Source organism: Salvelinus fontinalis, chromosome 13 (genome assembly GCF_029448725.1).
Source record: "Salvelinus fontinalis isolate EN_2023a chromosome 13, ASM2944872v1, whole genome shotgun sequence".
Classification (NCBI taxonomy): Eukaryota; Metazoa; Chordata; class Actinopteri; order Salmoniformes; family Salmonidae; genus Salvelinus; species Salvelinus fontinalis.
The window spans coordinates 38,225,592-38,369,770 of record NC_074677.1 but is presented as its reverse complement, the minus strand read 5'-3'; the positions used below and the strand labels follow the sequence as shown (position 1 = coordinate 38,369,770).

The following is a 144,179-nucleotide window of genomic DNA, read 5'->3' as shown; positions in this document are numbered from 1 at the left end:
TTGATTGCAACAGGTACATAATATAAAGTATGTGGACACCCCTTCAAATTAGTCGATTCGGCTATTTCAGGCACACCCATTGCTGACAGGTGTATAAAATCGAACACACAGCCATGCATTCTCAATAGACAAACATTTGCAGTGGAATGGCCTTTACTGAATAACTCAGTGACTTTCAATGTGGCACCGTCATAGGATGCCATCTTTCCAACAAGTCAATATGTCAAATTTCTGCCCTGCTAGAGCTGCCCCAGTCAACTGTAAGGGCTGTTCTTGTGAAGTGGAAACGTCTAGGAGCAGCAACTGCTCAGCTGCGAAGTGTTAGGCCACAGAACGGGACTGCTGACTCGCATCGCATGTAAAAATCAACTGTCCTTGGTTGCAACATTCACTACTGAATTCCAAACTGCCTCTGGAAGCACCGTCAACACAAGAACTGTTCGTTGGGAGCTTCATGAAATGGGTTTCCATGGAAGATCAGCCACACAGACACCTAAGATCACCATGCACACTGTTTTACATGGTTTTGGCTAGCCCCCTTAGTTTCAGTGAAGAGATCTTAATGCTACAGCATACAATGACATTCTAGACGATACTGTGCTTCCAACTTTGTGACAGTTTGGAGAAAGCCCTTTCCTGTTTTAGCATGACAATGCCCCCGTGCATAAAGCGAGGTCCATACAGAAATGGTTTGTCAAGATCAGTGTGAAAGAACTTGACTGACCTGCACAGAGACCTGACCTCAACCCCATCGAACACCTTTGGGATGAATTGGAACGCTGACTGCGAGCCAGGCCTAATCACCCAAAATCAGTGCCCGACCTCACTAATGCTCTTGTGGCTGAATAGAATTAAGTCCCCGCAGCAATGTTCCAACATCTAGTTGAAAACCTTCCTAGAAGAGTGGAGGCTGTTATAGCAGCAAAGGGGGACGAACTCCATATTAATGTCCATGATTTTGGAATGAGATGTTAGACGAGCAGATGTCCACATACTTTTGGTCATGTAGTGTATCTACAATGTAACAGTTTACAGTAGCTTACCTACGATGCAGATTGGTTATTTTGTTAACACTGACTGAGCTGTCTGTTTACAAACCACAGTCACTACACTTAACGTCTGGGGCGTATTCATTACGCTAATTCTGTTGCAAAAGTTTCTTAAACGGAACGAAACAGGAAGGGACTTACCTGAATTTGTCCAATAGAAACTCTCCTTTTAGTTGCAATGGTTTGGACTGATGATTACACCAATGTTGTTTGTACACACGCTATGACATGGTAGTGTGTGTCAAATATTGGGTTGCTGACATTTGCTTTAGTTTATGGGTGGAGCAATGGGCTATACTGATGTGCACTTCTGTATGAGAATGTACTGTATCTACTCAAGCCAGGTCAATGCTCATCCTTTCTATAGTGTCAGTCTGGTCTACTAATTCCCTGCATTTGAAGTGGAATGATCATATTCTACATTATAAAAAATAATGTTTGTTGATCTTTGAGTTCAATACTGCCCTATTTGATTACATATTGATCCTCCTTCACCGTGCAAGTCAGGAGTCATTCATTGTATACATTACACCAAGAGTGAGTAGGGTACCTTGTTTGCTCAATTGCAGTCAATGAATGTCAGCTGTCAGTTTCCCAATAATAGTAGGTTGTCTTGCACATGGTCACGCAGAGGCTCCAATAAGCCAATTCTCAGCTGTTGATCACAGTTATCCACTTGACTGAAACAGCATAGCTAAATTTCACATTTTCTCTCATCTCTAATGCTAAAAATAGCAATGGTGGCCTTCTATTCTGTTGATGCCAACGGTGTTCCAGTGGTTATAGCCTACTGATTGTCATGGTACATGTATTTGTCAATTAGATGGACACTGAGAACACAATTTTTGGGGCACAATAGATATATTCTCTGACTGGGCTAATGATGGATGGAGGTCCACCAATGGCTGCTCTCCTCCTGTTCAACGCCTTTTCGGAAGCCCCCTGCAACTCTAACTTTTTATCCTGAAGTATCCAGATTTAAATCTCAAATGGCCACAGGGCAGAGGACAGGCTATTATCCAGTGATGCCTGCTCCTAATTAGGCCCTTGCAGATGCACAAGTTCTGTCAGAGTGTCTACCAAACTTTTATCATGGATGATGTACAGTATGGGGCAAAACAAAGTCTGTAATCAGTTCACAGCTGTAGTGTCTCATCCACCAGCCGGCTCTTGTTAGCAATTAGCCTGGGTTTGAGGTTAAGACCACTTTACAGCTGTGTCATGATCCCCAAGCACAGCAGCCATAGATGCTGCTGATGCAGTCTAGGATAGCAGTATAGCTCTGACCTTGTTAATAATTTATGAAGGCCACTATGGGGGTAGATCGGTAACACAACACTGTTGGTTTGAGTCACCGACAGGCAGGACACTTGAATGTGATGATAAGCAGCACAATATCCATTGAGTTTTGACTGTTCCATGTTACATTATCATGGCATGCTGATCCAACCTAGGTGAAAGGGCTGTTTTGTTTGCTAGATACTGTAAATCAATAGACATGAAATTGACTCATGATTTTGAAATGTCTTATCATGTCTTTTAAAATGTCTGACTTTTAATGGAAATGATTGTTACATATTTTTGGGACAGGTCTCCTGGTTGGAACTCTGGATACGATGCTGGACTCTACGTCTAAGGTTGCGCCGTTTCGCATTCTACACCAGACACCGGACTCCCAGGTCTACTGGTCAATAGCGTGTGGTGAGAGTCTCTCTACACTTTCTCAACTATACTCTTCAGTCAGAGTAGACACCACACATTAAGTGTTTTACCCACTTCATATGTATGTACTGTATTCTAGTCAAGGCTCATCCTATGTAACTACTGCTGTACACACCATTTTTATTCATATACTGTCCATAATATCTAATCACACCATCATATACATATTTATATTCCAGACTCTGACATTGCTCGTTCTATTATTTCTGTATTTCTTAATTCCTTTCTTTTTCTTTTTGCGATTTGTATGTTTTGTATTGCTAGGTATTAATGCACTGTTGGAGCTAGGAAGATAAGCATTTCGCTACACCCGCGATAACATCTGCAAAATATGTGTACGCGACTAATGAAATGTCATTTGATTTGAACGTAAACATTATATATAGGCTTTAGTCTTGTAATAACAGGCTACAATCATGTAATAACCTTTAGGATTATATTTTAGTCTAGACACATTTCCCATTTTGTAACAAAATAGATGTCTTAGTCATGGATAGTGTCAACAGTTTCCTTTCAATTGTGACTAAGTTTTCCCTGTGGTTAGGTGGCACCAAGGAGGAGATCAGCCAACACTGGGAGTGGCTGGAGAAGAACATCATGAGAACCCTGTCTGTGTTTGACTCCAGCGATGACATCACCAGCTTTGTGCAGGGCAAGATCAGAGTAAATAATCACTAAAGCTTATTAAACATGTGGTTAGACACAGACATCAACAATACTATTGTTGATCTCTGCCACTCTCACGGGAGATGGAGGCCTCCTCCTGACTTAATGATTTATTCATGTAGTGAAGCCTACTGATGATAAGTGGCACGTGCTTACTCTTTGAAAAAAGTTGGTGGTGATTGTTATTTCACTACTGTTATTTCACTACTGCTGTATGATATGGAAACATTTTACTGTTTGTTGAAAGCTAAGCAAAGGATAGTAGGTTTAATAACAATATGAATTAAGAAACAATATTATGCTAATCTATATGCCTTGATACATATTAGAGTGGAGATGGCATGCTGACTTGTTTAGACTGCTCAATTATATTAGCTATCTCAGTGGCCAATAGAGGGATGTTGACCTCTCCTTTCTATAAAGGGGCTGATTGCTGAGGAAGGAAAGGTGTCATGCGTGCAGGAGGATGACCCTGAGAAGTTCCGTGAGGCACTGCTAAGGTTTGAGAAATGGTTTGACCTCCCTCAGAAGGAGAAGCTGGTCACCTACTACTCCTGCAGCTACTGGAGGGGTCGTGTGCCTTGCCAGGGCTGGCTCTACCTCAGCACCAACTTCCTGTCCTTCTACTCCTACCTGCTGGGCTCCGAGGGTGAGACCAGAGACCTGAGCAACCCCTCACTGTTGGCTAACTGTCACTAAATTGTCACTTATCCATTGTATTTGGATACAATATTATTATCATTCCATGTCATGACAGAATGGCAGTGAGTTACTCATTGAAAATAATCTGTTTCCTTTTCAGTGAAGCTGGTAATCTCCTGGAATGAGATCTGGAGGCTGGAGAAAACGTCCAATGTCATCCTGACGGAGAGCATCCATGTGTTGGCCAATGGAGAGGACCACTTCTTCTCCATGTTCCTTCATCTCAATGAGACCTTCCTGATCATGGAGCAGCTGGCTGACTACTCCATCAAACGCCTGTTTGATAAGGAGACTTTCCAGGAAGAGCCCTCCCTCTCAGACCCTCTGCAGATCACCAAGAGGTACTGTACTGACGGACTGTCCCTGCGCTCTTCCACATAACTCCTATTTGACAGTTACATCAGGGCACCGTGGTGAACTGAGATGATAGTCATAATTCTGTTTAGTTCTTCTATGCTCTTCTCAGTCACTTTCCTCTCTTCCAGAGGCTTAGAAACGCACGCTAGGAACGAGCAGTTCCGGGCCTTCTTCAGGCTGCCTAAAGAGGAGAACCTGCTGGAGGTGTATGAGAGCTTTCTGTGGGTGCCCTTCAGCCACTTCAACACGCTGGGGAAGATCTGTCTTTCCGAGAGCTACCTGTGTTTCGCCAGCCAGGATGGCAGCCAGTGCCACGTCATCATCCCCATGAGAGAGGCAAGACGCTTCCACGAAACATAACTAATTTCTGATCAATTATGTTCTGTTGCTCAGTGGTTTGTCCAGTGTTGTTGAAACCAACTCCTATCCTTACAGGTGATTGGTGTGGAGAAGCCGGACCGTAGCAGCAGGGCTTTGATTGTGTGTGTGCGGGGTAAGAGGGCTCTACGGTTCTCTGAAGTCCGAGACTTTGAGCGCCTCGCCAATGCAATCCGCAAGAGGTGTGGGATGACGGCCAGTCCTCAGCACTCTGCATCAACTGATGTAACTTACTGTTTTGACCTTTGCCATCAACCTTCCAACGGTCTCTAATTCACCTCCTTATCTGCCAGGCTATAATTGCTGCTGTTGAAAACAAACAGAACTGTGTGTTCACTGTGCCTTGCAGGTCATCAGAGGGGAGTGCCAGAACCTCATCAATCACTTTGAGGACAACCCAGAGGAGGTGGCTTTGATGGTGGGACAGAAGGACAGCAGCAAGGCGGTCAGCACTGAGGCCCTCATGACCGTGTTCCATCCCCAGGACACTGAAAACCTGGACCCCAAAATGGTGGATATAAGTGGTCTATTTCTCTAAAAGATTACTTTGCTCATAGTATGAAGAAATATAAACATTTCACTAAAATATAAACGCAACATGTAAAGTGTTGCTCCCGTATTTCATGAGCTGAAATAAAAGATGCCCTACATTTTCCATATACACAAAAAGCTTATTTCTCTAAAATGTTACACATTTGTTTACATTCCTGTTAGGTAGCATTTCTCCTTTGACAAAATAATCCATCCACCTGACAGGTGTAGCATATCAAGAAGCTGATTAAACAGTATTATCATTACACAGGTGCACCTTGTGCTGGGAACAATAAAAGGCCACTCTAAATTGTACAGTTGTGTCCCACAACACAATGCCACAGATGTCTCATGTTTTGAGGGAGCGTGCAATTGGCATGCTGATTGCAGGAATGTCCACCAGAGCTGTTGCCAGAGAATTGAATTTTCATTTCTCTACCATAAGCCGCCTCCAACATCATTTTAGAGAATTTGGCACTGTCCAACTGGCCTCACAACCGAAGACCATGTGTATGGCATCGTGTGGGGGAGTGTTTTGCTTATGTTATAATTGTGAATAGATTGCCCCATTCTGGCAGTGGGGTTATGGTATGGGCAGGCATAAACTACGGACAATGAACACAATTACACTTTATCAATGGCAATTTGAATGCACAGAGATACCGTGACGAGATCCGGAGGCCCATTGTCGCGCCATTCATCCGCCACCATCACCTCATGTTTCAGCATGATAATGCACAGCCCCATATCGCAAGGATCTGTACACAATTCCTGGAAGATGAACTTTTTCCAGTTCTTCCGTGACCTGCATACTCACCATACATGTTCCCCATTGAGCTTGTTTGGGATGCTCTGGATCGACATGTACGACAGCGTGTTCTAGTTCCCGCCGATATCCATCAACTTCGCACAGCCATTGAAGAGGAGATGTGTCGTGCTGCATGATGCAAATGGTGGTCACACCAGATAGTGACTGGTTTTCTGATCCACGCCTCTATCTTTTTTTTAAGGCATCTGTCACCAACAGATGCATATCTGTATTCCCCATCATGTCAAATCCATAGATTAGGGCCTATTGAATTTATTTCAATTTACTGATTTTCTTATATAAACTAACTCAGTGAAATCTTTGAAAATGTTGCATCTTGCGTTTTTATATTTTTGTTCAGGATAGTTTCTCTAGAGCAGTTTTTTTTCCAGTGTGAGAATGATAATAGGGTGGAGGTTTTTTTGAAAGGTGCTCTCCCTGTACTGTAGAGGTGTCCCAGCCTTGACAGCTCATTTCTTATTCTCCTGTTTCATCTCTGTGCCTGACAGCTGAAGGAGAAGATGAAGGAGCAGTCATGGAACATCCACTTCTCAGAATATGGCCGTGGCACCAGTATGTTCTGTACCAAGAAGACACGAGACCTGATTGTGCGTGGCGTCCCTGAGGCCTTAAGGGGAGAGCTCTGGATGCTTTTCTCAGGTTCTGTTTGATATGGCTCATTAACTGTTAAATGGCACATATGTTTCCTTTACTGACGTGTCAAAGAGTGGTGTCTTTAATGTTTAATGCCGTAGATGGCTGTAGGAAGCTGGATGTGTTTCGTTAAATATGGAGTGGGGTGTTTTGCCTTTGTACTATAGGTGCAGTCAACGACATGGCCACTAACCCGGGGTACTACAGTGAGCTGGTGGATCAGTCTCTGGGGACCAGCACCCTGGCCACTGACGAGATAGAGAGAGACCTGCACCGCTCCCTACCAGAGCACCCTGCCTTCCAGAGCGACACAGGCATCTCTGCCCTGCGCAGAGTCCTCACCGCATACGCCTACAGGAACCCCAAAATCGGCTATTGCCAGGTACCAACCTAGAAACCTCTATAACACTTCCTGACATTTTTTATTTTAAAAAGCTAATGGGCACCTTTACATCGCTCGTGCTTTTTCTCTTGTGAAGGCCATGAACATCCTGACGTCAGTCCTTCTGCTCTATGCAAAAGAGGAGGAGGCTTTCTGGCTGCTGGTGGCCGTCTGTGAGAGGATGCTGCCTGATTACTTTAACCGCAGGATCATCGGTGAGTGACCGATGTTTAGTTGTAGCATGACATTAGAAATTTGTACTGTATGTGTGTTTGATACTGAATTATACTTTCCCCCTTAACTGCTAAAAATCCTGTTTACAAACTTGTTTCCTCAGGTGCACTGGTGGACCAGGCGGTGTTTGAGGAACTGATCCGAATGCACCTCACCCAGCTGACGGAGCACATGACAGACCTGACCTTCTTCTCCTCCGTGTCCCTGTCCTGGTTCCTCACCCTGTTTATCAGCGTCCTGCCAATAGAGAGCGCGGTCAACGTGGTCGATTGCTTCTTCTACGACGGCATCAAAGCCATCCTGCAGCTGGGCCTGGCTGTGCTCGACTACAACATGGAGGGCCTGATCAGCTCCAGTGACGACGCTGAGGCAGTCACCATCCTCAACAAGTGAGTGTCAACACAGAGAGGGCGGTGTCTGAAGGTCAACTGAATTGGTTATTTCAAAGTACCGTATTAGGTTATGGTTGGATTGTGAAGTAACATAATCTCCAAAACAATGAGTTAATTCTATAGGAATGTCCATTTCATTAATGTTACTTTACTGCTGCTCTGTTTGCCCTGGCAGGTTTTTTGATAATGTTACAAATAAGGACAGTCCTCTTCCACAAACAGTGCAGCAAAACTCTGTAGGGAACAACGGCAAAGCATCATCCATCTCCAAGGTGGACGTCAGTGATCTCATCAAAGAAGCCTATGAGGTACTGTAACAGTCAGAGTTGCTAGGGCCCCTTTCTCAATGTCAGGCTTGTCTTTGATTAGACTTTTTTAATTTGCTGACAGAAATATGGAGACTTGAAATCAGAGGAAGTAGAGAGCATGCGGAAAAGAAACAAACTATATGTTATCCAAACGTTAGAGGATACAACCAAGCAAAATGTGGTGAGTTGCTCATCTCCAAACTTCCATAGCATCTTTTTGGCATTGTTTACTACAATTTGACGTAGGATTATTTGAGATTTACTTTTTTCCCAGCTGCGGGTAGTGTCACAAGAAGTAAAGTTCAGTGCTTCCCAGCTTGACGAACTTTATGTATTGTTCAAGGTGGGTGCAATATCTCAATCACTCTTTTCAAATAATAATAATATACTACTGCATACCTACATGCATTAATATTCCTTCTTATAGACATAGACACAGAGTTGGCATGAAAAATTTTAATATGTTGAAAATAGTCACAAAGTTAACCGCTGGAGATTGAATACTTCAATGTGTTTCCAGAGGCAACATTTCCTCAGCTGCTACTGGATGATGAACAGCCCAGTGCTCCTGCACCACGACCCCAGCCTGGCCTATCTGGAGCAGTACCAGCTGGGCTTCCATCAGTTCAGCCTGCTCTTCTCCCTCCTGGAGCCCTGGTCCCTCTGCAGCGGAAAGGACGCCCTCTTCCTCTGGGCCTTCCGCCTGCTGGATGAGAACCAGGATGGCCTCGTCAACTTCAAAGAGTTCTGCTGTGCCTTGGGTAAGGTTACACCAGCGCTCTGATGCATAGCTACAAGTCTTTGAACGCTGTTCCCACCCTCTGCTTCTAACATTATCTGTGGGAACATCTAATCCAGCATCAACCTCATGAAACCTTTCATGCTAATTTACCCCTTCCCTATTTTGTTCTTACTACAGACATTTTGTACAGCGGCACTTTCACCAACAAGCTGAAATTCCTGTTCAAGCTTCATCAGCCACCAGGTAAGTAAGATCACCAATAACTTCATCAGCACCTTCTCTACTTGTCATTCTGTCCATGATACTTTTGTTCTGTATTCCTTCTCAAGTACCTTCACAAAGTATTCATACCCCTTGACTTATTCCACATTTTGTTGTTACAGCCTGAATTCAAAATGTATTCAGTATATGTTTTTTCTCACCCATTGACACACATAATGACAGTGAAAACATGTTTTTAGATATTTTTGCACATTTATTGAAAATAAATGACAGATATCTCATTTACATAATTATTCACACCCCTGAGTCAATAGAATCACTTTTTGCAGTGATTACAGCTGTTAGTCTATCTGGGTAAGTCTCTAAGCGCTTTCCACACCTGGATTCTGCAACAATTGTCCATTTATTATTTTGAAAATGTCAAGCTCTGTCAAATTGGTTGTTAATCATTGCTAAACAATTTTCAGGTCTTTCCATAGATTTTCAAGTAGATGTAAAAAAAAAAATAATAATAATAATTTACTCAGGAGCATTCAATGTCTTCTTGGTAAGCAACTCCAGTGTAGATTTAGCCTTGTGTGTTAGGTTATTTTCCTGCTGAAAGGTGAATTCATCTCCCAGTGTCTGGTGGAAAACAGACTACCAGCTTTTCCTCTAGGATTTTGCCTGTGCGTAGCTCCATTCCGTTCCTTTTTTATCCTGATAAACTCCCCAGTCCTTAACAATTACAAGCATACCCATAACATGATACAGCCACCACTATGCTTGAAAATATGGTACTCAGTAAAGTATTGTATTTCCCCAAACATAACACTATTCAGAACAAAAAGTTCATTGCTTTTCCACATTTTTTGCAGTTTTACTTGAATCCCTAATTGCAAACAGGATGCATGTTTTGAAATATTTGTATTCTGTACAGGCTTCCTTCTTTTCACTCTGTCAATTAGGGTAGTATTGTGGAGTAACTACAATGTTGTTGATCCATCCTCAGTTTTCTCTTATTACAGCCATTAAACTGTTTTAAAGTCACCATTGGCCTCATGGTGAAATCCCTGAGCGGTTTCCTTCCTCTGGCAACCGAGTTAGGAAGGACGCCTGTATATTTGTAGGTATCCTGGTGGTCTAGTGTTTAAGAGTGTTTCGGCCAGTAATTAAAAAATGGTCACTGGTTCGAATCCCAGAGCCGGCAAGGTGGAAAAATCTGCCGTTCCGCCCTTGTGCAAGGCGTTAACCCCCAACAACAACTGCTCCCGGGTGCCGATGATGTCGAGAGATGCAACCCCTGCATCTCTGTGATTCATTTTTACCCACCTACCAATAGGTGCCCTTCTTTGCAAGGCATTGGAAAACCTCCCTGGTCTTTGTGGTTGAATTTGTGTTTGAAATTCACTGCCCGATTGAGGGACCTTACACAAAAAAAAATTGTGTGGTGTACAGAGATGAGGTAAACATTCAAATCATGTTAAACACTTGTTTCACACAGAGCAAATTTTCCCTCCTGAACTTATTTAGACTTGCAACAACAAAGGGGTTGATTACTTATTTACTCAAGACATTTCAGCTTTTCATATTTTATTAATTTGTAAACATTTCTAAAAACATAATTCCACTTTGACATTATGGTGTATTGTGTGTAGGCCAGTAACCAAAAATCTAAATTTAATCAATTTTAAATTCAGACAAACACACCACATTTTGGAAAAAGTCAAGGGGGTGTGAATGTTTTCTGAAGGCACTGTATAATAAGAAACAAATCCCAATACAATTTTCCTGCAGACTGTGCCTTTCTAATTTCAACTGTACTGTATATTTTGTGCTACTCTTCTACTCACCAACTAATCTCTTTGTTAACTGTTCCGTACATCTGTCCCTACTGTAATGTTGTATACTCTCACAGACAATGTCTTCTTCCAGCTTTCACAGGTAGTCCTTTCCAATCAAAGGCCCAAAGACTGCCTCACTTTATTCCAATGACTGACGACCTATCCCACTTGAGTCGATTGACTGGTCAGCTTGCTTTGCTCTTTTCTTTCTCTGCTATAACCATTTCACTCTAGTGCTCCCTGTGCTTTTCTCTTTGGTAGATGCTCATCTGTCTGTCTTTAACAATGTCTTAAATGTGGGTCTTTTGTTGTGTACAATTTGTTTTACTACCATCTAGGGATGTTAACTAAATTGGTTAGCCGCCGAAAATGCATTTGACCGGTGATGCTTATCGGTCTATAGGTTAATTTGCATAATTTAGTGGAATTACATGACGACTAACACCAATTTATCTTACGGCCAAGATCCTTTTTTAATGCGTAAATTTGGATAGCCATGCTTGCTTCGCACTCATGTTGGTGCTAACAAGCAGGTGAGCTAGTGCTAGGTTTCAATAGCCAATCCAATAGGGTCTGGAAACTATAGTGAACTTTTCCCAACTTTGGTCCTGCCCTGTACACACTCTGTTTGCATTGCCCAACGGTCCCCTGACCACTTTGCTTCCTTCATTGAAAATGAATGGTCTTCTGTTGTTTCATATCCCCCCAATGTGCTATATGGATCTCTTGTTGTTTATCACACGTGCACAGCATACATAGTCTAGTTTGAGGAGCAGTATAGCCTATCACCTGTCATCCAGCGTGAGAGCAGCTCATTAAAAAGAGGGTACTGGAATGAAATGTGTTTAAGGCCAATCATTACGCAACAAATTGCTTAACAGTTCTAAATGCAACCACGTGTTAAACTGTTTTGACGACGCCCGAGTGGCGCAGCGGTCTAACGCACTGCATTGCAGTGCTTGAGGCGTCACTACTAAGTCCCTCACTGTTGCCGCTTGTTATAGACCCCCCTCAGCTCCCAGCTGTGCCCTTGACACCGTATGTGAATTGATTGCCCCCCATCTATCGTCAGAGTTTGTACTGCTAGGTGGCCTAAATTGGAAAATGCTTAAAACCCCGGCCGTCCTACAATCTAAGCTAGATGCCCTCAATCTCACACAAATTATCAAGGAACCTACCAGGTACAACCCCAAATCCGTAAACATGGGCACCCTCAGATATCATCCTGACCAACTTGCCCTCTAAATACACCTCTGCTGTTTTCAACCAGGATCTCAGTGATCACTGTCTCATTGGCTGCATCCGTTATGGGTTCGCGGTTCAACGACCACCCCTCATCACTGTCAAACGCTCCCTAAAACACTTCTGCGAGCAGGTCAATCATACTGACGGGATGATTGACCTCATCCCGTCAGTAGAAGATGCCTGGTTGTTCTTTAAAAGTGCTTTTCTCACCATCTTAAAATAAGCATGCCCCTTTCAAAAAATGTAGAACTAAGAACAGATATAGCCCTTGGTTCACTCCAGACTTGATTGCCCTTGACCAGCACAAAAACACCCTGTGGTGTACTGCACTAGCATCGATATGCAACTTTCAGGGTAGTCAGGAACCAATACACACAGTCAGTTAGGAAAGCAAAGGCTAGATTCTTCAAACAGAAATTTGCATCCTGTGGCACTAATTCCAAAAGTTCATGGAGAATAAGAGTACCTCCTCCCAGCTGCCCACTGCACTGAGACTAGGAAACACTGCCACCATTGATAAATCCACGATAATCGAGAATTTCAATAGGCATTTCTCTACGGCTGGCCATGCTTTCCACCTGGCTACTCCAACCCCCCGGCCAACAGCTTTGCCCCCCCCCCCCCCCCCCCCCCCCCGCCCGCTTCTCCTACACCCAAATCCAGACAGCTGATGTTCTGAAAGAGCTGCAAAATTTGGATCCCTACAAATCAGCTAGGCTAGACAATCTGGACCCTCTCTTCCTAAAATTATCCACCGCAATTGTTACAACCCCTATTACTAGTCTGTTCAACCTCTTTCGTATCGTCTGAGATTCCTAAAGATTGGAAAGCGGCCGCGGTCATCCCCCTCTTCAAAGGGGGAGACACTCTAGACCCAAACTGTTACATACCTACAGTTGAAGTCGGAAGTTTACATACACCTTAGCCAAATACATTTAAACTCTAGCACAATGTATAACCACTGATTTCAGCTCTAAATATGCACATTTTCGAACAAAACATAAGTGTATGTATAACCTGATGTTATAGGACTGTCATCTGATGAAGGTTTATGAAGGTTAGAGAAAATTAATATATTTTGCTGGTTTATTCCCTATCGCTAACGTGCCTATTGCTATCGCTAACGTGCCTTGATGAATAAATGCGGTAGTGTGGTAGGCTATTGTAGTAAGCTAATATAATGCTATATTGTGTTTTCGCTGTAAAACACTTTTAAAAAATCAGAAATATTGTCTGGATTCACAAGATGTTTGTCTTTTAATTTGCTGTACACCGTCGATTTTTCAGAAATGTTTTATGATGAGTATTTAGGTATTTGACGTTGGTGTCTGTAATTACTCTGGCTGCTTCGGTTCTATTTCTGACGGTAGCTGTGATGGTAGCTGCAATGTAAAACTGATTTATACCTCAAATATGCACATTTTTCAAACAAAACATAGATTTATTGTATAAAATGTTATAAGACTGTCATCTGATGAAGTTGTTTCTTGGTTAGTTTGGTTGGTTCTTGGTTAGTTACGTTGGCTTTGTGCATGCTACCTGTGCTGTGAAAAATGTCTGTCCTTTTTTGTATTTGGTGGTGAGCTAACATAAATATATGTGGTGTTTTCGCTGTAAAACATTTTAAAAATCGGACATGTTGACTGGATTCACAAGATGTGTATCTTTCATTTGCTGTATTGGACTTGTTAATGTGTGAAAGTTAAATATTTCTAAAAAATATCTTTTGAATTTCGCGCTCTGCCTTTTCAGTGGAATTTGGGAGGAGTTCCGCTAGCGGAACGCCAGAGCCAGACAGGTTAAACAATTTAAAGGCAATTCTACCAAATACTAATCGAGTGTATGTAAACTTCTGACCCACTGGGAATGTGATGAAAGAAATAAAAGCTGAAATAAATCTCTACTGACATTTCACATTCTTAAAATAAAGTGGTGATTCTAACTGACCTAAGACTGGGAATTTTTACTAGGATAAAATGTCCGGTATTGTGAAAACTAAGTTTAAATGTATTTGGCTAAGGTGTATGTAAACTTCTGACTTCAACTGTATATATGATATAATTGCTCACTGGTTATGGTTTAGAATGGCAAAATGTACTTTACAGTTACTGTATGACTTCCTTTGACTAATGTGAATGTACTCCATTCTTACTATGTAGTGTCTGATCTTCCAGAAGATGGTGTGATCAGAAAAAGCCCTGAAAGAGGTATTTTAATTGGCATGTCTCTTTTTCTATTTTACCAAGCTTCACAATGTTGCTAATTTGAACAGTGTCAGAATACACATTGCACTTTCTGTTTCACTCCCACAGGCAGAGGGAAAGTGGATCTGCAGGCCTACCTGAAACAATGGCAAGATGAGATACTAAAGAAAGAGGAGAGCATAAAGGATTTACCCAGAATTAACCAGGTGAATACACCACTATCTAGGTTAACATGAAGTCAATCTGGTGACTATGAAATAGTTATCTTTTGAACAGATCAACTTTGAACAATTTAATCCACATGTCATTCCTTTATACAAAAGTCTTAATTTAATCCATCTCTTTTATTTTCTGGTTGTCAGGCTCAGTTTATCCAGTTTTCCAAAACGCTCTACAACCTGTTCCATAGTGACCCAGAGGAAGAGTCTCTGTACCGTGCTGTGGCTCGAGTTACCAGTCTTCTGCTGAGAATGGAAGAAGTAGGGCGCAGGCTCCAGGAGCCCACCAGTCCCCAGAAGTCCAGCACTAGCCCCATCCAGGCTGCCCTAGAGGGGGCTCTACCTGACGGGGAGGCTTCCAGCACTCCTGAGAGCAGCTCTGACACCCCTAGCACTCCCATCACTCTGGAGGCAGGCTCCATCCCACAGGAGGTCGAGTGGTCATTCGCTTTTGAGCAGATCCTGGCATCCCTGCTCAACGAGCCTGTCCTTGTGCGCTTCTTTGAGAGGCCTGTAGACATTCAAGCCCGGCTGGACCATGCCAAGTGTGCTCAGTTGAAAGCCAAGACAAACAAGTGAAGGATCCACTGTGGGTTTAACCCTCTTATCAAAGCCATTAAGTCTCGGTTCACTATCCTCTCTATTTTCTACTGTTATTTCTCCGCCTGGTCAGGTAACAGGAAAGGATCCTAAGCCAACCCTGTTCACTTTAACCAAACATAGAAATATACTTGTATAAATTCCAGTTGTATCTTGTAGATTCGTAGTTTGTCCTGTCATCTGCACACCAGCGAACCTGCTCAAGCATCTTGCTTCTATGTGCCAGAGTGGTTTTTCTCATGCAGCCATAAATCTCTCAGCTAATTTTCAGAAACACCAGCCTTTCAAATTGGGGGGAGAGTGATCAGTTGAACATAAAGGGAACACCCTCCAGGGTAGTCACTTGAAGCCAACAATGGAAGTCAATCATTGCTTGATACCGGTGCATGTAGATGGGATTAATAATTGTATATGAGACCCTTACTGTTGCTCATCCATAATTATGCAATGAATGGAACCTAGAATGGAGAGATGAAAGAGGGACCACTGTTATTGTATTTCTAGGTTTACTTTGTAATGAAGGGATGTGGCCAGTTTATTTCTGGTCATTTTATGGAGGGGGGCTTTTGAAAACAATGGGACCACTACTTACTAAAGGCCCAAGAGAGTGCTGAATAGTTGGAATTCTACATTTCAGTTTTTTTTTAATGACATATCTTATGTTTTTGTCTTCAAATATCCATTTGTTTTGCTGAAATATCATGAGTGAGGGAACAAGAGCATGTTGTCATTGCCAAGTCAAATCACTTTCAGGACACAAACTAAAAACTAATTGTATAGTTGTTGTTGAGGCAACCACAAATGAGGACATTGTGCAATATTTAGATTCTAACTAATGTCTGAGTCTAAAGGAAATTAAGTTAATGTATATATAATTAGATATACAGAAGAATATACTTAACTGTCTTATGATTTATATTATCTTGTTTGATATTGTACATTTGAGTTGCAAAGGAATTACTAAATATTTGTCAGAATAAATGTTATATTTATAATGTTTTGTAACAGGAAATTCTTGTTATGTTTGATTATATTATATTTTCACGTGCATAACTGGTAGTGTATATCCTGTTACACATTCCTTAATAAATTGTTAGACTTTTTTGAAATGCTGTTAAGCATGAAAGGATGCATGGGCATGGATAAATTATGACAATAACTAATTATTCCAAATGCAACACAGTTGGCTCTGAATGTGTTACTTTATTTCTAGGTTTGATGTGGTGGACTGTAAAATGCAGGATTTTAGTCAGATGTTGATTGGAAAAAAACCTGCTTCAATGTCCTTTGTAGTATAGATATTTCTATTTTACATGAGCAGTTATAAATATTTATTTTCAAAATGAGTCAGGAAAAGGACAGCTGAGCAACTTTTACATGATTTGTATTTTCTGTATTTGAGCATTTTTCCTCAGTGCCATCTGTGTGTAAAATCAAACCTTGCAGTTATATTATAGTCCTCTAAAATGATATTCCTTGTTATAATAGATGCTAAGGTTAATATAAATGTCACTTTAAAGCATTTACTTGACAGCACAATATCATAAAATATGGTCGATATGTAGCTACTTTGCAGTTTTTTTAATCAATCTAGTAATGAATACTTATTCATGGGAGAGCAAGTGTTACTGTTTAAAATTAGCAGTTTACTCTACATTGCATTAGTAGTGACTCTTGAGTGTGAAGTTAAATTCACCTGTGAACAAGTCAACTAAATGAAAGTCTTAACATATTTGCAGGGAAATTGCCATTTGAAATGACACAGTTCTCATGATAGATTGTTGTAGACTACACTCACATTTAGAAATAAAGAGACATTGTCTATGGGCTTTATCAGTTATGCAGTAGACATCTGTAGTCAGATTTTTATCAACTTGATGCAATACATAGGATAATGGTGTACTTATTACCAGTGAAACTATATTACGTGACCTTTTATTTCACCTTTAAGCTGTTTACGCTTTAAGATGACTCATAGCACAAATGTATTTAGGCCGACTTAACTTGTAAATGTAATGGCATTGTTTCCAATTAATGGTCTTAATTAGAATACTCTCATTTAAACACATTTATATGGTGACTGTCTACAGTCTGTGTACTGCCTGTTTTTGTGGGAGGGGGGGGGTTTCTGGAGGAAAATGAATCCGTTGAAATGTTGTCGTTTTTGATCTGCCTGTGCCTACCACAAGTGACACTATGTGAATGTCAAACGTCTTGAAATGAAATAAAGTTATAATAAAAAAAATCTGAGTTTGTCTGTCTTAGACATCAAATATGTTTATTTGAATGAATGAGTTGTTTTGCAAATAGGCCAAGTGAATGAACAGAACAGCCAGGATGGATTTGAACCACTCCCGGTCAAAAAAGGTCAGAGATAGGAAACACTGTTCCTGGAGTTCTGCACGATTTTGTTCCAACTAGGCACCACACTTGACCAACTGAGCTAATTGATCAGTTCAATAAATTCAACAACTGGTCTTCCAGGTCAGTTAAATAAAAAGCATAAAATGCCTACCCCTGTAGAAGGCTATGCTTACATATAGCAAGAGGTGTCAAACTCATTCCACGGAGGGCCTCCTGTCTGCAGGTTTGAGTTTTTTTATTAAGTGAGGAGCAAAAACCTGCAGACACTAGGCCCTCCGTGGAATGAGTCTGACACCCTTGACCTAACAAGTATCCCTCTCGAGCAGAATTTCCCAAACTCTGTCTTGGTGCCCCCCCCCCCCAAGCTTAACCTATTAGAATTGTATTATCCACAGACTCTTTGTCTGTACTGTGTAGTTTATCCTCTGGTAACTCTAATAGTAGTGATCTACTATTGGAGGCATTAGGTCTATTATGGAGAATTGAGAGACTGGGTTCGGCAGTGCGTTTCTGCTGTAGATATGTATAGAGTACTCAAATAGGATATAACCTGTTTTAGCAGTTGCCATTGAGGGCTTCCCCCATTTTAAAGTAGTCAACTGGGTGGCGATTCCTGTAGGTTGGGAGCAACAACCAATGATCAGAGCAGTGTTGTCTTCTTCAAATTGGGATCTATGGTTTGTAAATGACTTTAATGCCATCTAGTGTCCACAATATATAAATTACAATATTTGGTTTCGGATTCAAACGGGGATATGGTTCCAATCGTTTATCCACCATTCATTTTTCCCATAGGGGATTTTAGAAACACTTAAAATAAGGGCTGTGTTTCGTGTAGGCTTACCCGTGACATTTTGATAACCCTGTAAATCTCTCTTGGACAAGGTGACTTACTAATATTTGGCTCTATTTACTCTCAGATTTGAAAATCGAATTAGCATCGACGTAGACATCATGCAAAACTACAAATCCCTGCAAGCTCCTCCACGTCATCTCCCAGCTGACACTTTTGCTAAACAGGTAGTGTCAATTTAAAACTTTCACAAGACAGTTCACAGAATTGTCCATTTAAAGAAATGTAGCCTATTTATTCATTATTACATTTAGTTAACATTAGATAGTTAGTCCAGAGATTCTTACCTTTGCCTCGATTCGTCAATCTCGTCCAGATAATTTTATTTACAGGTTTTTTATGATAGCCACATTAGCAGCTAATTAGCATTTATTTCACTTTTGGGGGTAAATGCAGGCAAATCTATTGATAAATAACCTTGTCCTAGAGGGATTATGAACAGTTATCAAAACATCCCGCCAGGTTAAGCCTACACGAAACACAAACCTTATTTCAAGTGTCCTTATTTTAAGTGTTTCTAAAATCCCCTACGTTTGACCTCTAGGTTTTATAGTTATTATGACTCTGTAACGGCGTTCCTCCTCTTCATCCGAAAAGGAGTAGTGATTCGACCAAAATGCAGCGTTTGAATTCGACATAATATTTATTTACAAAACGGAAAAACACGACAACACTTTAACAAACTACAAAACAATAAACGATGTAGACAGACCTGGACGACGAACTTACATGAAACACGAAGAACGCATGAACAGGTAAACTGACAAACATAAAAGATCGGGAAAAAAACCGGGACAGTCCCGTGTGGCGCGACAAACACTGACACAGGAGACAACCACCCACCACAAACAGAGTGAAAACACCTACCAATCAGAGGAAATGAAAACCACCTGCCTCTAATTGAGAGCCATATCAGGTCACCCTTAAACCAACATAGAAACACATAACATTGACTACCCACCCAAACTCACGCCCTGACCGTCAAACACATACAAAATAACAGAAAACCGGTCAGGAACGTGACAGACTCATACTGTGGTACTCTATATAAGCCTTACCCTTTTCAAACACAAACAAAGAAAGGACTACTATGAAGATATCATCAATGGTCCTGCCCATGCTATCGCAGATTCCATTATTGCATGGATACAAAGATGAGACCTCTTTCCATCGCTGTTGGATTCCAGCCCATTCAAGTGTGGGAGGGAATTAAATTGTAGACCAAGTAGCCAAAATGTCTTTAAAGGCCCAATGCAGCTGTTTTATAGCAATATCAAGTCATTTCTGAGTAACAATGAAGTACCTTACTGTAATAGTTTTCCATTAAAATGGTCTAAAAGAAACAAAAGCAAGAATTTTGCTAGGACTGTCTGGGAGTGGTCTGAGTAGGGAAACTAGCTTAAATTGGCAGAGAGGTTTGGAACTTTCTTTGTTATTGGTATATTAACTTATTTACCTCCTGGTGATGTCACCAAGCAAGCTGAAACTCCACCCATGTGAAGTGTAGATTGTATTTTCAATCAGGAAATAACACAGATCAAATGTTTTCACACTTTTACAGCGTTCGTTTCATCAGCTGTTGTACAATATGATACAAAATGAACAAGAAAAACAACATTTTGACTGCACTGGGCCTTTAAACGAGGTATAGATCTAATTTATATGTTTTGCTTCATTGGGTAGCCTGCATCTACACAGGCAGCCCAATTCAGATTTTTTTCCCACTAATTTGTCTTTTGACTGATCACGTCAGATCTTTATCAGAGCTAATCAGATCGGTCAAAAGACCAATTAGTGAAAAAAATTGGAAAAAAATCGATTTCGAAGGCACTTGCTTGCAGTTCCTATCGCTTCCACTGGATGTCAACAGTCTTTAGAAATTGGTTGTTGTTTTTCCTTTGAGAAATGAAGAAGTAGGGCAGTTCAGAATGAGGGTAGAGTGAAGTGTACTGTTCTGGTTGTGGCGTGCGACCTGAATGCTCGCTCCCCTTTGTTTTTATGCACTATTGAACACAGTTTATTCCATCTTAAATTGGATTGATTATTTACGTTTAAAAATACCTCAAGTTGGATTAGGAAAGTTGTTGGAAATGTCTGGATCAAGTTTACAGGTCATTTATTCGATACTTTGTAGTCATGTTGCGCGAGTTGGAACCGGTGTATTTTCAGAATCAAACACGCCAAGTAAATGGACATTTTGGGGATATAACGACAGAATTAATTGAACAAAAAGACAATTTGTGATGTTTAATGGACATATTGGAGTGCCAACAGAAGAAGATCTTCAAAGGTAAGGCATGAATTATATGTTATTTCTGACTTTTGTGTTGTGCCTGGCGGGTTGAATTTTGATTTTCATGTGTATGTTTGATGGGGTGCTGTCCTCAGATAATAGCATGGTTTGCTTTTGCCGTAAAGCCTTTTTGAAATCTGACACTGTGGCTGGATTAGCAAGAAGTTTATCTTTAAACCAGTGTATAACACTTGTATGATTTATTAATTATTATTATGAGTATTTCTGTTTTTGAATTTGGCGCATTGCTATTTCACTGGGTGTTGTCAAATCAATCCCGTTAACGGGATTGGGCGTGAAGGGATCACTAAGAAGTTGCGCCTGGGACAGTGGGCCGGTGCCCCGGTTAGGCGGAGTTTGCACATTTTAAACCATTCCATTGGTCCTTAAGTGAAATCTCCACCAACCCGGGGCACAAAACGAACTGGCCCATTGTATACTGAACAAAAATATAAACGCAACATGCAACAATTTCAATGTTTTTAATGACTTACCGTTCAAATAAGGAAATCGGTCAATTGAGAGAAATTCATTAGGCTGTAATTTATGGGTTTTACATGACTGGTCAGGGGCGCAGCCATGGGTGGGCCTGGGAGGGCATAGGCCCACGTCACTGGGGGGCCAGGCCCAGCCAATCAGAGTGAGTTTTCCCCCACACAAGGGCTTTATTACTGACAGAAATACTCCTCAGTTTCATCAGCTGTCCTGGTGGCTGGTCTCAGACGATCCCCCAGGTGAAGAAGCCGGATGTGGAGGTCCTTGGTTGGCGTGGTCTGCGGTTGTGAGGCCGGTTGTACGTACTGCCAAATTTTCAAAAACAACATTGGAGAGGGCTTATTGTAAAGAAACAAACATAAAATTCTCTGGCAACAGCTCTGGTGGACATTCCTGCAGTCAGCATGCCAATTGCACGCTCCCTCAACTTGAGACATCTGTGGCATTGTGTTGTGTGACAAAACTGCACATTTTAGAGTGTCCTTTGATTGTCAATTATCATATTGTGATGATCATGCTGTTTAATCCCCTTCTTGATATGCCACACCTGCCAGGTGGATGGATAATTTCGGCAAAGGAGAAATGCTTACTAACAGGGATGTAAACAAATTTGTGCAAAATATTTCAGAGAAACACGCTTTTTGTGCGTTTGGAAATTTCTGGGATCTTTTACTCCAGCTCATGAAACATGAGAGTTTATAAACATGTTGAGTTTATATTTTTGTTTAGTGTACATTGAACTTGTGGTCCAGTGGAGGCTGCTGAGGGGAGGATGGTTCATAATAATGTCTGGAACGGAGCTAATGGAATGGCATCAAACACATGGAAACAATGTGTTTGATGTATTTGATACCATTCCACTTACTCTGCTCCAGCCATTACCACAAGCTCGTTCTCCCCAATTAAGGTGCCACCAACCTCCTGTGATCTGGTTGGCAAGCATGTAAATGGTTTGTGTCTGGAGTGCATGGTTAATGAAATGGTGAAGCACGTGCTGTTGTATTGTACGTGGAAGAAAGACAAAGATTGATAAGGGTCATTGAGGTTGGACAGGGGGGGTAGGAAGGGATTTGGGTGATGGGGGAGGGTTTGTTAGAAGTTAGTAGGGCTCTTTATTATTTTCTTAATAGTACAGGATTGGGTATTATTTCATTTTAATGTATGTTTTCTTTTTTCTAAAGGCTGTAACCTGTGATTGACCACACACTCCAGTACAGTAGGTGGCGGCATGCACCTATAACGTTTGTTTTCAGGCTGCAATAGTAGAAGAAGTTGTAGCGTGAAACTAACCAATAAGGCACGCACGCTAGACCGCAGTTTGGTTGCGCTTGCATGCAACATTTTAGCTACAGTAACATTTAATATTTTCAGGTAAATTCACCATATATTGTTGAAGTCTATAATTATTTGTTTCATTATTATTAGTATCTTGTAATAAAGTTACGATATTGTAATTAGACAGCTAGTGAATTAGTTTGACGGCTAGATTGCGTAAGGAAACGTTAGGTTCGTAACGTTAGCAGATAGCCTATTTTAAGCTAGCTAACTTTAGCCAGTACCGGTCTCTTTGCAGAGTCATAAACACACGCCTCCCTTGCGAGTAGCAAGCTATGTCTACTGTATTGCTAGTATTGAGATGCATTATGTGTAGCAAATAATGGGCTAACATGTAGCTAGATAGATTTCCAGATAGCCAGCTTGCTAACTAGCATTCTAAATTACAGAAATGGAGACGCCGCCAGGTGAGGCGCGCCAAAAGGCAGCAACATTGATATGGGTGGAACTAGCTAGTAGCGAACTTTAGTTAGCAAATGTACTTAGGTAAGTAGATGCATTCACTGGTGGGACCTCATTGTCTAGAATAGAGGAGCCACAATAAACTACTTATGGCTGTAATTTTATCCAGCGACCACCACATTTGATTGACATGACATCTGAGACTGAACTCAAACTATTGTGTTTTTGTTTTCTGTATGTAGGTGCAGAGTATGGAACCCTCAGAGCATCCAGAAACCTCTGGCTCTTTTCGGATGGCCAATGAGAATGTGCACCTAGACCTTCTATCAACACAGACTGACATGGACCTGTTTTCTGGGCATGCCGATATGGGCCTGCTGCCTGCTCAGACTGATGTAGACCTACTGTCTCCACAGAGTGATATGGACCTACAGACTGATATGGAGGTGACCTGCTCACAGGGAACAGAGGGACAAAGTGGGCAGCAGCAGAACCTTGATGAGCTGACAACCATTCTCACCCAATCTGAAAGAGAAAGGCAGAAAACTCAGGACAGCCTGAGCATCCTGGGGGACCCAGACTCATTGGAACTGTCCAAAGCCCAGGTGGAGGAGTTTTACAGCCGCACAGTCCTTCCCGGGCCCTCAGTCCTTCCCGGGCCCTCAGACCTTCCCGAACATTCAGGCCCATCTACAGGCCTCAGTCAGGATGAGCGGAGCGGGCAGGGCCACACAGAAGCCTTGCCAGAAATGGGCGCTGAGCCAGGGACAGACAGGCTGGAGGTCACAGAGGGAACTCAGACTGTAACTGGTACACCGATGCCGGAGACTGGAGAGGAGCGAATGGACATAGTACTAGAAGATCCCTCTGCAACTTCTCAAGATGACGTTGATCCAAATATGCCTTCTATAGTCAGCGTAGAGGGTTCACACTCTGAGGATGGTCCAGGCAAAGAGGAAGCCTTATCATTCTTTGGATTGGTGCCAAAGGTAGAAGACACAGGCACAGCAGAGAAAAAGAATGAGAGAGAACAACCAGTGAGGGGCGGTATGTCCCCACTATCATCCTGGGCCCAGCCATTGACACCAGGTGAAGGTATGTGTACTAGTAAGTAACTTTTGTTTGTAGGATCTTTCTCCTTCCTAGTACTTTATTAACTCTTGTCTCAATGTCACACACAGAAGTCTCAGTGCCACAGAAATAGTTGGAGAATTATAAAGTGAAATGTAAAACTTAATTTAGGTTACGTTACATGTTTTTTAGAAATAATTTGAAATCACTACTTCAAATAGCCATCACAGTTCACATACAGCTTGCATATCTATGTCATGAACAGCCTTTAGTTACTGTTGATTGTGTTTGTTTCAGCTGAGGAACAACCTGAAACTGAGGTCGCAATTGAGGATCCAAAAGTTTCTCAAAGTGGTCAAAATACTACGGTACAAAAACGACTTCCCATTCATTGCAGACATTTTCTTTAAAAGTAAGTGAATTAACCTTATTTACTCTGATTTATTGTAGGGGAGAAAGAGAGGCCGTCCTCGTCGTGGAGAAGTGAGGAAAAACATTACGTCTGGTGGAGGTTAAACATCACTACTTCACAAGCTGCTTATGTTTAGTCTCAATAACTCATTATGTATGACTATTTGTCTATTTATGATTATCATACTGCCCTAAATGCATTGTATCCTGCTGCAGACCAGCTAACAGACAGCGACTCTGACGATACAGCTGACGATCCGAGGGACACAGACTTTGACCCTGCACGGTCAGGCCTCCGACGCTCCCCCAGGTCCTCCCAAAGGAGCCAAAACACCCTGTCCCCCCGGCTCATTGCTCCCAAGCCGTCTTGCCCTGCCTCTACCCCTGGGTACACCCAGAGGTCTGGAGGACCCCCTCCACCCCGGCTGCCACCCCCTCGCCAGCCTACCAGAGTCCTCTGTGCCAACTGCAGTGGAATGCTGCAGAGCGGACAGACAGCCTACCAGCGCAGGGGTCAGCCTCAGCTCTTCTGCAGCTCCACCTGCCTTAACTCCTTTGGCAAGAAAGCCCCCAAGAAAAAGCCCTGTGCTTTCTGTAAAAGGTAAGCTTCTCAATAGATATTCAATGAATGTATTTTTAGCTTCTCTTTCCAGTAAGTACAGTGGATCCATAACCAATTTCTCATGTTTCACTGTAAAGTGTAAACCTTGTACATTGTTTTGATCTCAACAAAATGTCTCTTTTAGGGACATGGGGAATAGTAAAGACACCATGCTTGCACAGGTTGGCCAGTCACAATCCTTCCAAGAATTCTGCAACAACACTTGTCTTTCCATGTATGAGGCCCGGCTGGAGAAGGGTCCGAAACAGCCCCCCAAACCAAGTACCCCTGGCCAAAGATGCAGTGTGTGCAACCACATGCGTGAGGTACCAAAGCTTTGACCATAACATTTTGAATGATCTGCTCCCAGCCGATTGGCTTCATGTTGAACACATTAGTGGCAGGGAGTCTCAGTAAGAGGGAGCTCCAGTAGACAGTAGAATGATGATTTAACACAGGATGACTACACTTCCACAATGCCTTTGATTTGAAAATGCAGTAGGCTTTTTTTGTGTGTACATTATATTGAACCATACTTTATATTGAAGCTATTTTAAAGACTGCAGCTTCTACTCTTGCAACAATTTATTGAAAAGCTGGCACCAGCCTTACCTATTCTGGTTTGTTTCCCCCCACCATCTGTTAGTCATTTGTAAATTAGTACAATAAAATGTATTCAAAATAAGTAAGCACTTTTTAATGCCAAGCGCTGCAAAACCACACAATGATGTGATTATGGTATACATTCTTTAAAGTTGCCTTTTGTGTTAGAAATACTGGTTAGAGATCTGATCTGCACGCTTCAATCCGAGCTCAGTCTATCTAGGGCGGGCCACCAACCACCTGTGTTGATGTGAAGTATTTGTCAAACCATGGGCTTTTCCCAGAAGTGACAATAAAGAATGCCTAAACACATTTCACTGTCCTCGTGTTGATAATTTCACAATTGAATACCGACTTGTATGTTTCTAACTAGATGTACTGCATGCTGTGATTATAGGGGAGGAGGGAATTCTGTCATTTGTGCTGCTGTGGGTCTTTGTATGCTATGAGCATGCACCAGAATAAATCATAGCCAGCTACAAGATTTTGGGGTACTGATGTAAAGACCAAGGGAAGTGATATTTTAAGTTAGATTTGATTGAAATGATCTCTGAGCCTGTCCTACATTTCTTTCCTCTCCTGCCTCAGATCAACCATGAGGTAACCATGGGCAATGTGATTCACCTCATGTGCAGTGATGCCTGTTTCAACCGTTTCCGGGCCACCAAGGGCCTGAAGACCAGCTGCTGTGACGCCTGTGGCACCTACATCAACACCTTCACCTCCCGGCCTGAGTATCTACTGCATGAGGGCCAACAGAGGAGGTTCTGTAACTCCTCCTGTCTCAGACTCTATAAGATGGTGGGTGGAGGAATGTACTTTAGGCATATTTCTACCTGAAAATGATATGGTGTTGATCGCAATGGCTGCTGTGTTGTCTTTTGATTTCAGAAAAACACTAAGGTGCTCTCGTGCCAGTGGTGTAGGACTCTGTGTAAGATCTTTGACATGCTGTCTAAAGTGGATCAGTATGGGAACACCAAACACTTCTGTTCTTTGTGCTGTATTGCGTCACATAAAGTGAAAACTTCTGGGGACACAGGTACATTCTACTCTCCTTGGCTTGTTTACACAATCAGAATGGTGTGATGTCTGCCTGAATTAGTCTTCATTATTACTAATCTGCTTCTTTTCCAGTTCCCAGTGACTCTTGCAGTTTCTGCAAAAGAAGCCCCTCTGAACCGTACTACTGTAAAGCAAATGAGACCATTTACGTCTTCTGTAGCCCTAGCTGTTGGAGCACATTTCAGGTACCCTGAATAGAGTTGAGACAAAATAACAATCTACATATGCATCATCCAGTGTTTAGTCATGTCTACTCTAAGTATGTTTTTTGCATTAAAACATGTCTGCCAGATGCTTATACAACATTTTGTTATTTTATGTGGATTTGTTTTAAACGTACATTTTTTATGCCTCAGTTGTTCAATAAAAAAATCATTCAAAGGAGATTTTTGGTGAAGGATTCTGAAAGTGATTAAAAAAGGAACAGCTAATATTTACAGTGATGTACAGGCTTGGCCGTAGGTGCCTGTAAACAGAAAAATGCTAGTTAAAATGCATACCAAGCGGCTGCAGTGGGGCGCTCCGCCTCACTTCTGGAGCCCATTAAAATAAAAGCTCATCTTAAAGCGCTTTCATGTGGAGAAGGTCACCTTTTGAAAGCTTTCACCTTTATTCTACCTAAAAACCTATGAATTAGGGTTTGTTTTGTTCTTGCGAAACCTCTGAGCGATTCTTGAGTCTGTCTTTGATACTAGTCCTGTGATGTTGTTTTGTTTGCCTTGGCTAAAATGCTTTGCTGCTCATTTTCTTGTTTAATCCCCAATTTAACAAATATGCTCACTGCTTCTTCACAGCGCAACAGTCCCAATGGAGATCTCTACTTCAACTGTGTCTCCTGTCATAACATGTTCAATGGGAAACCAGTAATCTTAGATTGGCAGGTAATTCCTTGTACATACGTGTTTATTAATTTACTAGTCTCAACATTGTGGCAAAAATGTGTCTTACAGCTGGTTTAGTGAACACTTATTTTATCAAGACTACTCAAATAAAAAGTACATGCACCATTCTATTTCATTTGCTTTCAGGACTCAATATATCAGTTTTGCTGTAAGGAGTGCTGTGAGGACTACAAGCGCCTGAATGGTGTGGTTTCTGTGTGTGAGCACTGCAAGCAAGAGAAACCTCTGCATGAGAAGATGAAGTTCTCTGGGGTGGAGAAGGCGTTCTGCAGTGACGGTTAGGATAATGCATGCGTTTCTGTGTGCATTTTCAGATTTAATGGATTGTTGGTTTACATGGAAACACTTTCCTATGTGTCTAGGCAGAGACTTATAAGTGTTTTGTCTCTTTTTTTGTATCTTTTTTTTAACCAAGGTTGCATACTACTATACAAGCAAGACTTTGCTAAACAACTGGGCCTGTGCTGTATAACTTGTACATACTGTTCTCAGACCTGCTCACGGGCGGTCACAGAGGAACAGGATGGCAACACGTGGGACTTCTGCAGCGAAGATTGTAAAAGCAAATACTTCCTGTGGTCCCTGAAAGTATGTCTAATCAATCACAATGCTATATAACCGGCCCTGATAAGTTTTAGATACCTGCTTGTACACGGGCTGCATTCAGTTCACTCTCACTGTACATAGTACATTTGTATGTGATATTCTAGACTTGATATAGGAATGGTAGCTTCGGAATGCAAACTGGCAGAATATATTCATGCATGGGGAAAAATGAATCAGAAGAATATGCATGATATGCGATCAAATTGTGTGAGCGGTGTCCTCTTTTAACATGCTACGTGCTGTATGTATGGGTGTTCTGAGCCGTGTCTGTTCCTCTAGGAAGCAAAGTGCCATGCCTGCAAGCGTCAGGGGCAGCTCCTGGAGACCATCCACTGGAGGGGAGAGATCAAACACTATTGTGACGAGCCGTGCCTCCTGCTCTTCTACAGCCAACAGAACCAGCCCAACCTAGACACCAAGCAGGGCCCTGAGAGCCTGCTCAACAGTGCTACATGTACACATGCGCACACTATTTTTCATAAACTCAATCCATACATGGGAATGATTTTTATAAGTACACTTTGTAATTGTTTGGTGTTACAGTGAATGCCTTTGTGAAATTGTAAACATGTGTTCGTCTCAGTAATTGGCTATTAAAATTCTATATGTTTACTGGGCTTACAGGTAATTCCTCAGATTCTACGCCTCCCCCTGCTGCTACAAAGACAAGTGAAGTAAGTGTGCTTTTTGACTCGATGCTCCGAAGGGGGGGGGGGGGGTACCACCGAAAGATGACTAAATGCATTTAATCATGGCTTTCACCACCACACATTTTATTGTGCTTGGGGGAAAAAACATTGCTTAATTTCAGTCAAATCTGAGCGACCATTCCAATTCTGATATATATTTTTTTATGTTTCTGTTATTTTAGGCCACAGAAAGAGTACTGACAAGGACTGTAGCCAAGCCTGCTCCTCCCGTCACTCCACCTATCTCCCAAAGGAACAAATCCTCCATGTGTAAACCCATGATGACTACTACCGGTGTCACATGTAAACCTGAGATGAAGTCCCAGAGTTCCCAGACAGGTAATGGTTAATGTAAACCCATGTCTCTCTCTATGGGACTCACTGATTTAATCTTATACTGTATAGTATTATACTATTTATACAATATATCCCTATTCATGTATTAAGAGCATTTTTTGTTAAATCAGGCCTACAACAATTATAATTAGCAATGGCAAAAACATAACTTCATGGTTTTCATAAATTGTTTGTCTGTTTCAGATGATTTCTTGCAGTCTCCACCTGCGATGTTGCCAGTCCCTGTGCCTGTGTTTGTTCCTGTGCCTTTGAATATGTACTGTCAATACACTCCCATAACAATGGCCCTGCCTCTGCCGGTGAGTTGGTTTTGTCTAGGTCCTGTTGAGTATTGTGCAAAATTGACTCTAGGGTTATCGTCATTCATTTAGAGTCTAGACAAGAGTAACTCTTAGTATCCACCCAGATTTGTTCTATATGGATGCCTGCACACTAGTGCTGAGTGATTTTTGAGGTCGGTTCAGTTTCTGTTTGATTATTAACATAATCACGGGTTTCAATTATTATAATTTTAAATACATTAAATGCACTATGCATTGTTTTTGTTGAGTGCTATAACACAATAAATAAAACAATTAAGTCCCATGATGGTAGTGACTGCCCATTACTGAGTATCACCAATTAACAATTTATTCACATTATTTTAATAACATATTTCAGTTGTGTATATTAGTTTTATTTGATGACCTTATTTTTATATCTCATCTCTCTAGAGCTGCTGCCTATGCTGTCTGACAATCACTATTTAAGTAGTTCTTCAAAGTAAATTACTTTTATGACTGCTGAATACCAACTATCAATCACTTAGATAATGTATGTTCACATTGAGATACCTCATGAAGCAACTGCTCTCGGGCGCCCATTCTTCTCTCTTTTACGTAGCAGGCACAAAAGAGAAACAGACCGGCCAAGTAGGCGCGTAATGGATTATGGTCAATGTAGTTAATTACAACATTTTCTGCGCTAAACTATGCAGAATATTGGCCTGTTGGAAACTACAACTCCCTACTGCATTGCACAGTTTGGGCTTGGATCTGATTTATCTCTAGAGGAAGTGTGAACAGAGCTCACGCACAAAAAATAACTAAATGGAATTCTAATAATTTAATTGAGTCGGCCAATTAGTTGTTTAAAAAACAAAAAATAAATGCAATTTCGGTTAATAGCTCAGCAATAGTGGATAGTTCTCTAGAGTGACTGCCCTATTTGTCTGCTTATTGTTTTGCTTCTTATTCTCTTAGCTCCCAGTCCCTATGTTCCTACCTGTCACACTGGATCATATCGATAAGCTTGTGGAATATATAAAAGAGCTGAAACTCCAGATCCCGTCTGATCCACTGGAGGCTGACATTCTGGCCATGGCAGACATGATAGCAGAGGAGAGTAAAGGCAAGGGCTCCTCTGATCTGTCTGGTAATGCTCCTGCACTTACTCTTCTTAGTCAACTCGCTATTGCTGTTCTATATACAATTGTGACTTTATGATTGTGTTTATCTTTAGATCTGGACAGTGAACAGAAAGCAGGCCCGTTGCTGAGGGACTACAGCTTATTTGAGTCTTCATCCCAAGATGACATCCTCTCCATGGCTGTCAATATGGATGATGTGCTGACTGAGCCAGGTCAAGACCCAGTAGATGAGCTCACCAAAGGCAGGTTCAACCTTCATGATATGAAAGGTGTAATTTGCCTTGCAGTCTGCGATGTGTAAACTTTCACTGTAATTTCACACATACTCTCAACAACGGGATGTCTGAGATATATATTTTGTCATTTAATTTGTGCTCTTTAGCTTCCCTGGACCTGAACCCCAATGTTGATTTTCTCTTTGACTGTGGGATGCCGCCACATGCTACTTCACCAGAACAGAGCTCCAACGTCGCTGTTCAGAAGGTATAATTAAACACAGCCTCAAACAGCAGTGCATTCTGTTTGCTTTGACTGCCCCGTAGGCAGGACTTTGATTATCCTCTCCCTAATTGACAAACCTTTAGTTTTGGCAGTCTTTTATAGACCTAACTTTGACTGTAATTTTGTATTGCATTAAATAGTGTCAGAAAATAGTTGACTCTCGACTTATATGAGAGAGACAGAGGAATCACATGGTATGCTGGAAATCTGAAAATAGCTGGCATAAACATGACAAATGACTTGGTGTCAGACTTACCAGAGACCAGAGGTCATGTTCTACATTCTTAGACAGGTGCAACAGGGTCCCAAAGGTGAAATGGTTGTTGAAAAGCAAATCTATCCCTGGCGGCAGGCAGGCAGGCATGATCCCAAACACGCGGCTCATGTAACAGTCACCAAACCTGCAAGATGGACTGCTTACCAATGGACAGTGTCTTCGGAAATTATTTGACATATTTACTGACTTACTGTTTCTTGAGTTTTGGTGGTCTCTTAGGCCAGACAACGTCTTAATGATCTTTGCAAATGTTGAAGAATTTGTTTAGTACAGTTTATTAGGGACACCACCCCGTTCACACATGGTTCGCTCCTACAGATAGTGAGTCACGTGGCCGTGGCTTAATTAAGTAGGCATTGAGGCATTCAGTTAGTGTTCGATTGAAAACGAGTGACCAAAGCGGCTTTTTGCGTGGTATGATCATCGGAGCCAGGCGCGCAGGTTCCAGTGTCTCAGAAAAGGCCGGCCTCCTGAGCTTTTCACGCACGGCAGTGTATAGGGTTTACCGAGAATGGCGCGCCAAACAAAAAACATCCAGTCAGTGGCGGTCCTGTGTGTGAAAACAGCTCGTTGATGAGAGGTTGAAGGAGAATGGCTAGAATGGTGCAAGCTAACAGGTGGGCCACAAACAGGCAAATAACGGCGCAGTACAACAGTGGTGTGCAGAACGGCATCTCTGAACGCACAACTCGTCAATCCTTGTCATGATGGGCTATTGCAACAGATGACAACACAGGGTTCCACTCCTATCAGCTAAAAACAAGAAATGGCGGCTCCAGTGGGCACATGATCACCAACACTGGACAATTGAGTGGAAAAACATAGCCTGGTCAGACCAATCCCGACACCTGAAACCCCACCTCTTTAAGGAATACCTAGGATAGGATAAAGTAATCCTTCTGACCCCCCCCCTTAAAAGATTTAGATGCACTATTGTAAAGTGGCTGTTCCACTGGATGTCATAAGGTGAATGCACCAATTTGTAAGTCGCTCTGGATAAGAGCGTCTGCTAAATGACTTAAATGTAAATGGTGTCATGCTGCTTACGACAAATCTGACTGCCATCAGTATGACACCAGAAAATGGGATTGGTCTGACCAGGCTATGTTTTTCCACTCAACTGTCCAGTGTTGGTGATCATGTGCCCAGGCAGGATGGAGCCCATGGACTCAAGGGTACAGGCTGGTTGTGTAATGGTATGAGGAATGTTTTCTTGGCACACGTTAGGTCTCTTGATGCCAATTGTTCAACGTTTCCACGCCCCGAAGAATTCAGACTGTTATGGAGGAAAAGCGGTGTCTGACCCAATACTAAATGAGTGTACCTAATAAACTGGACTCTGAATGTATGTAATAATGCACTCTGAAGAAAATATAAATAACTACAGTAATTATCCCATAACGGGTCATAGCACTGTTATGTCTAATATAGGCTTTATGTCACAGGGTCCCAAGCGTCAGGCCATGCCAGAGATGACCTTACATGATCCCCTGGACAGTCAGCCTCTTGGTGCTGGCTTGAACAGCTCCCTTGGGGTCAAAGCCTGGAGGTCATGGTCCCAGAGCAAGCGCTCAGACGCTGATGACAGAAAACGTAAGACTTTTCAGCTGTAGTCTGAAAGCTGAGTTAATCGATACCTCTTAACTGGTAGATAGCTATTTGATGGCTCTCCTATGAGTTTGATTGATCTCCTATGAATAAAATGGGCAGTAACGTTTCAATGTAATCCTGACAATGGCACCTTTTTAAATGTTTCTCCTATACAGAGAAACCATTAGACCTTCTGTTGTGTAGTCCTGAGGAACTGAACCATGGCCTGTCACAGTTTGTCCAAGACATTGTTCATCCCAGAGGACCGTGCTACAAGCCTGACAGCATATTTTACCTATGTCTTGGTGTTCAACAGGTCAGTCCCAATGTTTCAGTCAGGTAGTTAATCTATGCAACCTGTCTAAGAATACCCTTATTCAAATCTTAAGTAATTACATTTTTTAGAAAAGGGGATTGTTTAGCAATGTCAATTTTGATATACATTGTGTTCAACCAACACATTTGTTCACAATTGTCTTGCCTATTTTCCAGTATCTCCTCGAAAACAACCGGATGGTGAATATATTCACAGACCAGTTATATGTCACCTTTGCCCAGGAGCTGAATAAGATTGTCAACAAATGGCTGCCATCTAACGGTGGGTTCATAATAACATTTATTTTTCACACATTATGTACGTGCTGTATTTGGGGTGTATGTAATGTATTTGTGTGTGTGTGGGGGATGCAGGTGGTCTCGTGTCTCGTGTCCTGGAGGAGCACCTGTGGGAATGTAAACAGCTGGGTGTGTACTCACCCTTCGTCCTGCTCAACACCCTCATGTTCTTCAACACCAAGTCCTTTGGCCTAACCACCGTGGAGCAGCACCTCCAGCTCTCCTTTGCTACAGTCACACGCCAGGCCAAGAGGAGGTCTACACCACATGGCATGGTCAAGTCATCTAGTGTCTGCTACCACCCCAAATCACATCACAAGAGAACCAGCAAAGGTGAGAGAGTTTACAATTACAGTGTGGTTTCTGTGTATTGTTTTGGTATAAGAAGCCTAGTGAATGAGAAGTGTCAGTATGCTTCGTAGCCCATTGAAAGATAGGCTAGTTGTCATTCCCAGTAACCGTTGAGACATCGAGTTCCTTTGGACCGTGACCCCAATCTGGGAGGAAGCAGGTCACCTATCTTGAGTTGTGCCACCTTTCTGCTGAATTCCAAGGGGCTGACCAGGGCTAGGGTATGGAGGTATTTTACACAAACTGCAACTAGCTCAAATGTCATTTTTGAGTACACATGTATAGTTTAGAGTTATGAAGTCCAGTTGAGTGGTAAGAATGTTGGCTTTTTTCCAAAACATCCTCAATGTACTGTACATATAATTTGGATATATTCCTGACCAATGTGTGGTAGACTCATTTGCTTTTATCTGCTGAGGAATGATATGGGATGACATTTTGTCTTAAAGTAACTCTTAGAGCCTGGGTTGTTCTTATCCTTATCACTAAAGTGTGTTTTTAAAGTGCAATTAGATGATGGGTAATTTCTGTAGGGAGAGACCACCACTCCTTAACATGGTGCTGCTGACCACAGAGCTTCCACTGAAGCTAAATGAGTAAAAACAGTTGAACTGTTAAAACCCTCTGTATTGCATTGGTTTCCACCAATCAAATAACATGCTGCTAATGAGTTGGACTGCCTGGAAGATAACACTGCAATATCTGTGAAATTGGCCTGGTGCCAGTTGTTTATTTAAAACATATAGGCTAGCCTAGACCCACACCTCTATCCTCCTCAGTGTTTTTATGTTTACTGGCATGTTCTGACTGAAACATAGGTTTATTTTGAACTCGGCCAGACCATCATTCTCTGCATATCAGTGTCACTAGCTAGATTCCTCAGTGGCTTTGTAGGTCAGTTTGAAATTGATACGTTTGGCACTACTTTTGCGGTTTTATGCTGATGGACAAAATACTAATTAAAAAAAGCTTTTAGTTACATTCTGTCACCTGTTGACAGTTTGTTCTATGGGTGCTTGTCTTAAATATTACAAATATGTGAGGCAGCTGTTGATGTAGGAGAAGGATGTTGCTCTCTCCCCCCCGGTTGGTTCAGTCATGCTGCTATTTTCAGTGTGTCTGACAGCTATTTATACCACAGAATGGAGTTCTTTTGAAGAGCTGCTCTCAGCATAGGAGGTGTACGATGGTATCTCAGAACACTGTGGTATGTGTCTTAGAACACTGTTTGCCAAGGGAAAACCAGGAATCTTAAAGTAGCTGTGGAGCAACTCAGTCGTGCAACATGATACTAGAGAATCTGACTGAATGTCTCTAACGTGTTTTAGATGTAGCTGCACAATAAATAAAGTCCATAATAAAGTAAAGTCCATACATCAACGTTGAATATATCATGTGTGTTTCTGACAAATTCATGACATCAAAGTACCCTGGTCTTTGTAGGAAAGACCTTGTCCAGTGCAAAATAATATTCCTTTTATTAACAATTTTTATAAGTATGACAATGACATGGTTTTATAAAAAACAAAGTTATTTTCATCAGAAACCTCAACACTGATCCCCGTAACTGTCCGGCCATCCTCTTCATCAGTTTAACATAGCCCTAACTGTAACTGAAGCCAATTGTTAAACTAGAGGCCCAGGGGTCAGACAGGGAAGTGAGCCTGTACTCTGTTCTGTTCACACAGAGGTCGGCTTGGGAAAGAGGAAACGGGATGAGGCTTCTGAGCTGGAGCAACAAGAGAACCGGATGAACCCTCTCAGATGCCCCGTCAAATTCTTTGAGTTTTACCTCTCCAAATGGTAAGCAATGTGGACTGTCCAGGTATGCAAAGCAGGGTTTAAAATGCCAGTTAAAGGCCTTGGACTGTCTCTGGCTGTCAAAGATTTGGAATTTGTTTGATTCATTGACTCCAGTGTTCCCCCTAAGCTGCGGGTGGCCGCGCACCACCTCCAGGACTGCCGTGCAGAAGAAATGAGACTGTGATTGAATCAACATTATATGCAACAAACCCCAAAAATCTAATTTTGCAAGATTGAGTCTGACTTTGTAGGCAGAGCCAGAGCGCAAAGGAGTAAAATTATATTGCGGGTTAGCCCACGAGTGTTTTTTCAATAACCCGGGAGTGAATGCGCTTTTTAGATCAGAGCTGTGTATGTGCGCATTTCTTGATATTATTTGCAAGTTAGCGAGTTATTAGCCCAGTTCTAGATAAGTATAGGTCAGCACAAAACGTGTAGGCTTAGGCTATACTTCAAGCTGTCTTTGAAAAACCAGTCATGTCAAAAAGCTTGTCATAATTAGTGACAGTGTTTTATTTTGAGACAGGCTTGAATATGCAAATAATCCATTTGTCTAATTCTCTGTATGGTAGTAATAATGAATTGTATTTTGTAAAGTGGTTTCTTGCATCATACTATGCAGTTTAGTCACCTATTTGGCCCATGGTGTTACAGACCAAGTCAAAAATCAGTAATGTCAAGCCCTTCATAATATACTCTTTTGTCTCATGAAATGTATGCCTGCATTGAACATCACATATAGGCTACTATATTGTAGAAATCAAAAGCTATTTCCATGTGAAAATATGGGATCTGTGCCATTGGATTTGTTAGTAGGCCTACATTATGATCAAATAGCCACAATAGCCTATTGGCTACTGTAAGTGGTACAGCCTCAGTTTTTATTTGACCTTCTTTTCAATGACGACCTAGGAACAGTGCCGTGTTCAAGGGCAGAACGACAGATTTTTACCTTGTCAGCTCGGGGATTCGATCTTGCAACCTTCCGGTAACTAGTCCAACGCTCTAACCACTAGGCTACCTGCTGCCTCAGTGTTCACTGTAAACGTGCCGGAAGTTGCACAAAATTCTCACAACATTCAAGTTTCCGCTCACAAGACCTAAAATTTGCTCGGTGCCCCAAAACGTTAGAGGTAACATTGATTGGAATGAATAAATAAAACAGTACAGTTTTCTTTTTTAGATTCACATATAGTGTCTGTCTTTGTGTTCTTACAGCTCTGATGGTGTGCGGAGCAGCTGCAGTGCATTCTACCTGCAGCCGGAGGGCACATGTATGGCCGAGAGTTCTCGCTGGTACTCTGACATCCCCATGGACAAGGGCAGGCTGGGAATTATGCTCAACAGGATCCTGGCTGTCAAGGATGTCTATGATGAGCACCCAGCACAGGAAGACATGGACTGACAGCCGCACTGATAGATTGCACAACAAGTTTATATAGTGTACATTGCTGACATGGAAGCCGCTAGCACAAGGGATGACAAGCATAACTACAATGCATTTTTGTTCCATGTTTTTTTTCCTATATCACCCCTACACATAGTTCAGTGAGCATTTCCCCACATAGAATTACCATTATACACTGAGTGCACAAAACATTAGGAACAACTTCCTAATATTGAGTTGCACCCCTCCCCCCACCTTCGTCCCCAGAACCGCCTCAAATTGCCTGGGCATGGACTACAAGGTGTCGAAAGCGTTCCACAGGGATGCTGGCCCATGTTGACTCCAATGCTTCCCACAGTTGTCAAGTTGGCTGGATGTCTTTGGCTTGTGAACCATTCTTGGTACACACGGGAAACTGTTGAGTGTGTAAAAACCCAGCAGCGTTGCAGTTCTTGACACTCTCAAATCGGTTGGCCTGGCACGTGCTACCATAACCTGTTCTAAGGCACTTCAATCTTTTGTCTTGCCCATTCACCACCAGAATGGCACTGTCTCAAGGCTTACAAACCCTTCTTTAACCTGTCTCCTCCCCTTCATCTACACTGATTGAAGTGGATTTTACAGGTGAAATCTATATGGGATCATAGCTCCTGGTCAGTCTATTTTATGGAAAGAACAGGTGTTCCTAATGTTTTGTACAATTAGTGTATGTACAGAAACTTGATAGCACTGTAGTATACCACCATCAGTTCAGGTAATCTATTTTGAATGCTCAAGTACATTGGGCACTGTCAACGACAACTAGTTGAGACTTCATGTCTGTTGTTCGTATTGAAACTCATACATTTGTTTTTTTATGAAGTGTACAGAACAGCTGTATTATAGAAGTACCATAGTTCACAAATCCATTTAATTGACACTGCATTTCACCCCCTACGCCAGCCTCACTGGAGTTTGTTTCATTCAAAAGCTTAATGTTCAGATAGTGATGATATTTACGTGTTCGTTATTTAGCAGGCGCTCTTATCTAGAGTGGCTTTACAGTAGTGAGTGCATACGTTCGTCTTACTTTTTTTGTACTGGTCCCCGGTGGGAATCGAACCCACAACCCTGGTGTTGCAAGCGTCATATTCTACCAACTGAGCCACACAGGACCCTATATAAGCAATCATTTTCAACTTAAACACTTTAAATCTGTGTTTACCATGTGGCCAGTGAGGGGAAAACCATTTATTGCTGCCAGATGTTCACATGTACAGTATCGAGAAGCTCATAGTAATGGCAGACTTTTTACTTCATAGCTAATGTGTATACACTACATGTCCAAAAGTATGTGAATACCCCTTCAAATTTGAGTATTGGGCTATTTCAGCCATACTCGTTGCTGACCGGTGTATAAAATTGAGCACACAGCCATGCAATCTCCATAGACAAACTTTGACTGTAGAATGGCCTTACCGAAGAGCTCCGTGACTTTCAACATGACACTGTCATAGGATGCCAGCTTTCCATCAAGTCAGTTTGTCAAATTTATGCCCTGCTAGAGGTCAGCTGTAAGTGCTGTTATTGTGAAGTGAAAACATCTAGGCGCAGCAACGACTCAGCCGCGAAGTGGTAGGCCACACAAGCTCACAGAACAGGACCACCAAGTGCTGAAGCATGTAAAAAATTGTCTGTCCTAGCCTCCCGGGTGGGCAGTGGTCTAAGGCACTGCATCGAAGTGTGCCAACAGAGACTGGGTTCGAGACCAGGCTCTGTTGCAGCCGGCCGCGACCGGGAGGTCCATGGGGCGACGCACAATTGGCCTAGCGTCATCCGGGTTAGGGAGGGTTTGGCTGGTAGGGATACTTGTCTCATCACAGCACTAGCGACTCCTGTGGCGGGCCGGGCACAGTGCACGCTGACCAGGTCGCTAGGTTACAGTGTTTCCTCCGACACATTGGTGCGGCTGGCTTCCGGGTTGGATGCGCGCTGTGTTAAGAAGCAGTGCGGTTGGGTTGTGTTTCGGAGGACGCATGGCTCTCGACCTTCGTCTCTCCCGAGCCCGTACGGGAGTTGTAGAGATAAGACAAGACAGTAACTACTAACAATTTGATACCACGAAATTGGGGAGAGAAAAAAAATTGTTTGTCCTCTGTTGCAACACTCCCTACCAAGTTCCTAACTGCCTCTAGAAGCAACTTCAGCACAATAACTGTTTGTCAGTAGCTTCATGAAATGGGTTTCCATGGCCAAGCAGCTGCACACAAGCCTAAGATCACCATCCGCAATACTGAGCGTCGGCTGGAGTGATGTAAAGCTCTCTGATGGACAAATCTGGGTCTGGTGGATGCCTCGAACGCTCCCTGAATGCATAGTACTAACTGTAAACTTTAGTGGAGGAGTAATAATGGTCTGAGGCTGTTTTTCGTGGTTCGGAATGGGCCCCTTAGTTCCAGTGAAGGGAAATCTTAATGCTACAACATACAATGACGTTCTAGACGATTCTGTGCTTCCAACTTTGTGGCAGATGCCGACTGCGAGCCAGGCCTAATCGCCCAACGTCAGTGCCCGACCTCACTAATGCTCTTGTGGCTGAATGGAAGCAAGTCCCTGCAGTAATGTTCCAGCATCTAGTGGAAAGCCTTCCCGGAAGAGTGCACATACTTTTGGACATGTAGTGTATATTGCCCCTCATTTAATAATTTATTATTGTAACAATCATAACCATTCATTAAACAAAATAAGCTTAACATCGTGATGGAATGGTTTTTTATTTACTTTATTTTAATCCTGCTTAGATTGTTTTTAATTGACAAAATAGTATGTTTTAATGCATTTTCAGTCCTGAATGTCTTGAGAAAAGTTGAATATGTACTATAATGTTTATTTTCTGTCTTTTTCTAATTAAAGGATGCATATAGAATTGAGAATGTCTTGTACAAATTCTATCATAAAAATACAGTTCATTATTCATGGTTGTAAAATCAATGAAATGCGTTCTGTATCTTAGACACATGTAAACTCTTTCTGGTATGTGGTCTGCCAAAGGATTACGCAGTGATATGAAACAGACAAGCATTTGCTTTGTCATTATTTCCAGTCAGAATAATCTGCATATTAAGGGTTCATAAAACAACTTGCCTTGAACACTTTGAAATATTATACTCTACATGGTAAATGTTTGGGAGATGGTGGGAGAGAAACCTCCAACTGTTGGTATTTTTATACCCTAATTAATTAATGAAGCTTTGGAGTTCGTTTGTCCTCTCTGCATGCAGACTCCCTGGCAAACCTCTCCAGATAGAGATATGGCACTTGTCCAGGGAGTACCCTTTACCTCGTACTTGGGTCTTGTCTGCTGGCCACGGGATTGCTCTGTACAGTAACGTAACTACTAACATTGGCCCACCTCTGCTTGTAGCACTGCACATCGGACACAGCATTGAGTCAATGCCTCAAACATCTGAGGTTTTTCAGTTGGAGAAGTTCTGTTTTCAGGAGTAAAATGTTTAATGTGAATGAACTACTTCGAACAAGTAAACAAAATGATCATAAGCGTCTACAAAAGGTTTTTGTTAACTGGACCCTGACAAATGGGATTTTATCCTGCTTTAAGTCTTTGTTTTCACCCCTCAAATGTTATCTTTAAAATGTTTCTTATTCATGTCAAATCTGGTGTACATTTTTATTTATTTTTTAGATAAGGCAGACATGACTCCATTCTTGTAGAGAATATCACGAGAGGAGAAAAGATGATCTTCCATATTGTTCCTTCCCTAACCTTGCTCTCCTGATACAATGTTTCCTATGAAATGCACATTGTCTACTTTGGTACAGGGTGATGTTTAGGGTGTGGAAATGGGCTAATGCTGTGTTTTGACTGATACCTGTGTGGTGTAAAACCCTGGTTTTATACTTGGGAAATTGTCCAAAAAATTCCAATACATATGCTGATGTGCTATCATGTGTGCAATGATGTCAGAAGGGGGAAAACAGGGTTTGTTTGCAGTAACTTCTTTGTTGTAATATCGCAAACAGCCGTGGCAGTTTCACCATTAAGAATTCCAGCTTTAATGCATCTCCAACAGTCCCGCTCTGGTCTGGCCCCAAGTCAGATTAGGTCCAAGGCCCAATACTTTTTTCCCGCCACCTCAGGTGGAAACACAAAAGTTTAGATCTGTAGGCCAAGCCACTGTATAAAACCCTGTGGTGGAAATGCGCCATAACTGTCCCTCAGATCTTTAGATCGTCTAGTCTAGTCTTATTATTGCTGTGCTTGCTGGATCGACTGGGTCGCCGTTGGTTCTCTGCAGGCGACCCTGGAGCAGAACTGGAGCCTTTCCTTTCTGTGGTGTCACCCCCTTCTGGTTTACTGTTCATCTCTACGGCCAGGTTGTCTCTGTTCTGCTTGTAAGCCACTTTGCTGCCGTAGGGGTGGTAGGCAGTGTCAGGCTCAGTTAAGATGTACTCGTCTGCATGGTAGGGCTCGGGGGCTGGGTGGTGCCCGGGGAAGTAGTTATAGTTCGGGTCAAAGGGCACTACTGCCTCGCTGGGGGCCTTGTACCCTGCCTCAAATGTGGACTGGGCACGTCTATACCGGAGGCCCTGGCGGCACTTGGTGAACCCCAGGTGATACATCTCGACTAGGTTCAGTAGCAGTGAGATGAACGCCACTGCCAGCATGAAGAGGATGAAGATTGTCTTTTCTGTGGGCCTGGAGATGTAGCAGTTCACCACGTTGGGGCAGGGAGAGCGGTTACAGGTGTACAGTGGCTTCAGCTCAAACCCATACAGCAGGTACTGAGCTACGATAAATCCCACCTCAAACAGGGTCTTGAAGATGATGTTGAAGACATAGGTGCGCAGCAGGACCCCTCGCAGGCGGATGCGGCCCTGATCGTCCCGGACTGGGGGCTTCTTGGGCTTAGTGTCGGGCAGCAGCTGCTGCTTGTCATTGTGGATGGCCAGCTGCGCAGCCAAGTCTTTCTCCTTCTGCTTCTGTTTCTCCTCCATGCGCACCAGGTGCAGGATGTGGCCCAGGTAGATCAGAGTGGGCGTGGACACAAAGATGATCTGCAGCACCCAGAAGCGGATGTGAGAGATGGGGAAAGTCTTGTCATAGCAGACATTTTGACAACCAGGCTGCTTGGTGTCGCAGGTGAAGCCAGACTGCTCGTCACCCCACACCTTCTCAGCTGCAGCTCCCAACACCAGGATCCTGAAGATGAAGAGCACGGTCAGCCAGACCTTGCCCACTACAGTGGAGTGCTCCTGGGCACTCTCCAACAGCTTGCCCAACAAGTTCCAGTCCCCCATAGTGGCTCACTCATAGGCTCAGTCCTACAGAGAGATCCAAAACAGGAACCTGCAATCAGAATAAAAACATACAAACTAATGCACTGCATAAGAAACAACATCACAATTGCATTGAAAACCGTTGCATAATGCCTCGCCATTACTATATCATTACACCTAGGGTGGCATAATAAATGTACCTACGTGATGCATTTTCATTTGTAATGTATTTGGTTGTAAACTCATGCATTTGAAGATGAGAGCCAAATATTTTTACTGTTGCCTTTCCAACTCAATAATTTGTTTCTAGTTTTTTGCTGAGGTAGTTTTTTTAATTTGTTTGAGAGGGTTTCTGTAAATGAACCGGATTCACTATCATATATGAGGTTCTGCTTCACGTTTATGTGGTTCTGTTTCTTCTAGGATGAAAACATTTGTCAACATTTCTCCAAAATGTGAGAAGTTCTGAAAAACATGAAAAATAGTGTAATGTTGGTCATGTTCCTAGGTTATTGCCATATGCTTGTGAAATGTCTTGTAGAAAAGCTCCGGATGGTGTGTATGCATATTTTGGGGTTTTCCCTTCATTATCCTGAGATAAATACTTTTCCTCAAAGTTCCTCTGTTTTTATTAGCATGTTTGATTTAATGAACACACCCCAGGCAACAGCAGGATATCCACCCTTAAAGTAACACCTGTTTCCTTGAGGAGAAACCTCCCATCAAGCAGACCACTATCTAAGGTTGCATAATTCTGGTAACTTTCCCCAAATTCCCAGGTTTCCAGAAATCCTGGTTGGAGGATTACAGATTTCCTGTTTTTTGTCACTTTATTACAGGAATCTTTCAACCAGAATTTCTGGGAATTTCGGAAAGTTTGCAGCCTTACAATGTAATTTTATTCATTATAGGTGAGATATGAGCACGATGTATGAATGGATGATGTACAGGTAACTGCCAAAATAAAGGAAACACCAACATAAAGTGTCTAAATAGGGCGTTGGGGCACCACGAGCCGCCAGAACAGCTTCAATGCGCCTTGGTAAAGTTGGCATAGGTTCTACAAGTGTCTGGAACTCTTGGAGGAATGTGACACCATTCTTCCACGAGAAATTCCATAATTTGGTGTTTTGTTAATGGTGGTGGAAAACGCTGTCTCAGGTGTCGCTCCAGAATCTCCCACAATTGGCTTGAGATCTGGTGACTGAGACGGCTATGGCATATGGTTTACATCATTTTCATGCTCATCAAACCATTCAGTGACCACTTGTCACTCCCACCAGGATAAAAATGATTCTCCATAGGTTGAAGGCAATCATTCAGAATATCTGTGTATTTATTGGCCTTTACCTTGCCCTCTAAGGGGTTGAGCAGACCTAAACCATGCCAGGAAAAAGTACCCCACACCATAACAGAGCCACCAGAACCCTCAATTACTCGTGCTTCCTTCATTTTGGCAGTTACCTGTATATTTCATCACACTCCTTGTGTTTAATGGTAGGCTACTTTATATGTTGTATTTAGTGTATACAGTATGTGATAGCATATCAGGAATAGATCATAGAAATAGGTTGTCTCCCATTTAAAAGGTTATAGAGCAGTATATGTATCTCATACTGATCCTGTTAATAGTCCCAAAAGTGAATAGTCCCCTGCCTGTCATTTTAGTAATACAGGTATCATGTATGAATGTCCATTGCATGAAGACTAAGTACTGACTGTACCCACTACCCAGAGAGTATGCCCTGGAGCAGGTGGTGGCCTGGCCACTCTAGCTTACTGCCAAGGCAGTGTAAACTGAAGATCAGATGGAGGAGCTCCAAGACAGACATACTGACACAGACATGGCAGGTTGCAACTCTCCTCTCCCTAGATATAGATTTATGGTACATTCCCAGGGGTTGAGTGGATACTTTAGTAAACACACCTAGTCCTTGATGCAAGTTAAACTTGCCTCTGGAAGTTGCGGTCAGGTTCCCAGATCAGTTTCCCCACAGGGATTTTAAAATGATAAAAAAACGAGGCTGCTGTTACCTAATAGCCTTTCGTGACAGTGTACATGTGGATCACCAATAACTTTTCTCAATCTAAGACTTGTCTGTTTACATTCATCATAGTCCATGATCTAATCATCTCTGACTTCATCTGTTAAATTCTGCTCTTATTACACAATAAATCATATTTTATAACAACACTGGCCTGGTTAGTAGACTGGACTGCAACTACACTGAAATGACTGTCTTCCCTCATTACAGTTTCAAGTTGAACCATTTCAGAAATTCAGACACTAATACTGACCAACCTGCTTTTGGAGTTGTAATACACACTTTATTATGATACAGTGAAATGACACAATTACTGGCCTCTTGCAGTATGACTGCAGGGACCACTAATAAACATGATTTTACAATGTATGTTTCTTCAGCTGAAACTTTTATAGACACAGTGTGTCAAGACCCACCTTCCCATGATGCTTATCTCCAGTGAAATTGCAGATCCAGTGGTGGCGTCTCCACTTTGGTCGCTATCCATCACAGTCTATACTGTGGTAATCCTGTTCCCGGCAAGACCATGTCCTTGGATAGTGATGACACTAGACTTCTAATGTTAAGCTATATTTTCTACAAATGGTTTCGACGAGTTTTTAGCTCTTGTTGAATCTGCTTACTTACGCCCAATAAATGTGTCCTGTAAAAGTAACCACCAATAGGACCTATGTAAGAACCCTTTTTCACTGTCAGTTAGCTAGGATGAGAGCACTCACTCCCTGTAGAGAATTATAAAGCCCACTGCTAAAGTGGTGTTTCTTTACAACTGAGTGGCGTGTAAGTAGTCCAATGGGGGGTGGGTTTAAATCTTGCGTGGTTTGGCTCTAAATATAATTCACTGTGAAGGGAGTGACTTTGCTATCACTAAAGGGGATGTGTGTGTGGGGTGGGGTGGGGGGGGTTGGAGTTAAAAGGTGAAGTGTTCCAAGTCCTGTGGCTGTGTGGGGGTGGGAGAGCATCAGAAAATGGAAAAAGGTGGACCCTCCCTTCTTTGTTATGGTTGGGATTGACTGGCACGTACTGTGTCATTGTTGACAGGCTGACAGGAATCTCACAGTCTGTGGTGGTTGTAAATTCAGCAGAGGACATCCTTCCAAACAGAAGCAGTTATATTTACTTTCCCTAAAAGAGACAAAACCATGTTTGGTTAAACTGACCTCGGTTCATTGTAGGGATGAAATCATACCCCTTTAAGCATCAAATTGTATGGTCAGATAAGTCAACAGAGAACACATAGCACATATAAGATAAGAAAATAAGAATTTGTTCTTAACTGACTTGCCTAGTTAAATAAAGGTAAAATAAATAAAAATATGGTACATTGCAAATCTGCACTTTGAAAGGCACAGTATGAATGCTAACCATCAGAAATGATTGCTTATGGGTACTTTTGTGTGTGTAAAATATTACTGTTCTCCGATTTTTAATGAATAGATTTTACTTTTTTTTTGTTGCATTTACTATAAATCGCTCTGGATAAGAGAATCTGCTAAATGACTAAAATGTCAAATCTAAATGTTTTACAAACAGATCAAATATGACTGTATTGAATTATTAAAATTATAATTATATTGATGTCACAAAATGTAGATATTTGTTACATTTGACTGTGTAAAACCTAGCAGTACTTATTTCTCTGAGAGTGAGGTGGATATATAGTATTTTGCAAAAAAACATGACTATTTATCTTTTTGAAATGAAACCATCAAGTGATAGATTTTAAACAAATCGTCGTTGAACCCCATGCCATGATTAGATAGTGAAAAAACACATTTCTTTCAGAATTTCTTTAGACAATTAAAGCTAATTTGACAACATTTCTGAAAGTGGATATATACCATTTTGGAATGAAGCTCTTCATATGACCAAAATTTGCTGTATTTATCCAGCAAGTGTCTGATAGCAATAACTCCAGATAACATCTACATTTAATGGAGCTATACATAGCGGACAGTGAAAATCATTGTGATTAAATGTCTTCCTTCTGTCAGACCTCACACCTCATAGACTCTATATATGGTCTCTATTGACGTGCTCTAGAAAAAGAGAAATGCCCTCACACTTGCCCCTGCTAGATCCAGCTGTCCCAAGGGTGAATATTTCTTAGGCTCAGAGGCTGACCCCTCACAAGGCTATGCTATTGATAACCTGGGACCATGCACTCTACCCAGCCTGTCTGAGTCTTTAATCACTGAGGCTGCCTCAGACATTTCCTCACAGGCGGTCTGACAGCTCACGAGAACTCCAGCCTACCTCTGTCTTTTAGAAAGCTTCCCGAGACTTCATTATTTGATTGTGTTTAAATAATAAATCTATGAATTAAACTTTTTCCCTTTCAATTCTTACTCAATGGCACTGTCAATGGATGACCATAACAGCAGAGAACCTATAAACCATTAGTACCTAATGTTTTGGCTTAGTTGTATATGTTAATGCTGCTCTCCTGTGGCTTTCTGAAGTATTACATAAAGGTAACATCACCTTGTAATGCAAGACCACATACAAAATAAAGGAAACACTTGAGTAAATGAGGGATACAAATTATATTGAAAGCAGGTGCTTCCACATGTGTGGTTCCTGAGTTTATTTACGCAATTAACATCCCATCATGCTTAGGGTCATGTATAAAAATGCCCAGTTGCCCATTGTTTTGGCTACCAATCCTAGAAGAAGAGATCTCTGTGACTGAAAGAGAGGTCTCAAAGGAGCATTGGGGGTTTAAAGGGGGTTTAAAGGGTGTGTGTGTGTGTGTGTGTGTGTGTGTGTGTGTGTGTGTGTGTGTGTGTGTGTGTGTGTGTGTGTGTGTGTGTGTGTGTGTGTGTGTGTGTGTGTGTGTGTGTGTGTGTGTGTGTGTGTGTGTGTGTGTGTGTGTGTGTCACCAGATCTCAACCCTATTGAACACTTATGGAAGATTCTGGAGCGGCGCCTGAGATTACGTTTTCCACCACCATCAACTAAACACCAAATGATCGAATTTCTTGTGAAAGAATGGTGCCTTATCCCTCCAATAGAGTTCCAGACACTTGTAGAATCTATGGCAACTTTACAAAGGCGCATTGAAGCTGTTCTGGTGGATCCTGGTGGCCCAACGCCCTATTAAGACAATTTATGTTGGTGTTTCCTATATTTTGTCAGTTATCTGTACATAAAGCATTCAGAATACACTCACAAGCACATATGCATATAGTTGTGTTTACTACCAGCTCATTATAATATTTCCATGTGGCTATTGTACATAATTAAAATCAAGTGTTTTATTAGGAATTTCTAATTTTATTAGGTACAGCAATAAAAACCAGTGCAAGACATTCAATATAAGAAGGCATGGTATACAACAAAACAGGGACTAAAATGCTATATATATTATGAAGTAAAAACTTTACAGTACCACAAATTCTAAACATCTATTATCCTTATACAGCAATGCTGTATATACTGGTAAGAAAAACAATGAGATAGACATTTAAACACGTTCTCTGATCATTCGGTTCTTCCATCGTAACTTAAACGTTGAAAGTTAAGCACATTTTCTCATTCATTATCCATTCTATATTACTCTATACACTTGCATAATCAGTCTCATTCATAGCATTCAAACCACCATTCAGCTGTCTTGAAGCACCCACTTGATATTTCACTATGAAAGTGAGGTAGTTATTAGTGGTGCTTTGGAATGGCCTCATTGTTATTAGTAATACTCCACTACAACCACCAGATGTTGGTTAAATTAACCACTTGGACAGTTTTCTTGGGTTAATATTTACAATGGACAATTGAACCCATGCCCAAGCTGTCCTAAGCACGCCGCATTATCAGTGATTAAATTGGCTGTCAGGGATAGAACAACATGTTTAAATCATAATATAGAATAGATGATGAGATGGTTTAGTTGCTTGAATCTTGCAGAGCATACCGAAGACGGTATATTGAATTCAGCTGAATTTGAGGCGTTGCAAGTTAAGGGCACGTTAATAAATCAGTTTACCGTACTTTTCTTCAGTCTCCTCTTCTGTCAAGCTTGTGTCTATATCCAAATTGATATTGTCATTTTAACCACATCCATTTGAAGTGTCATTTCAACAAGTATAGAAAAAGTGTCGACACATCATCATGGTGCAGTAAGCAGATTAATGAGTGTTGTTAAGGCCCTTACCTTGAGCTTTGAGCATGTTATGTAACCAATTAGAGTTATACTGCCATGGTCCGTTTAGTTTGTTCTAGTAAGAGCAGAGCTTTTGGGTGATCCATGCCCCCATGGATGAGTCTCCAGCATTGCTTAAGTGCCTACCGCAAGCCTTCCCTGCCAGGAAGACCACCTCTGCGATGTTGAGCAGGATACAGATCCCTGACACAGCCAGCATGAACACAGTGAAGACAGTCTTCTCTGTGGGCCTGGACACAAAGCAGTCCACCGTGTTGGGGCAGGGGTACGAGTCACACTTGACTAGCCTGATCATCTTGTAGCCGGGGTAGATCATGTAGAAGAGATACATGAAGGTCACTTCGAAGATGATGCGGAAGAACAGGCTGATGATATATGTCCACCAGAGGGCACCTGTGATCTTCATCTTCTGGGTCTTGATCTGCTCCAGGTCCTTGGGGCTGGCCCGGCCAGACAGTTTATAGAGCTTCTTGTCGATGTGTCGGCGATGGGCAACATGCATGGCCACCAGCAGGGCCGGGGTGGACACCAAGATGAGCTGCAGGGCCCACAGACGGATGTGTGAGATGGGGAAGAAGTGGTCATAACAGACGCTGTTGCAGCCGGGCTGCTGGGTATTGCAAGTAAAGCCAGACTTCTCGTCGCCCCACACACTCTCTGCTGCAACCACCAGGACCAGGATACGGAAGATGAAGAGGACAGAGAGCCAGATGCGACCGATGCCCGTGGAGTGTCTGTTTACACCGCTGATGACGGCATAAAAGGACGCCCAGTTCATTTTCGATTCCAGGTCTGAAAAACAAGGATAGCATTAAAATGATTTCATTGTAGAAGCTAATAGGTCAACAATGTTGATCATTTGTTGATAATTTTGCATAAAAAATGTGCCTTACATACGTTAATTATTTCCACAAGATTTCTTTATACAAATACTAATTGCACGGATTGTTACTAAAAACACAGATCTCACATAACCCGATTCACCAGTCAACAACACTGTCCGACCAGCACTGGTCAGCGACTGAGATATTTGGAAATCTCAATAAAGCCATCCCATTCTTTAAAAGCAGAATCCCCCAAGACTAATTCCATATTCTTCAAATCCAACAGCAACTGAGCGCTCTCCAGCTTGCTAAATTTCAGATCTATTTAATTCCATTCCAGTCATTCCTGCCATGCCAGAAGAAGAGACTTGGAGAGATGGAGAGGTTACCAAGCTCAACAGGAGGTGTAAGAGGCATAGGCGGCACCCAGGGTGGAGGACAACGTTGACCCGCCGGTGTAGCATGGGCATTGATGTGCGTCCAGTGGAAAACCAAGCCTCTCTACCAGCCCTGACTTTGGTGTGTGGCTTAAGAGCGCACGTCTTTGGTCTGGCACAACACATCATGTGATCTTTTTTCCCAAAGTCACTGGCAAGGGTGTAACTGCCCCCATGTGACCATTGTGCCATGTTGACACTGGCACCAACCTGCATGGTATATCTGTTGTCTTCCCACAGCCAGACTGACCACAGACTGGGGTCGTAGTGGTGACTTTCATTAAATGTTCTATAATATTTGAAGTGCGATAACAAAAACTATGATATGTCAATGAAAATTGTCCCTACAAATAACAGGGTTCAGGTCTATTTCACTTTAACTCATTCAAATCAATATATAAATGAGAAAACATCAATATTTCAAATAATTCCCTATTGAAATATTGTATATCTTAGAGTATTAATTATAATTTCCAAAATAAAACCTTTACTTAAAGCTATTATTCAAGATATGCATGTTTTATTTTCTTACAGTGTGCACCCCTGATTTTCTTAGATACACTATATATACAAAAGTATGTGGACACCCCTTCAAATTAGTGGATTCGGCTATTTCAGCCACACCCGTTGCTGACAGCTGTATAAAATTGAGCACATAGCCATGCAATCTACATAGATAAACATTGGCAGTAGAATGGCCTCACTGAAGAGCTCAGTGACTTTCAACATGGCTCCGTCACAGGATGTCACCTTTCTAACAAGTCAGTTTGTCAAATTCCTGCCCTGCTAGAGCTGCCCCGGTCAACTGTTGTTATTATATAGTGTAAAAGTCTAGGAGCAACAACGGCTCAGCTGTTAAGTGGTAGGACACACAAGCTCACAGAACGAAACTGCTGAGTGCTGAAGCATGTAACGCGTAAAAATTGTCTGTCCTCGAGTGCAACACTCCTTCCCAAGTTCCAAACTGTCTCTGGAAGCAATGTCAGCACAATAACTGTTCGTCGGGAGCTTCATTAAATGGGTTTCCATGGCCGAGCTGCCGCACACAAGCCTAAGATCACCATGCGCAATGCCAAGCGTCGGCTGGAGTGGTGTAAAGCTCCCCGCCATTGGACTCTGGAGCAGTGGAAACATGTTCTTTGGAGTGATGAATAACGCTTCACCATCTGGCAGTCTGATGGACAAATCTGGGTTTGGTGGATGCCAGGAGAACGCTACTTGCCCAAATGCATAGTGCCAACTGTAAAGTTTGGTGGAGGAGGAATAATGGTCTGGGGCTGTTTTTCATGGTTCGGGCTAGGCCCCTTAGTTCCAGTGAAGGGAAATCTTAATGCTACAGCATACAATGACATTATAGATTATTCTGGCTTCCAACTTTGTGGCAACCGTTGGGATGAATTGGAATGCCGACTGCGAGCCAGGCCACATCGCCCAACATCAGTGCCCGACCTCACTAATGCTCTTGTGGCTAAATGGGAGCATGTTCCCACAGTAATGTTCCAACATCTCGTGGAAAGCCTTCCCAGAAGAGTGGAGGCTGTTATAGCAGCAAAGGGAGGGCCAACTCCATATTAGTGCCCATGATTTTGGAACGAGATGTTCAACGAGCAGGTGTCCACATACTTTTGGTCATGTAGTCTATTTTACAAGCAATCTATTGTGTGGCTGTTACTGGTTATGAAAAATTAAATAGAACCCAAATGGTGCTTTTAAATCATGTTAATACATCAAATGCAGCTTTTTAAGGATAGTTTTAGAATTTTTGAAACCTATTCACCAACATGTAAATCATGACAACAAAAGGAAAATAAAAATGTTTTTTGTACACTTAATTTAGATTTCACAGTTGTAACAAATTATTAAATGCATAACATTACCTTCAGTAGAAGTAATGCACAAACACACCAAGAAATAATTGAGTTGCCATTAGTATAGAAATAGTTTTTTCCATTAGTGACTATGTGAGACAAAACACCATGAGTTTGCATTGCTAATGATTTCTCTCACACTAGCCACTGCCCTGCACAGTCAGTCATATGCTCTTGTGTGAATAATTTACATACAATAGCTGCTTTTATTGGATCCAACAAGCCCCTTTAGAATTCGCCTACCCTCAGCAAAGGAAAGAATCTGTGTGGACACAAAGAAGCCTGTCCTATCTATTGTGAACTGTGCTGCAAGGGAAGTGGAGGCTCCTTTTGACGCAATACGGAGTAAAAAGTACAAAATCCAAACAAAGAAAGTCTAACCACATGCAGAGGGAGTAAATCTTATAGATAACGGTTGAGAAATAAATGCTTGCTGTGTGCGTCACAGTGTGTGTGATATTTCCAAAGACATTCTAACCTTTCCTTGTATACCCACCTGCTGTCAAAAGGTTCAGAGGAATAGTCCTAAATAGTCTTAAAGAAGCCTCAGACAGATCCACATCTAGAGGGAGCTAGGTCCAAGTATGACACACTAGCCTTGTTTATGCCTGCCGCTGAAGAGTTGCAAAGAAAAAGCTTAAGAACGGAAAAAGAACACAGACAATGGACAGAGGAACTCTCCCTAGAAGGCCAATATCCTGGAGCCTCCTCTTCACTGTTGACATTGAGACAGCTGTTTTGTGGGTACTATTTATGAAGCTGCCAGTTGAGGACTTGTGAGGTGTCTGTTTCTCAAACCAGACACTCTAATGTACTTGTCCTCTTACTCAGTTGTGCACCGGGGCCTCCCACTCTTCTTTCTATTCTGGTTAGCGCCAGTTTGCCCTGTTCTGTGAAGGGAGTAGTACATTGCGTTGTACGAGATCTTCAGTTTCTTGGCAATTTCTCGCATGGAATAGCCTTAATTTCTCTGAACAAGAATAGACTGACGAGTTTCAGAAGAAAGGTCTTTGTTTCTCTCCATTTTGAGCCTGTAATCTAACCCACAAATGCTGATGCTCCAGATACTTAACTAGTCTGAAGAAGGCCAGTTAATTGCTTCTTTAATCAGAACAACAGTTTTCAGCTGTGCTAACATAATTGCAAAAGGGTTTTCTAATGATCAATTAGCCTTTTAAAATGATGAACTTGGATTAGCTAACACAGCAGTGATGGTTGCTGATAATGGGCCTCTGTAAGCCTATGTAGACATTCCATAAAAAATCTGCCGTTTCCAGCTACAATTATTATTTACAACATTAACAATGTCTACACTGTATTTCTGATCAATTTGATGTTATTTTAATGGACAATTTTTGGGGGATTTTCTTTCAAAAACAAGGACATTTTTAAGTGACCCCAAACTTTTGAACGGTAGTGCACATATTCATACATACACATACATACATACACATATAAATATATACATATACACATACATACATATAAATACATATACATACATATTTTATTTTTATATTGGTGAAAACTAGTGAACAACAACGCTTAGCCCTGCATTTCCAGCTTATTCATACTATATACATTTTATGGACAATATTTTAATTTTGTTTGTTTTTAACTCTTATCCTTCCTCTACCTTCAACTTCTCCCATATATTTATGATGTCCATCCGGTTCTATTTGCCATACCTTTCAAACATTGCTCTTCAAAAAAGTTCTTAACCTATATTTTATTTATCACAATTTTCTTTAACTAATTATGGTCTTCAATGCAGGGCCTTGCTTTTCCCCCCTTCCACTTTTGCGGTAATGCTGTAGTTAGTTGGTTTTAATTTTGGGTAGAGCATATATTTCCATATGTTTCAGTTAGCTGCATGTATGACATAAATCTATCCACCAGTCGTATTTATGATATCATAAATACGACAATTAAATACGATATCATTATAAACAATTTTTCAATTCGTATATTTGAGTTTAACCACAATATTTGTTATCTTGTTCTGTCTTTTCTGGTGGATTAAATAGATATTGCAACCAACTTTCTATGTCTTGTTTTAAAAATAGCAATATTTGGGAGATGATTTCCTTTTCAAATAACTGAAAGTGAGAGGTTGTAATTTGAATAAAAGGAAAAAGGCCTTTCTTGAACATAGGGTGAGACATACTTACTATTTTGCTAGAGAATCAGTTCGGATTTAAGTATAACTTTTGCATGACTAAAGCCGTTAGTGAGAGGTCTAATGCTTTAATATTTAATCATTTCTGCCCTACGAATTCATATTCATTATATAAATTGGCTCGTTTAATTTTGTCTGGTTTGCCATTCCAAATAAAATTGAATATTTTTTTCTAATATAATTTACAAAACTGTTCACTAGGTGTAGTGAAGATGATAAGCAAATAGGTAAACTGGGATATGACTAAAGAGGTAATCAGGGAGATTTTTCCACAAATAGAAAGGTATTTACATTTCCATGGTAGCAAGATCTTATCTAAATTTATTAGAGTGAGATTGTTTATTTATTTTGGGATATGTATAACGAGTATATACACATCACCATCAGACCATTCTATTGGTAAACTACATGGTAAAGTAAAAGTTGTATTTTTTTGTGATCCGATACATAATATAGTACTTTTCATAATTTGGGGGTAAAAATTATCTAGATCCTTTATGAGGCTGTGGAGGGATCCAAGTTGTGGATTTAAAAGAAAACATGAATCATCAGCGTACAATGACACCTTTGTTTTTAAGCCCTGTATTTTTAATCCCTTGATATTATTGTTGGATCTAGTTTTAACAGCTAACATTTCAATGGCCATAATAAATAGATATGCCGATAGTGGACAACCTTGTTTAACTTCTCTTGACAGTTCAAAACTTTCTGAGAAGTAGACATTATTTACTATTTTACACCTAGGGTTACTATACATTATTTTAACCCATTTTATAAGAGGTTCCCCAAAATGTAAATGTTCCAGGCATTTATATATAAACTCCAGTCGTACTTTATCAAAAACCTATTAAAAGTCAGCTATGAATAGCAGGCCTGGTTTCCCAGATTTTTCATAGTGTTCTATTGTTTCCAGTGCTTGCCTTATATTATCTCCAATGTATCATCCATATAAAAAACCTGTCTGATTAGAATGAATAATATCCAACAATACCTTTTTAATTCTATGCGCTATTCATTTTGCTAGAATTTTTGCATCACACCATTTTGCCTCAAATTTCTAAATGGACTGGATCTTCATATTTCCCACTTGTATCCTGTTTCCCAGTAATAATAAAATCAGACCTTCTTGTTGAGTGTCTGATATTCTACCATTTACATAGGAGTGGTTAAAACTTGCTAATAACGGTCCTCTGAGTATATAAAAAAAGATTTGGTATACCTCAACTGGTATGCCGTCCAGCCCTGGAGTTTTCCTGGACTTAAAGGCTTTAATTGCATCAAGAAGTTCCTCTGTAATTTCATCTTCACATGGGTCTTTCTGTATGGCTGTTAATTTTACATTATTAATAGAAGAAAATCCACACAATTAGCTTCGGTTAGAGGAGACTGAAACACCTTTATAGCATTGCTTTTCCTTAGGGTGCATTTTAGTCTCTCAGTTTTTATTGTTATTCATTTGTTTTTTATCCTCTTATGTTTGTTGTGCAGTAAATATTTCAGTTTTTATTGTCTTTGTTTTTTTCCTGTGAAGTGAATTGCGTTGCAGTAATGTCTGAAATGTGCTATATAAATAAAGCTTGATTTAATTTTATTTCACTTTTTCCTGCTCTTGTCCACATTCTGATTGTGCCCACATTTTGTCAAATATGTCTACACATGGCATTCAAATGTGTCTCTGTCAACTGTTTCCACATTGTGCCCACATTTCCTGGCCCCTCCCTATACGCAAATTATTTGACAGATATTCTTTCAAAATAATATTTATTTATTTTAAGACACATATTGATCCATAAGTCTATGGTGCCACCTTTCAAATATTGATTTAATAAATGGTTTCACTGTCCAGTTCCAATTATCAATCAATCAATCAAATGTATTTATAAAGCCCTTTTTACAGTTGTGCTTATACAAAAACCCAGCCTAAAACCACAGAGACAGTAATACAGATATAGAAGAACAGTGGAAAAACTATCTAGAAATGCAGGAACCTAGGAAGAAACCTAGAGAGGTGCCAGGCTCTGAGGGGTAGCCAGTCCTCTTCTGGCTGTGCCAGGTGGAGATTACAGGAGTACATGGCCGTTAAGGTCAAATTGTTTTTCAAACTTTCATAGATGACCAGCAGGGTCAAATAATAATCACAGAGGGTGCAACAGGTCAGCACCTCAGGAGTAAACATCAGTTGGCTTTTCATAGTCGAGCATTCAGAGGTAGAGACAGGTGGTGCAGGAGAGAGAGTGAGTCTACACTTGTAAGATATCCAGACATAAAGTGTGCCCGTCTACCTCCGAAGGTGGTCAGGAAGATCTGATCACAATCAGACCATTATGCATCTTTTAATAATCTACACCTGTCTGGAAATGTGGGCACAATCAGAATGTGGACTAGATCAGGACAAAGGATGCATGTTAGAACAAGGTATAAATCGGGCTACTGACTGAGGATAAATATCACTGTACATCAAGAGACATGAAGCTAGAACTAGGTGGCCCAGAATTGAGGTGGTGTACTGGTTATGATTTCACTTTAGCACAGCTGTCCAATGGGTAGCAAATAAAGGAAACTTTTAGCGAGCATGTCCAATATATTGATTTAATTGGCTTCGAAACAGAAATACATTTTGAGATCACAATTGATGCTTTCACCAAAAGACACATATCAAGTTACATGGGAGCAATATTAGTCATGTTCAATATATATGATTTTGATTCATGCACATTTTGTGCGTGTGAATATCAGTGTGCCAATAACAATTTGCTTGGTCATAGCAGCTTATCATATTTATTCTGGACTGTATCCATATTTTTTTTATACACTAGCAACTTCTTTAAGAAACAATGAGAAAAGTAGAAAACACTCAAATGATTTGTTGTTACAATGGGAACCATGCAGGTTTTGCACACAGCATTCCTGCTATTCTGTAAAAAATAGACCAACCACTAGTCATTATCAACTCTGACAAAGGAATCGACCAAGTCTGTCAAAATCAGTGCCTGTTCAAACTGTACATCAAATCAAATCAAATTTTATTAGTCACATACACATGGTTAGCAGATGTTAATGCGAGTGTAGCGAAATGCTTGTGCTTCTAGTTCCGACAATGCAGTAATAACAACAAGTAATCTAACCTAACAATTCCGCAACTACTACGTTATACACGCAAGTGTAAAGGGATAAAGAATATGTACATAGAGATATATGAATGAGTGATGGTACAGAACGGCATAGGCAATGGTGCAGTACATGGTATAGAGTACGGTATATACCTATGAGATGAGTACTGTAGGGTATGTAAACATAAAGTGGCATAGTTTAAAGTGGCTAGTGGTCCATGTATTACATAAGATGGCAAGATGCAGTAGATGATATAGAGTACAGTATATACATATACATAAGAGATGTGTAATGTAGGGTATGTAAACATTATATTAGGTGGCATTGTTGAAAGTGGCTGGTGGTACATTTTTACATAATTTCCATCAATTCCCATTTTTAAAGTGGCTGGAGTTGAGTCAGTATGTTGGCAGCGGCCGCTAAATGTTAGTGGTGGCTGTTTAACAGTCTGATGGCCTTGAGATAGAAGCTGTTTTTCAGTCTCTCGGTCCCTGCTTGGATGCACCTGTACTGACCTCGCCTTCTGGATGATAGCGGGGTGAACAGGCAGTGGCTTGGGTGGTTGTTGTCCTTGATGATTATGGTCTTCCTGTGACATCGGGTGGTGTAGGTGTCCTGGAGGGCAGGTAGTTTGCCCCGGGTGATGCGTTCTGCCGACCTCACTACCCTCTGGAGAGCCTTACGGTTGTGGGCGGAGCAGTTGCCGTACCAGGCGGTGATACAGCCCGACAGGATGCTCTCGATTGTGCATCTGTAGAAGTTTGTGAGTGCTTTTGGTGACAAGCCAAATTTCTTCAGCCTCCTGAGGTTGAAGAGGCGCTGCTGCGCCTTCTTCACAACGCTGTCTGTGTGGGTGGACCAATTCAGTTTGTCCGTGATGTGTACACCGAGGAACTTAAAACTTTCCACCTTCTCCACTACTGACCCGTCGATGTGGATAGGGGGGTGCTCCATCTGCTGTTTCCTGAAGTCCACAATCATCTCCTTTGTTTTGTTGACGTTGAGTGTGAGGTTATTTTCCTGACACCACACTCCGAGGGCCCTCACCTCCTCCCTGTAGGCCGTCTCGTCGTTGTTGGTAATCAAGCCTACCACTGTAGTGTCGTCCGCAAACTTGATGATTGAGTTGGAGGCGTGCATGGCCACGCAGTCGTGGGTGAACAGGGAGTACAGGAGAGGGCTCAGAACGCACCCTTGTGGGGCCCCAGTGTTGAGGATCAGCGGGGTGGAGATGTTGTTACCTACCCTCACCACCTGGGGGCGGCCCGTCAGGAAGTTCAGGACCCAGTTGCACAGGGCGGGGTCGAGACCCAGGGTCTCGAGCTTGATGACGAGTTTGGAGGGTACTATGGTGTTAAATGCTGAGCTGTAGTCGATGAACAGCATTCTCACATAGGTATTCCTCTTGTCCAGATGGGTTAGGGCAGTGTGCAGTGTGGTTGCGATTGCGTCGTCTGTGGACCTATTGGGTCGGTAAGCAAATTGGAGTGGGTCTAGGGTGTCCGGTAGGGTGGAGGTGATATGGTCCTTGACTAGTCTCTCAAAGCACTTCATGATGACGGAAGTGAGTGCTACGGGGCGGTACATGTGTAAGAGGTGGGAAAGAAATCAAATGAGTCAGCCATACATTTTGAGAAAATAGCAAATTGGCTGTCACAAGGAAGTTATTTAACAACAAAAAAGTATTCAGCAAAACAAGATGAAAAAGGAGTGGCTCTCTGTAATTAAGTGCATCACATCTGTATTACAAAACCATTATTCAGTGTTACAATGGACATCAATCAGAGGAAAAAATATTGTATATACTCCATATGTATTCTGACAGTGAAGCAAACCATTTTAAACGTGGCTCTATACTCCAGTATTTTAGATTTGAGAATGTTTCATATTAGGCGACAATACAGAATGCCAGCAGCGAGGGTCTGTTGTACAATTTAAAAAATTAAATACATTAATATATTTAGTCCCCCATTTGAAAAAGTCATAACTATTTGGACAAATTCACTTTAGTGTATTAAAGTAGTCAAAAGTTTAGTATTTGGTCCCATATTCCTCACACACAATGGCTACATCAAGCTACTACAAACTTTGATGCATTTGCGGTTTTGCCCAATAGGAACAGAATGGTGAATTCAGGGACCGGGATCGACTTGTGCCATTTTGGAGTCACTTTTATTGTAAGAATAGATCTTTCTGAATACTTTGACATTCATGTGGATACAATGATCATGGATAATCATGAATAATGATGAGTTACAAAGATCGTACCCCCCCCCAAAAAAATGCTAACCTCCCATTACTGGTAATGGTGAGAGGTTAGCATATTTTGTTGTAGCCTCTGATCAGCATCTCACTTATTATTCATGATTTTTCTTAATCATGGCATTATCACGATTAATCTAGAAATGTTCAGAAACATTATCTGTACACCTAGAAAGAAAATTAAACCAGTCCCCATTCAGTTATTATTGGGCAAAACATAAGCCACAGCACAACCAAAACAAACTGCACAATAACACTTTGACAAAAATGTACTTACTTTGAGATACGTGGTTGAATGCACTAGGTCGCTCCGGATAGGTGTGTCTGCTCTATGACTAAAATGTACATGTAAAAATGGGTCCAAATACCCAACTTTTGAATACACTAAGTGAATCTGTCAAAAAACCTTAGGACTTCAAATTATTTTCAGCTATGAAAACACCCTCAAAACAAAAAGTGATATTCTGTACTGTCACCTGATTAGAAAACAATTATTCTCAAAACCAAAATGCTGGAGTATAGAGCCACATTTTAGGAGACTGTATAAGCACACAAGCTACCTTTTCCATCACTAAACACATTAAGCGTGGATGACAATATACAATAGCAGTTTTTTGGAACTGTAGATTGTTACCACCACCTCTGTAGAGTTTTTCACAAAGTCTCTTTAAGTACCGTTGGATACTCTCAGGAAATATGAATCGGCTTGGGAACAGCTGTTAATCAATTGATCATCAAATTCACTTTACTAATCTTCTCAAGCATAGCACTGCACCATCTCGACAGACTACGCCTTGGTGGAAATACTTGGTTGTATATTAGTATGGAACGTGCAGATAATATTAATGGCTGCCAATAAATCATTTTCCTCTGATACGGCCACAATTAAAGCCGTGATTTGCAGCATCAGAATAAAAAGAGACCATAAACAGACACTTAAACCATTTCTGTCTGGGATTGTATAAACCTCCCTTTTCTTCAAGACCATGTTTCTCTACACACCAGCAAAGTTTTTATTTATTACAGAGGGACAGAGAGTAGATGAACACTGCAGACCAGGCATGTCACTGTTGATTTGTTTGATGGTTGTTAGCCCATGTTTTTACGGTTCCCATAGCCTCTCTGATGCGTATCCTTCCAGTTGTCCCAGTCTCTAGCTTTCTGCAAGGCCTCCTCATCGTCGTTTTCAACCCGCTTCTCTTTCTCTTCTTGTTCTCGCTCTTCTGCATCAAAGTCCTCTGAAAGGGAGACAAATTGTATTTGGTGAATGAGACAGGGTGGATATAAAACATGGTTGATGAACATTTATTTGAGTTTTCCTGAAAACAATTGGATGTACAGTTAACTGTAAATAGAACACTATTATGAACATCTCTATTAACCCTACCAGCGCTGCGTGGGATCCCCTGGTCTGGCAAGGCATTTTTCTTCCTGTGCTGTTCATACCAGTCATCCACTGACATAGTAGGTAGGCTGGGATAGCCTGCCCCAAATACTCTGAGATGAAAAATTACACATTAAAAGGGATATTTTGCTTTTTAGCATGTTAGACCTAATTTTCCACTTATTTTTAAAGTTGAAGCATCATCCAGACAGTTGTTTTGGTTAAAGATCCATTCCTGAGATTTCTTTGGCTGGTTTAGTTGCGTGCATGAGCCATATAGTGGCAGTGGTCAGACACACACACACACACACACACACACACACACACACACACACAGCAAAAAAAGAAACATCCCTTTTCAGGACCTTGTCTTTCAAAGATAATTAGTAAAAATCCAAATAACTTCACAGATCTTCAAAGTAACGGGTTTAAACACCGTTTCCCATGCTTGTTTAATAAACCATAAACAATTAATGAACATGCACGTGTGGAACGGTCGTTAAGACACTAACAGCTTACAGACGGTAGGCAATTAAGGTCACAGTTATGAAAATTTAGGACACTAAAGAGGCCTTTCTACTGACTCTGAAAAACACCAAAAGAGAGATGCCCAGGGTCCCTGCTCATCTGCGTGAACGTGCCTTAGGCATGCTGCAAGGAGGCATGCAGATGTGGCCAGGGAAATAAATTGCAATGCCCGTACTGTGAGACGCCTAAGACAGTGCTACAGGGAGACAGGATGGACAGCTGATCGTCCTCGCAGTGGCAGACCACGTGTAACACCTGCACAGGATCGGTATATCTGAACATCACACCTGCGGGACAGGTTTAGGATGGCAACAATAACTGCTCGAGTTACACCAGGAACGCACAATCCCTCCATCAGTGCTCAGACTGTCTGCAATAGGCTGGACTGAGGACTTGTAGGCCTGTTGTAAGGCAGGTCCTCACCAGACATCACCGGCAACAACAACTATGGGTACAATCCCACCGTCGCTGGACCAGACAGGACTGGCAAAAAGTGCGCTTCACTGACGAGTCGCAGTTTTGTCTCACCGGGGTGATTGTTGAATTTGCGTTTATCGTCGAAGGATTGAGCGTTACACCGAGGACTATACTCCGAAGCGAGATCAATTTGGAGGTGGAGGGTCCATCATGGTCTGGGGCGGTGTGTCACAGCATCATCGGACTGAGCTTGTTGTCATTGCAGGCAATCTCAACGCTGTGCGTTACAGGGAAGACATCCTCCTCCCTCATATGGTACCCTTCCCGCAGGCTCATCCTGACATGACCCTCCAGCATGAAAATGCCACCAGCCATACTGCTCGTTCTGAGCGTGATTTCCAGCAAGACAGGAATGTCAGTGTTCTGCCATGGCCAGCGAAAAGCCCGGATCTCAATCCCATTGACATCTTCCCCCCAGAAATGTCTGGGAACTTGCAGGTGCCTTGGTGGAAGAGTGGGGTAACATCTTACAACAAGAACTGGCAAATCTGGTGCAGTAAATGAGGAGGAGATGCACTGCAGTACTTAATGCATCTGGTGGCTACACCAGATACTGACTGTTACTTTTGATTTTGACCCCCCCCTTTGTTCAGGGACATATTATTCCATTTCTGTTAGTCACATGTCTGTGGAACTTGTTCAGTTTATATCTCAGTTGTTGAATCTTTTTATGTTCATACAAATATTTACACATGTTAAGTTTGCTGAAAATAAACGCAGTTGACAGTGAGAGGATGTTTATTTTTTGCTGAGTTTATATGTATGTATGTATGTATGTATGTATGTATGTATGTATGTATGTATGTATGTATGTATGTATACACACACACACACACACATACATACATACATACACACATAACCGTTCAAAAGTTTGGGGTCACTTAGAAATGATTATTTTGGATAGAAAAGCACATTTTTTGTCCATTAAAATAACATCAAATTGAGCCTAAATACAATGTAGACATTGTTAATGTTGTAAATGACTATTGTAGCTGGAAACGGCTGTAGTATGGAATATCTACATAGGCGTACAGAGGCCCATTATCAGAAACCATCACTCCTATGTTCCAATGGCACATTGTGTTAGCTAATCCAAGTTAATCATTTTAAACGGATAATTAATCATTAGAAAACCATTTTGCAATTATGTTAGCACATCTGAAAACTGTCATGCTGTTTAAAGCAGCAATAAAACTGGCGTTCTTTAGACTAGTTGAGTATCTGGAGCATCAGCGTTTGTGGATTCGATTACAGGTTCAAAATGGACAGAAATAAAGCACTTTTTTCTGAAACTCGTCAGTCTATTCTTGTACTGAGAAAGGAAGGCAATTCCATGCGAGAAATTGCCAAGAAACTGAAGATCTCGTACAACGCTGTGTACTACTCCCTTCACAGAACAGCGCAAACTGGCTCTAACCAGAATAGAAAGAGTAGGAGATCCCGGTGCATAACTGAGCAAGAGGACAAGTACATTAAATTGTCTAGTTTGAGAAACAAACGCCTCACAAGTCCTTAACTGGCAGCTTCATTGAATAGCCAGTCTGAGATATGGATTTTTGGTTATTACATGATTCCATATGTGTTATTTCATAGTTTTGATGTCTTCACTTTTATTCTACAATGTAGAAAACAGTACAAATAAAGAAAAACCCTTGAATGAGTAGGTGTCCAAACTTTTGACTGGTATTGTATGCATGTATGTACACACATAAAATTAGGTCTAACGTGTTAAAAAACGAGATATCCCTTTAATTACACATTAATCAACTATTTACTTCATGTGATATTTTAAGCAAGTAGCTATGTACTGTTGACAAGGGAGGTTGGACAGAGTACTTATTTTGTGAGCAGGAAAACGGCAATTGTCAGAAGGAGAAAATAAATGATACATTTGAGCAGTTGCCTACCGGGCCTGAACAGCATCTTTGGTGAGAATGAAGGGTTTCATGGGAGGCCTTTTAGAGTGTAATGGCTCTGCTGAACTCTGCACATGGAAAAGATACAGCGCATAAGAAAAACACACTCTTTCAATGAGACATTGGTGAATGAATGGCATTAGTTACATCTTCAAATCCAGGTACCTGTTTTAGAACATCCATCCTGGTCAAAATCTCAATTTCCTGGTCAATGCTCTCTATCTCCTCCAGGGATACAGCAATCCATTTCCTCACATTGAGGAGGTAAAAGTTTCGGACTATCTCGTCGTCTGCCTGCCCACTGTCCACTGCTGCCTTGATCTCTGATAGCTTGGCCTCTGTGTCCTTCCTCTGTTTGTATCTGCAGAGTATAATAAATAAGTTATAACAATTTGGGTGCAGATTAATTGCCATTATGAAATGAATAAGACAGATCTTTAATTTGATAAATAGGTGAGGGACATAACATATTTTAAGAGGTGCGTGACAGGTACTAGACCTTCAAGCATAGGTAGGTTGGCCTAAATTTGACTTGTGCAGCGCTCAATCAAAACAATGATTGTTCTAATTGTTAAAATTGTAATTGAAATGCAGATGTTTAATATACCTTTCTATCTTTGCCGCTCTAACTGTTGCCATCGCAATTAGGTCTGGAGGTTTGGGGGGCCCATTTGCAGATTCTTCTTCTGGTATGTCAGCAGAGTTTTCAATGATTTTGGGTAGTTCAAACTTTGATAAGTTATACTCCTTACATCTTTTCAAGAAGTCCAAAAAGTAACATCTAGCTATCTGAACGTGATCTAGTCGTTTTGCCAGGTTCACTTGCTTCATAGTTAGAGCCCCCAGGAAGGCAGGCAACATAAGATACTTCAGATCTGTGGTTGCTACCTCCTCCAAATCCTCATTTCGGCTGAAAAACAAACATAAACAAGATTAACCTTGATGATCATAACTATACATTAGAACTAGCTTATGATGTGGAGAAACATTGCAAACTGTTGAGCCTTCAACTGACGTTCCACCTTAAAATTAGATTCCAGAATGAGTACGGACACTTTCCTGATACACACATTTGAACGCACTGGACATGCAGCATCACCTTCATTGCATGGCCTTACCTTAGCTTAGGTTAGCTTGCTACTGGAGCTAGGTTGTTAGCTTGTATACGACAGCCTAGTAAAGTAGCTAGCTAAACGGTCAAACAACATTACGGTGGAATCTGTTTGTTATCTAGCTGTCCTCACAATTTGATACCTGTAAATCTGGCTAGTCGCCATTGCTAGAGAAGCAGTCTGTGTAGTTTGGTAGCTGCTGGGTAGCGTTAACGACGTTATTAACGTCACCTGAACAAGTCGAGTTGGGCCACCATTCGCGTTGCCACTTCAAGTTGCGTTATCCCACGCTTGATTTTGACCTGGATATGGGTGGCTGCGATGGGATCATTTGTGGTGTCCACCTCCTCATATAGTTTCCATCCTCGATCTAATAAATCAGATAGTTTAAGCGGTTCTTCTGACTGCATTAATGACATGTTAGTGCTTTCTACGGCTGCCATTTTCCCCCCAACGTTTTCGATGTAATGACTACTATCGGCTTCCGTATTTATTCTACGCTCACTTTATTTATGAGCGTAGAGAAGTTTACTGTGTTTTCAATGGCTGTTTTGACAAATGTCCTTCTGAGACCCAGCAATGCATGCGTGTCCTCTAATGGACATAATTCGTTTTTGGTCCGTATTTCTAAGGCCACACGTGCAGTGGCGATTTTAGCATGTAGCAAAGCCACTACATAACACAACATTACACAATACATGAATTGCACTATAATGGTGACAAACGGTGCCCACATACTGTTAGAGCCTAAATTAAGCTGTCCCAACAGCAGAGTTTTCTCTTCAGCACAATGGAGTGAATCCTTACCACCGCTACACCTGGCTATAAGCGGAGCCTTAATTGTCTGGCAGCGAAAAAGTTAATTCAGCCTCATTTACTGCCTTTAAAAAAAACATAACTGACTTGCTTGAACAAATGTTGTTCCTACTGACGATTGACATGTACAAACTATGGCATACGGGAATGATGAGCGGATAAGAGGCAATCCATAATTTCAATGAAGACATTAATGAGCGAGCTAAGACAGACGTAGTCAATATAACTATTTCTTCAGCACTTTTTAAAATGTACAGAGACAGAATTCAGAACATGGCCAATTCTTACAGTATTCTCCCTGTACACCAAGTCAGAACTTTAGGATAAATAAAGGTGGCATATAATTAGACAATGAAAGCTCTTACAATATTTGATAATGACATTTCTCTAAAGCAAGCTATAGGCTACGTGTGCACCACCAAGTCAGAACACCAAGGAACTAGAAACTCTCAACCTGCTCCACTACAGCCCCATCGATGTGAATGGGGGTGTGTTCGGCCCTCCATTTCCTGTAGTCCACGATCAGCTCCTTTGTCTTGCTTACGTTGAGGGAGAGGTTGTTGTCCTGGCACCACATTGCCAGGTCTCTGACCTCCCTATAGGCTGTCTCTTCATTACTGCACGGCAAGCGGTACCGGAGCCCCAAGTCTAGGTCCAAAAGGCTCCTTAACAGCTTCTACCCCCAAGCCATAAGACTGCTGAACAATTAATCAAATGGCGACCCAGACAATTTACTTTGACCCCACCCCTCTGTTTTTACACTGCTGCTACTCGCTATTTATTATCTATTGTATGCATAGTCACTTTACCCTACCTATATGTACAAATTACCTCAACTACCCTGCACCCCCGCACATTGACTCGGTACCGGTATCCCCTGTATATAGCCTCGTTATTGTTATTTTATTGTGCTACTTTTTATTTAATTTTTTACATTAGTTTATTTAGTAAATATTTTCTTAAACTCTATTTCTTGAACTGCATTGTTGGTTAAGGGCTTATAAGTAAGCATTTCACGGTAAGGTCTACCTACACCTGTTGTAATCGAGGCATGTGACAAATAACATTTGATTTGATCTACCCCACTTTTCAAACAAACATCAAAACGTTTTTTCCGTTTCTGTCATCTGGGAGGAAATAAGAGGCTCAGCATAAACAAGGCTCTACAAGTGCAATTAATCTACTGGTTCCCATGGCCTATGTTTTGCTCTGGGACAGTGGTCCTCTGGAAGTCCCATGAAGATGAACTGTGATTTTTTTTAACCAGTATATGAAAAACTAGTAAGTCATTTGAAACAGTATAATGGAATAGTGCCTAGTGAAGTTCATTGCAGCAAATGTGCAACATGTCCCTCTCAATGCATCCCCCTCCCCATAGTGTAGGCAGAGCTAATTAGGTAGTAAGTCTACCCTTTCCACCGTACTGCAGTCTATACAATTCTATTCAATTTTAATCAAAGATTGCACACTGTTTAGTTTTTTCTTTCTGTAATTAGCTCCTCAACACGGCAGGCTAAAAGAAAACATGAGTTTATTTTGGAGGCAGCAAGAATTTAAACACCTGTTTATTTTGTAAATAGTCTCCATGGCTGCGTGGGAGGGTTTCAAAACATGTGAAAGACTAACAACAGCCCTATTGTAAATACTTGTCCACACATTTCCACCAAAATAGGACCTATGTGCTGCAACCATCAATCATATATGAAATACTCCAACACAGAAAGATAACCTTTGACCACTGACAAATTCCATATAATTTAGTTTGACAGTATATATGTAATCTTCTTGTTTATAATAGTATCTTTAAAAGAAAATAAATAATGATGAGGCAGCTGAGGCACTTGCCTTAAATCTTTCCCTGAGATTGAAGTACCACTATTGACCTTTTAGCCACTGTGGATGGTATAAAAACAGCTTGAGCCTGATATTCTGTAGAAAGAATGAAAGTGTGGATTTGCTATTGTGTCATGTTACTACAGCCTCTGCTGCATAAATACTACTATTACTATTTGGTTTGCCAAAGGCAAATTAGGCCTACAAGTTTAGCAACACCTGCCATTGGCAGTCTCATACACAGATGGTTAAAACTTAACAAGACACATGTAACATTTTTTGTGTAGTTTTTAATAGAAATAAATATAAAATTGCACTTATGTACATCAACATCCCTAATGTATTAATAAAAACAAAAAATACAGCTAAAATGTATTCTGTATGCCAATGATCAGAATGTACCTAAACTGAGGAGTATATGGCATTAGCCCCTTTTGACTAAACTGGACATTCAAATTAGATCAATCAGCTATTCTGCCTCTCATTGGCAATTTAGTTAATGAGTAAGATGTAAATTATTAAAAGCTTTTCAGTGTCAGTTGAACAACTTAAAGCTGACTGGACGGTTTGCATTTAGGGTACCTCCTATGTCATCAATTCAACCAATCTTCTATTGAGGAACATATTACTAATAAAGCATGAATAGCTAACAGCTCCCAATCAATCACATTTTCTCTTCAAGTAACACAATATTTTTCACAGTAGTGCCCTCCTCCAATCTCTTTAAAACAGGTAACAGAGGAGTCCAGATCCATCTGCTTATCTTTGGTAGTGTATGTGAGTTGATTCTCTTGTTTTTTATTGTACTGTAGCCTGCAGACTACGTACTACTACACGGGGAGTCAGGTCAGGTGACCTGGGCCAGCACAGCTTGACAAGATATGGTGGTTAAAATAGTGCTTCATGTTCACTCAATTGTCTCTATGCAAAGTTTATTTGCATACATATCTCTCCACTGTCCTTTCACACCTCTTGCAGGTGACATAGCAGCACCAGTGGTACTTGCACTGGCATCTCTCCACAATCCTCTCAGTGAAGGCATTGTAGCCGCGACCACAGCACATTATATTGCAACTCCCACTGTCGTTGGATGTCTTATTGCACTGCCTGGAGACAAAAAAATGATGTTCCAATCAATAAACCTCACTATATAACTCAAAAATATGAATGGGAGAGAGGATCACCTTAAGTTCGATCTTCGAAGTGTCAAAGGTACAGTAAAAATGACAATTTCCACTATTACATTGAGAGAAACAAAATCATACCTGTTCTGTGTGCCGAGTGAACCATGTTTCTCATTGTGTGTGCAGTAATCCGGAGAGCTGACCAGGTAGACCAAATCACTCTCTCTCACTGGTCGAAAATCCAACTCTCTGGGGACCAACTGCTTCCTTGTCCCAAGATGACGATGGATCACCTTGGTGGCAGACAGGTACTTGGATTTAAGATCCATGGCAATGTGATTAATATCATGGAGGCCCTTCCAACATGTTTTGACAGAGCAGGACCCAGACACCCCGTGGCATTTGCAATTGGTCTCCTGGGCATCAATAAGTGCCTGAAAGTAGAGCAAAAATAATATAAAATGTGTTGCCACGTTCTGCAAATATTAATTATAGAATAGAATATGTTGTTTATTATGTTGTTGTTTTTTAACCCGTTAGCTAAACGGGAGTTCCATGAAAAACAATGGCACAATAACTTGTGCGTAATTATGCACGTGTATGCAACTGTTCATGTCATCGTGAAAATAAAATTCAACCATTACCTGTCTTCCAACTGCATTATTGTGCAAGTTCATCAGTCTGAACGGCTGAGAGCCAGATCTGCTGTTTCTCATCGGTGCATCAGAAAAGGCAGATCCCATTTGGAGACCATAGCGCAGGTTATCGCCACATCCTCCCCATTTGAAGTCGGGCCCGGCCTGTTCAGCAGGGGCTGGGGCGCACGAGCAGCTGGGGAGCTCTCCAGAAGAGCAGGCTCTGGCGATGGAATGACTCACTACGGCAGAAGCTAGTGAGAACACAAACGCAGACTCCCTGGTGCCTGCAATACAGTTAAATTAATGCAAGTCACAGAAAATCCCAAATCACATAATTTAATTGGCCACAATATATTATAACATTTTCAAGATAGGCCTACATTTCCAAAGTTTCTTTAGCTTACCCTTTGCTAAATCTGGTGTAAAACGAGGGGCTTTTTCAACAGAGGAACAGTTCCACCGCATGTCACCGAAGGTGTTCTGACATGTATTTTTGGTCATCTTGGCGGCGTGGACAATACTGTGCATCAACTCAAGATTTCGCCGACAAAGTTGCAATTGCTCATGGGCCAACGCGTCAAGCAGCTTGCAATGATTAGTTTGATTCCAGCCTAAAGAACTCCCATTTACAGTAAGTCCACTGAAAAGATACAAAACTCATCAGCTATTTGATATGGCATATAGATGTTTCAAATGAACAAATACAAGTCACGATTTTTTTTTCAATAAATCAAATACAATTTTATTGGTAGCGTAGGCTACACATATTTTGCAGATGTAATTGCTGGTGTAGCGAAATGCGTATGTTTCTAGCTCCAACAGTGCAGTAATAACTAAAAATACAACACAATACACACAAATCCCCCCAAAATAAAATAATTAAGAAATATAGAAACATTAGAACGAGCATTGGACATTATGGACATTATGGACAGTATATGAATAGAAATGGTGTGTACTGCAGTAGTTATATAGGATGAGCCTTGACTAAAATACAGTATATACATAAGAAGTGGGTAAAACAGTATGTAGACAAGGTAGCATAGTAGCATAGGCCTCTGCTCTGAATAGATAGCCCGACATTGAACACTGGCCACTTCATATAATGTTTATATACTGTTGTTTACTCACTATATTCTGTATTCTCATCATAATATACCTACTACTGTACATATCATTTTATTTTCCAAATTATATACTGTCTATACACACCACGTATTTATATTTAGGCTATAGTCCTATTATTGATTCTGACACTGCTCACTCTAATATATCTACTTTGGATTGTTAATTGGACTCGTTCTGACATTTCTTGATTTCTTTCGTTTTTTTGTTAGGCCATTTGTGTATTTGTATTGTCTTTTCTAGACATTCTACTGCACATTTATTTGCACCTGCTATAACACCTGCAAATCTGTCTACACGACCAATACACTTTGATTTGATTTGACCTATAGCTACACACGAATGGAATACTCACAGCCAATATATAGCAGCAGAGCAGTTCGCGTTCACAATAAATGTCAATAGAAATAAATCCATGTGGAATTTCATTGTAAACAAATGTGTGAATCCTCTGCCTAAAATGTACAAAAAATAAGCTCCAAACGACTCCTTTAGTAGTCCGATGTGATTATCCAGTGATAGTATCGTTTTATTTAGCCTATGAGTCTGGAGGTATGGCCCTACTATAAGATACAAGCCACTGGTGGCGTGACCTCAGCTCCAGGGAGTCTTCTTATGTCGCCGCGACGATAGCCACGCCCCATTAAATTGGCGATTTGTGAATGAACCATGGAATGAACACAGCTACACGGATCAAATTCTAATTTTGTGAATTCACGGGGATGGAACTGTAACCTATGCCTATTAGCAGTTATCCTTTATATATATCCTATGCATTTCAAAAGATGGCCCCTACATTTATGTTGTTGTTGTTATAATACTGGTTAGCCTATGTGCCATTAATCATGATTGATTAAACGGCAGCCATACAAAGTGTTAGACATGTAGGCTAAAGCGGGATAAAGCCAATCATTAATATGCAACACTTCTATTAACTAGCCCTGGCCTAAAGTCTTTTGAAGAGTTCCTTTGAAAACACATCTGCAACATTCTAATCTAAACTGTGTGACAATCTGACAACATAACCTTTGCCAGTAAAATATTCTCAACAATTTTACAATAATATAACATTTATGTTGGATATCTGTGTTTATATGATATCTGAAAGCCTATTTTGTAAACAGCCAATAAACTATGAGAATAGCCTTGGTAATTAGACTTCCCTAAATCGCTGAAATTGCGCAGATCCGTGATTGATGTCCAGATTACGCGCGTGTCATAATGACATTACAACGTTCTAACTATGATTTTAAATTGGACTACAGGTTTGCTTTTTTACAACTTTTAATATCTCGGTAGTCTAGGGGTATGATTATCGTGTAGGGTGCGTGAGGTCCCTAGTTCAAATCCCCGATGAGCCTTCTTTTTGCATGTCCTATGCTATGCATTGACCTAAATGTTCCTCAATAAATTAAACAGGTAGATTAGATGTAGGTATGTAAAGGTCTCGAAACCAGTTATGTTTGATCTACGTTAGATTAATGGACAAACAAAACGATTGATCCACCCTTGGTTTGTATATATTAACGACTGAACGGCAACGATTGACGGATTGACGCGCTAAACAATTAGCTCAACTAATCCAATTAACATGGGCCATTATCGAGGAACTAAATTATTCTTACAACCAATACAGGACAGAAGAATTGAACCATTCTCACAGTCTGATACTTCGATGCTATCCGTTTTCAAGTGTGTGTTTATGTGTGCTATACACATTAGTCTCCCTGATAGAATCACACTATAGCCTCCCTGAGCTGACAAGCTAAAAATCTGTCGTTCTTCCCCTGAACAAGGCATAACCCACTGTTCCTAGGCCGTCATGGTTAATAAGAATTTGCTCTTAACTGACTTGCCTAGTTAAATAAATGTTAAATAAAAAATAAAAATAGACTTATAATAAAGGCTACCCACTAATCCTTATCAACAAAGAAAACAGGGAATGATAAACAGGGATTTATTTCACTAGCATGGTCAAATAAGAGAGTATAAACGGTTGATTATCTGCATGTGGTATGAGCAGAGGATTAATGGTTGAACGAGGGTTTACAGGGGATGTCAGTGTGCCTTAGTGAGAAGATCATTCAAAATTGTGTTTATCTACCCCCTATTATATTCCCTCCGTGAGATAGGCTGACCTTTCTCTTATATGTAGTCTTATGGTAAGGCTTTGCCAGAATACTGTCAATGGGAACATGTAGAGGTAATGTTTGTTAAGTTTCTTTTAAAGGAACTAGGGGTCCAGTGGTATTGCCCCTCCTAATTTCACTATCATTGCTTCTACATTTGTATTAACTTATTCACAAATAATCAGCAAAGGATGGCGATTCAGTATTGTGCATGTAATATGTTCATATTTGTACTTTGATATACTGTATACCATTTCTTCCTCAGTAGCCTATCCTAGCACTTTTTGGCAGAACCATCATTTCTGTTTTCAGCCAAAACAAGAAATGCTCTGTAACCCTGTGGTGAGATTACTGATTTTCTAACAACAGCAAGGACCCTGAACAGCAGCACATTTCTGCCACTGTGTGCTAAGGGTTGTCTGTCTCATCAAGCTCAGTCTATCAGAAACAAATCACGTCCAACTTTGAGGCTCATATTGTAGCTTCAGCATGTCCTCTGTTTTTGTTTTATCAGTTCAATGCTTTTCTTTATGCTTAAAGTTGTACGATTATTATTTGGCTGATTGCTTGTTCCCATGTAGCATCTCATATTACACTTGGTTGATTAATAACTCCAAGTCTCATTATAGAAACAAAATATTCACTGTCAAAACAAAACTAATTTTCTCTCCAGTGGGGCATGTGAGCTACTTTTGTCCAGCCTGGTCTCATAGAGTAGATGTAACATAGTAAACGTACATCTGGGACACTCAAATTAGTATATGTCACGTTTTGTGCGGTTACATAAGACAGAAGGTTACTTAATGCAAAAATGAAAGTAGGGTGGTTGGTTGGGGTGGATGGGTAGGCGTATTATGTGAACATCTAGGAAGCTCACACCTCTCAACAAAGCCAACACCTCTCATTACCCAGAGAACACCATCCTCACAGTGAAGCATGGTGGTGGCAGCATCATGCTGTGGGGATGTTTTCATCGGCAGGGACTGGGAAACTGGTCAGAATTGAAGGAATGATGGATGGCGCTAAATACAGGGAAATTCTTGAGGGAAACCTGTTTCAGTCTTCCAGAGGTTTGAGACTGGGACGGAGGTTCACCTTCCAGCAGGACAATGGCCCTAAGCATACTGCTAAAGCAACACTCAAGTGGTTTAAGGGGAAACATTTAAATGTCTTGGAATGGCCTAGTCAAAGCCTAGACCTCAATCCAATTGAGAATATGTGTTATGTCTTAAAGATGGCTGTTCATCAGCGGAACCCATCCAACTTGAAGGAGCTGGAGCCGTTTTGCCTTGAAGAATGGGCAAAAATCCCAGTGGCTAGATGTGCCAAGCTTATAGAGACATACCCCAAGAGACTTGCACCTGTAATTGCTGCAAAAGGTTGCTCTACAAAATAATAACTTTTTGGGGGGGGTGAATACTTTCGCGAGCCACTGTACATTTACTATGTTACGTCTACCCCTGAGTGCAGGTTGTCATGTCTTGCTCTCACCTACCATATGTAATTCTGAATTGAAGGGTAGTTTCTATGCCCCTCCTCTGCCCCCGGAACAACCTCTCCCCTCCGCCTCTTTCTGCTGTGAGAACCCGGTGAGAACTATTTTACCCCAAAGCAAATCCTTCCTTTTGTTGGATCTCCAGCTTTGGATTGGGTGTTAGGAGTCTTGAGAGGTGAGAAATCATTCATGTTTATGAAAGGTGAATTTTGAGGTGTGAACTGGCATGCAAAGGCTTGCCCTTCCTGTTCCTCTATTCATTCTTCTTAGAATGCTTATTCCTGGAATCCACCAAAGGAATGAGACTATAGCTTACACACACAAAATTACAGATAGTGTGTATTGCGTGTTGGAGAGGCAGACGTTTGAAGTCTTTGCTAAAAGGGCATATTTACAACTGATAAGAGCAAATAGGCATTGATTTTAATTTCTTTCAAAATGACCTGACAAAAATGTTGATTCGTCCTATATTTTGGTTCTTCCCATATCAAATCAGGGTTCCAAAGTTAATAGTGAGTTTCAATCATTATTGCATTTTTACCAAATATTCCTATTTTAGAGATGGTACTCAAATACATGCTCCTATGCCACAAGCGTGTTTATTTATTACACTTAAATAATGAGTCCTCTCTGTTTCTAAACTTTTCTGAATTTGATTTCTTACCAAAAGGGGGCACTGTACATCAACAAAATGTGGGTCCAGTAATGGCTCCATAGTTGTCATTAGACAGGCTGGCATTACGCTGTACTTCAACGCATTCTTCTTCCTTTGATGCTTAATTTAACGATGTGAACAGTTCCTTCACTGTCCTTGATCTAGGGAGGCCCCAGCCCAGTCTAACTCTGTGGAAAGACAATACAGTTTAGAATTTCTGGTAGTGGTGAAACAGAAGGATGCACTTTCCAGTGCCATAGAATCCACATCTACTGTCTCAATCAGAGAGTGATTGTATCATATTTATGAGATGACAAAAAACACATGTTAAAGATGGACTCCAGCTATTTTTGAGCTTTTCCTGTTGAAAAACAAAATCCCAAGTTTATATACATTCATGTACACACTCTTGAGGGTAAAAAAGTGTTTTAGACACAACTGCCAACTTCAAAGAGGTGGCCATTCAAGGAGTTGGCCGTTCAAGGAGTTGGCCGTTCAAGGAGTTGGCCGTTCAAGGAGTTGGCCGTTCAAGGAGTTGGCCGTTCAAGGAGTTGGCCGTTCAAGGAGTTGCACGCTGATTTCATCGGCTTCCCCCCTTGCTTGCAGGAACAATAGAGCAATAGCGCCAGGTCATGAGGATACCTGGACCACCTATTGAGATGTGCCTTTTGTTAAGTAAATAAAGTCATAAATGAGGTGAAAAGGAGTGTGTTGTTTAACGCTGGTTGATTGAGGTTACGCTTCCACAGTCACACTAAGTATGTCCATGGCCCCCATGGGTGGAAAGGAAACAGCATCTAGCCTGCATCAAACCTGCTCAAAGTAACTTGCTGGAAGCTGCATAGAGTATACTTGCTGTATTTTAAAGAAGCAATATATACCTTAGTATGTCAATATATACCCCAGTTGATCAATACAGAAGGATCTTCTTTTCACTTCTTTCTTTTAACAACTGCCATAAGTGTTGTTACAAAATACTATGTTATATAACAACTGTGAATTAAAATAATAATAATAATAATATAAATCAATACAATTTACAAAAACAGAATTCTATTTTATATACATATTTACAATCACAACAGAGTATACAAATGTACATATTAGTCAACAAAGCAGGGAAACAATTATACCCTATTTACCTACAAACAATCCAAATAATTCATATCAAAATACATACCACAATGTATTGAAACACTTCAACTAAACAGTGTTTGAATTAAAAGGACTATAGCTACCAGAGTTTGGGACAATTCTATCTTGACTCAACTTTACTCAGGCATTGAATTTAATCACAAAGCATGAATTGGAGAATGAACCATTCTAAGCACTGAATTGAACCAAACTAATTCTGATTGCTACACAACTAAAGTAATACTACAAGAACATGGTACACTCACTGCCCTTTTTGGCACGTTTCTAAACTGAAAGTTGTAATGTTTGATACCAACTCTTATTGCAGACATTATGGATGATGTAGAATTTCCATAATAACTGGAAAGAAATACATTTTAACTTCCCTTGGTAATGGTCTTATCTATCTTTCCTTCCATAACGGTTATCAAACTAATTAAAAACAACTGGACATGATTCTGCTTTTGTCACCAGTTTTCCAGAAGGTTGACTGCATGGTGATTGACCAAACCCTGTAGTATTTACAATACATGGACAGTGCAGAGCAGTTGCATAAACATCCAGAAACTGCATGTTGACAGATAATCTGTGCCCTTAAATGCTTCCTTAAAGACTAATGTGTTCACTCACATATAAACATGAACATGCAAAGGAGTTATATGCTGAAAAATGTTTTGACTGTGTGTGATATTCACAAAAGATTCAAGCTGCCTATGTATATGGAAAGACGAAATTCTTCTGAGAAAAACTGAAACACAAATGGCCTTCCAGAAACAGGACATGACTGGTTCAGCTCAAAGGGAATGTCAAGTGAATTGGTTATTTCAAACAAACCAAAGAAGAACTAAAAAAAGCAAAGAAATATAATGGCGACCATGACCGGTCAACATAGTAACATGAAGAATGTCATTTTAGGTCATGTTAGTAATTTGGAAAAATAAATCTACAGTATTAATCTGGTTGATTCCATATTTGACAAACAACTTCATTTGAAACATAAAAGAAACATCCATAAAGACCTTGTTATTTAACAGAGAGAGAAAGAGAGAGAGGTAGAGAGAGGGAGAGGGATATATTTGCCTACAGATCAATAATTTGTTTTAATCAGTGCACATTCTAACAGAGAAATGTGTGTGCTTCAGCTGTGCATGTTCAATTCATCAGAGAACTCTCACACATTGTATTACTATATTGAATTCAAAAGCTTTTACAGTATGTGCCCATGTTACCTAACGACCTATATGACTCAGTGGATTGATACAACACCAACAATCACATTCACTTCTCCAAATAGTTTTAGTTTGGTAGATAAAAACAAGCATTCTACAGTTGTTTAATAATGTATAACAGGTGTTTTATGTACTTTGTCATGACAGACAGTTATTTTAGTGGAGACTTGAATGACTCCTGTCAACCTTGGTTTCTCAAGCATGTTATGATCAGGGAAACCAAGTTATTCCCAATAAATGCACTATTCTAGAAGTAAAGCCTAATGTATTTTCCTTCCTAAAAAAATCAGCAACTCCTCCCTTTCTTAATGCTTGCAAGTTGGGTGCATATTTGTCCATAATCAGCACCGAAGATCAGAGTCATCATCACTCTTTGGAAAGAATCTTCCACTCAGAGATAACAGGCAGTGGGTTAATATCATTACATCATTACACCCTAATATCAGGTAGGGTGGGACCTATCAGCTCAGTAGTAGCCTGAGGACGGGGCCTGGCCCAGCCTGAGGGTGGATACTGTATGTACTGTACATGTCAACTCAGGAGTAGGTGGGCCTTCTCATCTCCTCATTGGTTGATATGTGATAGATGGTGGTGATGGTAGAGTAGAGTCGGTGGAGACTCCCACAAATCATAGATGGATATGGTGGTTGAGGGTTGGGGCTGGTTGAGGGTTGGGTCCTGATTTGACAGTCAGTTTGGTGGGCCTGTGTCTGCTTCTTCAGGAGTGGCTGGCTGGGGGGGCCTCCCCGAGTCGGATGCTCCCCAGGAAGGTGGTGTGGTTGGTCATGCTAATGGAGGTGTCCTCGTACACCATCCTGATGGAGATCTTCTGCCGGGCACGCAGCAGACACACCCCAGCCGTGTAGCAGGTGTTGAACTTGCGCTGTCCAGTCTCGATGCTCCGTGTACAGCGCAGGAATGGCGTCTTGTCCACCATCACCTCATAGCTAGCAATGTCAGTGAAGTTGAGGTAGTAAACCTGGCAGTAAAAGTTATGTGGAGACAAACATGCTATAAATATTGTGTTTAATTCAGAGGGAATAACACAAATATGCACTCTTAGAAAAAAAGGTGCTATCCAGAACCTATAAGGGTTCTTCGGCCTTCCCCATTGGAGAACCCATTGAAGAACCCTTTCTGGTTCAAAGTAGGAGCATGAGCATGCAGATAATGAACTAGACTACTTATATAACTTAATAGGTAATTAACAATGGTTTTATTTACAATCATAAAATATAGCAGGCAAACTGGGCAAATTACCACAGAATATGATCCACTTTGTACAAGGTGGATCACATTGAAGGGCATGCAATACATTCACTTCACTCATCCAGACATTTCCCTCTGCAGCCAAGAGCACTGACAAAATCAACCTGGGTTCTGAGAAATGTAGCCTACAGTATGCCAGATCATTTCAATTGAATACTTGCAAAAGTCATTTCATGGGGAAATCTAATTTGGATTTCTGAATAAGAAAGTTTAGGCTCAAAGCTAAGGAGTCTTTATAGATTATGCCTTAGTATGGTAGGCCTTACAACAGCCAATTTAGATAGTTTGGCCTAACCATTGAGATAGCATAATCCACTGGGACTGCAGAGAGAAAGGACGAGTGACATGCAGGCGATAGGAAGAGTTAGGCCCAAGACCATACTCACTTCTACCTGACTATAGATGAAGTAGGTACCATCTACCAGCACCTCTAGCTCCCCAGACCGCGAGTGCATCTTGAACACCTTGTGATGCATGGATATCATTTTCCAGTTTCTCAGTACGCCTTCTGAAAGATCTCAGCGTGAGAAAAGGGCAGTCACTTAACATCCGTCGTTGCCATACAATTACAGACAGGGTTCTTCATTGTTGCATTGTCAAAAAAGAAACTACAGTAAATACAATATGCGTGTTTTTCTCCAGCAGTGAATTCTTGTTTTTTATCTCCCCTTTTTCGTGGGATCCAATTGGGAGTTACAGTCTTGTCTCATCGCTGCAACTCCCGTACAGACTCAGGACAAAACTGATGTGTGTGCAACTGTGGAGCAAAACAGCTATGTGACTGTCCAGAATCATATCAACACAGAGACTTCTGCCCCATCGATGAGCACACATCTTTTTCGTGACCTTCTATTCAGATTTATTCTTAGAGGAACAAATAACAAATAAGATACTTCTTAAGAATGATTTCTGACAGTAAATTTGGCTTGTTTTCATCCATTAAGTGACGTGACCAGAGTATCTAAAATTTAACTCTTACCTTCCTTGACCTGTATTGTTGTTTCCTGGCCTTGGAGATGTACCACAGCAGGCTGTAACACAACAAGAAAGAATAGATTCCTTGAAAAGTGGACATACATAAATACAATTCATCATCAGAACATTGAAAGGGTAACATACCTGGCTATCTCTGACTCTGCCCCCTGTACAGATTAAGAAACATTTACAATGTCAGTTTTTTTAATGAAAGGTTGAAAAACACAAATACATCTCAAATCAGGATTTGGGCCAAAGGGAATGAAACTGAGGAGGTACCTGAGGGTCCTTGAAGACCAGGGGGTCCCTGTGGCCCTGGGGGTCCAGCAGGGCCTGGCGGTCCGGGTGGTCCTGAGGGACCCATGGCGTTGTTCCCAGGGATACCTGGGATGCCAGGAATACCTGGTGGCCCCTGTGGCCCTGGAGGGCCTGGGGGGCCAGGTGCACCAGGAGGGCCTTTCTTGCCTAAAAAAAACAAGACATGGAAAGAAATCTGAATTAGTGAGTACTATGACATAAATGAAAATACAAACAACCTCCTCCTCTCTGCACCATCACCTGTAGCAATGGAAGCGTTCAATTAAATTTTGCATCACCATGGTGATGTGGATGGTGACACTTTGGTTCTTGAAATATTTTGGGACTGTATTACCAGTGGACTAATGAAAAAAATACACAAATAGTTTTTGACAGAATTTAGGTGTAGATGTAGTAGAGTATAAATTATTTTGTGAACTTTACCTTTTTTCCTTTCTTTCCGTTTGTTTCCATGTGATTCTGAAAGAGATAGAACATGCAGTTATAGAGAATCAAATAAGTTAAGGTGGGTGCAGATGCAGTACAATACAGGTTGAAAACACTCCCCCCAGCACAAGATATGCCACTTCTGTTCTCAAAGATATGTCTTTACAGCTTTCCATCTCATCTCTCTCCTAGTCTAGATTGCAGAAGGCCCGAGAAGACGGTGTTTGGAGGATATATTGGCACGAGTGTTGTTAGCAAACCGTGCCAATATATCCTCCAAACTCTGGCTTCGAGGGCATTATTACTGGTTACCAACATATTCAAATAATGATTGACATATCTTCATTAACATTTTTATTTTGATGAATTTATTCATACTATTTAATCCTAACACAAGATATAGTCCCGACACAAAAAGTTCATTCTATCGATTCAGTTGCCAGAGACGCGACCCAATCGTTCAGTCTTTTTGTTCTGTATCTATGGACGCGACCCGATCGTTCGTTCTAAATGTTCCATTGCTATACTGGCTGGCAAAGTTCTTATCCCTTACTTGCTAGCTTGTCAACTAGGGCTAACTTACAGTCACATCAAATAGTGCAGCCAGAATAACAACAGTAGCTGCATTTGCATTTGTTTAAGCTGTTTTCTAGTGACATTTATTTGGACACATCTATAACAATGAGCTAATAAGGAGCGATTTCGCCTGGCATAGAAAATGTGCTCTCTCGTCAGGACACTGATGTTCAGAGCAGTTAGCCAACAACACAGCTAACACAATCACTTCAAACTGAAGCTGGAAAGACTGCAAACTAGCAGCTTTTCGTTTCGTTTGACCTTTTTTCAATTGGCATTTCTTTGTATATATCCCAAAAATTATGCCAGCTGATTCATAATTTCAACTGGCTGAGAATCGCTGCCTACCTGTCTGTCTGGCCCCGACTCACGACACTTCATTATTATGGGACAGCTGGAGATCGAATTTGAATATGGAAACAATGTTGCAAATGTCGGAGAGACAGATAGCAAGGTTTATACAAATCTCCGCTGTAGAAATCTAAATATTAGTCTAAAAGAAATGTGAGATAATGTGTAGATGTTTTTTTATAGTGGAGATCAAGTTTATAAATTGCCTGGCTGGGCTGATGAAACGTGGATTGCGCAGTCAGATGGAACAGAGTAAATAGGCCTTTTAACATCATTGATTTAGCCCGTGATAACTTGTGAAATAGACACCGGCTGGAATGTGGTTTTAACCAATAAGCATTCAGGATTAGACCCACCCGTTGTATCAATAAAAATATAGAGTCATATATTACTGTAGAAGCATGCAGAGCATTAGATTAGAGTTAGCTTGAGGTGGTTTGTGCCTAACACAAGGTGAACCCAACTGAAAAGGAATCAACATGCTATTGTCCTGAAATGAATATGATTTACTCTCAACAAATACGATTTAAAAATTGTCTGTCCATAAAATTAGAAGGCGTAGTTTTCCGAGGACAGCCATTATCTTTCCATTCCTTGTATATGTACTGTATCAAGTTAACGTCTTGAGACATAAATAGATTTTCTCCTAAAAAATCTTTCATGAGTGATATAAAATCTGGAACACGTTAGGAGTGAAACGAAAAAGTCTTTGTCTGTGTATCACAGGCGAGCAGGAGGTGGTCTGCGAGTAATTATAATTGAAAGACTCAGGAATTTTTCTGATTTGAGGAAAATATCTTTAAAGGTGGTTTTCATTGTTTATACTGCTGTATGTTGCAGTTAGGGTTGTAAAGATACCGGTAATTTACTAAAGTTACCGGAAACTTCATTTTGGTAATGAAGAGAAAATATATGACAATCTATCGTAACTTTGGTAATTTATACTTGAATAACTTTAAAAAAATGTATTCATATATTGCATTAATTTATTATATCTATTACATGAGTTTCTAGACCAAATAGTCTAATTAATGAAAAGATCATCTAATCAACAATGGCATTATATTTTTTTACAGCTTTGTCATTCTATTTTAAATTTTAAAATCATCGTATTTAATTGTTTCATTTATTTTTCATGTGATAACACAGTGGGCAAGAGATAATTACAGATGACTGAAGTACTCAAAAAGGCCACTAGATGTCTTGTGATGGATTACATAAAATCCTTGAAAGTTAACAAAATTCTGGTAGTTTATTGGTAAACTTCTAAAGTTTCCAGTAACCCTAGTTGCAGTTGCGTTGGCTATGTCAAACAACACAAACAGAGAGTTTGAGTTTGCCATCCTTTGAGAAGCTTTTCTTCCAAGTTTTGACATGGAATGAAAAGAACCTAAGAGCATTGTGTGTTACATGCGTCATAAAAACAACTTTCAAGAAAGCAAATCTGGAGATATGTCACATTCCAAAAGTTAGAGGAATATTTTCGAACAGACTTTCAGAAATAAATTACTTTCAAGAGATGTTCAAAAATCCCAATCATTGTGCCCATGAAAGCCTGACGACTCACACTAAATTCTTCAGCTGATCTGTCGTTTGCTACATACTTCAGTTTGAGACTGCCATCATTGAAGTCAGTTGTGGTGATAAGGAGCATGAGGGGCATTGTACAAAACTAAACAAAGTCATCAGCGATTGGATCGTCTCTAACCAATCAGAGTGTCAAAGCCAATTACACATTTTAAAACTGCTGCTTCACCATGTGTGTTCTGGCTCTGACCCAACCCATCGGTCTCAGGACCAATCAGATGGCCCAAATTTGTTCACATTCGGTTAAGGGTCGGGGAGGTACTCAAATCCAGACTCATTGCGGAGAAGAAACTAACATCTGTGGGCGTAGCGTTTGGCCATAGCATTTGGCCAGAGTCTGGGTAGCCAGGCAAGCCCATGAGGGCCCTGATATGAAACACTTGTTATTAATTAATAGTGAGAGATGCCGTGGCACTGTGCCCACTGCTGTGCTCTGTGGTATATTTGGAGCTGTTTCTTTGTATAAGAGTGTGTTAGGGTTTCCCAAAAACAACTCCCTAACCACAGCTTTCATAGCTGCCAGGTACTGCAAGCATGGGACTGGCTGAACACAATGAAATTAAAGTTAGGACTCCAAAAACAATAAGACTTGGATGTTACTGGACCCGTATCAGAGTCTAGGATGGACAGTCAAAGTAAAATGGCCTGTAATGTCTGCACAGCACACGTCGTTTCTTGTAGTTGAATTGCAAGAATGGACCCATCCAAAGCGCTGCAATTATACAATTTGAAAAGAATACCTGAACAAACTTGCTCAACTCATATAAACAACATCTGTGCAGCAACTAAGTGAAAATACGCAAGAAGACTGTCAATCACATTGTAAAACCTGTGATATACTTGTGTGCTTGTTTGGCTTAGAAGTCTTTTTTCAATAAATGTCACAATTTTGCTGTTTTAATTACCATTGTTTCTTAATGTTGTCTAGATGTCTTCTCACCTAATCTATTTTTCTCAATTCAAATCAAATCAAATCAAATCAAATTTTATTAGTCACATACACATGGTTAGCAGATGTTAATGCGAGTGTAGCGAAATGCTTGTGCTTCTAGTTCCGACAATGCAGTAATAACCAACAAGTAATCTAACCTAACAATTCCACAACTACTACCTTATACACACACAAGTGTAAAGGGATAAAGAATATGTACATAAAGATATATGAATGAGTGGTGGTACAGAACGGCATAGGCAAGATGCAGTAGATGGTATAGAGTACGGTATATACATATGAGGTGAGTACTGTAGGGTATGCAAACATAAAGTGGCATAGTTTAAAGTGGCTAGTGGTACATGTATTACATAAAGATGGCAAGATGCAGTAGATGATATAGAGTACAGTATATACATATGAGATGGGTAATGTAGGGTATGTAAACATTATATTAAGTGGCATTGTTTAAAGTGGCTAGTGGTACATTTTTACATAATTTCCATCAATTCCCATTTTTAAAGTGGCTGGAGTTGAGTCAGTATGTTGGCAGCGGCCGCTAAATGTTAGTGGTGGCTGTTTAACAGTCTGATGGCCTTGAGATAGAAGCTGTTTTTCAGTCTCTCGGTCCCTGCTTTGATGCACCTGTACTGACCTCGCCTTCTGGATGATAGCGGGGTGAACAGGCAGTGGCTTGGGTGGTTGTTGTCCTTGATGATCTTTATGGCCTTCCTGTGACATCGGGTGGTGTAGGTGTCCTGGAGGGCAGGTAGTTTGCCCCCGGTGATGCGTTCTGCAGACCTCACTACCCTCTGGAGAGCCTTACGGTTGTGGGCGGAGCAGTTGCCGTACCAGGCGGTGATACATCCCGACAGGATGCTCTCGATTGTGCATCTGTAGAAGTTTGTGAGTGCTTTTGGTGACAAGCCGAATTTCTTCAGCCTCCTGAGGTTGAAGAGGCGCTGCTGCGCCTTCTTCACGACGCTGTCTGTGTGGGTGGACCAATTTAGTTTGTCCGTGATGTGTACACCGAGGAACTTAAAACTTTCCACCTTCTCCACTACTGACCCGTCGATGTGGATAGGGGGGTGCTCCCTCTGCTGTTTCCTGAAGTCCACAATCATCTCCTTTGTTTTGTTGACGTTGAGTGTGAGGTTATTTTCCTGACACCACACTCCGAGGGCCCTCACCTCCTCCCTGTAGGCCGTCTCGTCGTTGTTGGTAATCAAGCCTACCACTGTAGTGTCATCCGCAAACTTGATGATTGAGTTGGAGGCGTGCATGGCCACGCAGTCGTGGGTGAACAGGGAGTACAGGAGAGGGCTCAGAACGCACCCTTGTGGGGCCCCAGTGTTGAGGATCAACGGGGTGGAGATGTTGTTACCTACCCTCACCACCTGGGGGCGGCCCGTCAGGAAGTCCAGGACCCAGTTGCACAGGGCGGGGTCGAGACCCAGGGTCTCGAGCTTGATGACGAGTTTGGAGGGTACTATGGTGTTAAATGCTGAGCTGTAATCGATGAACAGCATTCTCACATGGGTATTCCTCTTGTCCAGATGGGTTAGGGCAGTGTGCAGTGTGGTTGCGATTGCGTCGTCTGTGGACCTATTGGGTCGGTAAGCAAATTGGAGTGGGTCTAGGGTGTCCGGTAGGGTGGAGGTGATATGGTCCTTGACTAGTCTCTCAAAGCACTTCATGATGACGGAAGTGAGTGCTACGGGGCGGTAGTCGTTTAGCTCAGTTACCTTAGCTTTCTTGGGAACAGGAACAATGGTGGCCCTCTTGAAGCATGTGGCAACAGCAGACTGGGATAAGGATTGATTGAATATGTCCGTAAACACACCAGCCAGCTGGTCTGCGCATGCTCTGAGGACGCGGCTGGGAATGCCGTCTGGGCCTGCAGCCTTGCGAGGGTTAACACGTTTAAATGTTTTACTCACCTCGGCTGCAGTGAAGGAGAGCCCGCAGGTTTTGGTAGGGGGCCGTGTCAGTGGCACTGTATTGTCCTCAAAGCGGGCAAAAAAGTTGTTTAGTCTGTCTGGGAGCAAGACATCCTGGTCCGCGACGGGGCTGGTTTTCTTTTTGTAATCCGTGATTGACTGTAGACCCTGCCACATACCTCTTGTGTCTGAGCTGTTGAATTGCGACTCGATTTTGTCTCTGTACTGGGACTTAGCCTGTTTGATTGCCTTGCGGAGAGAATAGCTACACTGTTTGTATTCGGTCATGCTTCCGGTCACCTTGCCCTGGTTAAAAGCAGTGGTTCGCGCTTTCAGTTTCACGCGAATGCTGCCGTCAATCCACGGTTTCTGGTTTGGGAATGTTTTAATCGTTGCTGTGGGTACGACATCGTCAATGCACTTCCTAATGAACTCGCTCACCGAATCAGCATATTCGTCAATATTGTTGTTGGACGCAATGCGGAACATATTCCAATCCGCGTGATCGAAGCAAACGTAAGCGTTCATAAGCGTTCAAAAGTATGAAGAACAATTTGCTTAAGACACTAGCTTTCAAGTTTGTATTTATTCCAGATTACTTTCTTACCAAATGAGTTCAATAGTTTCTTTGATGAGCAAAATAAATGTATACCATGGCTAACTATGCATCCGAATGGTGAATAACTCTACAGTGAAGACGAAAAAAATTGACCGCACACGGAACAGACTCCAAAACATTCCAATTCACTGGATCTTCCTTTGGTTTGTCAAATGTGCATACAGGCCCAACTGTGCTAAAATATCAAAAACTTTACACGCAGGAACTATATTGTATAAAGAAGATAGAAGTGCTCCTCATATTAAGGGAAACTGTTCACCTACAGCACCACCCAGTAATTAATCTGCACAAAATCCTAGCAAAGAAATCACTGAATTGGTCATAGCCAGAAAAGAGCCAAATGAGAATTACTCATTAAACAACTTACACATATGTTGGATCAGTGATAACACGTTTTTACTTTGTTTTCATTGGCAGCCATCTAGGAAATGACTGTTTTACTGGAAAGAGGATTAGAAAGCTAGGAGCAGTTGATTTCACCAACTTCTATAGATGCACAATCTAGAGCATTCTTTCAGGCTGCATCGCCTGGTACTGATGCATTGGGCTGTACCGCCTGGTACTGCAATTACTTTGCCTACAACAGCGTGGCTCTCCAGAGGTGGTGCGGTCAGCCCAACGCATCACCGGGGAAACACTGCCTGCCCTCCAGGACATATACAGCACCCGGTGTCATAGGAAAGCCAAGAAGAACCTAAGGCACCCAAGTCACGGTCTGTTCACTCTGCTACCATCATGCAGACAGACAGTACAGGTGTATCAAAGACAGGACCGAGAGACTGAAACAACAGCTTGTTCAACAGACCATCACTAGTCAGCCACCGCCCGGTACTCTGCCTGGCACCTTAGAGACAGTCACTAGCCCGCTACCACCTGGTACTCCCCTGCACCTTAGAGACTGTCACTAGCCTGCTACCACCTGGGACTCCCCTGCATCTTAGAGACAGTCACTAGCCTGCTACCACCTGGGACTCCCCTGCACCTTAGAGACTGTCACTAGCCCGCTACCACCTGGGACTCCCATGCACCTTAGAGACTGTCACTAGCCCGCTACCACCTGGGACTTCCCTGCACCTTAGAGACTGTCACTAGCCCGCTACCACCTGGGACTCCCCTGCACCTTAGAGACTGTCACTAGCCCGCTACCACCTGGGACTCCCCTGCACCTTAGAGACTGTCACTAGCCCGCTACCACCTGGTACTCCCCTGCACCTTAGAGACAGTCACTAGCCCGCTACCACCTGGGACTCCCCTGCACCTTAGAGACTGTCACTAGCCCGCTACCACCTGGGACTCCCCTGCACCTTAGAGACTGTCACTAGCCCGCTACCACCTGGTACTCCCCTGCACCTTAGAGACTGTCACTAGCCCGCTACCACCTGGTACTCCCCTGCACCTTAGAGACAGTCACTAGCCCGCTACCACCTGGGACTCCCCTGCACCTTAGAGACAGTCACTAGCCCGCTACCACCTGGGACTCCCCTGCACCTTAGAGACAGTCACTAGCCCGCTACCACCTGGGACTCCCCTGCACCTTAGAGACGTCTGCGCCATGTACAGTGCCTTCAGAATGTATTCACACCCCTTGACTTTTCCCACATTCTGTTGTGTTACTGCATGAATTTAACATTGATTAAATTTCCGATTTTGTGTCAATACCCCACACAATACCCCACAATGTCAAAGTGGAATTATGTTTTTTGAATTTTTTACTATTTACAGTGCCTTGAAAAAGCATTCACCCCCTTGGTGTTTTTTCTATTTTGTTGCATTACAACCTGTAATTGAAATAGATTTTCATTTGGATATCATGTAACAGACATACACAAAATAGTCCAAATTGGTGAAGTGAAATGAAAAAAAATTACTTGTTTCAAAAAATTCAAAACAATAAAAAACTGAAAAGTGGTGCGTGCATATGAATTCCCCCCCTTTGCTATGAAGCACCTAAATAAGATCTGGTGCAACCAATTACCTTCAGAAGTCACATAATTAGTATGGCATCACAACAAACCTGCCAAGAGAGGGCAGCCCACCAAAACTCACGGACCAGGCAAGGAGGGCATTAATCAGAGAGGCAACAAAGAGACCAAAGATAACCCTGAAGGAGCTGCAAAGCTCTACAGATTGGAGTATCTGTCCATAGGACCACTTTAAGCCATACACTCCACAGAGCTGGGCTTTATGGAAGAGTGGCCAGACAAATGCCATTGCTTAAAGGAAAAAATAAGCAAACACGTTTGGTGTTCACCAAAAGCAACGAGGGCGACTCCCCAAACATATGGAAGAAGGTATTCTGGTCAGATGAGACAAAAATGTAGCTTTTTGGCCATCAAGGAAAATGCTATGTCTGGCCCAACACGTGTCATCACCCCGAGAACACCATCCTCACAGTGAAGCATGGTGGTGGCAGCATCATGCTGTGCGGATGTTTTTTATCGACAGGGACTGGGAAACTGGTCAGAAATTAAGGAATGATGGATGGCGAGGGAAACCTGTTTCAGTCTTCCAGAGATTTGAGACTGGGATGGAGGTTCACCTTCCAGCAGGACAATGGCCCTAAGCATACCGCTAAAGCAACACTTGAGTGGTTTAAGGGGAAACATTTAAATGTCTTGGAATGGCCTAGTCAAAGCCCAGACCTCAATCTAATTGAGAATATGTGTTATGACTTAAAGATTGCTGTACACTAGTGGAACCTATCCAACTTGAAGGAGCTGGAGCAGTTTTGTCTTGATGAATGGGCAAAAATCCCAGTGGCTAGATGTGCCAAGCTTATAGAGACATACCCCAAGAGACTTGCAGCTGTAATTGCTGCAAAAGGTGGCTCTACAAACTATTGACTTTGGGGGGGTGAATAGTTATGCATGCTCAAGTTCTGTTTTTTGTCTTATTTCTTCTTTGCCCAGGGAGGTGAATACTTTCGCAAGCCACTGTAATTACAAATGAAAAGCTGAGTCAATAAGTATTCAACCCTTTTGTTATGGCAAGCCTAAATAAGTTCAGGAGTAAAAATGTGCTTAACAAGTCACATAATAAGTTGCAGGGACTCACTCTGTGTTCAATAAGTAAGGGATAATCAACGCGGGGCTATGTGTTCTATGGAAAAAATTATAAATTACGTGGAAGGTGTGTAGCGCGTCGTGGAACTGACCTTTCACGGAGTTGCATTGTCTTTCATAGAACGTATAGAGCCCCGAGTTGATCATCCCTTTCATACCATGGCTATAATTTAACAGATTTGCTGCTACTAAATGTGTTAATTTGCAGGTAAAAATGTGTTCAAGTTCCACTGAAGTAGCTAGCAAGTTTACTAGATAGCTACAATAGTCGGCGTGGTAACCAAACAAACAGACTTGGAAGTTTAGCTAATCAAACCATCAGTCCTACCTAGCTTGCCATTATAAAAAAATCGAATTCAACAATGCCAATAATATTTTCAATTCGACAAAAGCAGCTCAAACATAGAACATGTAAGAATGAACTACAGCCATTCAATTCTACCGTGCAAATATACTGTGTGTTATAGGGAAATAATGAATACCCAGAATGCCCTTCAAGCCAATCAGAAAAAAGTATTCAACAATGCCATGATATAATAATGTTTAACATCATTTATGAATGACTACCTCATCTCTGTACCCCACACATGCAATTATCTGTAAGGGCCCTCAGTCGAGCAGTGAATTTCAAACACAGATTCAACCACAAAGACCAGGGAGTTTTTCCAATGCCTCACAAAGAAGGGCACCTATTGGTAGATGTGTAAACATCTGAGCGTAGTGAAGTTATTAATTACACTTTGGATGGTGTATCAATACACCCATTCACTACAAAGATACAGGCGTCCTTCCTAACTTAGTTTCCGGAGAGAAAGGAAACCGCTCAGGGATTTCACATTGTAGTTACTACACAATATTAACCTAAATGACAGAGTGAAAAGAAGAAAGCCTGTACAGCATAAAAATATTCCAAAACATGCATCCTACTTGCAATAAGGCATTAAAGTAAAACTACAAAATGTTGCAAAGAAATTAACTTTACGTCCGGAATACAAAACGCTATGTTTGGGGCAAATCCAACACAACACATATTTTCAAGCATGGTAGTGGCTGCATCATGTTATGGGTATGCTTGCAATCGGCAAGGACTAAGGAGTTTTTTAGGATAAAAAGAAACGGAATAGAGCTAAGCACAGGCAAAATCCTAGAGGAAAACCTGGTTCAGTCTGCTTTCCAACAGACACTGGGAGACAAATTTACCTTTCAGCAGGACAATAACCTAAAACACAAGGCCAAATACACTGGAGTTGCTGTGTATAAGATGACATCTAATGTTCCTGAGTGGCTTAGTTACAGGGTTGACTTAAATCGGCTTAAAAATCTATGACAAGACTTGAAAATGGCTGTCTAGCAATGATCAACAACCAATTTGACAGAGCTTGAAGAATAAAAAAAAAGAATAATGTGCAAATATTTTACAATCCAGGTGTGCAATGCTCTTAGAGACTTACCCAGGAAGACACAGCTGTTATCGCTGCCAAAGTTAATTCTAATATCTATTGACTCAGGTGTGTGAATACTTGATATTTCTGTATTTCATTTTCAAAAATGTGCTAAAATGTCTAAAAACATGTTTTCACTTTGTCATGGTCTATTGTGTGTAGATGGTTGAGAAAACAAATCTATTGAATCCATTTTGAACTCAGGCTGTAACACAACAAAATGTTGGAATAAGTCAAGGGGTATGAATACTTTCTGAAGGCACTGTATATAGAAACATTGAACACTGGTCACTTTAACAATGTAACGATGTGCACTGAGAGTCGGGTGTTTTAATAAATAAATGGAACATAATACAAATCAAGAAACACGGACAACACACAGACATGAAACAGAAACAATGACCACTGGGGAAGAAACCAAAGGGAGTGATATATAAAGGGCAGGTAATCAAGGAGGTGATGGAGTCCAGGTGAGTATCATTATGCGCGTAACGCTGGTGACAGGTGTGCGCCTTAACGTGCAGCCTGGTGACCAAGAGGCCGGAGAGGGAGCACACGTGACAGTACCCCCTCCCCAACGCGCGGCTCCAGCTGCAGGACGCTGACCAAGATGACGATCCCGGGGATCAGCAGCGGACCGGTCACCTCTGCGGAGGTGCAGAAACCTGAAAAACCGGCTGAGGAGTGAGTGCCTGATGAGCCGGCTGAGACCTCCCCAGTTGCCTCGGTTGAGGCACGGGAACCTGTTCACCCAGCTTAGGCATGGGAGCCTACAAACCTGCTGAGGCCTCCCAGGTAGCTCCGGCTCCAACACTCGGACCGACATCACCCCAACACAAAAAAAACACTCCCTGATGCTTCCCTTTGTTGAGTCGTCATTTTGTAATGTGTGCGCTGAGAGTCAGGAAGCAAGTTCAGGGAGTGAGTATTTTAATAAATAAACGTAACATAATACCAAACACGAACAATGCACAGACATGACACTGGAACAGAAACAATGACGCCTGGGGAAGGAACCAAAGGGAGTTGTCACATTGGTATGAAAGATCGGGAGACAGGCACAGGAATGCGTAATAGGGGTTATTATTAAGCCCAAATTACGGTGTGCCGTGTAAAAATTCTTTCCCCCGAAGACCAAACAAACACGTAACAAAACACAGGGTAGAAACCCAAAACAAAAGAGCAAGGAGTACCTCGAATAAATAACACACGCGCCAATGATTAACACACGGTACGAGACCCGTAATCATCTGCGCTAACCACAATGGCACAAAAGCCAAAACACACAGCACAGGTACTCATACACACCAACGGACATAGTAACAATAATCGACCACCCAATGGAAACCAAAGGGCATACTTATACAAGTACTAATCAGTGGGAATAGGGGACAGGTGTACGTAATGATAGTTCTGGAGGGATCCGTGACAGTACCCCCCCCCCCTCTGAGGCTCTGCACTAGCAGCGCAACGACACCGGCCTCTAGGACAACCACAGGAATGCAGTGCGGGTCGATCAGGACCTGATGCCACTGCCGAAGTTGCGGCGAAGTCGGACGGACCAGTAGCATCAGACGGACCAGTTGTGGCGGTGTCGGACGGGCCAGTTGCAGCTGCTGAAGTTGCGTCGTGGGACGGACCCGTTGCGGTGACGTTGGATGACCAAGTTGGAGCTGCCGAAGTTGCGGCGGCGCCGGACGGACCAGTCGCAGCGTCGTCGGACGGGCCATTCCCTCTGTCTCCCTTTAGGGTTGATTATTCTGTCACGTTGGTATGAAAGATCGGGAGACAGGCGCAGGAATGCGTAATAGTTTTTTTTATTAAGCCCAAATTACGGCGTGCCGTGTAAAAGCAAGGAGACGAAGACCAAACAAACACGTAACAAAACACAGGGTAAACCCAAAACAAAAGAGCAAGGAGTATCTCGAATAAATAACACACGAGCACAATGATTAACACACGGGACGAGACACGTAATCATCTGCGCAATCCACAATGGCACGAAAGCCAAAACACACAGCACAGGTATTCACACGCACTACACGACATTGTAACAATAATCGACTGCCCAATGGAAACCAAAGGGCACACTTATACAAGTACTAATCAGTGGGAATACGGGACAGGTGTGCGTAATGAAAGTTCCGGAGGGATCCGTGACAGGAGTGACATATGTATATATATTTATATACTGGACTCTGACATTGCTCGTTATGATATTGCTCGTTCTGATATTTCTGATATTTGTCAACGTATAATTTAAAAATTACGTGTGTATTGTTATTGTATTGCTAGATATTATTGCACTGTAAGCATTTCGGCTGCACCTGCGATATCATCTGCAAATCTGTGTACGTGACCAATAAACTTTGATTTGATTTGAGATTAAAAAAAGCCTTCAGCAACCTCACAGTGTAACCGGTGTGAAATGGCTCGCTAGTTAGTTGTGTGCACTAGTAGCGTTTCCATCGGTGATGTCACTCACTTTGAGATCTTGAAGTAGTTTTTTCCCTTGCTCTGCAAGGGCCGTGGCTTTTGTGGAGCGATAGGTAACGATGCTTTGTGGGTGACTGTTGTTGTTGATGTGTGCAGAAGGTCCCTGGTTCAAGTCCAGGTTCAGGCATGGAGAGTGATGGAAGCAATAGGCCTACTGTTACATTGGTACCGTAATCCGGATCACTCAATTAGGCTCTGCCGGGTTGCTGCGGCAAAGAGTGTAACCGGTGTGAAATGGCTGGCTAGTTAATGATACGCGCTAGCAATGTTTCAATTGGTGAAGTCACTCGCTCTGAGACCATGGAAGGAGTTGTTTCCCTTGCTCTGCAAAGGTTGTGGCTTTTGTGGTGCGATTGGTAAGGATGCTTCTTGGGTGACACTTGTTGATGTGTGGGGCAAAGAGAGGGACAGGGACATCAGCAAACAGATAGTTAAAAAAATATATATGTTGATTAATCATCAATCAGGTAAAATATTTGTGCCTTATATTTTTATATCAGTACCAAAATAACCATATGCATAGACCCTATGTGAGAAAGTACAAAAATATGTCTATTTTCACTGAGAAGTTCTGTGTATTTTGACAGATTGTACTATGTGTATAATGTAGAACTTAACACTTCTTTGCTTGGTTTGGATGAAACATGCAATAGTTGGAGAGTGAGACGGAATCACTGATGCTTAAAAAACATTCTCTCCTCCATCCCAAGTGTGTCTGCTTACTCTCACGACTGTACTATATCAGTCAACATGGATAGTTTGTTACCAGTAGATAGATAGTTGCAGTAAAGCTTGAGCCCTTTTACTCTATAGCCATCAGTATGTTTTAAGTTCAGGTTGTCAGCCACAAAATGTTGTCACGAAAGATCATCATGTCCACAGCATTGAACACACCCTGCCTTGACAATAGACTAGCGGTACATGTTGCTGAAGAAATCGTGGTAATTTTCAGCATCATACATTCTCCCCAGCAACAAGTTGACTCTTGTTGCTGGGGAGCACATGATGATCACTCCAACCCATCACCCTGGTACAGGTCCTGGGTCAGATGAGCTCCATTACACACACACACACACACACACACACACACACACACACACACACACACACACACACACACACACACACACACACACACACACACACACACACACACACACACACACACACACACACACACACACACACACACACACACACACACAATGCTCATTACTCAGCTGTTTTTACAACAGGTGTCCCCACTTAAGCACATGGCTCAGCAGCACAGCCTCTAGAGGTGCACAAGGAATTTTATGGGTGGGGATATGGGTAATAAATACTGGTCAATGTGTTATGGAGAGGCAGGGGAACAAAACAACAAAGCGAGAGAACAAGGCTGTCCCCAGTGTGACACAGCTCTAATGGCCGTACAGTCATGAGAATTGATTTCTGAAAAGAATCCCCATCTGTAAACAGATTGTGACAAAAAAGTGGTAAAATGCTTTAATGAATGGAACAAATTAGCATCAAAGAGGGCCAACATTGAAAACACATTTTCACAACACGTACTACAAAAACACATCTGCTGTGAAATGGCTTGCAAAGGCAAACTGCATATTTATGAAGGCAAAGTGCATCTGACATGAAAGAGAAATTATTATTTTGGCAAATGCTTCAGTACCAGCTCCTTTGGTCTGATAACGCAGAGGGCTCTTTCAAGTCCTCTCCCAGGGCCAGCTGATTGACTTCCATCATTAACACATCCAGTAATGGTTAAACAGCTGAGGACTGCTGTATCCCACACTGTAGTGTTAACTGTTTACCATCAAAAGGTACACATGGTCCTTAGGTCGGTCTACCATTTGGAATCAATACAAAACATTTGCACTGGGGTAACCTCAGTTATTTTGGTTACATGTGACAGACACTTTTCTTACTAGCAGTTTGCACAGTCTGGCACATGTCAGATGTCACATCACACTGCCAAAAGCATATTCAGCTATGATGTTTGTTAGTATCCCAGCTAGCACATAACGTTCTGAGAACCATATGTTTCTTAGAACTTGGTGAGAGAGTGGTTGTCATATGGTTACTTTGTATACAACCTTCCCACAACTTTCTGGGAATGGTGCAGGATTGTTGCTTGGCTCTGGAACATTCTCAGCACATTTAAGGAACTGAACAAAAAAAACATTATTTTCTTGGTATTTTATTACTATAACAGAAGGTTTACTAAAATGTCAAACATGGTTACAATTAATTCAATTGTTTGGTAATGTTCTAGGAACGTTCTCCAACTTGTTTTATGTTGGGAATGTTCTCAAATAGTTCGGGAAAACATTAAGAAACAAATTCTGTCAGAATTTCAGTACTTCAGTTAAATAAAGGTTAAGTAAAAATAAAAATAAAACTTCAGCATAACGTTTCCAATAGATTTTCTCATTGTTCTATTTAAATGTATGTCCTCAAGTTGTTGTAAGAATGTTAAGAAACAAAGTTGTTCTGTGGGAATTTCAGTACTTAAGCATAATGTTTCCAACAGGTTTCCTCATGGTTCTATTTAAAGTAATGTCCCCCCAAAATTAAGAAAACTTTCCATAAAAAACACAAGAAAACTTTAGTAACGTTCAGAGAACATTCTAAAAATGTTATTTAAAAACATATATATTCCGTTCTCAGCATCAACAAACTCTATCCTCTATCTTGTAAAGTGTGTTCTGGTGTGTTGAACACGCCCACTAATTGGCCACACCTGATCTTAATTAGTGTTTGTTTCCTTAGAAATGTTGTCATTTTGAATAGACAAAAATGAACAGCTTTGTGTGAGTTAAAAAAAACATGGCATGCTAGCTCCATCCTGGTGGCACAGTAGAGTAATTCCATGGCTACAGAACAGAAAATCATAGGTTTGAATCTCACAGATGCCATTCCACAATAAACAAAGAAATGTGTTTGCATGATTAGTGCCCAAGCAAATACATTTCAAATAAAATTGTATTAGTCACATGCGCCGAATACAACAGATGTAGACCTTATAGTGAAATCCTTACTTGCGAGCCCCTAATCGACAATGCAGCTTTAAAAAACACGGATAAGAACAAGAAATAAAAGTAACAAGTAATTAAAGAGCAGCGGTAAAATAACAATAGCAAGACTATATACAGGGGGGTACCGGTACAGAGTCAATAGTTGAGGTAATATGTACATGTATGTACATATGTACATTATTGAAGTGATTATGCATAGATGATAACAAGAGAGAGTAGCAGCGGTGTAAAGAGGGGGAGGGGGGGGGGGGGGTAATGCAAATAGTCTGGGTAGTCATTTAATTAGGTGTTTAGGAGTCTTATGGCTTGGGGGTAGAAGCTGTTTAGAAGCCTCTTGGACCTAGACTTGGTGCTCCGGTAGCGCTTGCCATGCGGTAGCAGAGAGAACAGTCTATTGCCAGGGTGGCTGGAGCCTTTGGCAATTTTTAGGGCCTTCCTCTGACACCGCCTCGTATAGAGGTCCTGGATGGCAGGAATATTGGCCCCAGTGATGTACTGGGCCGTTCGCACTGCCCTCTGTAGTGCCTTGCGGTCAGAGGCCGAGAAGTTGCCATACCAGGCAGTAATGCAACCAGTCAGGATGCTCTCGATGGTGCAGCTGTAGAACCTTTTGAGGATCTGAGGACCCATGCCAAATCTTTTCAGTCTCCTGAGAGGGAATAGGTTTTGTCGTGCCCTCTTCACGATTGTCTTGGTGTGCTTTGACCATGTTAGTTTGTTGGTGATGTGGACACCAAGGAACTTGAAGCTCTCAACCTGCTCCACTGCAGCCCCATCGATGAGAATGGGGGCATGCTCGGTCCTCTTTTTCCTTTAGTCCACAATCATCTCCTTTGTCCTGATCACATTGAGGGAGAGGTAGTTGTCCTGGCACCACACGGCCAGGTCTCTGACCTCCTCCCTCTAGGCTGTCTCGTCGTTGTCGGTGATCAGGCCTACCACTGTTGTGTCATTGGCAAACTTAATGATGGTGTTGGAGTCGTGCCTTACCGTGCAGTCATGAGTGAACAGGGAGTACAGGAGGGGACTGAGCACGCACCCCTGAGGGGCCCCTGTGTTGAGGATCAGTGTGGCGGATGTGTTGTTACCTACCCTTACCACCTGGGGGCAGACCGTCAGGAAGTCCAGGATCCAGTTGCAGAGGGAGGTGTTTAGTCCCAGGGTCCTTAGTATATTGATGAGCTTTGAGGGCGCTATGGTGTTGAACGCTGAGCTTTAGTCAATGAATAGCATTCTCACATAGGTGTTCCTTCCGTCCAGGTGGGGAAGGGCAGTGTGGAGTGCAATAGAGATTGCATCATCTTTGGATGATTCCATGTGTCCTATCTGTGCTTAGAGTTCAAAACAGTTAACCTAAACTAGCAGTCTTTTTGAAACATGTTCTCAGAATGTTTTTTAATTACCTTACCTTCTCAGAAAGTTAATACATCCTCCCAGGAAAACATTCAGGGAACCATAGTAAAATGTTCTCAGAACCTCCCTGCAAACTAAATTTTATGTTCCCAGAACAGGCAAAATTTTCAGATCCGTTTTCAGAACATTTAAAAAACATTTAGTCTTACCGGTCAGGAAACTTATGGCTTCGTTCCCAGAACTAATGGGCAACCAAAAACGTATGTTTCCACAACTTTCAAGGAAGCAAATGTGCTAGCTGGGATGTGTCAAACAAACACATTGGGATACACTCAATTGTAGTTACATACCAGTCTCTCACTTAATTCCTCTGTGTCATTAGTGAATTGAAATCTAGCAGCAAGAGAACAGAAACCAGATATTATGGTGATCAAATGGATCAAAAAGAGAACATTAAGGGAGTCACTGCGTGAAAACACTCAACATGTCAAACACTCTGGGTTGGGTATATTCATGCTTGCTCAACATAGCTACTACTCCAAAATAGCCCAATGTTGGGAAAAGATTTTAGCTTTCTGTTTCTTCTGTAAGTACAAACCGTACACATTGCAACACGTCTTTCCACAAAAAAATCTAATTAAAGGCACAAAGTAAACCTTGGCATTGCACAAAAATCGCTCTGACTGCCAAGAAGCCCTCACCAGTTGTCCAAAGGGAATAGGATCTGCTTTGTGTAATCTCATACTGCATGGATCCTGCACAGTGCAGCTCTAACCTCCGAGCTCAGACTGTGATTCATGGCATGGTCTTTCTTCATTTTAATCAAAATGAAAGAAGGACAGACCTGTCAGAAAGCAGGTGGGGGAAATTGTTAACATTCATTCCTTAGGCCTGATATTGTTGATCTTTGCTTTAAAGCTCAGTCTTAATTGAATATGTTTATAATGTAGCGCTAAACTCACATATCCAGGTAGCCTCAAAGTTAGAGTGTTGGGCTAGTAACTACAAGGTTGCTGGTTCAAATACTGGACAAGGTAAAAAATAATCTATCATTGTAACCTTAAACATAGTCCTTAATCCTAATTGCTCCAGGGGTGCTGTACAACTGTGACCTCACTCCCTGCAGGTGTCTCAGGGGGAGTTGGGATATGCAAAAAAACTACATTCTATTACATACAACTATAAGCACCCCCCAAATTCTTATTATATCTATTAATTAATAAATCTATACTCAGCTTGTTCGATAACATCGTCTGTCTTGTTGCCTAATTTGGAGAGACCTTTTGACCGGGGCTGCTTGATCCGTTAAAGTAATGTCCAAGAAATGTAATGGATATTAAGTTGAAATCAAATTGATCTATAAATGGCTGTTATTGAAGACAATGAGTCAGCCAATGGCCACATCTTAAAAGGAGCTCTGCTCTCCCCTGCTCCATGCGAAGGGGAAAAACAGCATTATCTAATGTAGTGAGTTGGTGCTCCCAGTCCTGTCAAAGGCCTTGTCATGTAATGCTGTCAGAGTACATGGGTGCCCCGGGGAACCTAATACAAGCAGAGAGGGGAGGGGGAGAACAAGGAGATGAGCCAATGGGTCAATCTGTCATCTCTCTGGCTAATTTTATTTAAAAAGAGTGAAGTTAGCCAGCAGCTTCATTATTGCAATTTGGACAGGTCTCACAGTAGGAGGCCTGATCGGTTGCAGGCCATTACACAGCAGTGTTTCAAATGACACTGGGAGACCGAAGATTACATTAAGCTCCTTTATTGTATTTTCAGCCTGCCTCAGGCAAGTAATTGACCTTGGTGGATTTGTGAGGTACAGTGCCTTCTGAAAGTATTCACACCCCTTGACTTTTTCCACATTTTATTGTGTTACAGCCTGAATTTAAAATGGATTTAGTGCGTTGAGATTTTTTTGTCACTGGCCTACAGATAATAGCCCATAATGTTAAAGTGGAATTATGATTTTTGATGAATAGAATTCATAAAAAATGAAAAGCTGAAATGTCTTGAGTCAATACGTATTCAACCCCTTTGTTATGGTGACTCACTTTGTGCAATAATAGTGTTTAACATGATTTTTGAATGACTACCTGTACCCCACACATCTCTGTACCCCAAACATATAGTTATCTGTAAGGTCCCTCAGTCAAGCAGTGAATTTCAAACACAGATTCAACCACAAAGACCAAAGAAAAGAAAGGCACCTATTGGTACAGTAGATGGGTAAAAAAAATTACATTGAATATCCCTTTGAGCTTAGTGAAGTTATTAATTACACTTTGGATGGTGTATCAATACACCCAGTCACTTCAAAGATACAGATGTCCTTCCTAACTCAGTTACTGGAGAGGAAGGAAATTCCTCAGGGATTTTTTCCATAAGGCCAATAGTGACTTTAAAGATAGTTTAATGGCTGTGATAGGAGAAAAATGAGGATGGATCAACAACATTGCAGTTACTCCACAATACTAACCTAATTGACAGAGTGAAAAGAAGAAAGCCTGTACAGAATACAAATATCCCAAAACATGCATTCTGTTTGCAATAAGACATTCAAGTAAAACTGCAAAAATTGGCAAAAAAATGACCTTTCCGTTCGGAATACAAAGTGTTATGTTTGGGGCAAATCCAATACAACACATTAAAAAAGAAACGGAATGGAGCTAAGACCGGCAAAATCCTAGAGGAAAACCTGTTTCAGTCTACTTTCCACCAGACACTGGGAGATGAATTCAGCTTTCAGCAGGACAATAACCTAAAACACAAGGCCAAATCAACACTGGAGTTGCTTACCAAGAAGGCAGTGAATGTCCCTGAGTGACTGAGTTACAGTTTTGACTTAAATTGGTTTGAAAATCTATGGCAAAACCTGAAAATGGTTGTCTAGCAATGATCAAAGACCAATTTGATAGAGCTTGAAGAATTTAGAAAAAGATTATGGACAAATGTTGCACAATCCAGGTGTGGAAAGCTCTTAAGAGACTTACCCAGAAAGAGTCCCGGCTGTAATCGCTGCCAAAGACGCTTCTAACATGTATTGACTCAGGGGTGTGAATGTAAATGAGATATTTCTGTATTTAATTTTCAATACATTTGCAAAAATTTCTAAAAACAGGTTTTCACTTTGTCATTATGGGGTATTGCGTGTAGATGGGTGAGAAATAAAATCTATTGAATCCATTTTGAATTCAGGGTGTAAGACAACAAAATGTGGAATAAGTCAAGGGGTATGAATACTTTCTGAAGGAAAAGTACAATATATTCTCCACACATGAAATACTGTATGTGCAGAGGACCAAACCAAGTTGGCAGTTATATTAGAGGTGTACTGTGATGAACCACATACAGCCGTGATATATAACAGTATAACTATGAGAGAGGACTTTGCGACAAAACAGACAATTATTTGACGTAATAGGCCTCTGATTTAGTAACACTGCAGTCTCGGCCCTCAGATCTGTCTGTGTTTAAAGATATCCCCTATAAAACTGACAACTCCACTTTGCAGTGAGACAGAGAGAAGGCATATCCAGGGCATAAAACGGACATATTCTGAAGACTAACGGAATGTCTACATATGTTATTCTGACAGTCCTCATGCTGAGTGTTTCAGTTTACATTATGGTACACAGAGCATACAAGGACTCCAGGCTCATGACTCACTCTCACAATCCATTTCCAATGCAACCACAAACTGTACACTCCAGAAAGAATGAATAAACACCTTGGAATAAAAAATGATGTTAGCCTTGATGACATTTGACTGTGAAGTGAAGACAGATGGGCTTTGCGGTGTGAATACATCTCTGTGATTAAATTCAGTGACACATGTAGGTGATGATAATGAGTAGGAACGAAAGGTGAACATGAAGCTTTTCCTTTCAACAGCAGCAGCCATCTGTGTAGGGGCACGTATCCCAGTGATCCCACTTCTACCTGTTACAGCGGTGACCCCGCACTCTTTGTGCAGGTGAAAAATCACAAACATTCTGTGCTTGTAATGATCAATGCCACCCTCAATACATTGCTTAAGCTCCACATGAAGAAAACACAGAAGGGGTTGGGTTCCCTCCCTTCTTCCTGCTTTGTCTCTTAAACCAAAGGTGATAGAGACCAAAACAGATCAGGTGTCACAGAAGGTTTGCTCACCGCACGAGCATCTCGTCTGGTTTGGATGTAGGCGGAAGTGCCCTAAGCCTGAGCCGTGTGATCATACATGGATAGTCTGGTGTCATTTCAGTCCAGTGAAAATATACATTTTTTAAAAAACATTTTGCAGACGCTCTTATCCAGAGCAACTTGCTCAAGGGCACATCAACAGATTTTTCAAATAGTCAGCTCAGGGATTGAAACCAGTTACCTTTCAGTTACAGGTCCAACGCTCTTAACCGCTAGGCACCTACCTACCTGCCCCTGCTATGAAAATAGCAAAAAATATTTCTGACATACCTCCAGAACTATTGCGCTTAGATTAGATTTACCATTGCGTTAAGTTTGTTAAAATAGAGCCCCGAATATCCTATTCCCTAAATGTGCTTGGTCACAGACACATCATTAGTGTCCATAAGGGAAGATCTTCAGCATTAAGCCAAAAGAGCAGCTCTCCATCTGGGATCACAGCACCATTTCATCCCTATAGTATCTCTCCACTGAAAACACAACATTGGAACTGCACCACATTTACATGTAAATAATTCCTCAGAGCAGAAAAGGGCGGCTTTCAAAACACATGTCAATCATCTCCTCAGCCTTGCCTTACTGGAGGTAATCAGAGGAAAGGAACATTGCCTCACTAGCCAAACCTGATCCTGGCAGGATCTTTCCAACCTTAATGTGTGTGAAGCTAAGGTATGTAGACTCACTTCAACTGATATCTAAGCAGCAGTAGCCCACAATGGAATGAGGAATGAGAGAGAGAGCGAGTGAGTGAGAGAGAGAGAGGGAGAAGAGAGACTAAAACCCTCTCTAATGACAGAGTGCCCAAACTAATTACTGCATTGTAAATGTACACATGCAATGCATCTCAGGCTTTGAATTGAACACCACATCAAAAAACCCAGTGCTCACCCCTGTCAAACCAAGAAACCAGGAGAATGGCCGCAAAAATAATTACTTAAGGTCTGGTTTCATACCAACAGCATAAAAGTGGGGAACAACATTTCCCTCCCAAAGTGCACAGATCCAGCCTCTGTAAACAAAACTAAACATCGCTGGCGTTACAAGAAATACCACCCCGACCATGAACCTTGCAGCATACAGGGTTCAGGCCTGCTCTGTCCCTGCTGTCTTGATTACATGAGACTTTTCCCTGGAGGAAAAACTTTGATGTATACCCATCCGTCCAGCCATCAAATTAATTAGAACATTAAAGTTTAAGGCATTCTCTGAATGTAATGAAACCATTGCTCTGAAAAAGAATCCATACCTGAATCAAGTCGTTTATTCTGCTGGCTCCTTTTGGTGCGATGGACGGCATTTTCTCTGTCTTCTGTGAGGTGAGAGTTTTCCTCACTGTTCCCCAGAGGCAATCTATTCTGTTGGTCAGTGAGGGATACAAAAAAAAGTGCTGTAAAATTGAAATAGAACTGTAGTTTGCAATGGAGCCTTTATAATTTCAAGCCTCTGTAGGACCTCTTAACTTGCCAGTCATGAGAACTTGCATAAGATATTCGAAGTGTGTTCATATTATCTCATACCATTTATGGAAATCAGGGGCAATGTATGGAAAAGGAGAAAAACTTTATGTTTTTTCAACTGATATTTCATATCCAGACTGGAACCCTACTGGGATGGATTCGATTTGTGTCTGTATTTTGGCTTTTGTTGACACAGGATGGAATTACTTGGCTTTGTTCACTTTGAATATTTATGAGACCTGCACCTGTGGAACATAAATTAGACCAAACTGCAACGCGATCAGCAGAGTTCCTCTCTACAGATACTAAGAAGAGGGGATAGGGAATAGGGGAGAGGGAATAGGGGAGAGGGAATAGGGGATAGGGAATAGGGGAGAGGGAGAAAGGTTAACGTTTTAGTCGCATGCCCAACTCCAGGGGAAACAACGTGAAAACATGATTCCATTGATGGAAAGCATCAGGCTTATGTGAATGGTACAAGATGCAGAAAACCAAACCCAGGCAGAGTCTCTATCTGATGGATAGTAGGAGCAGGCCGCTCGTTTCCATGGTTTCTACTTGATAGTGTGGTATTGATTACTCATTGAAAATAGCACATTTTATGACAATAGAAAGCAGTAGCCATCAATTTCAAAAATCCACCAATGACCGTAAGACAGGCAAAGAAACATTACTTTTGACTGGGTTTGAACATGGGTCATCTGCGTGCCACAAGAATGTGTTAGCCCACTGAGATAATGCCTGGGCAAACAGTTATAGGGGAGTTCTGCCTCCAAAATATTAGAGGGCACTATAGTTCACTTTTCACTAGTTCAGTCTTCCATAAACGTGTCTTCAAACTACTGTTTAAAAAGTCCTACATAAAAGAGTAATGCTGATAAAGGCAATACCGTACCTGTAAAATTATGTGAAAATTGGCCAGAGAGACTAGGGCTTGCCAAACGTGAACAATAAGAATGACCTCACATCACTCCCAGCCAATGGTTTCATTTTATGGCCCCTCTGCATTCCTTTGGGGTGATTGTCCACTTCCACCAACTATCATTATACTCTCCAGAGGTGAGTCTCATGTGCTGGTACATGCGTGTCAACGTTTATAGAGTTCAGCTCTATATGGATACTGCACTGATATCAGGGTACTTACAACCTACATTAGAGACTGTACAGTACTCTATAGCATTGGCTTTAAGGACAGGAATATTACATGAGAACAGTAACCAATGGACTACATTCCATTAACATACAGTATATACTCCAAATAAAATGTAATAACAATGGCTTTATTTAGCAGGTATGTTCTGTAGCTGAGTGATACCAACAACAGGCAGGCTTCTATGGATGCTCTGCTCATTGCATGCCGGCTTAAATAATGCTGGAGTTTGTGCTTAACTCTGCACCTGGCCGACATTAAAAACCGGGCAGGACAATAAAGGGTGAAAGCAGTGCTGGGAGTTTATTTTGTTTATCAGCGGGGCCTTTGATATCCCAGCCAGCCCGTAAAGGGAGAGGATGGCCAAAACTTCAGCTAACCTGACAGGCACTCATTACAGTCTGTAGAGCCTGAGACAAAGCTGAGGTTCAGAGGTCTTGTGTCAACATGACTCTCACCAAGTACTTTTCCATATGCTGCAGCCCACCTTTATGATAGAAATTCAACACTGAGTGTACAAAACATTAAGAACACCGTCCTAATATTTTGCCCTCAAAACAGCCTAAATTCGATGAGGCGTGGACTCTACAAGGTGTCGAAAGCATTCCACAGGGATGCTGGCTAATGTTGACTTCAATGCTTCCCACAGTTGTGCCAAGTTGGCTGGATGTCCTTTGGGTGGTGGACCATTCTTGATACACACAGGAAACTGTTGAGCGTGAAAAACCCAGCAGCGTTGCAGTTCTTGACACACACAAAGCAGTGCGCCTGGCACCTACTACCATACCCCGTTCAAAGGCACTTAAATGTTTTGTCTTGTCCATTCACGCTCTGAATTGCACACATACACAATCCATGTCTCAATTGTCTCAAGGCTTAACATCCTTATTTCAATTGTCTCCTCCCCTTCATCTACACTGATTGAATTGGATTTAACAGCTGACATGAATAACAGATCATAGCTTCCACCTGGATTCACCTGGTCAGTCTATATCATGTACACTCAGTGTATATACATAATAACATTTTATAAAAATGAAGTGCCTTACAACACCCACTACAGATGATGTGGGTGAGTTTGAGTCATTAATTGTCCTTGCACAACTAAAATTCCAGCTAAAAGTCAATCTAACAAGTGGCTTCCATCCAATGATTACAGAGGATATCCTCAGTCCAAGCTAAATTATAAGTATGGGATGACAGGAACTATGATGTAATGTTATATGATTCCCCCAACAGACGATCACTACATCCTGCCGGTCACTGAGCTTTATCTTCATATCAATCAAACATATATGCACATCTGAAACAAGATATCAGCAAACACAGCCAGTAGCGAGAACAAACACAATGTTGTTGGACAAGATTATTAATGAAAAGTCATTTGAGGTCTTAAAACGATCACACAAGCAGCGGTCCTTAAACGTATTGGGTTGCACACTTACTGGTTTAAGAATTAAGGTCTCAACATTTGACAGGAGTACATGCTCTCTGAGCAGATATTGTCTTTCAGTGGGATGGGTAAAACCAACAATCTGCTGTTAGGTAAACTGTGTTCATTATATTCTACAGCAGTTGTCATATTCAGGTTGCATAAAGACATGTGAAAATGAAACATGTGATGCCCAAGGCACGAATATTACAAATATGTACTTAGAGTTCTATTATGAAATCCCCACCCCAGGGGAAACTAGGCAAAACAAACTGTTCTCAGTGACACACAATCTACTGTCTTGTTTCAAATCCTTTTACAATACAATCTATTTTATAGTACATACTCCAATATAAGCCTCTACTTTGATGCTACCTTGTAGTATGTGAAGTGTGCACACAAGTTGGAAAAGGATCAAATGAGGGAACAACTGCAGCTTAGAGGTAGTGATTCATTAGACAAGTGCAAAATAAGATCCTAGGCCTACAGAATGAGGTGTGGGGGAGAGACTGTGTAAAGCAACATGGGAACAGAGTCATCCCTACTCCCACTATGAGACATGAAGGAGAGTCTGAGGAGCGGGATGGCAAAAGAGAATTCTACCTTTCAATTCACATTACATCCTTGCCTTACTTTTTGTTGTGGCTGGCAATGCCACATTCTTGGTCCGCAGCTCGAATTGAATGTAAATAGCACAGTAGCTGCTAGCCAGTTAGCACAAACTATTAGACAATGTCCAAAACATATTACACTATTGAATAATACAATAACATTACACTCTTGAATAATGCAACAATTCACAAGCATGTGCAGACATTTAAAGGGTTTATTTTGTCGTCTGTAGGCTACACTCGTTACATTTTAACTTCAAAACAAAAGCACAGAGTTGCTAACAGCATGTCTTCATCATGTAACTTTAGCCGATTAACCCCGTCATACAAATATTACAGTAGGCCTACCTTACAACATTACAACAAACCAGACTTCCTTTTCATCAATATCATTACATGTGGTATAAGCATATTGTGGCTGGAAATGTGAGTATAAGTTAATTCACTGCAGATTTGTGAAGAGCAGTTTGATATAGAAGCCCATACCCGCCACCCAAAAATATTTGTCAACATGAACAATTAGTCTGTGCTTCAGTCTGATCAACTGTAATCTACTGATAACAACCACAGCTGCAGGTAGCCTAGAGAAGCCTATGCACTCTGATCCCATCTGGACCCGGCAAGGGGAAACGTAACGTCATGTTTTTATAGCCTAAGCTATGTATTTATAGCCTAAAATAGGCCCATTTGTGTTCTGAGAAAATGTGAATATGATTAAATGTGGTTTATATTCACACTTCGTTCGGGTGGCTTGGCTACCGAGACCTTTTTAATCCAGAATTATTGACTGGAATGAATCAATCAACACAATAGTGATAACATACTCTGAGTATATTTTTATATACAGATTCAAAGGCCTACAAGATGCAACTCTGCATACAGCGAGCTCAGCCTTGTTAGTTTTATTGTCCAATAGCAATTGTTGTCTCTTTGTCTGTGTAAATGGTTGTAATGTTTTCATTCTCCCTAGGGCCAGGAGTTTTTCCACTAGTAAAAAACAACAACATACTGTATGTCCTGATTAGAAAAATAATCTGGTCCTATCATAGCCCATATAAAACCGTTTAAAAAAAAAACAGTGATGTATTACTATGTCATACGCTACAACTAGGGTCCGGAGTTGGTTAGGTTAGCCAGATCAGGAAAAACTCTGGGACCCAGGAAAACACCACACAACGTTACAAATGAAAAAATATATCCTATTTGTATGATGGGCTTCCGTAGTTTTACGTGGCTCAGTGCGACAATTTCAGAATGTAACAGGCTGTTACTGCAGTTTCAGCTAAAAACAATAAAATAAGTCTCAAATATGAGGAAAATGTTTATACATTTCAACATTGCTCTGCTATTACCATTTATACAGTAGGAGTGTTGGCTCAACAAGACACTTCTGTTTACACTGTCCTGCTTCAAGGGGGCAACTGTCGGGCTAGCGTCGTGTTCTACCTCCAGAGGTAGAGGTCGAGACGTGGCAAGTACACAAGTTTGTATATGTATTTTTACGCAAAGTTTAGTAAGTGTAAAGAGGCTCAAAGTAAATCAGACAGAGGAGAGAGAGAGAGAGAGAGAGAGAGAAAGAGAGAGAGAGAGAAACATCCAATATTAGAATAACCCAGTGTGGTCTGGGGCGGTGTGGGAAGTATCACCACCACCAGAATAGATGCTGACCTGCCAAATGCTAACCTAATGCGCCGGTTCTCTGAAAGGCTGGAGAGACGCATTGTCTAGACTATGCAACATGAGTCTGCCGTGAGACATGGAGCATTTCTATACAGGTGGCGTTTCCAGGTGCGTTTTAAATTGCACCTTTTATACTGATGGCGGACATTGCCATCTCATTCATCGCGCTGTAATAGGGGAGATCAGAGTACATACCTCTCTTTCTTCTTTTTTTGGACCACATTTGTATTTTTTTGGTGGGGGGTGGGGGGGGGTTTACAGGTACACTAACCATTTCAATGTATAGGTTTAGAAAACATCTTCCCATAGGCTGCCACTCAAAATAAAAATAACAGTAAGTAATACATACAGGGGTTTAAGTAATAATACATTCAGTATAAACAGAAATAATACATACAGGGGTTTAAGTAATACTACATTCAGTATAAACAGAAATAATACATACAGGGGTTTAAGTAATAATACATTCAGTATAAACAGAAATAATACATACAGGGGTTTAAGTAATAATACATTCAGTATAAACAGAAATAATACATACAGGGGTTTAAGTAATAATACATTCAGTATAAACAGAAATAATACATACAGGGGTTTAAGTAATAATACATTCAGTATAAACAGTAATAATACATACAGGGGTTTAAGTAATAATACATTCAGTATAAACAGAAATAATACATACAGGGGTTTAAGTAATAATACATTCAGTATAAACAGAAATAATACATACAGGGGTTTAAGTAATAATACATTCAGTATAAACAGTAATAATACATACAGGGGTTTAAGTAATAATACATTCAGTATAAACAGTAATAATACATTCAGTATAAACAGTAATAATACATACAGGGTGTAATATTCATATGTGTAAACATACTGAATTATAATTTGATGCATTTTACCACCGTATCATACTGTGCTATGATTGGTTAAGACCACTCAGATGGTTAGGTCATGGTCAGATGATCATGGTTGGAGATACGTGAACATGCAAGTTATAGCTAGCTAATAAGGAGCTACGTTAAGAAATATCCTGTAGTACTGCATTTTATTATTTTGTACAAAGCGTGCAAAACAAGACACAGGGGTTTAAGTAATAATACATTCAGTATAAACAGTAATAATACATACAGGGGTTTAAGTAATACTACATTCAGTATAAACAGTAATAATACATACAGGGGTTTAAGTAATAATACATTCAGTATAAACAGAAAAACAACCTCCTATCCCATTCCCAACCTCCTATCCCATTCCCCCAACCCCACCCAGCCAACATGTCTCTATCATCCCCCCACCCCCCATTCCGGAACTAGGGTTGCTCGTCAGTCACCCCCCCCCCCCCAGACCCCCCACCCGACAACCAGAGAAAACCCTCCCCATACCACCCCTTCCCGTGGGCCTGAAAGCAGAGAAAGTTAAAAAGATTAAAATAGGTATATACATATATATATATATATATACAGTTGAAGTCGGAAGTTTACATACACTTAGGTTTGAGTCATTAAAACTCGTTTTTCAACCACTCCACAAATTTCTTGTTAACAAACTATAGCTTTGGTAAGTCGGTTAGGACATCTACTTTGTGCATGACACGAGTAATTTTTCCAACAATTGTTTACAGACAGATTATTTCACTTATAATTCACTGTATCACAATTCCAGTGGGTCAGAAGTTTACATACACTAAGTTGACTGTGCCTTTAAACAGCTTGGAAAATTCCAAAAAATGATGTCATGGCTTTAGAAGCTTCTGATAGGCTAAATTACATAATTTGAGTCAATTGGAGGTGTACCTGTGTGAATGTATTTCAAGGCCTACCTTCAAACTCAGTGCCTCTTTGCTTGACATCATGTGGAAATCAAAAGAAATCAGCCAAGACCTCAGAAAAAAAATTGTAGACCTCAACAAGTCTGGTTCATCCTTGGGAGCAATTTCCAAATGCCTGAAGGTACCGCAATCATCTGTACAGACAATAGCACGCAAGTGTGAACACAATGGGACCACGCAGCCGTCATACCGCTCAGGAAGGAGATGCATTCTGTCTCCTAGACATGAACGTACTTTAGTGCGAAAAGTGCAAATCTATCCCAGAAAAACAGCAAAGGACCTTGTGAAGATGCTGGAGGAAACAGGTACAAAATGATCGATATCCACAGTAAAACGAGTCCTATTTCGACATAACCTGAAAGGCCGCTCAGCAAGGAAGAGGCCACTGCTCCAAAACAGCCATAAAAAAAGCCAGACTACGGTGTGCAACTGCACTTTTTGGAGAAATGTCCTCTGGTCTGACGAAAGAAAAATAGAACTGTTTGGCCATAATGACCATCGGTATGTTTGGAGGAAAAAGGGGGAGGCTTGCAAGCCAAAGAACACCATTCCAACCGTGAAGCACAGGGGTGGCAGCATCATGTTGTGGGGGTGCTTTGCTGCAGGAGGGACTGGTGCACTTCACAAAACAGATGGCATCATGAGGCAGGAAAATTATGATATATTGAAACAACATCTCAAGACATCAGTCAGGAAGTTAAAGCTTGGTCGCAAATGGGTCTTCCAAATGGACAATGACCCCAAGTATACTTCCGAAGTTGTGGCAAAATTGCTAAGGACAACAAAGTCAAGGTATTGGAGTGGCCATCACAAAGCCCTGACCTCAAATCCATAGAACATTTGTGGGCAGAACTGAAAAGCGTGTGGGAGCAAGGAGCCCTACAAACCTGACTCAGTTACACCAGCTCTGTCAGGAGGAATGGGCCAAAATTCACCCAACTTATTGTGGGAAACTTGTGGAAGGCTACCCGAAACGTTTGACCCAAGTTAAACAATTTAAAGGCAATGCTACCAAATACTAATTGAGTGTATGTAAACTTCTGACCCACTGGGAATGTGATGAAATAAAAAAAAGCTGAAATAAATCATTCTCTCTACTATTATTCTGACATTTCACATTCTTAAAATTAAGTGGTGATCCTAACTGACCCAAAACAGGGAATTCTTACTAGGATTAAATGTCAGGAATTGTGAAAAACTGAGTTTAAATGTATTTGGCTAAGGTGTATGTAAACATCCAACTTCAATTGTGTATATATATATTTTTTGTTTGTTGTTGTTGTATGTACTGTATGTTTTGGCCTTTATGGATTTTTTTTTTTGTGTTGAGCTTTAGCTGAGATTATTCTTTACAGAGTCAAGTATATTTGTCCAGGTCTCAATTGTTTGTTGACTAGCATCATTTCTTCTCACTGTCGATAATTATAATGTTATAACTTCTAATAGTAACTGTATCTACTGGTGAATCGGGAGAGAGTGAGGTGATTGTCATCTAAGAGCCAACATCTTTTTTTGCGGCAGTGCTGCCTGCCAGCAGTAATCGTCTCTGATTGATCGAGAGATTCAAGGAGCTATTACCGTTAAGTAACATAATAGATGCAAAACATTGACAATTTACATTCAGGCACTATTTAATGAAATTTGTAACTTTGCCCCAGAAGCATTTAACTGCACCGCACTCCCACATCATCTGAAGGAATGTGCCTACCTGATTTAGGGGACACAGTGAACAGTTGGGAGTTGGGACCAATTTCATTGTAAAATGTTTGCTTGTGTTAAATACAGTTAGCGGTGTAAAGTACTTGGAAGTACTACTTAAGTCGTTTTTTGGGGTATCTGTACTTTAATATTTTTCACAACTTTTACTTCACTACGTTCCTTTTTTTATACCCTTTTATCCCCAATTTCGTGGAATCCAATTGGTAGTTACAGTCTTCACTCATCGCTGCAACTTTCGTACGGACTCGGGAGAGGCGAAGGTCGAGAGTAGTGCGTCCTCCGAAACACAACCCAACCAAGCCGTACTGCTTCTTCACACAATGCCCACTTAACCCGGAAGCCAGCCGCACCAGCCGCACGGAAGCCAGTCGCTAGTGCGCGATGGGACAAGGACATCCCTGCCGGCCAAAACCTCCCCTAACCTGGACGACACTGCAGCTAACACTGCGATGCAGTGCCGTAGACCACCGCGCCACTCGGGTGGCTACTTCACTACATTCCTAAAGAATATTATGAAGTTTTTACTCCATACATTTTCCCTGACTCCCAAAAGTACTCGTTACATTTTGAATGCTTAGCAGGACAGAAAATTGTCTAATTCACACACTTATCAAGAGAACATCCCTGGTCATCCCTACTGCATCTGACCTGGCGGACTCACTAAACACATGCTGCATATGAAAATTATGTCCGAGTGTTGGAGTGTGCCCCTGGCTATCATAAATAAAAATAAAAAACTAGACAATGGTGCTGTCTGGTTTGCTTAATATAAGGAATTTTAAATGATTTATACTTTTACTTTTGATACTTAAGAGTATTTAAAACCAGATACTTCTAGACTTTTACTCAAGTATGATTTTACTGGGTAACTTTCACTTTTACTTGAGTCATTTTCTAGTAAGGTATCTTTACTTTTATGACAATTGGGCGCTTTTTCCACGACTGAATACAGTCTGTGAACAAACTTACAATGTACAGTATAAGTTGATGGTTCCGATTACAGGATGCCATGGTTGTCACGTTCTGACCCTAGTTATTGTGTTAATCCTTTGTTTTGTTGGTCAGGACGTGAGCTGGGTGGGCATTCTATGTTATGTGTTTCTATGTTTAGGTTCATTGTCTATTAGCCTGATATGGTTCTCAATCAGGGACAGGTGTTTTACGTTTCCTCTGATTGAGAACCATATTAAGGTAGGTTGTTCACACTGTTTGTTTGTGGGTGATTGTCTTCCGTGTCTGTATGTATGTTCGTACCACACGGGACTGTAGCGTTGGTTTGTAGTCTGTACCTGTTCGTGCGTTCTTCGTGTATTTGTAAAGTTCTCATGTTTTAGGTCAGTCTACGTCGTTTATTTGTTTTGTAGTTTGTTAAAGAGTTTTCGTGTTTCGTCGTTCTGTTAATAAATATTATTTATGTCTTCACAACCCGCTGCATTTTGGTCTGATCCCTACTCCTCCTCTTCAGACGAAGAGGAGGAGAGAGGCTGTTACAATGGTCATATTTTTCCATATTCTGTTCCAGTTAAAGGGTTGTTCAGAACAAATGAGATCTGTGGACCATAGTTTTTTTTTTTTTTTTACAGACCTTTGACCCTGTTTCTAGTAGTGCGGCTGGGACTGGGACTGGAATGATGTACTCAACTGAACTCCAAACAGTCAAGAGACCAGGAAGGTCTCTTTGCATAACAAGGGGTGTTTACCATACTTTGTTGAGCACTTGTTTGCGTATGATGCCTGATACTGGGACATGCTGAGTAGGCATGTTTCCAATGAGTCACTGCCTGCTATAACCTCGGTTTTGTGTTTGGCAACACGTAGAGTATCAAACAAATGCAGACCTGCTGTGCCTACATTGGCAAGCAAGCATGCATACATAATTTCAGCATAAATCTTTTTTATAACAACTTTAATTAGTCTGATATTCTTCCCTGCACGAACCAGGATTGAAAGAAGTGGTGTACCGCAGTTTCGCGGGTCCCCCACGCAAGGGATTTTTTGGGGAAAACAGCAAATTCCTACAATTCTACACATTTTGCCATGAGCTGAGAGAAAATGTTGCATTGATTGAAAGACATTGAATGATGCCTGGATCATAAGGTTACAACAAGTCCACATCTGGAGCTTGAGGTCAAGTCAGCATGTCCCCTGTGTGTTGTCCCTAGAGTGGGTCATGCACTTGTGTCTGGGGCTTGATTTAACGGCTCCTCTGTCAGATACGTGTTCTGCTCAGGGGCCAAGCCCAAAAGGGAGCCCACAGCCCAGCCAAACACGCCAACCCCTGAGGGGACCGGAGAGACAGTGGGTAGAAAAACACGAGAGATTTGACTTATTCCTCATCACTGCTGCAAACAGACCACCCAGAGTCTTATTCTTGACGAAGGCTAACACTATTCTGTTCATTATGTTGGTGTGTGCAGTGTGAAAAATGTATTCCCCCTCTGTCTAAACAGCATGTAACGTTGATGAGGGGTCAGACTGAATGATTATGTGACATTGGAGTGGAAAAGTATGTACATTTGGGAATAAAACACATGACTGATTCCAAAATCGTCCTAAATTCAGTCCTGCAGTGACACGTCAAGCATTTTTGGCACAGCGGGTAGTGCTATCACTTTTGGGAATGATTTTGGGGAAGAGGAGCCATGGGAGGAACACTAGAGCCCGGGGATACTGGTCTATTGATTCATATTCTATCTGTTATGCGTGCCATGCTGGTCCACAGATTTCAGTTATCAGATACATGTTGGATAGCAGCTCTACTCATTCATAATACATGGAAACTGAAGACATCTAGATTTTTCAAAAATTACAATATATGTATGCAAGGTTGCTTGTTTGTTATTGCTGGAATAGGATCAAGAAGGATCTCGTTTTCAGCAACGCTGGTGTTTGATCAAATGTTTAGACACCACAAGATGATTCTGATAAGAAGCTTTTGGAGAGGTAGAAGGCCTACTGTATGGTTGGTAGTTTGAGTTAAATGAATGGAAAACATGTTCATCATTTATTACAAAAATGTTTCTTTGGCCAATATGTTTAGCATTGCTTGGAACACTGGGACTGAGAGGTAGAGGGATTACCCTGTATGTGTGGGCATGTTTCACAGTAGCTTTCTCTGCCTTCATATTTATTTTCACTTGTCGTACAAACCCAAGTGTGTCTTCATGAGTAGTGTTTTTATATCATGAAAAATGTAGTTAGTCATTATGTTGTGAACAGCCCATAAAAACACCCGCAATGAATGCGTGGAACATTTCATGACCTTCCGCATGAATGATTCAAAGAATAAACACAACTGCTATTGTTTATACTGCACAGAATCTATTGTATATGTAGAGATCATGGAGATGTTAACGACTGTTGTAAAGAAGGGGAATGAAACATGTCTTGAAGCCCACTGCCTTACATGAACCAGTCTGCAGACACCATTCTCAGAGGCCCATGTTTGAACTGGGCACTGGGTCCATGTAAGGCCAAATGTTTGAGTGTTAACAGCATTCACCCTTGTCCAAGTGCTCTCATGTAAGCCAACTGTCAATCATAGGAAATCATTTCTGGCACACTATTGCTCACGTAATTTCAAACATTTCATAAAACATCAACAATATGACTATGAAACATCAGATTTCAAAGGGGATGAACTTAAATCACTTGACATGTCTAGTAACTACTAGTTAATAGCTAACAGTTATACTACCACCAATATGCGTGGAATCCCTATTGGAAAACTGTATAGCATTTGGCACAGACACAGAGTGGTGTATTGACTCAGTCAAAAAACACTGTGGATGGGCACTATTAAAGATCTCAACTGATTCAAACTGAATTTTAACCCATAACTTTGGAAAGACGTGTGCAAATGTCTGAGCATCACGAGTTATGTGTAGCGTGGAGTAGGGGGAGTGAGCCATGAAGGGAGGCCCATCAGGGGTTGCACTGAGATGCATTTGTATTCAGAGACTCAATCATCGTAACCATGCTGGCAGTAGCTACAGTACAGTGCCTCAAAAAGGATTCCCCGACGTGGAGTGCTCTCAGGAAGTTTGTCACTTCCATGGAGAATGGGTGAGTAAGCCCACAGTAAGTGACTGTGGTTGAGGAGAATGACTCTCTTTATATTAATTCCAGGACACAAACCAATTCAACATCTTCTGCTTTTGTGAGTCATTATGTCATTTCAGCACCAAAGGCAACCAACCAGATCCACTGATGTGTGTCATTATGTCATTTCAGCACCACAGGCAACCAACCAGATCCACTGAGATGTCAGAAACGGTCATGATACAGCCCAGACAAGCCTTTCTGATTGTCTCACTATGAAGTCAGAATTAAACTCATGTTACAGGCCTCTGGAGATTGAACAGTTTAAGCACAATGAGAAAGTCCCACATACAGCATATAAGAGCCTTTGTACTTAGGAGTCAACAGACTTCAGTATTCATCACCGCTCTAGATATCAGTAGGAATGCCATAAGACATATAAAGAACAATAGTGTAGACGGGATGCTCAAGTGGAGTCTACTGTCTACATGACTAGAGAGCACTGTTCCCCTCTTATACAGTATTGCACAAACTGAATGCAACAACATGTGTTGGGTATTGGGCGCTATATATTGAACATTCTTAAATCAAGTGAAAAGTACTATACAATTCAATTGATTCACCATGTACAGCATCGGCCCAACAAGTCAGACTAACCATAAGACATCAGTGATAAAGCAATGGTAAAAGATATAGGGCACTTATCTTAAAGGGCATTCCCCAGACTACTTTAATCACACATACTGTCAGAATCTTGCATCGCATCAGTGTTATTGTGATTCCTTAGATATGAGTGTGGTCAGACTAACACAGAGACATTGAAAGAAGAACCACAGAAGAGGTTTGGACATTGTTCCCCTTTCCTCCTTCATCCAGATCATGCACTGACTCCAGCCATTTCTAATAGTATGCAGATTCCTGTTCACGCAGCCTGCCAAGTTAAGCAAAGCACGCAACGTTTCTACGCAGCAGCAATAACGATGACACATGGTTCTGTAACTCTGCAGAGAGAAAATCCAGGCGACACCGGAGATATATGTGAACAATGATGTTACTAGCCGGTCACCACCCGGTTACTAGCCGTCTACCACCCGGATACTCAACCCTGCACCTTAGAGGTTGCTGCCCTGCACCTTAGAGGTTGCTGCCCTATATACATTTGAAGTCGGAAGTTTACATACACTTAGGTTGGAGTCATTAAAACTCATTTTTCAACCACTCCACAAAAGGGTTCCAATTCCTTGTTAACAAACTATAGTTTTGGCAAGTCGGTTAGGACATCTACTTTGTGCATGACACAAGTAATTTTTCCAACAATTGTTTACAGACAGATTACTTTATTTATAATTCACTGTATCACAACTCCAGTGGGTCAAAGGTTTACATACACTAAGTTGACTGTGCCTTTAAACAGCTTGGAAAATTCCAGAAAATAATGTCATGGCTTTAGAAGCTTCTGATAGGCTAATTGACATCATTTGAGTCAATTGGAGGTATACCTGTGGATGTATTTCAAGGCCTACCTTCAAACTCGGTGCCTCTTTGCTTGACATCATGGGAAAATCAAAAGAAATCAGCCAAGACCTCCCCCCAAAAATTGTAGACCTCCACAAGTCTGGTTGATCCTTGGGAGCAATTTCCAAATGCCTGAAGGTACCACGTACATCTGTACAACCAATAGTATGCAAGTATAAACACCATGGGCACACGCAGCCATCATACCGCTGAGGATGGAGACGCGTTCTGTCTCCTAGAGATGAATATACTTTTGTGCAAAAAGTGCAAATCAATCCCAGAACAACAGCAAAGGACCTTGTGAAGATGCTGGAGGAAACAGGTACAATAGCAAGCCCTATCTCGACATAACCTGAAAGGCTGCTCAGCAAGGAAGAGGCCACTGCTCCAAAACCGCCATAAAAAAGCCAGACAACGGTTTGCAACTGCACACGGGGACAAAGATCGTACATCTTGGAGAAATGTCTTCTGGTCTGATGAAACAAAAATAGAACTGCTTGGCCATAATGACCATTGTTATGATTGGAGAAAAAAGGGGGAGGCTTGCAAGCCGAAGAACACCATCCCAACCGTGAAGCACAGGGGTGGCAGCATCATGTTGTGGTGCTTTGCTGCAGAAGGGACTGGTGCACTTCACAAAACAGATGGCATCATGAAGCAGGAAAATTATGTGGATATATTGAAGCAACAGCTCAAGACATTAGTCAGGAAGTTAAAGCTTGGTCGCAAATGGGTCTTCCAAATTGACAATGACCCCAAGCATACTTCCAAAGTTGTGGCAAAATGGCTAAGGACAACAAAGTCAAGGTATTGGAGTGGCCATCACAAAGCCCTGACCTCAATCCTATAGAACATTTGTGGGCAGAACTGGAAACGCGTCTGCGAGCAAGGAGGCCTACAAACCTGACTCAGTTACACCAGCTCTGTCAGGAGGAATGGGCCAAAATTCACCCAATTTATTGTGGGAAGCTTGTGGAAGGCTACCCGAAACGTTTGATCCAAGTTAAACAATTTAAAGGCAATGCTACCAAATACTAATTGAGTGTATGTAAACTTCTGACCCACTGGGAATGTGATGAAAGAAATAAAAGCTGAAATAAATTATTCTCTCTACTATTATTCTGACATTTCACATTCTTAAAATAAAGTGGTGATCTTAACTGATCTAATACAGGGAATTTTTACTTGGATTAAATGTCAGTAATTGTGAAAAAACTGAGTTGAAATGTATTTGGCTATGTAAACTTCCGACTTCAACTGTACATATACATGGAATCACTGGTTACTTTAATAATGGAACACTAGTCACTTTAATAATGTTTACATATTACTTTACTCATTTCATATGTATATACTGTATTTTAGTCAATGCCACCTCGACACTGCTCGTCCTAATATTTATATATTTCTTAATTCCATTATTTTACTTTTAGATGTGTGTGTATTGTTATGAATTGTTAGATATTAATGCACTATCGGAGCTAGGAACACAAGCATTTCGCTAGACTCGCAATAACATCTGCTAAATATGTGTATGTGACCAACACAATTTGATTATGTGATCATCATGGCCTCACTTGATATGGTCTAAGAAGCTCTATTCTTGGCTTTCATTTTTAACGAGAGGTCGACCGAATAATTAGGGCCGATTGAAAGTTTTCATAACAATTCGGAAATCGTAAATGTTTTTTTAAATTCTTTATTTAACTAGGCAAGTCAGTTAAGAACACATTCTTATTTTCAATGACGGCCTAGGAACGGTGGGTTAACTGCCTTGTTCAGGGGCAGAACGACAGATTTTTACCTTGTCAGCTCAGGGATTAAATCTTGCAACCTTACGGTTAACGAGTCCAACGCTCTAACCACCTGCCTCACGAGAAGCCCGCCTGTTACGCGAATGCAGTGAGAAGCCAAGGTAAGTTGCTAGCTAGCATTAAACTTATCTTATAAAAAACAATCAATCAATCAATCATAATCACTAGTTATAACTACACATGGTTGATGATATTACTAGTTTATCTAGCGTGTCCTGCGTTGCATATAATCGATGCAGTGCGCATTCGCGAAAAAGGACTGTCGTTGCTCCAACGTGTACCTAACCATAAACATCAATGCTTTTCTTAAAATCAATACACAGAAGTATATAATTTTAAACCTGCATATTTAGCTAAAAGAAATCCAGGTTAGCAGGCAATATTAACCAGGTGGAATTGTCACTTCTCTTGCGTTCATTGCACGCAGAGTCAGGGTATATGCAACAGTTAGGGCCGCCTGGCTCATTGCGAACTAATTTGCCAGAATTTTACGTAATTATGACATAACATTGAAGGTTGTGCAATGTAACAGGAATATTTAGACTGATGGATGCCACCCGTTAGATAAAATACGGAACGGTTCCGTATTTCACTGAAAGAATAAATGTTTTGTTTTCGAGATGATAGTTTCCGGATTCGACCATATTAATGACCTAAGGCTCGTATTTCTGTGTGTTATTATGTTATAATTAAGTCTATGATTTGATAGAGCAGTCTGAGCGATGGTGGGCACCAGCAGGCTCGTAAGCATTCAATCAAAGAGCACTTTTGTGCGTTTTGCCAGCAGCTCTGCTGTTTATGAATTCAAGCCTATCAACACCCGAGATTAGGCTGGTGTAACCGATGTGAAATGGCTAGCTAGTTAGCGGGGTGTGCGCTAATAGCGTTTCAAACGTCACTCGCTCTGAGACTTGGAGTAGTTGTTCCCCTTGCTCTGCATGGGTAACGCTGCTTCGAGGGTGGCTGTTGTCGATGTGTTCCTGGTTTGAGCCCAGGTAGCGGCGAGGAGAGGGATGGAAGCTATACTGTTACACTGGCAATACTAAAGTGCCTATAAGAACATCCAATAGTCAAAGGTATATGAAATACAAATCGTATAGAGAGAAATAGTCCTATAATTCCTATAATAACTACAACCTAAAACTTCTTACCTGGGAATATTGAAGACTCATGTTACCACCAGCTTTCATATGTTCTCATGTTCTGAGCAAGGAACTTAAACGTTAGCTTTCTTACATGGCACATATTTCACTTTTACTTTCTTCTCCAACACTTTGTTTTTGCATTATTTAAAACAAATTGAACATGTTTCATTATTTATTTGAGGCTAAATTGATTTTATTGATGTATTATATTAAGTTAAAATAAGTGTTAATTCAGTATTGTAGTAATTGTCATTATTACAAATAAATAAATAAAAATTGTCCGATTAATCGGTAGCGGCTTTTTTGGTCCTCCAATAATCGGTATCGGCGTTGAAAAATCATAATCGGTCGACCTCTACTTTTAACATTGTATTCATAATCCACCCTTTAACCTTGAGTTTATGAGAGTTCTTATCCAGCCAATCATATCCATTTCCCAGGGACTCATAAGAGATGAGAACCTGGTGGTGGTGTGCTCAGTGGCATAATGACAGTCATCAGCAACCGAGGCTCACACTGGATGAGAGGTTACAGCTAGAGCACTTGACCAGACGTGAACATGTTCTCACCTCACAAGCCCAGTATTAGCCTAGATAAAGTAGGGTGGAGGAAAGAGAGAGAGAGACTTGTCTGTCCACAGAGCTCCAGATGTTGCACCAGTCTGCAGCCCTGGCCAGATGGTACACAGCTGTACTGCGACGCTAGTCTACATCACAGCACAGAAAACCAACCATCTTCCATTATAAGCAGCCTACAGATTTCACCCATTACGAACTGTGCTCCTTCTCCTCAACAATTTACAGAATACCAAAAAAGTATTGTACATTTTTGCCACTAGAAAATACTATCATACAGTAGGAATAGGGTGTAAAACAACAATGTCAGAGAACAGTATTCGACAATCAAGAATTGTATGGGACATTACCCACACTCTTAGAAAAAAGGGTTCCAAAGTGGTTCTTCGGCTGCCCCCATAGGATAACCTTTTTAGAATCCAGGTAGAACCCTTTTTGGGTCCATGTAGTACCCTCTGTGGAAAGGGTCCTTCCTGGAACCAGAAAGGGTCTTCAAAGGGTTCTCCTATGGGGACAGCCGAAGAACCATTTTAGGTTCTAGATAGCACCTTGTTTCCTAAAAGTGCATGATGATGATTTAATTTAAAGCATCACTCATGACAGAGTCCAATGATAGTCCCCTGGAGTTCAACGGAGAGAGCAATCCACCTGAACCCATAGTCAGGATTGTTTAACACTGCCATCTGTGCAAATAAGTGTGTAGTAAAACATTTACAGCTGCACAAGTGTTTATTGCCATCTGGTCCCAATGAATATTTGACATTGCGTTCGTGAAACATGAAGAACAGTGCACAACGAGATGAGAAATGATAACAAACTGAGATATTTATGAAGATCTTATTGATATGAAGTAATAGTTTACTGATCAGGCCTTCTGAGACGCAACAATTCTCAACAAAATGAAGGCTGATGCATCTCTAGTCTACCGATGGTCTCAATATCAGGAGCCTACCAACAACATGAAAGGAGTCTTTTGGCCAGTGAACAATGATTGCCCAATAGTCACTTGGTCAGAAACAACAAAAATCAATGAATACATCTTTGTCCTCCAGAAACCAAACAGCTTTGATTAAAACAGTCAGATATGATGGGAATTTACTGCAAAAGAGATTCTAAAATCAAACAATAGATTTTGAGCAGTAAACTATCCTCACAATGAGAACCATGGTGAGCTGAAAGCCTCTATGAGTAAACATTTTGGCATTCCTACCCAAAATAACAGCTATGCATCACCGAGGTCTGTGCAACACAGGGGTGGTGGATGGGGTTCATTACTCTATTATATGTTTAGCAGTGTTAGAATACAAAGACTGTACTACGATGAGAGAATCCTGCAAAGACCAACTGATGGGAGGCTATGTGCAACTGTGGCAGTGCCATGGTGAGATAATGGGGATAGCCCTTCTTTGTCTCTGTTCTGTCACATCAGTTCAACTGCACTGCCGGCCGATGTGGAGGAACTACACACGCCCTTGTCATCACAGTAGCAAAAGCCACAGCTTTGAAAAACTCATCTGTATCTGTTTGTGACTCTCTTGCGGATTTGCCCTCTTTACAAGAAACAGGATTTGGTTACACTTAATAAACACACTGTTGTGCCACGACAATTTTCAAAAGCCATCAATTTTTTGTCATAGGAAATTAATAGGGTTTGACCAAAAGCATGTGGGGCATGAGCCTGCACTGGGTTGAGACCCAGCAGCTATGCCTTCTTCAAACCAATATACAGTTGAAGTCGGAAATTTACATACACTTAGGTTGGAGTCATTAAAACTCGTTTTTTCAACCACTCCACAAATTTCTTGTTAACAAACTATAGTTTTGGCAAGTCAGTTAGGACATCTACTTTGTGCATGTCACAAGTCATTTTTCCAACAATTGTTTACAGACAGATTATTTCACTTAAATTTCACTGTATCACAATTCCAGTGGGTCAGAAGTTTACATACACTAAGTTGACTGCGCCTTAAACAGCTAGGAAAATTCCAGAAAATTATGTCATGGCTTTAGAAGCTTCTGATAGGCTAATTGACATAATTTGAGTCAATTGGAGGTGTAACTGTGGATGTATTTCAAGGCCTACCTTCAAACTTGGTGCCTATTTGCTTGACATCATGGGGAAATCAAAAGAAATCAGCCAAGACCTTCCCCCAAAAATTGTAGACCTCCACAAGTCTGGTTCATCCTTGGGAGCAATTTCCAAACGCCTGAAGGTACCAAGTTCATCTCTACACCCAATAGTACGCAAGTATAAACACCATGGGACCACGCAGCCGTCATACTGCTCAGGAAGGAGACGCATTCTATCTCCTAGAGATGAATGTACTTTGGTGCAAAAAATGCAAATCAATCCCAGAACAACAGCAAAGGACCCTGTGAAGATGCTGGAGGAAACAGATACAAAAGTTTCTATATCCACAGTAAAACGAGTCCTATATCGACATAACCTGAAAGGCCGCTCAGCAAGGAAGAGGCCACTGCTCCAAAACAGCCATAAAAAAGCCAGACTACGGTTCGCAACTGCACATGGGGACAAAGATCGTACATCTTGGAGAAATGTCCTCTGGTCTGATGAAACAAAAATAGCACTGTTTGGCCATAATGACCATCGTTTTCTTTGGAGGAAAAAGGGGGAGGCTTGCAAGCCGAAGAACATCATCCCAACTGTGAAGCACGGGGGTGGCAGCATCATGTTGTGGGGGTGCTTTGCTGCAGGAGGGACTGGTGCACTTCACAAAATAGATTGCATAATGAGGAAAGGACAATTATGTGGATATATTGAAGCAACATCTCAGGACATCAGTCAGGAAGTTAAAACTTGGTTGCAAATGGGTCTTCCAAATGGACAATGACCCCAAGCATACTTCCAAAGTTGTGGCAAAATGGCTTAAGGACAACATAGTCAAGGTATTGGAGTGGCCATCACAAAGCCCTGACCTCATCCTATAGAAAATTTGTGGGCAGAACTGAAAAAGTGTGTGCGAGCAAGGAGGCCTACAAACCTGACTCAATTTCACACCAGCTCTGTCAAGCTGTCAGGAGGAATGGGCCAAAATTCACCCAACTTATTGTGGGAAGCTTGTGGAAGGCTACCCAAAACATTTGACCCAAGTTAAACAATTTAAAGGCAATGCTACCAAATACTAATTGAGTGTATGTAAACTGCTGACCCACTGGGAATGTGATGAAATAAATAAAAGCTGAAATAAATGATTCTCTCTACTATTATTCTGACATTTCACATTTTTAAAACAAAGTGGTTATTCTAACTGACTTAAGACAGAGAATTTTTTTACTAGGATTAAATGTCAGGAATTGTGAAAAACTGAGTTTAAATGTATTTGGCTAAGGTGTATGCAAACTTCCGACTTCAACTGTAATTAGCTTTATATAAAATTTAAAAGCTGCAACTAACCATGAGAAAACCTCAAAAGAAGGGAAAATAGTCTTGACAATTACATACAAAATGTATTGGATCAAACCCCTGATGAAAACGTTTTAAAACATGAACCAGCTATGTGACAGATTAGTGTGAGGTCTTCACAGTTACTGAACCACGCACAGTAAATATTTGGGATCTAGTCCATTGTGATTCTACTCCAAACAAAATTCATAGTGATTCTCAATCTTTTTCCGTTCAGTTCGTTATGGCCAGCTTGAAATTGCCTTCATTAGGAAGTCTTAATTGTGACTTTCTGAAAGTTGTGAGTGACTAGCCTTCATTGTTGTAATCTGATTGAACGAGACCATCCAGTGCTGCTTTGGGAATCAGTGTTACTATGGTCATGTCAACACACTCCAAGAAGACTTCAAACAAAGACTGGTCTCTTTCAGCAAGAGTTATGAGAATACATTTTCTTAAGTACTGGGTTTTCCTCTGTCTGAACACAACAAACAGTATCTAGCCTCTTTAAACAATAGCCCAGATGCCTGTCATATGACTCATTGGGCTCTTTCTTCAAACTATGAAAATGTATATTGCGAAAATGTTATTCTAACTACTCCCAAGCACCAATTGTTCCCACAAAACGCCAGAAACCAGAATTCCCTTATTGACTAAGCAATGGAATAAACCTCAAATAATTGCAGGGTTGGCAATCAGCTGCACTTTGTTCTAGAGATGATTTGATAACAGATTTTGAATTTGGGCTTAAGGACCCATACACATGGGGGAAGTTAATAAAAAAACACTCCAGTAAGTGGATAAGAAATAAATCAAATCAAATAGACATGCAATACTCTAGGATGTAGACAGCCAATTCACATATTACATGGATAATCAAATATAAATTAGTATATAAGGCCAGAAATAATAAAAGAGGATTGTGTCACTGAGTTTAAGAGTACATTAATATACCAGGGGAAAAGCATGTTCTCTTTCAGATTTAACCTTGAAGCCCCCAAACATACAGTTCAAGACCACCGCATTCTTGACCTCTCAGGAGAAATGTTAATACAAGTTTGAGGCTCTCAGTTTTTCTATTTTAATCACTAATCCCAAGTAATTTGGTTATCCTCAGTCTTGGCCATGGATGACCGCAACGGTGTGAGTTTATAGTTGCCACGCTGATCACGGTGAAATAGCAGGGAGCAACAACCAGAAAGAAAGCCAAAGCTTGACACTTTGAGAGGTACTGGCTATTTACACCTTCACCTGCTCACAGAATAGTGATGGCAGCTGAAGCTGCAGCTTTATAGAAGCCAATGTTTTGGCAGGTTGGCAAACTGAATCAATGGTAAAACACGGTCACTGGCAGTAACTCTTTAATAACTCCCAATATATTTAAACAACTCATTTCAGCTGCCATATCACAATCCAATATGCAAGGCATGCTGTCATCAAGTGTGCACTCGCACCTACCTGCGAACTGGGAACTAATTGATTTATCATACAATCATAGAAAAATGCTTTGAATAATTGGCACAGGAAAGTAACATCAGGCAATATTAGAATCTTAGCATATGGTATTCGTGTTGAAGAGTAGCCTACAAGGGCGATGCATGGTGAGAGTCAGTTTGAAAATCATCTGATTGATGATGAGATTTCAAAGATAAAACATATATCTGTTGAAGTAATATAAAATATTTTTTTATCTTGTGCCTTTGCTTTTCCTGAAATAAAATTATACTTCAGTCCAACATCTGTATGTAATCTAGTAAAGAATCAATTAATTTCCTTGTAGCTCATTTGAATAGTCTACATCAATTAGGACATTTAAGAAATGAAACAGGTCATAATTCATAATGAGTCAGATTATTTATCCTGGCATCTTGTAAAGTCGGCCACACACATAGTAAAGCCACAACATTGTGTGATGATGAGGCCAACTTGTTTCAGAGAATTTAGAATGTGTGGTCTACAACAATTACAACACTTGCATGTTTGCACAACTACATGCAATTTAAATCCTAACATATCTAGGAACCTTCACTTTATTTACATCTAAATGTGCTCATTAGTTTGAAAGTAGACCCAGGTGCAGATGTACATTTGATTAAATCTCCCAACACTGTCAAAAGTAAATGATTGACAACTCAGGAATGCTGGCTCTTGACTTCTGAATATGTGTAGGTTACAAGATGGCCACTGAATATGCCCTCCACTATGTCAATGCTGCATAGTCTCTCCTATGTTCTTTAACTTCTTCTTTTCTAGCAAAGCTCTTGTACCTTCTGTAGATACTACAAATCAAAAAGGGAACCCCCTGTTCACTGTAATTTAGTTTTATAGCTCTCTAAAATTGGACTAAATCACAAAGAAAGACAAACTGAGATGTGCTCTGTAAAACATAAGTAATATAAGGCTTTCCGACATGACACGTTTGTTTTTTTCTCCCCATAAGCCTAGCTGCACTGAAACTGACATCAAACACTTTGCATATCAACAAAGGGCCTGGGACGTCTCAGACACGCCTTATCTCATCTAGTCCCAGTAATGTCTCACAGCTGCTTTCAGTAAGGCAGTCACGAAGGCCTTTGGACATTGCTCTGCGAGAAATGAAGATGCTGGCTCATTACAAATGACACTGTCATAATCCACTGTCTCTATGACATCAAAAGACAAAAGAGGACAAGAGATACAATTTGTGGAAAACATGAACTTTTCTCAAAAGAAGATATTTATTTATGAATGTTTACTTTTGAGAAAGAGAATGTCATTGGGTTTTCAGAGAATCCTGGTCCATGAGACAAATCATTCATAACAATTTCATCTACTTTCGTTTTTGAAATATCAGACAGCTCAGTTATCTGTGAAAATTAGCTTTCCCAAATCACTCTTAACAGAGAGCCTCACAGAAGAAGACTCTGGAGATGACAAAATGTTTTCAAACTGTTCTATATTATTTTAAGGCAGTCTAACTGCATATGACCATCTAGTTGTTTCAAATAAAAGCCTGGAATGTTTTCAACATCTTTAACAGAGGATCATGCTTTTTGTTGGCCCAGTGTTTTCTTAGTTTCAGTTTTTAATACCAGATTTTACAGGGTTCATTAAAAGTAACCCTCTCCCCTCCAAAATACACATTATTTTGAAGGCACAGGCTTTTAAGGATTAAAGATACAGTAGATGAATGAGTGCCTTAAGAACATGGGCCTTCATTTATAAAAAGAGCATTAAGTGAGCATAGGTCATCATTACACAACGTTCCAGATTAATCACTTTGAACATGAACTAGGGTCGAATTGCTCCAACCGGTTTACCGATTGGTAAACGAATTGCTCCACCCAAACCCACTCCTTTTCCTGGGATAAATAACTGAGAGAAACTGGTCAATTATAATCAATTATTCACATGAACAGCATGACGTTACATGGAACTGTTAAATTACATGTGAAGTCTAAATCTGGCTTCTCTACAGGCCCTTGGCTTACTCTGCTATCTGCAGGATCACTCATCAACGCTCAGGGTGGGAACAGACAGCTCATCTCAGTATGGAGCGCAGTTCACAATGCATGTCATCATGGTAACTTTTTTTCTTGTGAAAGGAAGGACTACATTTGCTGCAGCTTAGCCTATGCTACAGTAAAATAAGGACTGAATACACCTCTAATTTACACATCTCCATCTGGCTTTAGGGGTCACCCTATTTTTTTCATTGTAAAGATGCATTTTTTTAGTTGCATCTGTACAGTTTTAAAACGGCCTATCACTCGAATATCCTTGCTTTAAATCAGTGCGCATGCGAGCACTCTCTCGCAGTCTTTCTTTCTCTCTATCAATTCCATTCCAATTGAACCCAAAATAGATAGGCATAATCCTGTTCAAGATATATATATATATATATATATATATATATATATATATATATATATATATATATATATATATATATATATATATATGTCCTTGCCTACCTCTTTCAGGCAATACATGAAATGCAGTATTGGTCTTATATTTAGCTAATGAATGATTTGTTATGCAGACGCTTCTAATTTATAGCCTCGGTCTCTTGTACAATATGCACCTGCGCTCCACTAGCCTCTCTTCTTAAAAAACGCTCCTGAGCTCTTGCTGTCCCAGGAAACGCTAGACTAGAAATAGCTTGCTTGACATCTTTTAAAGCATTTCTTATACAAATAGACTATTCGAAGAGGGATGCACGCTCTTGTTTGCTGAATGTTAAATACAGCAGCAAATAGAACTCACAGGAGTTTGAAAGAAGAGAGAACGTGCGTGTGAGAACGTGCTATAGCAGTTATTTATTCAGACCCTATATTATTCAAGCATGTCATTACAATTATGAATTTAAGGAAAACGAAACGTATTTCATTTAACCGTTGAAAGCGAGGAAGGAATGAAGCAACAATAGAGAGAGAAAGGAGGTAGGCTAATACCAGTCGCACGACATTAGGGGAAATATTATGAAAGGTAGCCTATATTTCCGTCAGCCTACTAATTATAAAAATGTAAAATAGACCCTATTACATGTCAAATTTTAAATCAAATTCACTAGCCTATAATTGTAACTTTGTTGGCCGCATGTCCTGCACCAGCATCGCATGTTCTCTCCCAGCTTCATGGTTTGAACGAGGTTCGTCATTCCAATCCATATAATACAATACAGTACAGTAATTTGCTACAGTCCACACTCAAAAAGATTAGAATACTGGAGCTTGTTTCATTTACTTACCCAAGAGAGCATAGCTACATCTTTGGGCCTTCATGTTTTTGCTGTCAGGCGTAATGTGCGGTAGCCTATATATCATAGGCCATGTATTGGATAATGGCACAATCTTTTGGGCTTGGGATCATAAAATATCTTTAATGTAGGGCTCATAAAAGGTATTTAATGTATGCCTCATCAGGCTCAGGTAGCATCAGGCTTGAATTTTCATGCCGATCAAAGCTCTAATCAAATCCAGACATATATGCTTTATATGCTTTAGAATGACACTTCCGGTTTTGGCTGCAAATATTGGGTTATCCGGGAGAAAAGTGATTTATTCTCGGCATGGAATATTTGTAAAATACCGGGAAATGATTCAACCCTAACAGGAACCCATGATCAAATCTCAAGTCAAGCCCTAGCTGGTGCATGTTGATCTCCTGTGTTGAACAAGTGGAATTGCTTGACATGACCTCATATGTAAGGCTGAAGTCTGATCTATTAGTCAGCTGAGGTAACACATTCATGCTCAGATCAGTATCTATCATGAAACCCCACAATATGTCTAGTTCAATTCACTTAACATTCTTCTGTACCAAACTACAGTATGAACAGCGACCAATCAAATGACATTGAACCTAAAAACTGTAGCTCTCACACTTAAATAAATATCCACAAAGACAATTCCAACAAATATCCCAACAACTTGGTGCTAGGTAGCTAAAAAGGTCACATCTTGCTTTGAGTGGCTCTTAGCCAAATTCTGAAAGCTTGTTCAATTCCCCATGCTGTGTTTTCTATTTGAACCTTCTAACCAAGGCTGTGGAGCACCTGTCAGCAATTTGGCAAATATGTTTTTCCACCTGCTACCTCATCCCCCCTATTTTTTCCTCCAAGTGCTCACCCTACCCTTCCTCCTGGGACAGTTTCTGTGTGTTGTGGCTTTAAAACAATTCCAATTTGGGGCAACCAGAAAACCACATGAAACATGTTTCGTAAATGTGGCTCCACATCTGTTCTGCAGCAAGGTTGACAACATGCTTTCACTACTCCTCTAGTTTTCATACAGATGTAGGATCTTAATTTGATCACCCTGTTGCAGGAGAATCTTCCTGCAATGCAGGACATTTTTAACTTGTACTGTAAGCTTCTGAAGTTTGTAATTTCCACTTAGAAATGTCAGACTTGATTTTCAGAAAGTTTTATGAATCCCTACAAAAATGTCCATTAATTATAATCCACATAATAATTGACATTTCCTGTTGCTATAGGAGTATATTCCTGCTGTAGCAAACTGGCTCAATTTAAGATCCTACATCTGTAGTGTCTTTCCAAACTCAAACCACTATGACGATCTATGCTGAGAAAATGTAGACTATGTATATTATTTATTTGATTGATCTAATAGCAGTGTTCATCATTTACATTTTGGCTTCAGTGCATTGTTATTATATGGATGCAAATATATATTAATCAAAGATAAACTTTAGCATTTGTAATCAGTGTTGGTGCCATTCAATGTTTCGCATTACATGAACATCTATGGGTAATGCAATTAATACGCTAATAGACATTACAGTGCAGTTGAGGTTTATAATACATGCCGTATAGTGCCTTAGGTTGGATGTAGGTCCAGCAATTGGCCCAGGAAGTTGCTATGATCACTATCTGAGAGGGAGGTGCAAGGAGGATAGAAGGGAGGTGGTCGTGATGGTCTTGTGAGAATGAGATACATTTTGTCTTGAACAATCACCTCCATAATAATGTTAAGAATTTGGGAGGCTCATACACATTAACATCCATCAAGTAAGGCCTTTCAGATCATTTTTTATACTTTTTATTGAAACTTTATTCAACTGTATAATCATGTATAATCACTTCCTAATCTCTTTCCGCTCAGACTTGTTACATTTGAATTAGGCAACAGTCAGAAAAAAAGGTACCGAATTGTACTTAAAGTGGTACAAATGCTTGTCACTGTAGTGCAGTGGTCACCAACCTTTTCTGAGTCAAGATAACTTTCTGAAGCAAAATGCAAGCCGAGATCTATGTCTTAGATGTATTTTTTGGAACATGACTTAAAAGACTTAAGCAACATTACCCTACATTATCACTGCATATTGGCTTTGCTTGAATTGCCCTGCCAATGCATTGTTGTTTGGACCATTTAAAAAAATATATATTTCAGTATTTGAGGTAGGCCATATGATCATACTGGTATTAGATGAGTTGCTGTATTACTTGGTATGCACAGCTGAGTAAGCATACACTTAAATCATTCGCTTTTTATTAAAATTTTACTGGGCTGCTGGAACCTGCATGTAATGGTCAGTCTCAATGGAGGGAGAGAGCAGCATACTGAGAGTCCACCTCTCAACATCCCTCCGCTCTCCCTTTCCTCCACTGACACTGACCAAAATGGGACACTGTCTTCCTCCAGTTGAACTCGAGTCGCACTGCATTATTTCTGCCTCATGCACAAATTCATTGTCATACTTCTATGAACAGAGAAAGTGAAATATTCCTCTGTATTAAAAAAGACCCAAGCCGCTAATAATAACAACGCAAGCCTATAGATACACTTTCCTACTCATTCATTACAGCTGCAGTGCTGGTTATAGTGCCAGTGGAAGTAAGAACAATGCACATTTTGTGGCTTATAAAAGTGTTGAATAAAAAGTGTTGACAGTGCTGAGTAAAAACTTACATGAAATCACTCATAAAAACAGCTGCTCTTTGCTGTATTCATTGACAGTCTCGTTAGTCATGGTTTTAAAAGTTTAGAAAACTCAGTGTCAACTTTGCTTTGGCTTTCTTTTACGCCTGCTATGTTACTGCAGACACGGTAATCTGAGCCATCTGATTGGCCAGCGGTAGACCTATAATGCACTTGATTTGCTCTTGGGACCTGCTGGGAAGGCAGAGTTTGTACCTTCATACACATGAAATGGTTCAAAATGGGAAAACTTTGCCTACCCGGCATGCAGGGCAGCTGAATTGGGTGCACCTACCACCAATAGTGCGAGATTAATAAATAAAAATAGGAACGCAAGGCTTTAGCGTTTTTTACAGAAATGCTAGGCGATCGACTAGGAATGCCTTGGAGATCAACCGGTCATACCCTGTAAGGTACGTTGACTGTACTCTTGTAGTTTGTACCTTAAAATATCCAAATTGTACAAATGTGCCCTTTTAAGGTACCACCAGTGACATAGCCATTTGTTTCTTTAAAGTGGCCAAAATGTACCACTTCTCTATTTTTTGGGGGGTATTTTGGTATTTTATTAGGATACTACATATCTATACCATGTCCCTCACATGTAGGGTTGGGTTGAGGTTGCTACAATATGAATTACAGCTCTTAATTGTCACATGTTCTAATGTAAGCTTTTATAAAGACTTCAGAACTGGTAGCATACATGCTCAAACTTGAATTAACATAACCATAGAGCACTTAAACTGGTACAACACTTCCACTCTCGGGTAACAGAAAATAACTAACTGAAAGCCACTAAGCCACACCTGAAATGATTGTACCTTTATATTCAAAATATTGGGTTAAAAAATTTGCCATGATACTAGATTATCTGCATATGTATCCTAAAAGGTACTGAACTGTACTATGTGAGATCATACTCTGTAACTCTGAAGGTACATTACAGTATGTGTATTTTAATATTTTTGTACCCCAGGGAACAATAATGTACCCTAACCGTTACCTTTTTTTCTGAGTGTACATGCACAAACCTCAAGTCAGTATAAAGCTCAAATTTGTATCTCTCAAGTGGTATTAATTTATAATGCACAGACCTGTCATAAGGATGTGTTCTAGTTACCCAACAAATTGATTTACCCACTGCTGCGATGGTTCGAACCATCGCAGCCTCCACCGGATGGAACGTGTTGGCTCTGGTCACCGTTTTCCGCAGCGGACTGCTGGAGTTAGCAGGAGTTAGCCTGCCATGATGACAACCTGTTATTCAACCAGCTCATCAGCATGGCGATGCTGTTGGACAACCTCCTGCGGTCCCAAAGAAGACCTGTGCGGAATTCGGAGCCCATGGCTACCCCTTCTCCGTGGCCAGAGCCGATGGAGGTGGGCACTGCACGTTTGCCCGAGGCAGAGCATAGGAGAAGGAGTAATCTGGGCCTCTGCTTCTATTGTGGAGAAAGGGGTAATTTCTCCCCGACCTGCTCTCTATCCACTAGGAGGCGAGGAGGTGACAAGCCAGGGAATTCTCCTGCACCAACCCAGGTAAAAGGCAAGGTCTCCTATCCTTGTCTGTCAAATCAACCAGTGTGTTTTCCCGTTAAATTCCCTGAGTACCACAGCCCTTCACTCCCGTTAGCTCTGATTGATTCCGGAATTGCCGGGAATCTCTTAGATAGCACATTCCAGGGCACAAACTTATTCCAGTTTGTGCCCTGGATAATCGTCCAATAGGTACAGGGCTCATACATCACATTACTGTTCCTGTTTCTTTGATGACCCATGACACTCATTCAGAACAGATCACTTTCTTGATTATAGACACCCCCATGCACCCCATTGTCTTCGGTCTCCAGTACCTCAAAGACTGGGAGGGGTACGGCCTGGTTCCTGCGGTGGACATCCTGGACGCTTCGCTGACCAGGGATTTTCACTGTCAACGCCCAGACCGACCCGCACCGCACCCCTGGTGTCGTCCCGTGTCGGTGGGGAGATACTGTCACGAATCGCCCCGCTACTGATGCTCATTCTGTTCACCAGAGGTCTACGTCACCGGCTTTCTAGGCTTCACATAACAGGATTCATTATCATCAACCCCGGACTTTCTTGTCTGATTACACACACCTGATTCCTATTTCCCCTGATTAGTATGTTATATATGTGCCCTCTGTTCCCTCTGTCTTTGTCGGTTATTGTTCCCATGTCTGTTGGTGGTGCGAGTACCTATGCGTTGGTGCAGCTGTTATGCTGCATGCTATATATATTGTGTATTACGGGTATCGTCCCGTGTCGGTCAACTAGGTTTACCCTCGCTTTTTTGTTTGGGTACAGCCCCGTGTTTTTGTATACGTGTTTGTTTTGGGTGTATTAAAAACCCCTATTGTGTATTCCTGCCCCTGTTTCAAAAATTCTTTATACCAGCGTGAGAGTTTCATTTTCTTCCATATTGTTATAGTGTTCTTAACTATGAAGTTGTTAATGTTCTTAGATTTATCCTTTGAAAATCGACACATGAAAATATTCTGGGGACAATATGCACCCATTGTTCCTCTTTAATGCATTTAACTATATGTCGTAAGTTTTAGCAAAGGGGGCATTGAGTTTTCAATATTGGCCAGGTATATCAGGAGATTATATTCAAATAAGTTTAGTTTATATTCATGTTTACCATACCTGTTACGTTTGGGTCCTGTCTTTTTGCAAGTGGTTCAACTGCCACTGTAAACAGGAGGGGGGAGAGGGGACATCCCTGTCTTGCGTCCCTTTCTAAAGCAATTTTATAGAGATAATGTATTATTTGTGTATATTTATTTCTTTAGGACATTTATACAATATTTGAATGACATGTATTTCAGCTGAAAAGTTGAAAGCTTCCAAAGTTTTGAATAGAGAAGGTCATTCAAGACGATCAAAAGCCTATTCGGCTTTAACAGCCATTATTGATTAATCTATATCTTGTTTTTTTTGCTTATTGTATTAAACTGAAACATGTTCTTGTATTTGTTTGTAAGTGTCTATTTTTAATAAACCCTGTTTGATTGATATGTATCAAGTCTGGTAAGACTTTTGCCATTCTATTGCTTATAAGCTTTATTATTATTTTATTGTCACAATTGATTACATTTATGGGTCTATAATCATCAGGGGACTCTCCAGATTTTCCTGGTTTTAATTTAACTGAAATAACTGTTTGACTCATGGAACTAGGAAGTACTGAATTGAGTGATGTGCGTTGTCATTTGTGTAAATAGGGGGCCTACTTTGTCCCAAAATGTTGAATAGAATTCTAAGGGAAAGCCATCCATTTACTGCTATATGATTGCTCAATATTAGTCTCCTTCGAAAATAGTTGCATGTGATTTGGAACATACAGTTGATGTATATTAGCTGCTGGTGGAGAGGAGCAGGAGGTTGAATGGGGTTGAAGTATTGCAGTGGTGGTTCTGTGAAATACCCTGATATGATGAATAACCTTGCCTGAGACCTAGAGACTTGATTTAGTTCCCAAGGCTAATACCATTGCCTAGACTTTAGCTCTGTGGGCTAACACAGTCTTAAGTCATGACAGGTTAGAAACTGTTTGGTCGATCTAATTAGTAGCTCCAAGAGGGAGAAGCAATGAACATGAGCTATTGTGTCCAGTCTCATGCAAGAGGTAAATCCCTTTATGATATAAAAAGCTTTCACCTTCAAAATAATACTCAACGGGAAACAATTTTAGCTTTCTTGACTAATTTCTTTAGTTAGCAGTAACTCTTAGTCTCTCCTCTGTTTTCTAAACATACTGAAAGACACAAAATGTTTTGTTTGTATGGATAGCTTCCCATAAGAAAGAAAATAACATCTGTGTAACCACTAGCTACACCCTCAAGTTAATCTAAATAGAAGCAGGTGCATATCATGGGAAACATAATTGACAATTACGGACATTCAAACATTCTTTCCTAACTCCCTTGCAAGCAGAACAACACTTGTAATAGTCTTGACACCTGTCCCCAGTAACAAATATGGCCTGAGGCCCACTGTTCCTTTGAAATCATTCCAAATAAGTCTATTAAAACCTGCAGCTAAAATAAGCACATCGTTCTTGACCACACATCTACAGTTCACCATCAGGGATGTTTACTTATGTTTTATGAGCTTGATTGGTGGGTATTACAAAAGATTATGTAAAATGACAGTCCCTAACGTCTATAACTACAGCCCTCAGATTGAACCCTGACCACATCCCCTCTGGATGGTTCTTTGGTTCAGGTTGGGCCTTTGCTTGAATCTAAGGTAATAAGGACCCAATGCAATTTACATTACAGACAAATATAAACAACAGAAACAATACACACATCCGTAATCACATCTTTCACAGATATTTCTAAATATGGGACCTAAATCATCTCTAAAGGTCTCACTTCAAATATTTGCCTGTCTCTATTAACATTTATAGCCATGTGTACATTCTCCCACAAAGATACATTTTAATGGAGTTGAGTAATTGTGTGGATGTTATTAATTGTGTGCACAATGTTGCTATTAAGGTAATATCCTGTAAGAAATCTCATACTCCAACAGAGCACACAGTTTGATTTAATAGTGATGTTGAGGGTTGGCACTGGATCTCTTGTGGAGCTAACTCTGCTAGCCAGAGATTTCACACTGAGCTCTGGAGACAAGCCACAATGCCCGGGGAAGTTGAAATGACGAAGCGGGGGGTCATTTACCTGCTTTAGTTCATTTACAATCTCATTTGGGATTTTTGAAGTGTTTTTCTCTAAATAAACCTCTATGAATAACCATCCACAGGCCTACAAAAAACATAGTGACTGAATTTGGTACTATGGTAATCTTTAGATATGAGCAACCAGTTGTGCCGTGTAGTACTTTTGCAGCTGTAGCAAGGTCAAAGACAACAATGTGGATTCTGGAGAATTCAGAGCGACATGATCACAAACAAACCAATAAACTTTTCTCATCTCATCTGATTATAACATAGATGAGGGCCAGATAGATCTTAACATTGCAGAATTGTTGGTGTAATTTATGTGTAATTGAAAGGCATCCACTTAGTCTCATTTTTACTGCCATGGTGTTTCTGTGCAGCAGTATTTTTAACATGGCTGACCATGCCTCTGTAAAAGGATATTTTCTAAACCAAGCACATTTGGCAGAGCCATCTTTACACCCCTGCCTCAGACAGGTGGGAGCATTCTCTCTTCCATGCTGTCAATCCACAGGCTTAAAGAATAGCTGACAAGAGAACTTTAGCTACTTTTAGGATTTGATTCGAGTAACAACTCAAATGGCCCCAGGTTTTTTCTGAAGTCAATTAAGAAATTGTAAGGCATTATAATATGCCAATGCATTAAAATGTGAGAGTGGCTTGTTAATACTTGGAGTGGATGGGTGGAATCTTACTGTGCCACATGCTGATGGCATGCAGGCAGTATTCTCTACTGTAGATGTCTGCTCGTCTCAACATGCACCATCAGGTCACTTAAACCATACACTCACTATTCAAATCCTCGCTAAGCTACTTTGGAAAAATACTTGCACCAAAAGCATTATTAACCATTATCCATCTCAAGCAACAATAAACAATTGGGCACCTCAACCGTGAAACTAGCTATACTGCCAACATGCAACTAGACTGTATCATAATAAAACAAAGCCTAAGTAGTCCTTATCTGAGAAACACTGACCAATATACTGTATTATTGTGTCTGATCAAGGACAAATTAAAGTGTCTAACTGATGGCAGTAAATATTCATCATACACATCCTTTCATCGGAATTGACAGAAATTGCCACATGTTGTTTCAACATCCCACAAGTGAAAATAATTTGGTGTGGGCTACACCTTGGTCCTCTTATGTGTATTTATATGAATTCTTACAAAATGTAAATATATGTTTAGTGTTATTACGCTATTAAAGAGCCGATAATTAACCTACCTGTGGCTGTAGATCAGTTGGGTAGCTGATATCCAACAGCTGGAATACTGGAGAATATCGGTCATTCATATCGTCTACGGCCGGTGACACTGTCTCCTCTCTGTTCTTCTGGAGAATCTCCCGTTTCACCTCCGATCTCAGGTCCAAATAACAGAAAAGCGTTACTAGATGCAATGAAAGGGATAAGACGAAGAATCCCAAGAAGATTTTACAGTTGTTACAATGTTTCCTGCAAATGCAAGTAGACTCTTTCAAGTCAATCTCCTCTATGTGTGCAAACTTCTCAGACATAGATGTAGGTGCCATGTCTAAATACTTTCAGTCGTTGCTATTTCAGCATACTAGGCTTTGTCTATGACGCTATGGCCCTAACCTGAGCTGTCTGATGCTCAAACGTTCGCACACCGACAGTTATCCCCATCCACATCAAGGCAGGGGGACGGTACGGTAACACACACTGATACGGTAACTTAAAGCGATCCTTTTCGAAAGATCCGCCCCTCTTGTATCTGATTGGGCTGCGCCTATTACGTGCCACTCCATTGAAAACTACATGGATGAATGCTGTCCGGGTCGTATGGCTTGATAGATCAGCCAAAACCAGAACATCCCACCACTGGCCACATCACGTCATTTCAACGTTGAAATGTGGATCATATTTGCTTGAGACGTTGATCAATGAGATTTCAACCTTTATTTATCCACTCATAAAGGACAAACAGAGTTTGTTGAATTCCTAATGTGTTATCACTATGCCTTCAACCATCTAAAAGTCCAACAAAATTCCAATGGAAAAACAATGTCAGATTTTTGGTTTAGTTGTCGTCTAAATATGTTATCACTGGGCATTCAACCATTTAAAAGCACAACAAAGTTCAAATGGGAATATGCCAGATATTTTGTATTTATACAACAATTTAGAGCTCTATTCAATCTGTATAACTGAAGTGTTAAAGATTGCGCAATATAAATGTAAAGGCAATTTCAGATTGTACCGACATATGCAACGCTGAACGTCCGCGATATGAACTGAATAGAGCCCTTAATGCGTTATCAGGGGCATCATGCACCCCAAAAATCTGAAGGGACAAAAAGTACATGAGGATGGCTGTTCCGGTGTTCCGGACACCATCTGGAAGTTGGAGAATTTAGAGCAATAATCATGATGCTTAACTCTATAAAAACAATTGTTTTTTTTGAGCTGTCGGTATCTTCCCGACTGTTTATTGATTTAATGTTTATTTATTTATATATTTTTTACGAAATATGCTTCTCTGCATTTTATCTCAAATCTGGGATAAATATTAAAAGGAATGTGAGTCTTATTCAATACATTTAGTAATTGCTTGCTTTTCTAAAGACTAACAACCTTGCCAGCAGGCATGCCAGCTAATATAGCTACTCTAATTTGATTGATGTACTGAAATGGCTTCTTTGTAGCTAGTTATGAGATTATGAGATTGGGAACCTGTCTGGGCTAGCTAAAGTCAATAAAATTGCTAGGTCGCTAGTAGTTTTTTAGAGAAGCAACACAAAAAGCTACAAAAAAACAAAACAAATATATGTATATATATAAATATATCTGTATATATACAGTTGAAGTCGGAAGTTTACATACACTTAAGTTGGAGTCATTAAAACTCGTTTTTCAACCACTCCACAAATTTCTTGTTAAAACTTCTTAAGACTAGGGGGCGACATTTTCATTTTTGGCTAAAAAACGTACCCATTTGAAACTGCCTATTTCTCAGCCCCCGAAACTAGAATATGCATATAAGTGTCAGATTAGGATAGAAAACACTCTGAAGTTTACAAAACTGTAAACATTTTGTCTGTGAGTTAAACAGAACTGATATTGCAGGCTAAAACCTGGGGAAAATCCAATCAGGAAGTGACCCTGTTTTTGAAACCTCTCTGTTCCTATGCATACCTATTGCCCATTGAAAGGGATATCAACCAGACTTCTTTTTCTATGGCTTCCCTAAGGTGTCAACAGCCTTTAGACATAGATTCAGGCTTTTTTTTTGAAGAATGAGCGTGAAAGGGCACATTGCGTAAGTGGATAGGTGGGGGCTCTCAGAGTGAGTTCTGCGTAACAGAGAAAGGCGGCCATTGTTCCCTGTCCTAGTGAAAAGCCAACTGTCCCAGTTGATATATTATCGAATAGATATTTGAAAAATACCCTGAAGATGGATTATAAAAAACGTTTGACATGTTTCTGTGGACATTATGGATATAATTTGGGATTTTTGTCAGCGTTGTCATGAGCGCTCTTTCCGGTGAATTCCTGGGCATAACGCATCAAACTAACGGAGGTATTTGGATATAAAAAATATCTTTATGGAACAAAGGGAACATTTGTTGTCTAACTGGGCATCTCGTGAGTGAAAACATCCGAAGATCATCAAAGGTAAACAATTAATTTGATTGCTTTTCTGATTTTCGTGACCAAGTTACCTGATGCTAGGTGTACTTTTTGTTTTGTCAAGCGATCGATAAACTTACACAAACGCTTGTATTGCTTTCGCTGTAAAGTCGAAGGTCGAAGGTTCCCCTTCCAACAGGACAACGACCCTAAGCACACAGCCAAGACAACGCAGGAGTGGCTTCGGGACAAGTCTCTGAATGTCCTTGAGTGGCCCAGTCAGAGCCCGGACTTGAACCTGATCGAACATCTCTGGAGAGACCTAAAAATAGCTGTGCAGCGATACTCCCCATCCAACCTGACAGAGCTTGAGAGGATTTGCAGAGAGGAATGGGAGAAACTCGCCAAATACAGGTGTGCCAAGCTTGTAGCGCCATACCCAAGAAGACATACCCAAGAAGGCTGTAATCGCTGCCAAAGGTGCATCAACAAAGTACTGAGTAAAGGGTCTTAATACTTATGTAAAAGTGATGTTTCCGTTTAAAAATGATATACATTTGGAAAAAATATATAAAAAACAATTTTTGCTTTGTCGTTATGGGGTATTGTGTGTAGATTGATGAGGGAAAAAACTATATAATCAATTTTAGAATAAGGCTGTAATGTAACAGAAGGTGGAAAAAGTGAAGGTGTCTGAATACATTCGGAATGCACCGTATATACAGTACCAGTTTGGACACACCTACTCATTCAAGGGTTTTTCTTTATTTTTTATTAATTTCTATATTGCAGAATAATAGTGAAGAAGTCAAAACTATGAAATAACACATATGGAATCATGTAGAAACCAAAAAAGTGTTAAACAAATCTAAATATATTTGAGAGTCTTAAAAGTAGCCACCCTTTGCCTTAATGACAGCTTTGCACACTCTTGGCATTCTCTCAACCGTCTTCACCTGGAATGCTTTTCCAACAGTCTTCCCACATATGCTGAGCACTTGTTGGCTGCTTTTCCTTCACTCTGTAGTCCAACTCATCCCAAATCATCTCAATTGGGTTGAGGTCGGGTGATTGTGGAGGCCAGGTCATCTGATGGAGCACTCCATCACTCTCCTTCTTGGTCAAATAAGCCTTACAAAGCCTGGAGGTGTGTTGGGTCATTGTCCTGTTGAAAAACAAATGGTAGTCCCACTAAGCGCAAACCAGATGGGATGGCGTATTGCTGCAGAGTGCTGTGCTAGCCGTGCTGGTTAAGTGTGCCTTGAATTCTAAAATAAATCACAGTGTCACCAGCAAAGCACCCCGACACATCACACCTCCTCCTCCATGCTTCACGGTGGGAACCACACATGCGGAGATCATCCGTTCACCTAGTTTGCACCTCACAAAGACACGGTGGTTGGAACTAAAAATCTCAAATTTGGACTCATCAGACCAAAGGACAGATTTCCACCGGTCTAATGTCCATTGCTCGTGTTTCTTGACGCAAGCACGTCTCTTCTTATTATTGGTGTCCTTTAGTAGTGTTTTCTTTGCAGCAATTCGACCATGAAGGCCTGATTCATGCAGACTCCTCTGAACAGTTGATGTTGAGATGTGTCTGTTACTTGAGCTCTGTAAGTCATTTATTTGGACTGCAATCTGAGGTGCAGTTAACTCTGATGAACTTATCCTCTGCAGCAGAGGTAACTCTGGGTTTTCTTTTCCTATGGCGATTGTAATAGCTGTCGCTTTCCTCATCCTCGGAAGAGGTGAGGAGAGAAGGATCTTCTGACCAAAATGCGGGTTCAGGGAAATATGCCATCTTTATTATATAACAAAAACCGATGACACGAAAACAAACACTTTAACAAACTACAAAATAAGAAAACGACGTACACGCAACCTGAACATAAACTTACATGGACAAACGTAAACTCACGAACAGGAACGGACATCGAAACATACGAACAGCCAAACAGCTCCAAAAGTGAATACATCGAACACAACGAAGACATCACAGGAGACAATCACCCAACAAACACACAGTGAGAATGCCCTACCTAAATATGACTCTTGATTAGAGGAAAATGCAAACCACCTGCCTCTAATCAAGAGCCATACCAGGCAAACCGAAACCAACATAGAAACAGATAACATAGACTGCCCACCCAAAACACATGCCCTGACCATAAACACATAAAAACTAACATAAATAGGTCAGGACTGTTACAGTACCCCCCCCCCAAGGTGCGAACGCCGGGCGCACCAGCACAAAGTCCAGGGGGGGGTCCGGGTGGGCAGTTGACCACGGTGGTGGTTCCGGTTCAGGACGCTGTCCCCATACCACCATAGTCACTCCCCTCTTCTTTCTACCCCTTCTAATGCCCACCCTAACACTACCTTCCCCTAAATAAACAGCTAGCACCAGGACAAGGGGCAGCACCGGGACAAGGGGTAGCACCGGGACAAGGGGCAGCACCAGAACAAGGGGCAGCACCAGGATAAGGACCATCACTGGAATAAGGGGCAGCACCGGGACAAGGGGCAGCACCGGGACAAGGGGCAACACCGGGACAAGGGGCAACACCGGGACAAGGGGCAGATCCCGGCTGAAGGACTCTGGCAGGTCCTGTTTGGACGGCTCTGGCAGGTCCATACAGGCTGACGGCTCTCGACGCTCATGGCAGACTGACGGCTCTCTACGCTCATGGCAGGCTGACGGCTCTCTACGCTCATGGCAGGCTGACGGCTCTCTACGCTCATGGCAGGCTGACGGCTCTCGACGCTCATGGCAGGCTGACGGCTCTCGACGCTCATGGCAGGCTGACGGCTCTCGACGCTCATGGCAGGCTGACGGCTCTCGACGCTCATGGCAGGCTGACGGCTCTCGACGCTCATGGCGCTCTGACGGCTCTGGCTGCTCATGGCTCTCTGACGGCTCTGGCTGCTCATGGCTCTCTGACGGCTCTGGCTGCTCATGGCTCTCTGACGGCTCTGGCTGCTCATGGCTCTCTGACGGCTCTGGCTGCTCATGGCTCTCTGACGGCTCTGGCTGCTCATGGCTCTCTGACGGCTCTGGCTGCTCATGGCTCTCTGACGGCTCTGGCTGCTCCTGTCTGGTTGGCGGCTCTGGCAGATCCTGTCTGGTTGGCGGCTCTGGCAGATCCTGTCTGGTTGGCGGCTCTGGCAGATCCTGTCTGGTTGGCGGCTCTGGCAGATCCTGTCTGGCGGGCGGCTCTGGCAGATCCTGTCTGGCGGGCGGCTCTAGCGGCTCCTGTCTGGCTGACGGCTCTAGCGGCTCCTGTCTGGCGGATGGCTCTGTAGGCTCATGGCAGACGGGCGGCTTTGCAGGCTCATGGCAGACGGGCGGCTTTGCAGGCTCCTGGCAGACGGATGGCTCAGATGGCGCTGGGGAGACGGATGGCTCAGATGGCGCTGGGGAGACGGATGGCTCAGATGGCGCTGGGGAGACGGATGGCTCAGATGGCGCTGAGGAGACGGATGGCTCTGGCCGGATACGGCGCACTGTAGACCTGGTGCGTGGTGCCGGAACTGGAGGCACCGGGCTAATGATAAGCACCTTCCTACTAGTGCGTGGAGCAGGGACAGGGCACACTGAACTCTCAAAGCGTACTCTATACCTGGTGCGTGGTACCGGCACTGGTGGCACCTGGCTGAGGGCACGCACCTCAGGACTAGTACGGGGAGAAGTGACAGTGTGTACAGGACTTAGGAGACGCACAGGTGGCTTAGTGCGTGGGGCCGGAACTGGAGGCACTGAACTGGATACACGCACTATAGGGAGAGTGCGTGGAGGAGGAACAGGGCTCTGGAAATGCACTGGTAGCCTAGTGCGTAATGTAGGCACTGTAGGTACTAGGCTGGGGCGGGGAGGTGGCGCCGGAAATACCGGACCGTGCAGGCGTACTGGCTCTCTTGAGCATTGAGCCTGCCCAACCTTACCTGGTTGAATGCTCCCGGTCGCCCTGCCAGTGCGGCGAGGTGGAATAACCCGCACCGGGCTGTGTAGGCGAACCGGGGAAACCATGCGTAAGGCAGGTGCCATGTATGCCGGCCCGAGGAGACGCACTGGAGACCAGACGCGTTGAGCCGGCCTCATGACACCTGGCTCAATGCCCAATCTAGCCCTACCAGTGCGGGGAGGTGGAATAACCCGCACCGGGCTATGCACACGTACAGGAGACACCGTGCGCTCTACTGCGTAACACGGTGTCTGCCCGTACTCCCGCTCTCCACGGTTAGCCTGGGAAGTGGGCGCAGGTCTCCTACCTGCCCTTGGCCCACTACCCTTTAGCCCCCCCCCAAGAAATTTTTGGGAGTTACTCACGGGCTTTTCGGGCTTCCGTGCAAGACGTGTCCCCTCATAATTCCGGTTTCGAGCTTGATTCTCCGGCTTCCATCCACGTCTCCTAGCTGCCTCCTTAAACCACCGCTCCTGGGCTGTGGCTGCCACACTCTTCTCACGAGAGCAGCGATGTTCTCCAGTTTGCGCCCAGGGTCCTCTACCAGACAGGATCTCCTCCCAAGTCCAAAA

At 41.3% G+C, this 144,179-nt stretch overlaps 7 protein-coding genes across 15 annotated transcripts in view; 2 read left to right on the top strand and 5 right to left on the bottom strand.

Annotated features, from left to right (window-relative positions):
* Window positions 1-17,490, top strand: part of LOC129868625 (TBC1 domain family member 8B-like) — a 17,998-nt gene extending 508 nt beyond the window's left edge. The window contains exons 2-21 of one of the 2 annotated variants that reach the window (XM_055942765.1): window positions 2,640-2,750; window positions 3,316-3,434; window positions 3,861-4,086; window positions 4,240-4,480; window positions 4,625-4,832; window positions 4,932-5,099; window positions 5,224-5,385; window positions 6,723-6,873; window positions 7,035-7,249; window positions 7,347-7,464; window positions 7,587-7,872; window positions 8,051-8,183; window positions 8,266-8,364; window positions 8,458-8,526; window positions 8,704-8,944; window positions 9,103-9,168; window positions 11,062-11,154; window positions 14,375-14,422; window positions 14,528-14,625; window positions 14,782-17,490. In XM_055942765.1, the coding sequence (XP_055798740.1) occupies window positions 2,640-2,750; window positions 3,316-3,434; window positions 3,861-4,086; window positions 4,240-4,480; window positions 4,625-4,832; window positions 4,932-5,099; window positions 5,224-5,385; window positions 6,723-6,873; window positions 7,035-7,249; window positions 7,347-7,464; window positions 7,587-7,872; window positions 8,051-8,183; window positions 8,266-8,364; window positions 8,458-8,526; window positions 8,704-8,944; window positions 9,103-9,168; window positions 11,062-11,154; window positions 14,375-14,422; window positions 14,528-14,625; window positions 14,782-15,216 (3,287 nt within the window). In that variant the 3' untranslated portion in view covers window positions 15,217-17,490. The remainder of the gene's footprint in view (window positions 1-2,639; window positions 2,751-3,315; window positions 3,435-3,860; window positions 4,087-4,239; window positions 4,481-4,624; window positions 4,833-4,931; window positions 5,100-5,223; window positions 5,386-6,722; window positions 6,874-7,034; window positions 7,250-7,346; window positions 7,465-7,586; window positions 7,873-8,050; window positions 8,184-8,265; window positions 8,365-8,457; window positions 8,527-8,703; window positions 8,945-9,102; window positions 9,169-11,061; window positions 11,155-14,374; window positions 14,423-14,527; window positions 14,626-14,781) is intronic. The other variant, XM_055942766.1, reaches the window with a different exon arrangement.
* Window positions 17,491-22,350: 4,860 nt separating this feature from the next.
* Window positions 22,351-40,128, top strand: LOC129868624 (zinc finger MYM-type protein 3-like). Of its 5 annotated transcripts, XM_055942761.1 has the most exons (26): window positions 22,352-22,613; window positions 22,967-23,063; window positions 23,222-24,086; window positions 24,348-24,418; window positions 24,501-24,561; window positions 24,678-25,062; window positions 25,208-25,388; window positions 26,254-26,466; window positions 26,557-26,707; window positions 26,803-26,915; window positions 27,525-27,611; window positions 27,759-27,909; window positions 28,048-28,220; window positions 28,518-28,692; window positions 28,863-28,912; window positions 29,110-29,266; window positions 29,468-29,583; window positions 30,526-30,697; window positions 30,785-30,934; window positions 31,075-31,175; window positions 32,916-33,063; window positions 33,237-33,376; window positions 33,553-33,658; window positions 33,751-34,008; window positions 35,715-35,829; window positions 37,048-40,128. In XM_055942761.1, the coding sequence occupies exons 3-26, from the start codon at window positions 23,231-23,233 to the stop codon at window positions 37,232-37,234; spliced, it is 4,317 nt and encodes a 1,438-aa protein (XP_055798736.1). In that variant the 5' UTR covers window positions 22,352-22,613; window positions 22,967-23,063; window positions 23,222-23,230; the 3' UTR covers window positions 37,235-40,128. The 5 variants fall into 5 exon arrangements, with proteins under 5 accessions (XP_055798738.1, XP_055798736.1, XP_055798739.1 ...); XM_055942763.1 differs by lacking the exon at window positions 22,967-23,063 and having other exon boundaries at window positions 22,351-22,613; window positions 30,526-30,673; XM_055942764.1 differs by lacking the exon at window positions 22,967-23,063 and having other exon boundaries at window positions 23,222-24,074; window positions 30,526-30,673.
* Window positions 40,129-40,729: 601 nt separating this feature from the next.
* On the bottom strand, window positions 40,730-45,317 carry LOC129868626 (gap junction alpha-3 protein-like). The gene is made up of 2 exons (XM_055942767.1): window positions 44,955-45,317; window positions 40,730-42,563 (listed from the first exon to the last, which is right to left on the bottom strand). Exon 2 carries the CDS (start codon window positions 42,512-42,514, stop codon window positions 41,432-41,434), a length of 1,083 nt encoding a protein of 360 aa, XP_055798742.1. The 5' UTR covers window positions 42,515-42,563; window positions 44,955-45,317; the 3' UTR covers window positions 40,730-41,431.
* Window positions 45,318-47,793: 2,476 nt separating this feature from the next.
* LOC129868623 (gap junction beta-1 protein-like) lies at window positions 47,794-50,085 on the bottom strand. 3 transcript variants are annotated; one of them, XM_055942758.1, is made up of 2 exons: window positions 49,597-50,085; window positions 47,794-49,495 (listed from the first exon to the last, which is right to left on the bottom strand). In XM_055942758.1, the coding sequence occupies exon 2, from the start codon at window positions 49,479-49,481 to the stop codon at window positions 48,759-48,761; it is 723 nt and encodes a 240-aa protein (XP_055798733.1). In that variant the 5' UTR covers window positions 49,482-49,495; window positions 49,597-50,085; the 3' UTR covers window positions 47,794-48,758. The 3 variants fall into 3 exon arrangements, with proteins under 3 accessions (XP_055798733.1, XP_055798734.1, XP_055798732.1); XM_055942759.1 differs by having other exon boundaries at window positions 49,601-50,085; XM_055942757.1 differs by having other exon boundaries at window positions 49,917-50,085.
* Window positions 50,086-58,846: 8,761 nt separating this feature from the next.
* LOC129868621 (immunoglobulin-binding protein 1-like) lies at window positions 58,847-65,349 on the bottom strand. Of its 2 annotated transcripts, none has more exons than XM_055942755.1 (6): window positions 65,036-65,349; window positions 64,300-64,602; window positions 63,858-64,053; window positions 63,684-63,760; window positions 60,772-60,881; window positions 58,847-60,622 (listed from the first exon to the last, which is right to left on the bottom strand). In XM_055942755.1, exons 1-6 carry the CDS (start codon window positions 65,245-65,247, stop codon window positions 60,474-60,476), a joined length of 1,047 nt encoding a protein of 348 aa, XP_055798730.1. In that variant the 5' UTR covers window positions 65,248-65,349; the 3' UTR covers window positions 58,847-60,473. The 2 variants fall into 2 exon arrangements, with proteins under 2 accessions (XP_055798730.1, XP_055798731.1); XM_055942756.1 differs by lacking the exon at window positions 65,036-65,349 and adding an exon at window positions 64,947-65,031.
* Window positions 65,350-67,723: 2,374 nt separating this feature from the next.
* On the bottom strand, window positions 67,724-70,942 carry LOC129867796 (protein Wnt-11-like). Its single transcript, XM_055941297.1, has 5 exons — window positions 70,696-70,942; window positions 69,620-69,855; window positions 69,222-69,499; window positions 68,719-69,011; window positions 67,724-68,560 (listed from the first exon to the last, which is right to left on the bottom strand). Exons 1-5 carry the CDS (start codon window positions 70,767-70,769, stop codon window positions 68,386-68,388), a joined length of 1,056 nt encoding a protein of 351 aa, XP_055797272.1. The 5' UTR covers window positions 70,770-70,942; the 3' UTR covers window positions 67,724-68,385.
* Window positions 70,943-75,655: 4,713 nt separating this feature from the next.
* LOC129868620 (ectodysplasin-A-like) lies at window positions 75,656-137,891 on the bottom strand. The gene is made up of 8 exons (XM_055942754.1): window positions 137,278-137,891; window positions 102,785-102,893; window positions 79,968-80,003; window positions 79,506-79,691; window positions 79,371-79,393; window positions 79,231-79,282; window positions 78,638-78,768; window positions 75,656-77,961 (listed from the first exon to the last, which is right to left on the bottom strand). Exons 1-8 carry the CDS (start codon window positions 137,581-137,583, stop codon window positions 77,701-77,703), a joined length of 1,104 nt encoding a protein of 367 aa, XP_055798729.1. The 5' UTR covers window positions 137,584-137,891; the 3' UTR covers window positions 75,656-77,700.
* Between the last annotated feature and the right edge of the window lie 6,288 nt (window positions 137,892-144,179).

What these genes read in the sequence shown, in the direction of transcription:
- LOC129867796 (XM_055941297.1), bottom strand. Translation starts at nt 70,769, where the DNA reads ATGAAATTCCACATGGATTTATTTCTATTGACATTTATTGTGAACGCG. An exon ending in TACACCAGATTTAGCAAAGG is followed by an intron (nt 69,500 to 69,619) that starts GTAAGCTAAAGA and finishes ACTGTATTGCAG; the next exon opens with GCACCAGGGAGTCTGCGTTT. An exon ending in ATAATGCAGTTGGAAGACAG is followed by an intron (nt 69,012 to 69,221) that starts GTAATGGTTGAA and finishes CTCTACTTTCAG; the next exon opens with GCACTTATTGATGCCCAGGA.
- LOC129868624 (XM_055942761.1), top strand. Translation starts at nt 23,231, where the DNA reads ATGGAACCCTCAGAGCATCCAGAAACCTCTGGCTCTTTTCGGATGGCC. An exon ending in AGGTGAAGGTATGTGTACTA is followed by an intron (nt 24,087 to 24,347) that starts GTAAGTAACTTT and finishes TGTTTGTTTCAG; the next exon opens with CTGAGGAACAACCTGAAACT. An exon ending in GCTGTTGGAGCACATTTCAG is followed by an intron (nt 26,916 to 27,524) that starts GTACCCTGAATA and finishes GCTTCTTCACAG; the next exon opens with CGCAACAGTCCCAATGGAGA.
- LOC129868620 (XM_055942754.1), bottom strand. Translation starts at nt 137,583, where the DNA reads ATGGCACCTACATCTATGTCTGAGAAGTTTGCACACATAGAGGAGATT. An exon ending in TGGTCTTCAAGGACCCTCAG is followed by an intron (nt 79,394 to 79,505) that starts GTACCTCCTCAG and finishes TAATCTGTACAG; the next exon opens with GGGGCAGAGTCAGAGATAGC. An exon ending in AACAATACAGGTCAAGGAAG is followed by an intron (nt 78,769 to 79,230) that starts GTAAGAGTTAAA and finishes TCTCACGCTGAG; the next exon opens with ATCTTTCAGAAGGCGTACTG.
- LOC129868626 (XM_055942767.1), bottom strand. Translation starts at nt 42,514, where the DNA reads ATGGGGGACTGGAACTTGTTGGGCAAGCTGTTGGAGAGTGCCCAGGAG.
- LOC129868621 (XM_055942755.1), bottom strand. Translation starts at nt 65,247, where the DNA reads ATGGCAGCCGTAGAAAGCACTAACATGTCATTAATGCAGTCAGAAGAA. An exon ending in AGAGCGGCAAAGATAGAAAG is followed by an intron (nt 64,054 to 64,299) that starts GTATATTAAACA and finishes TATACTCTGCAG; the next exon opens with ATACAAACAGAGGAAGGACA. An exon ending in AAAGATGCTGTTCAGGCCCG is followed by an intron (nt 60,882 to 63,683) that starts GTAGGCAACTGC and finishes TTTTCATCTCAG; the next exon opens with AGTATTTGGGGCAGGCTATC.
- LOC129868623 (XM_055942757.1), bottom strand. Translation starts at nt 49,944, where the DNA reads ATGCCTCTTACACCTCCTGTTGAGCTTG. An exon ending in TACACCTCCTGTTGAGCTTG is followed by an intron (nt 49,496 to 49,916) that starts GTAACCTCTCCA and finishes CTTGTTTTTCAG; the next exon opens with ACCTGGAATCGAAAATGAAC.